The 111,426-nt window shown below is 39.6% G+C and overlaps 1 protein-coding gene across 2 annotated transcripts; it reads right to left on the bottom strand.

The window, feature by feature from the left end:
• Window positions 1-18,128: 18,128 nt before the first annotated feature.
• On the bottom strand, window positions 18,129-82,525 carry LOC118803045. Of its 2 annotated transcripts, none has more exons than XM_036563540.1 (25): window positions 82,422-82,525; window positions 80,410-80,552; window positions 79,942-80,094; window positions 79,646-79,786; window positions 70,788-70,939; window positions 70,516-70,619; window positions 70,167-70,362; window positions 55,766-55,897; window positions 55,509-55,652; window positions 43,506-43,644; window positions 43,276-43,429; window positions 43,041-43,177; window positions 39,921-40,032; window positions 37,154-37,217; window positions 35,376-35,582; window positions 33,893-34,038; window positions 33,382-33,500; window positions 33,159-33,283; window positions 29,892-29,989; window positions 25,705-25,841; window positions 23,440-23,564; window positions 23,157-23,302; window positions 21,583-21,685; window positions 21,346-21,485; window positions 18,129-19,385 (listed from the first exon to the last, which is right to left on the bottom strand). In XM_036563540.1, the coding sequence occupies exons 2-25, from the start codon at window positions 80,543-80,545 to the stop codon at window positions 19,265-19,267; spliced, it is 3,231 nt and encodes a 1,076-aa protein (XP_036419433.1). In that variant the 5' UTR covers window positions 80,546-80,552; window positions 82,422-82,525; the 3' UTR covers window positions 18,129-19,264. The 2 variants fall into 2 exon arrangements, with proteins under 2 accessions (XP_036419433.1, XP_036419434.1); XM_036563541.1 differs by having other exon boundaries at window positions 80,410-80,547; window positions 82,422-82,498.
• Between the last annotated feature and the right edge of the window lie 28,901 nt (window positions 82,526-111,426).

Below are 111,426 nucleotides of genomic sequence, written 5' to 3'. Positions count from 1 at the left end.
TAGTCAGTGCAATGTTAACTGCTTATGTCCCACTAAATTAAAGACTGATGTTTAAAAGGAAATACTCACTAGTCATTTAACATCTAAAAAACATGGAAACGTTTTCAAAACATCTGTGGCTGTCTTGACCAGCTGTTGAAATTTGTTTCTGGACATGGTCTTGAGGTACAATGCTAAATTTCTTGTGCCTTTTTCTCCCATCATAGAAGTGCTCCTGTTGAGGCATTTTCAAAAATATTATTACAAAGGTCCATCATTCATTGATCTTACAGAAAGAGTGTTAAATTAACAAGCTACTAATTTTTCTTACATTCTGCTTACATCTCCAAGTAGTAAACCATTTCAAGGTGGAGTGAAATACACTTCACTGCCTGATCGCAATCAATAAATTAAGTGAAATGAAAAATAAAAATAAAAAATATCTCTGGAGGCCATGGGGCTGTAAAAACCCAGTCTAATCATTTCATTCAGACCCAGTGAAATAATTGGATGGTTTACCTGCTTGTCTACCTACCTCTTTGGTGAGTTTGGAAATAAAGCCGAGCATGGACCAGACGCATGACTCTTGAGTTTCTTGATGAAACAGCCCATGTTACAGTATTTTTTATGTTAGTCTATATTGGCTTTGGGCAGGATGTTTTACAAATTATAAGGTGTAGCTAGCAGTGGTGGACGAAGTACACAAACGATGTACTTCAGTTACAGTAGAGAAATGCAAGGTAAAATATTACTCCAGTAAAAGTAGAAGTTCCTCCCTTTAGACCTCCACTTGAGTAAAAGTACAGAAATATTTGACTTCAAATGTACTTAAGTATTGAAAGTAAAAGTAGTAAAAGATTAATTGTGACTCTAATGTTCTATTATCATTTTTGTAACAAGATCCTTGCTTCATTAACTAATTTTAGGTGAAAATACTCCAGTGTCACTCTTGATAAATCAATCTTTTAATAGAGTCATTAATTAGTCTGACGCTGATCTATAAAAAAATAATCATAAGCACAAAACACTGAAGGCAAACAATTTCCATTAGGTAGAACTGAGTGGCTCTGAAATAACTTTTTATAAGCAAAGTTTCAGTTTAAGATTTATTTGCAACTTAGTTACAAGTTTAAGTTTAATAAAAACTTTAAACTCAGATTCGCAAATGAGTTTTCCTTTACTATATTGCATCTGTAGGTCTCTGTTCATAAATATAAACTATGAAATAGTGTTTGTATAAATTCAGAAAAAAGACACGTCAGTCACAACTGCATATATGTGCATATTTCCATATTGTGGTCTATTTACACAAAGTTAGGTTAGTCCATCATTTATGTTGAACAGACTCTCCCAAAATTTTACGCTGCTACAGGTTGTTTTGACGTTATGTTTTTATACACATATAAACCAGAAGGAACGACAGATTTCACATAATGTAGTGGAGTAAAAAGTAAGATATTTGACTTTGAAATGTAGTGGAGTGAAAGTAAAAAGTCACCCAAAATGGAAAAACTTCAGTAAAGTACAGATACACGAAAAAACTACAGTGTGTGATAGTGTTTATCTTGATTTTGCTTGTGTATGCAGTCTGAGTGCTGGCTTTGATAAGTATGTGTTTGTGTCCAATCATTATGTTCTGTTTTCTCTTTTAAATCCTCAGAACATACACCTGACCTTCTATGACCTCTACACACACTGGGGGTTATGAAGAGATGATGACGTCTTACAGAAAAAACACATACTGTATGTGATTCTCCAGCTGCAGCACAGGGCTGTATGCTCTCCCTCTGACATCTCATCCTGTTTACCAGTGACTTTGCCTCCAGTGTCCTGTCCTTCACACTCCTCCTGTTTCAGGATGAGCCCATATTGGTGATTACAGTGTGTTCAGGAGAAGAAGAGACTGGTGTTTTTATATCATGAAGACAGAACTCAGACCAGTGGAAATGTTCATAGATTTTAATAAGCTCCCTCTAGAAATCAACACTGGAGCCACAAGAGTGGAGCAGTCCTTCAAGATTATGGAAAACACCTTCTCACACACACACACACACACTCACACACACACTCACACACACACACACACTCACACACACACACACACTCACACTCACACACACACTCACACACACACACACACTCACACACACACACTCACACTCACACACACACTCACACTCACACACACACTCACACACACACACACACTCACACACACACTCACACACACACACACACACACTCACACACACACACACACACACACACACACACACTCACACACACTCTCACACACACACACACTCACACACACTCTCTCACACACACACACACACTCACACACTCTCACACACTCACACACACACACACACACACACACACACACACTCACACACACACTCACACACACACACACACACACTCACACACACTCTCACACACACACACACACTCACACACACTCTCACACACACACACACACACACACACACACACACACACTCACACACACTCTCACACACACTCTCTCACACACACACACACACTCACACACTCTCACACACTCACACACACACACACACACACTCACACACACTCTCACACACACACACACACTCACACACACTCTCTCACACACACACACACACACACACTCACACACACACACACACACACACACACACTCACACACACTCTCACACACACACACACACACACACTCACACACTCACACACACTCTCACACACTCACACACACACACACACACACACTCACACACACTCACACACACACTCAGGCTGTTTAATCAGTACTATTGCTAGAATTAAGCATGAACTGGCACAAAAATTGTTGATTTAACCATAAAATACAATTTATCAAAAGAGAACAAGAGAGCTGTTAACAATATTAATTCCATATAAGAAACAAATTTGAGTTATAATGTTTTGTAATAGGTATTTGCTAAACCTTTAAATGTAGTACTTTTTTTTACAACCAAGACAATTTGTTGGTCAAATTTTATTAATTAATTTGGGCAACAAATTGTCTTGGTTGTAAAAAAAAAGTACTACATTTAAAGGTTTAGGCTGGTTGGTAGGATCCATGAGCAGGCTTTATTGTGACAGACAAAGGTACAAAAACACAGTCCAAAAACAGATTCGGGGCAGAGCAGAGCATCAGAGGTCAAAAACACAAAACAGATCCAAGACAGAAAAATCCAAGACAAGGTCAAAAAAGAGTCAAAAAAGGGCTAGCCAAGATCAAAAAACCACAAAGTCAAAACATCATAGAGAAAAGGCACAGGATTGCAGTGACACACTAACAATGCTTTGCAACGAGTGGAAAGAAGGTATGAGCATTTATAGGGGAGTTGATGAATGGAGATTGACAACAGGAGTGGGTGAGTGACAGTCAGAATTCAAGAGAGGATGACATCTTTTGGCCAGTTTGGGAGTTGCACATGACATCCTCTGGACCTCCAGAGGCAAAGAACAAGCTTAAATATGACACTTAATATTAGTTTTATATGACACTTAATAGTTTTTTTCAGTCTCATAATTACATAATTAACACATCAGCCTTTTAGGTAATGCTTTACTGAAGGGCAGCCTTCATAAGGCTGCATGACAACTTTCATTATCCTTTCATGACAACAGTCACAAATCTACATAAACATTTATAAAGGCCCCAACAAGTATCAGTTGTTATAAAGGCTGGTTTTTTTGTGTTCTGGAAGTACCTGGGTTGAAAAATGTGCCAGGATCCGCTAAACCCTAGAAAGCGATGCAAAAGTCAACATTAAAATTTTCTTGTATTGTAAGGCTTCCATGTGAAATGGACACTATTAGGAATAGAAGAACTGTGAAAAGCATATGACAGCGCTAAAACATCAGTTGTCATAACGTTTAGGTTATTTCACACAGAAAGTGATATGTCGTAACCTGATGCCGACATAAGTCTGTAAATTGGCATATGCATGTCAACTTTGACTTTATCACAACAATTGTTGTGACAAAACTTTTATAAATGTAAGCTAATGTCTTTCTTTTATGCCTGAAGTGACTCTCATCTATAACAATGAAATGCCAGCTATCATGTCAATTTGGTGTAAACACAGACCTTGAGAAAACCTGTAGGGACATAACTGTACAATTTTTTTTTATTGTTTTTATCACCTCATCAAGACTCTGACTGTATGAATTTAACTTCTAAAGTGCAGCATTTCATGCAGTGTATGGACACCTAAAAATGGAACTGGGCAAAGATGTTTTAAATGTTTTCGTTCACCTGAAATGTTTGTTTGTGCTCATTAGCACATGAAGTGCATTTTTAGGCTGCATTATAAACATATTTTCTCTATATTTTTATAAGAATAGCACATAGTCTTTGTACATTCTGAACGAGAATAATATTTAGTGTTTGGTAATATTAATAACTCCGACAAAACTCAAAAGAACTGGAAACTCTGCAGCAGCACTAATGCATTCTAGCACTGGAGAACATTTACTGGTTCCTCTTTACACAGTGGAACAACTAGAACTTTCCTAACTCATAATCTAACTAACATCAGATGAAGTGTCATAAAAACAGTTCAAACCTCTCATTAAAGCCTGTGAATGTCTTCATACAGGAGAATCTCACTGACCTCAGACCAGCTGATCATCATGATCTGTAACTGATAATGAGATGATTAAATGAATCTCCTGTTTAAACAGAATAAAAGTCTCTTTTCACAGTGAGTTTGGTTCCTCCACTGAAAGTGAACCACAGTGATACATTTCAGTGAAGTTACTCATCATACAGTTAGTGATAACACTGTAAATTTATACATTTATGTAGGAGGTGAAGAGAAAGGGGGTGCAATGATGATCCACTCTGTTTACCCTGAATGCTTGGACTTCTATAAAACTTTAAAATGAATATCTAATTAATACTTTAATAATAGACAATACTATTTGCTCTAGTCTAAAAATCATATGTGTCGCCCTCTACCACCACTGCAGGCTGGTCAAAATGTGTGGCTGGCAAAAGAGAAGAAACCAGGGACTGTCGTTCATCAGGCAACAGCACCTAGATCTTACATTATTGACACTGAAGAAGGTCAGGTCAGGAGAACCCGCACATAAAATCAGCCACAACAGCAGACACTACCAGTTACACCGACAAACCATTGGAACCAGGTAACACTGAGGCACACACCCAAAACACGACACACACAGACAACCACAAACATACAGTTGCAACTGATGAGCCGTATGTGACTAGAGCTGGACGGGTGTCACGTTCTCCCAGGCATCTGGACATTTAGCAAGGACACAAAAAAAAACCCAAAAACAAGAGAGTAAGAAATGTTGAATGATGTTCCAATGTATTAGAGTTCAGTATGTGGGTCTTAAGGTAGAATGCCTGTGAGGGGGAGTTACTAAAAGTGGGGAGGTGTTCTGTAAAGTGGAATTATAGTGAGCTACAGCAAAGCGGGGTTACACTGACCTTGTTGTGTGTTGCACTCCCAATTGTTTTGGAATAATAAACCAAGTTACTGCACTGCTAACGTGAATGGTATACTTCTCCATTTACAACAGTTGCAGATCAAACAAAGTATTAAAGTAAATGCTGCCTCCAGATAAGCTGCAGCTCCTAAATTTGTTATTCAAATATACAGATTCTAGATTAGGACAGTCTCAGTGTGTGCAGTGTCTGATTGTGTTCTGTAGTTGTGCTTACATGTTTAACAGTCTAGGTGACAGAATTTCATGGTCATAGTGACATTTCACATCACAAAATGATACTTCTCCAATTATTTTTTAGTCTCTCACAATACTACCTTGTTTCCAAGAAACTCGGGATGCCGTACAAAAACAGAATGCAATGATGTGCGAATCATTTAATTAATTAATCATTGTTTAACTGAAAATAGTACAAATAAAACATCAAATGCTGAAACTGAGAACTTTTACTGCATGTTTACCACTGTGTTTCATCACCTCTTCTTTCAACAGCACTCTGTAAGCGTTTGGGAACTGAGGAGACGCTGCTGTAGTTTAGAAAGTGAAATGTTTTCCATTCTTGTTTCAGTTCAGGGACACATTTGTCGTATTTCATAATGTGCTGAATGTTTTCAATGGGTGACAGGTCTGGACTGCAGGCAGACTCCAAAACATGTATATATCATTCAGCATTAATGGTGCCTTCACAGATGTGTACGTCATCAATGCCATGTGCACTAATGCCCCCCTAAACCATCATGAATACTGGCTTTTGAACTGGGCACTGATAAAAAGCGCGAGTCAACTTCTAAGCATCAGTAGTGAGAGATATGACTGGACACTGGCAATATTTCTAAGATGAAATAATACTGTTTTACTTTAGTTTTCAATGTGAGGTTTCAAATCTGAGGTTAGAGTCAAGGATGACTTCATATTTAATGTACATTACATAACTTTATAGTTTGCTCACAATCTCTGTTTTGTGTGCAGCAGATCCTGTTAGAAGAATTAAGCAATATCTTCATTAATTTTCATTCAATTTATTATATTTCATAAACACACCTCACAGCAAGAAGGGCCTGGGTTCGATTCCTGGTCGGGCGACCGGGGTCGTTTCTGTGAGGAGTTTGCCTGTTCTCCCCGTGTCTGCGTGGGTTTCCTCCGGGTACTCCGGTTTCCTCCCACAGTCCAAAAACATGCAGTCAGGCTGATTGGACACACTAAATTGCCCCTAGGTGTGAGTGTGTATGTCTGTCTGTCTGCCCTGCAATGGACTGGCGACCTGTCCAGGGTGTATCCTGCCTTCCGCCCAGTGACAGCTGGGATAGGCTCCAGCACCCCACCGTGACCCAGAAGGATAAGCAGTTTAGATGATGGATGGATGGATGGATGAATATTTCATAAACAATTAACTAGCTGATCAACAGCACTTATTTCATTAGTTGCAACACAGATGTAAAGTTGGGTATCGGCAGCATAGCAATGGAAGTTGACTTCATGTTCACTAGTGGCCAAGTGGCAGCATATTTAATGAAAATAACAGTGGTCAGAGGATAGACCCCTGTGGTACACCACAGCAAATGTCATGCTTGCTGTTACAAATTCACTAAGTGTACCAAAAAATAAGTGTACTTAGTGTACACAGCCATCTTTGTGGAGATGTGTGAATAGTTTTGGAGGTTCCCACCCCTACCCTCATTGCTCACTTTCAGCTCAGCAACAAGAGAGACAACAGAATCCTAGTTCATCTGATAACAGATTTCATGATATCAATTAGAAAATCCTCACTGTGAACTTTACCTTCAAACGATGAAGGTAAAGTTCACAGTGAGGATTTGGTTTGTGGTGAAATACAAAAGCTAGGAAAATGGCTTATAGAATACAAGAAATGTAAGAAAAATTTTATTCTGTTAAAGAAAACATTCCCAATGATAAAATAAATGTATTTATTGGACAAATAGTCTCCACACACATTTGAAAAGTTTGAAAAGATAGGAATGGAAACCTGGAGCATCAGGTTACAGAACTGCTCCTGGAGACACCTGCAAGTGCAGGTATAACATCCTGTCTTGCCTTGCCCTCGTCTTTGTTGGTTTCTTACCTTTTGTTTACCTTCCTTCATGTCTGTAGCCATGTGCTTCTTTTTTTGTTTCCTGCTGCTCCCATGCTGATGTTGCCTTGTGCCTCACCTGTGTTTGATCTGTTTCCACACCCTATAATTGTCCCCAAGTGTTTCTTGTTCATTTCCTTCATTTCCATGTGTCTGTTCAGCTCTTTGTTCAAAGTTTCTTTTTCCATTGTTGGATTCTTGTTTAATATATTTATTCTTAGTTATTTGTATTTATTTTCCTGTTGTGTTGGTTAGATCTTTGTTTTTTGTTCCAGTTGCTTCTTAGGTGATTTTCTCATTTAGCTCTTCTTTTGTTCCTTTGCCACTTGCATCATTGCATCAGCACAAATAAACCCCTCCAGCTTGCATTTGCATCTGGTTTCCTTGTCTCCTTTAGCTCCACCTACATTACAGCTGCTTGTTATGGCTACAGAAGGGAGAGGGGTGGATACAGAACTGCTCCTGGAGAGAGCTGAGCTCTGACCTCCTTGTGTTCAGTACAGTGAAGTAGTGTAACAGATTATATTATCTCACTTTAAACAATAATGCCTAAACTTATAATTAATAATATTATTATTTATCTTTGAATTTTAACTTACTTTAGATGACTATACTGAAAATATCTAAAATTATTCAAAATATTCCATAGTCTGGTGTTAAGGTGTTAAGTTTTAGGACACAAAAATGATTCAAGTGAACAGAAAATAAATTTTAAAAACTACTACCAAATATTTTACATTTTCAGCTCACAGACACTCTAGTCTAATAATTTCTAAAAATGTATTTTAACTGATAACTGTTTTAATAGTCAAAATTGTATTAGAATTTACTGTATTAGAATGTCCAAAAATGGAGTATATGAGTAGACCTGGGTCTCCAGAAAATAATATATGGCATGTGTGGATGTGTAATACTGCCTATTTTCCTTTTATTTTTATTGTTTTTTATTTAATTTAGTACACTTTGTGTTTAATTTTCCTCTGAAGTTTTTACTCTTGTAATAAAGTAAAATACTTTGAACTGTCTTTAATTATAAAATGTGCTATATATAGATAAATTTTCCTTGCCTTGAGAAAAGCTGATCTATTTATTTGGCAACACACAGACTGGGAATTCATTTAAGTATAATGTTAATGAGTTTATGAGCTTTTCTTTTGCTTCCCTGCAGAAGAGGAACATGTTTCAGCACATTCCTTCACATGTCTGGAAACGGAAAGGACAGAACTACAGAACTTTCTGGGTGTGACCATACGGTTCTAGGAACAAAAAACTTTCATTGGTATAGAACCTTTCAAAATGTCATGAATCTGTTTATGAATGTCATTCTTTAAAGAACTATCCATTTAGGGGACCAAAAGTGGTTCTTCTGTGGCTTTTATTCTAAATAACACTTTTTACATTTCCCTTTTTAAGAGTGGAGGTAAAAAAATAACAGCATCCTAAATGAGCAAGACATGAGGACTTTTTGTGTGGAGGTGCTCCAAAGACAACAGCAGTAGTTCACATGTTCAAGGTACTTCCCCCCATGTTTTGAGTGGATTGGTTTTGGGGTTTGCTGTGTAAATACACTGCATATGCTGTTAAAATGACATTCATATTCATCATTTTCATTGACCTCTTACACAAGCCATGAAATGCACTTTCTGCCTATTTTCAAGGTCCCTCAGTTGGACTTTGAATTCTAATATTTTTAAATAAATTTTCTAATTTTCTAAAAATATTTTAAGAAGTTTTAATAATATTTTGAGTAAATCTATTGTATTTCATTTGAGTTACATTTTATTAGTAAAATAACTGAGTTGATCTATCAACTCATCAGCCATCAACAAGTATAAAGATTCATTTTGATTTCAGGTTGACTAACAGATTTCTCAATGCAGAGATCAATAAACCATGTGGCTATTGGAGTAAATTATGTAGATGATTAGGAGGTGGGATCCATGACAGAGGTCTTGAATGTGGCTGGGCCAGTACAGAGTCCAACAACAAGCACGACAAGCCCAGCATGGTGTGGCTGGAAGCTGGAGGTGCCCTGGTGAGGCCCAAAGACTGTGAAAGTGAGAGAGATGACAGTGAAAGTGAAACTGTCTAAAGCTTCAGCATGGAGGTGCTGCAGTGCGCAGTGGAGCAGTTGGTCAGTCAGCATTGCAAGAGAGTGGACATGTCGCCATACAGCGCTGTGGGTCATGTACCATGTACAAGTAGCATGGGGCTATTGGTAACCTGTCTCTGTAGTTAAGTGCTCTGTATGTGCCTTTTCTGCTGTGTGTTTAATAAAAAGCACATCTCGCACACATCTGTGGAATCATGGTACTCCTGTGCTTCTTCTTCTGCCACTTGGTGGTGAAAGTTTTTGGAACTTCAGAGAAGAAAAATTTGCATCATATCCCACTAAAGTTTTCACTAAATGTTTTTATAAACCAGCCCATGTGGATTTTATTTAACACCATCAACATTAGCTAGATCCATGGCTGGCCTGTGATCCCAAAAACAAAAGCCCAATGTTCTAAAAATATACAGTCTGGAGTTGAAGTTAGTGCTTTCCAGACCCTGATAACACACTGCTCAATTTAAAAGAGATCATGTATAAATCATTTCACATGTGTTGCATCTGCAATCTGTTTACCTAGGTACTCATTCAACAGATAAGCAAGGTGGATTCCAGGGAGATGACAACAGTCCTGGAGAGAACATGCTGTGGCCAGAGGCTCAACCATTGCATTTGCCTGCTGCCACACTTCACCCTTTACTCTCTTGAAGATGTTATTTGCATCTGCACTGACAATACAGAAACTATGTGTTGGAGATTGGCAAAGCAAGGGAGCCTTGGGATGACAACTAGTAGTTCTGATAAGCTGCCTATTGACAGTTCATCTTTGGGCAACATGGGGTATTGGGTCAGCCCAAACCTTCTAGGGCAATCAGGCAGAAGCAACATTAGTCTGGGCATGCCCCTGCCAGTCAGTCTTTTCCAGAGAATCTGAGCCTGCAGATCTGGGATATGGCCATACGTCCTCTCTGTCTTGAGAGTGTAGAGACTGTATCTTCTGGCATTCTTCTTGTACTTCTCCTGTATCTGAAATAAGTATGAAAGATTGTTCATAACAGATGCAGTTACGCATGTTGAAACTAGATTGCAAGGAGATGACTGGAGCGCAGAGAACACTCATCTCTGCTATCCAGTCATCCCCTTGGCTCTGCTCCCCTCTGCTTTTCAAAAGGAGAGACCTGAATAAGAGAGGAGAGCTGAGGAAAGCAGAAGAGAGGAAAAAAGATAAATAGAGAGCAGAGGATAGGATGGGAGACGTGAAAAGGGGAAAAGAGGACAAAATAAGAGCATTTCCTAAACCTTGGCTATAATATCTAGACTTGTCTTCATATAACAATGTATAGATATCTGTTTACACGACCATGGTTACAGGTTAATAAAAGAAGAAAAGGTAAAAAAGCAATGCAATACAATTCACTATTACAAAACTAGTTCATCCCAAGTGTTAGTAAATATTTTGTGGCAGAAAATTGAGAAAATTAATGGGGATTTCTTCCACTACATAGATAAGAGATAATATCAATTACATCACGCAACAAACACATTAACATCGCCTAAAATAAAGAAAAAAAACTGTTTACTGTCTGTAAAATGATGAGTATGCAGATGTAGCTGAGGTATTATTACTTTTTTTTATTATTTACTTTTCTGTTTTAGAAAAAGTAAATAATAAAAACCTGTTTTATTTGTGTTGCCATAATAATGTTAGGAATATTTGTAATGTGAGCTTCACTAAAACTTTATTTTGGTTTTCTAATTGATGTCTTTGTGTAATGAAAAGTTAATAGTTAATAGTTAAATAGCTAGACGTTTTCTCTTACAGTTTTGGTTCCTCCCATGTGTTGTAGGTGGGGCCTCAATTACTGTGACACCCAGGGTAAACACATGCAGCAGTTTTACCCGGGTTTGTTAGAAGCATAGTGGATGCTTGTACGGGTAAGACGTACTGAACAGCTCTCTTCCTAAAATGTCTTAATGAACCTATAAAAGCCATGAATTCTGTTTAAACGGCACATAGAATGTAGAGCTTAGAGACGCAGAATGTGTTTAAACAGTGTGTGGTAATTTTAGGCTGAATTTGAATGGAACTTTCACATTTTGGCTATCTGTAGGGAGTGGGAGAGAGCTGTTCTGGCTGCATGAGCTTACTACTGCCCCATGCTACTTTCATTCAGGAATAAACCTTCAAATCTCGACTTCCTGGGTGTGCGTGTCTGGTCTCAACTACTGTTTTGAGTCTGCTACACAGAGTACAAACAAGTACAGTAACTGTGCAAATATGAATGGTACAGTAACAGTGCAGTGAGTGCAGTGATGCAGTTAAAGTGGCAGTGTGGAGTTCAGCAGGGTCACACAGCCTCAGGGAAGAAGCTATCTATCTAATGCCTGCCAGATGGGAGGAGGGTAAAAAGTCCATGGTTAGGATGAGAAACGTCCTTGATGTTCCTCACCCTGCCCAGGCAGCGCTTATGGAAAATGTTCTAAAAGGAGGGTAACTGGGCACCTGGGATGCATTGGGCAGTTTTCACCACCCGCTGCAGTGCCTTGCAGTCAGATGTGGAGCAGTTACCGTACCACACTGAGATGCAGTTTGTGAGTATGATGTGGGGTATGACTGAGGTCTGTCAGTCAGGAAGTCCAGAATCCAATTGTAGAGATGTGTGGAGCACAGCACAAATGGCTAGGCTGGATAGCTCTGGATAACAGGGTAAGCTCTGGATAACAGCATCTGCCACATGCTGTAAATGAGAAAGAACTAGTCTTTCAAAGCACTCAGTGATGATGGAGGTCAATGTGACAGGGCGGAAGTCATTCAGAGCTGAAGCAGTTGAATGCTTTGGCAGTGGCACAATGGTGGCGGTCTTGAAGCTGTCAAAGTGAGCATAGCGGTTGAGCTCATCAGGAAGTGAGGCACAGTTAGTAGGGGGTGCAGTGCTGGGTGGTTTAAAGTGAGTTATTGACTGTATGCCTTGCCACATACACCGGGGGTCAAGGAGTTGAAGTGTTCTTCAATCCGCTGTTTGTAGCAGTGTTTAGCCTCTGACTGAGCTGTAAGCTTCCTGGTCTCCAGAGGCGAAACTCTCTGTTAACACTGAACACATTCTGGAGAAACATATGCTGCCGTTTTCAGTGACAGCCCTCCTAGCATTGATAGCATTGTGGGATTGGGGGAGTCCTAACTAGTGGGTGGAATTGGAAACAACTAAATTGGGGCGAAAATTGGGTAAAAATCCCCCAAAAACAAACAAACAAACAAAAAAAAACATCCTGCACATATTACAGCAGAATGGTATAACACAAAAATGAAAAACAAGTTTACTTTCAAAGTGTTGTTGAAAGGTGACATAACACATGGGTAAACATGTTCCTGTTGCAACCATCATAGTCACATGTTCATGTTTTTTCCTTTTTCTTTCCATGGGTTATATTATTGCTTACGTTTCCACCTACAGCCTCAGGGGGAGCTGTAATCTACACTGACTCCTTGAGGCAGGTTCATGAAATAAAAGGGCAGGCAAACAGGAAGCGGAGAAGAATTGTTTGCAACATGTGTACTCTCTGCTTAGGCTATTTGTCTACCAGGAAATTTGTGTTTCTATGCTAGTGTAAGTACAATGTTTTTTGTCCTTTCATGTTTGGTGAACCATTTTCATGAAATTATGATGATGTATGGTTTTCAACTGGGTTTAATGTAGCTGTTAGCATGCTATGCTAACTACAGGCTTTGTTTGGTTAAACCCTACATTATTGTTGCCGTTTTGCTCACTTTCAATTACTAACGTATCATTAGGAGGAGACTTTATGCCACCCATCAATTCCACTGGTGGTGTGAGGATTACCTATCAACATATTCTGCTGGACATTTCACCAAAACCCCAGGAACTCTATGATCAACAGTCTCAACTTTCCACTGGACTATCCACACACAAGAAACTCTCCACCTTCTAAGATATCCATTTTCCTCAAGGTTCTGCCCCATCAGTTACAAACCTGGTGAAACTGTTCTTTGTTAAAAAAATAAAAATAATTCGCTGTACAGTAAAACTGGACTCAAGGACTTCACTTCTTGAAGCCAAAGGACTGAGCAGGTGTATATAGTGTATGTTGATGTTGGTTTTTGTTGTTGTGTTGTGTTTTGGTTGTATATAGGATTTGGGGTTACAATCAATACACTTTGAGGGTTTCACCGAACATTTGTGGACATGTCTCTTCTTATTTATTATTTACTGATGCAGTACTGAGCACCTGTGATTTTGACATAGTTATTTCACTTGGATGTTCATATACTGTGTTTGACCTCACTTGTTATAGAAGAAGAGAGCTGATTTTAGAAGAAGGAGTGGGTAGCATTCATAAATTACACCAACCTTTATTTTCTATCCTTTTCAAATAATGCTACCATGGTGCTTTATCCTTTCTCATTTATGTATAAATGGAACATTAGTTGCTGTGAAAACTGGTTTGAAATGGTCTCTGTAGCAAATAATCGAGACATTTGGAGTACCCATACCAGTGTCCATGTTGCTGTCCATGTGCTCTCTAATTCCACTCATTATGGCTACCCCACTCCAGGTAACAAGTGTTACAAACTTACGTATCACAAATCCACATATCACCACAGCACTAACAATCCCCCCAATAAAACATTAACACCTCATCAAGAAAGTGACACATTGCATCATACGGTTATTTCTTTAAAATTCACATTTTTATTATTGGATGAAAAGAAAAATGAAGCTTGGATTTATGTCAGGCTATGTGGAGCTCCTAAATATAATTGTAACTCATTAAACTATAGTGATCACATGACATAGGTAGCACAATAGTTTTCATGCTGCTTAGACTATAATGATTTTTGAGTGCCTTGGGAAAACACCACATTTGGTTTCCCCCGTCCTCTAAACTGTTAGTGCACATAGTGCTCACTTCAGTCTTTTCTCTAACACTTCCTGCTGTCAAGTGTAATGTTAGCACAAAATACAATTGGTTAAGCAGTGAAGGAATGTACTGCTGTGTGTTTAGTTCTGGGTTGTATGTCATTGTATTCAGTATTGTGTGTCTGTACTGTGATTGTTTTTACAACATTCTGTTCTGCCTATTGGTCATGTCTGTCACACCTGTCATGTAAAGGCTGGGCCTAATCTTGGCATCAGTCCAGCTATAAAACTTTGTCAGTCCATTGTGTTACAGGCTGGCTAGGTGTCTAGTACCTCTGTGCAACAAATAAATACTCCAGCCATACAGGTTTGGATTTTCATGTGGTGCCATGACCCAGATTGGTCTTCTCATCTCTATGCTGTAGGTCAGATATCTGTTCATTTAAATAGAATATGGTCCCTATATGAGAGGCTACACATGTCATTTGGGCAAAAAACTAGTGAGCAAACCCAAAGAGATGTCTTAAAACATGCTGCCTCCAAGGCTAAGTATGTCTATGGAAGTATAAACGTAAGGAAAAGTTTGATGTAAACTTTAAAATAAGTCTAGACCTGCCTTTTCTGATATAGTGACTGGGACTATTTTCCTGGCAAGTTCAGGGTTGAGTTTCAGATACAACTGAAGTTGTGTTTAAAAGCCCAAAGTAGGGCTGACCTCTGCCCTGTACTGGGGTCTGTGTAAGTCTTTTATGGTTGGCCTGTGTTGTCATGGTGCCATTAAGTGTCATGAACCAGTTCATGAGGCAAGTTTTCATAGGTCTATTTTTGTGACAAAATTGGCCCAAATCTCTCACAGATTGTGGCTTACTAAAGGCTGAACATGTCAAACTGACTACTTTCCCTTGGCTGAATAGCAAGCAGTATTAGTAAATAATGTAAAATTAATAATGCAGCATTCTGAGGTATTCAACATGTTGTGGGGGATTTAATTAGGCAAGGTGTGTTGTTTCCTAACCAATGTCCCTCACCCATATGGCAGTTTCCAAAAGGGGATTCATTTCATTGGGTTGTAGATTACTGTAAAGCCAACAAATGCATCACAAAAACTGTACCTATGATAGCTGATCCATCCACCATTTTTGACGGATTGTGTCCAGAACATTGTGTTTTCTCCGTAATTGATATGGATTTTTTGCCTTTGCATGAAGATTATTAACCATAGCTAGCTTTACTGTAGGTTCTCAACATTCCAATGGACCAGATTACCACAAGGGCTTCATAATTCCATTACTATTTATCATCGAGCCCTATGCAAAAAGTCATCTGATGCTCCAACAATGACTTATATGGTTCTACAATATATGGACAACATTTTGATAGCTTTCGCAAATGCAGAGGAACATGAATGTAACTTGCTAGCTTTGTTAGATTACCTACATTAATTCAGACACGAAGCATTTTTTTTTAAAACGCTCAGATTAATGAATCCTCTGTTTAGTATGTAGGACAGCTGGTTTCCCAGGCTCAGAGGTCAATTTTGCCTGAGTGTTGTGCCACAGTATGTACTATTTCATCACCTGATACGTTAGCACAGCTGTAATCTTTTCTGGGATTGTGCAAATACTGATTCCTTTGAATTGAGAATTATACAAAAAAGAGAAAAACCACTATACAAACTAACTAAAAAAGAAAATCAGCAACTAAGTTTCAGCTAAATGATAATCAGTTATTAGCTTTTCATTCTCTTAAACCTGCGTTATCCAGTGCCTCAGCCCTAGGCCTAGAGAATATGGAACTACATTCCGTACGTTTACACTGTATGTTTCAGAATCTCTAGGGTTTGTGTCTAGCTGTTTAACTCACAATCACGGTGACAGAGAGAGGCCTGCATTTTATTACTCTGCCAAAATAAACACAGTTGCACTTGAAATGTCACCTTGCCTGAGAGTAATGTTTGTGTTTTAGCTGTTGCTCCTATTGTTATGGATCAGGTTCTCAAAGACCACACTGCACATGCGTAAGAACTAACTAAGGGGTGTCACCCTACTGTCTCATGACAAAAGGTTAAGGTGCATAACACTCAGCCATCAGGGCCAAAATTAGAAGGTCCATATCAAGTCTTCCTCACCATATTCTCTGTTCTAAAATGTCAAGTGCAACTAAAATGCATACATGTGAGCCATACCAAGGTGGTACCACCACCTGCTGGTGATGGCCAGCTCAGCGATAAAATGGGAGATGGTCTGATGAGGATCTGTGATGTCTAGGTCATGGGGGTTAACCTCAGAGTGAAGATTATCTAATTTCCCTTTATGCTTAGCGGTCTCTGACTTCCACCAGAGGCCAGGACCCATGTTAGGTAGGAAAAGAAGGTATCCATGAAAATGGGTAAACCAAAAGTTTACACAAGGGCATATGACACTATTCGTGTTTTAAGAATACGATGCTGCTGCTGTGTCTGTGTGTTTTGTTTTTAGGACATGCCAGAGCAGACCTGAGACTGTAACGAATGAACAGGATATCAGATGGGTTCCTGATTACTGGGTAAAGAACTAACATCAAAGCCTATCCACCTTGCTTCCTCTGTTTTGGAGATGAAGAGTGCCTCTATTAAAACACAAAATAAGAAGAGAAGATGGCTACTACTGCGAAAAGCTGCATATTAAAAAAAAATTCATAAGTAACAGAGAATGAAACACCAGTACTAATAGCTATGTCTATTCTCCTATCTGGTGATAACATGGTACAGTTTGCATATACACCAATCAGGCATAACATTATGACATTATCTCCTTGTTTCTGCGCTCATTGTCCATTTTATCAGCTCCACTTACTATATAGGTGCACTTTGTAGTTACAGACTGTAGTCCACACACTAACACACCACCACCACGTCAGTGTTACTGCAGTGCTGAGAATGATCCACCACCCAAATAGTACCTGCTCTGTGAGGGTCCATGGGGGTCCTGACCACTGAAGAACAGGGTAAAAGGGGGCTAACAAAGTATCAGAGAAACAGATGGACTACAGTCTGTAACTGTAGAACTACAAAGTGCACCTATATAGTAAGTGGAGCTGATAAAATGGACAGTGAGCGTAGAAACAAGGAGGTTATAATGTTATGCCTGATTGATGTAGTATTGTGTGTGTTCTCTTGTGGAGGAATTTAAACTGCAGCCATAAACACAGCTGAAAACTTTCAAGGCAGTAGAATAGTCAGCACTTGATCAAATAAATACTCGAGATCTGGAGTGCAGTTCTGTAAAATTACTTCCACATCCATGCACCATGTTGTTTCTAAGCAAACTTGTTGGCTAAAAAAGTCTACACGCTTCAGCACCATCTAGGAAATAAACAGTAACTTTGTATTAAAATGTACAGAAGTGTGTTCTCTGTAGAGGATGTTTTAACTTATTTGTGCTTAGAAAATCAACAGTTAATCAGTGAAATCAACAGCTACAGCACTTTATTTCCCTGCAGATCTTATTATATTTTCTAGATAAAATCATGTTGACATTATTGTGCACAGCAATGGACTCCTCACAAAAGTATTACAAATACAGACAACACTGATATAACCTCCACCTTTATTCAATGAATGCACTCAAAAAATTATATTTCTGTTTACACCAAACAGTGCTACCAAATTCATTATTAAAAAGAATATCTAACCTGAGTTCATAGGAAACCTGCATAAAGATAATCCTCAGTACATATCATGTAAATAAGTGGAATGATATATATTATAAAATGTAGAAACTACCATCAAATCCCTTCAGCCACTCTTTTCTAGTCTCAACAACAGCATAACAAATTCTGTAAAAAATTAGTTATTTCATTAGGTATGATAAAGAGATCTCTGGAAAAACATACAATGCATTAAATGACACTGAATTTAAGAATATGTCATAGTTTAACTAATCAACTTCAGTCCTTATTACAATGTAAGGAACAATGTAACAAGCACATAAATAAAGATCCAATACATGATTCAGATATGATCAGAGACCGATAACTACTGTTATAGTAGGAATTATTTCCATGTCCTAAACCATGTACCTACTCTTTGTTCAGCAGTTTATTTGCGTATCAAATTAGAAATTCTGATGTATTGACAAGTACAATTAACTGTAAATGAACAATTAGAACAACTGTATTTTATTGTTTGTGCTTGAGATTAATATGAGTACAACCTCAGAATATTTCACGAAAGTCCATGTACAATTAAATGGCTGGTTAAGTGTAATTTAACAGTTACACATTAGTAATTACCTTGATCTTCAGATCCGTACAGCTCTGAATGATAATTTGAGATATCTCCAAAAGCATTGTAAACCTGTTATAAGTGCAAAATTGTACTGATGTGAACACAGAAACAGAATAATTATTTGTCTATATAGACTTATGTTTTAATCTGTGCCCATTTACTAATGGAGTGTGTGTGTCTTCTCCTTTAAAAAGAATTCTTACCCATACATGGCTATATTAGCCCTGCAGTTATGTAATGATGTCATCACCTCAGTAATATCTGTAAGCTGTGAAGTTAAACTCACTATAATAGTCTGTTTTACAACATCATATCACTAAAATCAATGGCACCCTACTCTTCTACATCGCACCGGAACACAAAAGTCACTGTCTTTCTTTGAATATTAATTATGAAAGAAAATTCTTATTGCTTGATTAAGTTTTAATAAACATAGAAGCCTTGATTAAAAAAGATATTTCTCTGATTAAGGTGCCTCCTCTATCTGCAGTTCTTCAGACAGTAGTTTCCTGAATCTGGGATCGCCGGAACTGCTGTACAGCTTTCTTCATTTCTTTGTCTTCTTTTAAGTCTTTTTGGCTGAGACTTTTGTTTGTCAGGGGATCAAAGGAAGACCTGAAATTTGCATCAAATTAGTAATCAGCTTTACTATATCTAATTTTTCACAATGTGTTCACATCCAGTTTTACTAAAACATTAATAAAGTCATTAATAAATTAATAAATATTAATAAATGTTTTAATAAACCATTGACTTTTTATCAAAACAACAGCAATAATAATAATAATAATAATAATAATAATAATACATTTTAGTACAGGTCAAAGACTGGCAAAGTCTACTGAATGTTTTGAAGACTGCTGCGATCTAAGCCAAGTTTATTCATTCATTGAGAATATATTCACTTCATTGTCTCTCAGACTGCTGGTTTCAGGTACACTGTACACTGTCAGAAATAAGGGGTATTGTCCAGGTAAATTTTACTCCTACAAGGTAGAAGCAATGTATCTCTCTTGCCACTCATTGTGAAGCATTGTTAGTGTATCACTGCAACCCTGAGCCTTTTTTTTCCTCTGACTTTTGGACTTATTTTTTGACTTTCATTTTTGGATTTTGTTTTGGATTTCTCTGCTTTGGCTCTGTTGTATGTGTTCTATGGCATTTGGTCCTGTGCTCTGCCCTGACTGGACTGTGTTTTGTACTGTGGTTCCTGTCAAAATACAGTCTGCTAATGGATCGTACTAACCAGCTTAACCCTGCACTGTTACAAAAGATCGTGTTAGTTAGGGCACACGCACTCCAGACAGTTTTGTCTGCTTCTGAGCTCTCCAAATCTTTTGGCTTAACACCGCAGTACTGGAGCTTGATTTTCTGAAAACTTGTTTCAGTTTACAAGAGAAAGCTACCCATGGGATGCAGCATCCAGTCATTTGGAGGACATGACCTGTCCATTTATAGCTGTGTCTTGATGGCCTCTATGCTGGTGATATTTGCTCTCTGGTGGACCTCTGGACCTCCGCGTTTGTGACCTTATCTTAACACTTTATTCCCATTGTGATGCAAAGGGACGTCATGTGAAATGCTTACAGCTGTCTGTTGTGTCTTTTGTACACAGTCCAGGTGTCACAACTGTACAGCAAGGTTGACATGACCATGGCTGTATACACCTTTATTTTAGCAGTGTGGATGACTATGTGGTTTAAGCACCCTAGTAAGCAGTCTTTCCAGAGAATAGTTTGCCTTTTGAATTCTATTCTGGATTTCCTGGTCCAATACTCCGTCTTTAGAAATGGTTGTTTTTGAATGCTCTTTTTGTATAACCTTGTTTTTCTGTACAAGTGTGACCATGGTAGCATCCTTGAAGGCCTGTGGCATTTCCTCTGCTTCCTGAACACAGGTTAAGGTATGGATTTAGTGTAGGGTAAAGTTCAAGTGGAATGCTATCTTTGCCAGGAGCTTTACCTGGTTTCACCTGGCAGATTGTTTCTTGAATTTCATTCAGTGATGGCTGTTCATCAAGCTGCTCTTGGACAGGATTTTGTGTTTTTCATTGAGCCCCTCTGCATCTACCTCAGATCATCTATTCTCCAGCTGGCTAAAATGCTCCATCCATCTGTGAGCAATGCCTTGTTAGTCCTTAATGAGCTGTGTTCCATCAGCTGTTAGCCTCTTTTCTGTCTTTATGAAACCATTTGCTTTGATGTATTCACGGAACTGGTTCATGCAATTTATGTTAGCAAAATTTTGGGTTTGTGTCCTTAATTAAGTTTAAAGCTATACTTCGAAGCACCCACTTTCCCAAAGGAAAGATAATTTTTTTTTTTAATACAAACGTAATGGAACATGTTACATTTTTTCTTAACTGCAGGTACTGAAAATGTACCCTTGAGGGTTCCACCCCAGTGGCAGTTTAATATATTTTTAGTCCCTGGTCCACCATTCTGCTACAATTTGCTTATGTGCTGGTATCAGGTGTCCAGGTTACTTGTATTAGTGAAACTGAAAGTAAAACTAAAAAATAACACTGATTTAACATTGATATGGCTTTAAAACATTTTAACATAATTGGACATACCCCTTCAGATGCTTCTCAATAGCTTTGCGCTCATATGTATATCCTTCTTTTGTCCTCACTGGATCCACAAACAGTTTCTTTGTCAGTGAGCATTTCAGATTAGGAGGTATGTCTATCTCAGAGATTTCTGGAACGTATTTCTGAAATGACATAAAATGAGAATTCATTTGTTTTGTAAATGAAGTTTGTTTTTAAGTGTAAGTATGATGATCTGGTGGTCTGCAGGGCACACATTACCTTTTCTACTTCATCCATTGATGGAATTGCATTGTTTTCTGTGTTTTTTCGAGCTTCTTCTTCATATTTTGTCTTGCTGGTCATAAATTCTTCTGCCAGGATGCTTAGTAAACCAAAGATTCATTATTAGCTATCTGTTTTTTTTAATGTTTTTCAAATGATCAACACTGCTACTATAACATGCCACACGTAAGTATTTGGACAGTGTTAATTAGGAGTTCAGAATGTTTTTATTGATTTTAAAAAAGATGAACATGAGGTAATAATGCATGGTAAAATTGATTGCAGTAAAGAAAACAATACAGTAGTGCAAAAATTGATAAAAAAAAAAATCTTCAACCATTCAGTGTGGTGTGCTGTCAGCTGCTATAATGGTGATAAAGGTGGAAAAAAATTAGGTAGGCCTCATAAAAAGCTGCCAGATGTTTACTTTTATTAGTTAGCAATACAATAATGTTTATGTTAATAATGTCAAATCTGAACGGAAAGATTTAATTTACAGTAAGATGCATCTAAGATAATGATCCAAAACACATTAACAAGTCAGTGCAACCAAGGATGTCAAAAATGGGCAATGAGCAATTTGATATTTTATATGTCAAATTCTATTTCCTTTCACCAGGAGAAAATCTCTGACTTAAAAAGAATGATTTTAATGCACCCTGTGGGTCCAGAAGTAGCCTTTTCTATTGTAAATTTCTGGGTTAGAATCAATAGTCAAAATGGTCAGCACCACCAGTATTGTCATCACCAGTGTCATCACTTGTATAGAGCAGATAATCCTCCAGCCCAATCTGGATTCGGGAACGGTGTAGACTGCCATGTATGGCCTTCTACATACCACCAAGGAATCTTGAGTGCCTAAGAGTCTATATTCCTTATGAAGAACATGGGTATGGAAGCCTTGCGAACCTCAGGGGCCCAATAGCCTACATTCTGCATGAGGGTTTGGGTTTATTGAGTTATATATGTCCATACATTCCATTCATTGCCTTATAAAGTCATAGCATTTATGTCTCAGTGAAATATATAAACAGTGGGTGTGTTAGAGGCAAGCAGAAGAGCAGAGTTTGGCCTGATCCTCTCCATGCATGTCAAATTAAAATATTAAAATGGGTTTAACCTTTAACCAATGTCTGAGTTTGTTTTTCGACACCGCTATCACAGCATGCCAGATAGCATTATCTACTTGAAAGTAGGTTTGTTTTTTGGTGACATCAATTTAATTTGTTTATGCTTCTGAGATGTTTTGAATGGCCTGCTATAGATCACATCACAACATTTCAATGGGATTGAGGTCACACTCAACTTGACCCTAGCAGAACTTTGCCTTTAGGAAAATGTGGAATTTGGGAAACACTTCCTATAAATCTAATATTCACAATGCATAATAAATGTCTTTGCAATATGTTACATGACATATATAATTATAAATGTCTGACATGAGATTAACATATGATCTTCAACATTTCTATACAGTTTCCAAATGTAAAAATTCCTTTTTAACTATAGAGAATCATATTACTTCTACAGGCTTGATATTAGAAGATATAAGAAAATCATGAAGTGTTTACCTGTCTAAGGGATCCTCTGGCTCTGGAGCTATCAGGAGCCCAAATACAGCATCCAGAATCTCTCGCATGGTGATTTGGGCTGAGTAGTTACGATCAAATATGTTGTGGCAGATTCGTCCCACACTGTTTACATTGCAGTGGTAAATCTTTAATACACCAGAATTAAGGATTCTCACAAGAATAAAAAAAGGTTTGCAAATACTGTAACTTACATAAAAGATATTTTTCATCATAAGGAAATAATTTTATTTTTCTTAAAAATTAAGAAATAACATAAGGATACAGCTGTGATGAATTTCAGAAGTGGTGGCTTCACAGGGTAGTCAGGACCAAACTCACAATACAGTTCAAAAACACCATTCTCGTAAGGTGTTTCAGGGGGACCTTGCAACAGAATCTTCCAGAAGTCTAACAGAAATATAGTAATAGCTACCGTTATATCAATTCTTTTCAAGCTGTATAATTTTGTCAAGGTATAAGGTAACTGTTAGAAATCATATTGATCCATTTTAAATCATTACAATAAACAGAACATTAACAACTCATTGTTAGCTTCTAATCTCATCTTATTCCATACAACAGTTGCATGAAAAGAGCCCAATTTTTTGTATCCTGTGCATGGTGAGCGAAATTAGCAGATAGATGGATAGAGTCAAGTAAGCAAGATTTGCATGTAGCAAGTAATTAATAATAACCTAGTAAAAAGAAACAGCATTTGTAAGCATGTTTAGAAATGTGGTATAAATATTAATTAACAGCAATCTTTCAGTTGCAAGCATCACATCTTAATAAAGGAATATGATATATAATATCTTTTTAATGTAAATATGACATTGGAAGCTATTTCCAGAACAAAAACTAAAAAATTAAACATCTACTAACAGTATTGAGAATTAAGTCTGAATATGTTTCACTTTAGTTATGATCTTGCATATTCATTAATAAAGATATTTTAAATCTATTTTATCATTTGCATGTTATTGTTTAATGAACTGTAAACATGTTTAACCTTCTCCTTGAACCAAATCTACATATGATGTGGATGGCTTAGGTTTCTACTAAGCTATATGATTATAATATAGTATGCAGAGAAACAGATGGACTACAGTGAAACTATACGGTCAGTGGAGCTGATAAAGTGGACAATGAATGTAGAAACAAGGAAGTGGCAGGTCAGTGTTTTTAAATATAAGAACGTTTGAATTGTCTAAATGAGATCAAATATGAAGTATATATCTAATTCATATGTAATGTATATACTGGATAAGTAATACTTATTAAAAACTCTTGGAAACTCTTGCACTTATAAAGTGCTTCTTAAGAATGTGCAGTCAACTTACAATAAGGGACAAAAAACAATAAATAATTATTAATAATGTTCAAGTAAAATATGCAGACAGAATTAATTAAGGGTTTGTTATGTACAATATTGAAACTAATACATTAGAAGCTAACATCTTGAAGAAACCACATTAAGCAAGCCACTACATGAAGACCATGGAGCCTGTCCACAGATCTCAGCCTTTACCAAGAAGTCTAAACTTGATGCACAAGTAAGTGGATGACCATTGCCTTATACCAGTGGTTCCCAGTGGGGGTCTTGGAGTATCCTCTTTCCTGCACATTGTAAAGTTTTTCTATTCTAACACACCCACCTCAGGATGGGCTTGTCAATGAGCTGAGCTTTGCTTCCTGAAAGCTTCTTAGCACACAAATGATTGTTAAATGGTAGAGCAAACATCAAACTGAACACTCTCCATACCAGTTAAGATGATCTTAACTCTAAGATCATTTGGGAAACTGGGCACTGATTATTTGAGACAGTGAAACACCTGAACATGCAGAACAAGAATGCTCCAGGAGCAGTTTACACATCTATCTGACAGTCTGACATCTTTATCTAGTGTTTTAGTTCTTGCATGTATGGGTCAAATGTGGAGGTGAAATTTCCCCGTTGTGGGACTAATAAGGGTCACTTAACAGCAGAACTTATGAACACATTGTATAAACACATTTACACCACATTTCTATGCTTGCTTACACATTTTAAGGTTCTGTTTACTGGAACATTATTAACCCTCTGAGGTCTAAGAGCATCTTCTTGATTTTTGCATATATATTTTTTAAATTCACCTTTATAGGCTCTTACGTACAACGTGATACCCACATAACATATCAAAATGTACAGAACAATCTCAGCTATCTATATAATGAGTTGTTTTGAACTGGAGCTCTATATGCAGAGATAATTCAGCACTAAAGCTTTTTAGAAATTCTTAATACCTCTTGTGAAAACAGCTTTACTTCAGGAAATGTTTGAACTGTATTTCTGCACAGTCCTTCACCAAGATAATATTAGAAACACTGAAAAACATTTAATTTCACACACTGGTGAGTTTGTCGACCTCAGAGTGTTAATTCCTTGCTAATACTTTGATAATCATTAAGAGGTAGACTTTAAAATAGTGCTCCGTCATTTAGATAGAGAATCTTTTTTGGTTTTGACTAAACTCATCATCGAGTAGCCATAAAACTTATTAATACTCACTGATATCAGACTCAGAAGGGAGAACGTTACAGTATGGATGGGGGTCACAATGAAGACTCTTAAGCTCTTCCAAAATCCGTTTGTCTTTCTCCATAAAGCGACCAGATTTGGATTCCATGATCTTCTTTTTCAGTACACTGTATTTGAAGAGATTAAAATAACTAAACTTGAAATCATATAATAAATAACACCAATTATAATGCCCTAATAAGTACTGGCCACCTTGATAAAGATTAGTAAAAACATTATGGAGCTTGATCCCCACCACCTCCACACATTGAATTTCATATTATACTAGATAAGGAGCACACATTGAAAGGCTCTGAGATTATTCCACCATCCAAAGGTCTCTCCAAGTCTTTGGTGCTTACATATATAGTTTCATCGTCAGTTCAGCTGATATATAACTATCACCTTAATCTATGAACCTTGGAGAATGTTTTGCCTTTCAAATTACCTTCTCATTTTGTGTTTATGTGTGAGTGGGGATGGGGGCAAAATACACCTGTGTCCTCTTCTAGACATGTTAATTATAACTGTAGCTGTTTGAAACCTTTTTTATTTATAATGGGAACTGCTGCTTGTTCCTCATTGCAGAAGGGGACGTTAGAAGCATGGTATACAAAGCCACGCTGCATACTCAGGCCCCTATTTGTTGTTATTATTGTTGCTGTTGTTGTTTGTTGGGTTTTTATGTGTTATTAATTTTTTATTGTGTTTGTGTGTAGTCGCATTTGTGTGAGGGACTTCACCCAGAACAGAAAGTGTAAGGCTTGAGGTGGCCTTCCCACTGTTCACTGTTCCCACTGTTCGACAGAAGAGAGAACCCACATGTCTGCCTAACGCGCTACAATGGTGACCTGGGAGTCATATTTCAATGCATCTATAAATAGTCACCCAGCATTATGGCTGGATGTCACCATTATTTAGCTGTTCCTGTCACTGGAAGGAAAGCACTCTAGGTTCTCATAGATTTGATGGAGCTCCTACACCATTACCATGACACCTTTGCTGCTGTGGAGGAGGACTATATGTGGACCAACTTAGTGCAGCACAGCATTAACACTGGTAATGCTGCATCAATTCAGCTCTCTTCTCACTGGCTTCTGCTGGCAAAGAAAAAAGCTGCAGAACAGAACATACAGGAGATGGCAGCAACAGGGGTCACTGAGCCATGGAGTAGCCTCTGGGCTGGGCCGGTTGTTCAAGCCAAGTAGAAAGACGGTAGCTAGCGTTTCTGCATGGACTACATGCAGCTCAACACTGTCTCTAAGCCTGATTCATATCCACTCCTGTGCATTGAAAACACTTTGGATCCTCACAGGCTCTGTGTGGTTCAGCTTGCTGGACCTGTGGAGCAGGTTCTGGCAAGTGACACTCACTCCAAACAGTGTTCAAACCTGGTACTTGGCTACAGCAGGTAATGCACTGGATATGCAGTAGCAACAGTGTAGTAGTAACGCAACAGTGCACTCACAAACTTGGAGCAGGAGTTCAAGGCCATAAAGTCCTCAAACATCCACCTGCACCCTAAGAAATGCAGCCTCCTTCAGCAGTGTGAGCTTCCTGCATCACATGGCAAGCAGTGCAAGAGTGGAAACAGACCCGAGAAAGGTGGACATGGCGCAGCAGTGGCCCATGTTGTGAAGCTTTCTCAGTCTGGCTTCATATTACCAGCACTTTATGTGCACCAGCTTACTCCTACCTATACAGGGTTCCCTTCATTTTGCACACTGATCATGACTCATTGACTTTGCTCATGTTCAAAGAGCCTGGGGGTCAGGTCATAAGTCTATACCATCCTGGGTGCCTGCATGGTAACACCAATGGCCTGTTCCACTTCTCATGCGCAGCTGAGAAGTGCCAATACTGTGTGCGCCTGGAAGACAATGTGGAGACAGTAGAGAGGAGCACTGTTGCCATCGCTCACTGTGGCACCAGTGTTAACACAGTGAGCCCTGAGAAGTTTTGCCATGCTCAGAAGGAGGATAGTGAAGAGGGGCCACCACAGCCATCCCACAACCCACTACAGTACCTCCGCTTCGGTGGCCTAAGACGTATGCGGTCCCAGATAAGAGTGTGGACAAAATGGCAGAGAAGCTAATTGACACATTCTTCTGCCATTTTTGAGTGCCAGAGGAGCTCCATAGTGATCAGGGGCACAACTTCAAATTGGCAGCCATAGCTGAGGTGTGTAACCGGCTGGGCATTTGCAAGACTCGGACTACCACCCTTCCACCTCAGAGTGATGGCCTTGAGGTCTATTTCAATCAGACATTTACTACCCAGGTCACCATCATCACTAATCAGCACCAGCATGACTGGGACAGACATCTACCTCTGGTCTGGCATGCCACTCCACAGTACAGGATTTGGCTGGGCCTCCATGCCATGCACCTGCACCTACAGTGCAGTCGGAAGCAGTGCAATTCCCAAACCAGGCAGTAATGCAGCTGCTCAGGATGCTCTCTATAGTGCCTCTGTAGAAAGTGGTAAGGATGGTGGGAGATAAGCTTTCCTTAACTTCTGCAGGAATAGAGATGCTACTGGACTTTCTTGGTTATGAAGCTGGTGTTCAGGGTCCAGGTGAGGTCCTCCGCTAGGTGAACACCAAGGAACTTGGTGCTTGCAACAGTCTCCACAGGGGAGTTTTTGATGGTGAGCGGAGAGTGGTCACTCTATGCTCTCCTGAAGTCAACAACCATTAGTGGCCCTATCTCCACACACAAAAGGGCTGTGGGCCAGGTTTGACACCAGTGTCAGTGACTGGGGAGGAGATGGCAGACAGTTTTGCCTTGAGGGCTATAGGAAGAAGTTTTAAAAGCCATGCATGGATCAGCAGAGTCACAAAAACACTTTGCAGCCTCCAACAGAGTATCTACTTGGCACAGCTGAGATGGGATATAGAAGATTTTAGCAGAAGGTGCAACCTGTGTATTGTATGCAAAGGACCCCGCAGTCGAGTTGCAGCAGTTTCCAGTGTGCAAGCCCATGCAACAGGTTGGAGTCAACATAGTTGGGGCTAGTTTCATTCACTGCTGGGGCAAACAGAATTGTGATGACTGCCATGAATTATTTCATCAAATGGCCAGAGGCCTATGCACTGCTTGGTATCAAGAAGACCCGCACCACCTCGCACACCCGCCAGAGTGATGGGTTGGTGGAAAGTTTCAACTGCACTCTGGAAACTTCGGAAATGGAATTTCCCATCCATCTGGCACCCACTACCATGCCTTTTTTGACCTTCGATAATTTACGTCACCTTGCCATGAGCACGCTAGCCAGTGTTCAACCTCACTTACAAAATAACACCTTACAACTTAAACAAGAGTGGGCATAACCAAGCCATCCCCTGAGGTAACTCCACTTCATAATCAATTTACATACTGCTATCCCACGACTTCTCAGTGTATAGCTCTTGCATTTCTTATATTACCTTGTTGCTGTTCATTTATTTTACTCTAAGTGCTGTTGTCTGTATACATCATCTAAACCGCTTATCCTTCTGGGTCGCTGTGGGGTGCTGGAGCCTATCCCAGCTGATATATATATATATATATATATATATATATATATAAATATATATATATTCCCTTTTTTTACTAATTGCTTTATTATTACAGTTCGTAAATGTTTACCCATGTGTCACAGAGGTTTAATAGCTAAGATCAATTCTTCACAAAATTTGAGTAAGTATTGAGAAAATTAATACTATTTCTGTTGTTGTTTACTGTCTCCTCAGGGTTAACCATCAAATGTACCTCATTTGGAGACAATTTTATTCCGGACTGGTGCATCACATTTTATAAATAATAATAATTTCCACACAAATCCGACAGGAAATATATGAATGAATCCTTACAAACTGTCAACCAGTGTTGTTACAGCAAAGTAGCATTATAGATAAAATGTCTGTGGTCTATGCAGTGTCTCTGATTTCATCCTGTATATTTAAGCGGCAGTAGAGGTTAACTGTAAAATTATTATGTAAAACTAAAAAAAACATCTAAAACGTAAATCTAATGTTATCATTCCAGCCCACTGTGTGCATTTTTTCCAAGGCCAACAAAGATCTTTTAATTTAGAACCCTGTAATATAACAGAACAACTAAATTACCATATTTTGAAAACTCTTGAGACATGCATTTTGAGATTTCAATTTTCAGCTGCATGATATAATTACTTACTTCTGAGTGACTGTCACTTTATTGTTGATCTGTGGGGGGAGTTTTGTCTGTGGTTTCTCATCATATGGATGAGTCTGAAAGATCTTCTTCAGACCACCCTGTAAAAAAATTAAAACGCAATCAGTAAATTAACCCTGCCCACTAGGGGCATTAATGTGCTTTTACCTGCTGCAACATATATGGCATCAAAATAAGAACATATAGAATTATTAAAGTAACAGGGAGAGGAGCCTTGGTGTTCTAAGCTCAGTGTGAATTTTGACTTTGTGTTGTTCTGTTTAAGTTTTTGTTGTCATTAATGAAGTTGTAGGTTATTGTAAATGCTATTATATCAGATATTTGCCTGATTTGGCTGTTTGTTTGTGTTTGCAGAAAAATTTCTCACTTGATTCGACTTTTTTTAACATATTGAGTTTATCATGGCTTCGGTGGACTAAACACTTGGAGGAAGCCTTTGATAGCTGGGACTGCACATGTTTCATGGTGGATGACTGCTTTACTCAAGTGGATTACAAACACATCAACTTCATTTTACCAGCCAACTCCTGAGGCATGAACAGGGACAACGCATTCAGGAAAATGCAACAAAAAAAATTTTACAATCCACACAGGTTTTAGCTCCTGGCGAGCAAGAGCATGGCCACGCCTGGAGCCCCCTGGGAAAAAGCTGGACACACAGTAAGAAAGATTTTAAGCTTTTGATTAAGTGACCGTTATTAGTCCCACAACGGGGAAATTTCACCTCCGCATTTAAATGAAACACCATATATACACTAGGAGGCAGTGAGCACACTTGCCTGGGGCGGTGGGCAGCCCTATCCACAGAGCCAGGTGAGCAGTTGGGGGTTTTGCTCAAGGGCACTTCAATCACATACTGTCAGCCCAGAGGATCAAACTGATGACCTTCCGGTCACAAGGCTGGTTCCCTAACCTCCAACCCATGAGTACCCCAACTCGTGAATAGTAGTTGTTGTTGGCTTGATGATGTGTACATGTGTTGCATGTGTTATTCTGAGCTGGGCTCTGGGGTAGTTGGTGAAGAGCCTATGCCTACCATCAGGTTGAAGTGTGTGCCTGTTGATGACCTGCCCGCTATCCTGGCTGTTCAGTAGTGCTGGTGGTGATTCTCACTGCTGCCGTGTTCAATAAAAGAGGACTCATTGGAAGCACTATGTTTCTTGCATCTTCTTACTCCATGCTGACACCACAATATCTACAAACTAGGTGAGATCTATCAATCTGATTTCTCCTGATTTGCTGACTTCTACAGAACAGAGACTAATAATGAAACTCAAACATGAATTTGCCATGAATTGTTTCTTTTTTTGTCAGCTGGATGATCCTGCCCTTTTATCTGTTAAAATTAAAAATTATAACAATGCCCTTTTGCCAACACATTATTAAAAAATTACATTTTCTGCAAATGTAATTGTTACTTTATAAATGTACAGTTACTTTATACCTGATTATATATTGAAGAAAAATACAACTTCCTTTTCAAAAAAGTTGGGACGCTCTGCAAAACAAATTGAAACAAAATTCAATGATGTGCAAATCGTTGAAACCCAATATTTAATTGAAAATATTACAAAGACAACATATCAAATGTTGAAACTGAGAAATTTTATTGTTTTTTGAAAAATATGTGCCCATTTTGAATTTGATGCCAGCAACACGTTCCAAAAAAGTTTGGACGGGGGCCTGTTTACCACTGTGTTTCATCACCTCCTCTTTTAATAACACTCTGTAAGTGTTTGTGAACTGAGGAGACACTGCTGTAGTTTAGAAAGTGAAATGTTTTCCTGTTCTTGTTTGATACAGGATTTCAGCTGATCATCAGTTCAGGGTCTCCTTTGTTGTATTTTTCATTTCATAACACCCTAAATGTCTTTTAATCATTTAATCAGAGTCTTTTAATGATATTATGTACCGATGATGAAAGCAAAAGTTTTATGTTGAGAAACGTTATTCTTGAATTGTTGCACTATTTGATGGTGCAGTCTTTCACAGAGTGGTGAACCCCTCCTCATCTTTACTTCTGAAAGACTCCGCCTCTCTGAGATGATCTTTATACCCAATCATGTTACTGACCTGTTGCCAATTAACCTTCAGGTGTTTTTTTTTTTTAGCATTACACAACTTTACTAGCCTTTTGTTGCTCCCGTCCCAACTTTATTGGAATGTATTGCTGGTATAAAATTCAAAATGGGCAAATATTTTTCAAAAAACAATAAAATTTCTCAGTTTCAACATCTGATTTGTTGTCTTTGTACTATTTTCAATTAAGTATAGGGTTTAAATGATTTGAACATCATTGCATTTTGTTTTTATTTACATTATTCACAGTGTCCCAACTTTTGGAAATGGGGTTGTAATTGTGTTAAACGTTTTGGTAAATGTTCGGACATCCTACTAAGTCAGTACTTTGTAGCACCCCCTTTGTCAGATGTCATAGCTTACAAACAATTTTTGTAACCTGCCAGGAGCCTTTCTATTCTTTTTTTTAGAAATTTTCACCCACTCTTCCTCACAGAATGCTTCTAGTTCTGCAATATTCATTGGCCATCTTGCATGCACAGCATGTTTAAGATCTACTCACATATTTTAATGATGTTCAGTCAGTGGACTGTGAGATCCATTCCAACAGCTTCAGCTTGACTTTCATGAAAAAGTTTATGGTGGATTTTTGATACCTATTACTAGTAATTACAAAAATATTAGCATTATTGACTTTCTGTCCTCTCTGTGTCTCTTTATAAAATCCAGATATTCCAGTTTACCAGCAGCTAAACTGAGGACAGAATGAAAAAATATTTTAGGTACACTGAAAGTAAATAATAAAAAATAATAAAAGAAAAAATAAAATACAATGCTGATGTGTGTATAATATTAACATTAATATAGCATTGATATGTGTATAAATTTGGGAGAGGGGAGTGGAGTTTGGGTGTTTTTCGAACTGGATTACTTGTTGATGCTTTGCCACAGCTTGATGTAACCATGTTCTGTTGCGTGTGAGCACAAGTTTTGAAGAATCAGAGAATTTATTACGCTCTGGAATCAGCTGACAATTCATAATGACATTTCATAACCTGCCTAACCAGTTCTAACAAGTCAATTAAGGCCTAAGGAGTTATGTTCTGACACTCTACAACTGGAAAGGTGTCTAAACTTTGGCACATGCCAGAATTATTATTTATTTATTTATTTATTTACTTTTTTTTCATACATTTATCTGAACTGCATTAGTTTAACTGTATTTCATACCTGGTTAGTAATGGAAGATACATCAAACTTTTGTTTTTCCTTTCTCAGTTCCATGGACAAAACTGTTTCCATCTCAAAAAGTTTCATAGCTGCTTTACTTGTCTCAGGCTTGAAACAACATCCTCCTTAAAACATAAAGACAATTTTGCAGCAGGCTTCATATGCCATAAAAAAACAACTTTTATCGACTGTAAAATCTGAATTAGAAGACATGAAAACAAACCTGTGACATTGCTGATTCCATGCAACACTGTGTTGTCCACCTTACCAACAATCACAGCATCAACAACGATGTTTGAGGTCATCAGTTTTTTGGCAACATCAACTGGCGTGCAGCTTGACCTGTAATTTGTTGGTCTCACTTTAGTTTTACTGATTCTTACTTTTGTTAAGCAAAGGATAATTTAACATGTATACATTTAATTTACATTAATTCAGGTGTAGCTCTTTTATAAATAACATCACAGGTTTAGACAATCAATTGTATCAGACTATAACTCTGCTAATTGTTATATAAAAGACAACAAACATTTGATCCCCAAAAATAACAGGTTAAGATATTTGACCAAACTTGATAATATGTAGCTATCATGATCCCAATATCAGACAATGCTAGTCAATCCTACTGATTGGTCTAAACCTTGGTCTAAGGTTGAGATGTTAAACTTAATGTAAATGAATGCTTGAAGCAGCATTTGGGATTTGATTTGAATTGGTTACTAAAAACAACTTACCCAATATCATTGCCATCAGTCAAACACAGAATGCGGCATCTGCAGTCTGGAAATCTTGCTTTGACCTTAGCAAGTTCTTCACTTCCATGATTCAAGGCATCATACAGTAAAGTCCTGCCAGATGCCTGAAGACCATGAACATATTCCTAAAAAGGCAGATAATCATAACATTTTTCAGGAATTGAAACCTAACCAAGATCAAAGAAAAATCAAAATACATCACTTAACATCCATGGCATCCACAAGAGTTAGACCATACCCTTCTGTTCTTCTGAAACCAAAATACAAAATAAGGCAGGAGTGGAAAGTAATTTTTAATTGTTACTGTAGCTGAGTACATTTTTCCCTGTAATGGTACTTTTGAAGTAGAATTAATTATGGTTGCGCATTGCTTTAGTTTAACTATATTGTTATCTGCTTTATATTCTTCTTCTTCTTCTCTTTTATTCTTCTTCTCTCGCTGCGTAACTCATCCTTCAGTTTCGAGATAACAACACCGTGCCAATTCCAGATTGTCCGGTCTCATTGTGTGATGCATGCTTGTATACAGCTTTTTGATGGGATGCACGGATTCCGTGTAGCAATGGAATTCTGTGGAATTTGTTTGCATAGAGAATGAATGGGGCGAAAAATTGCGTGACAATCTACTGTACTTCTGCTTGACCGTAAGACACCATTTCGCATACACTATCTCAGAGCAGGCCCCCAAGCACGAATTCACTGTTGTTCTGACCCGCACTCATCCATTTGTCATTTTATTTCATCCCTCCCATAAAGTCCCATTCATTTTCTTTCGTAACAAAGCCCCAATCTGTCTTTTTCTCGACAGCCACCAAAGTACATGTCCTCATTCAGGGCAGTTCCCTAAACTCTAATCCACAACCATACTGACCCACACTCCTCTATTTGTTGTTTTTCATCCCTCGTTCATCCCTTAGAGGCCAATTCATTTTCGGCCCCAATAAAGCCCTCATCTTTCTTCTTCACAATAGCCACCAAACTACATGTACTCACTCATGGCAGGTCCCCAAGCTCTAATCCACAGACATACTGAACCGCACTGTTCTATGTGTCGTTTTTTTCATCCCTTGTTCCTCCCATAGACTCCCTTTTAGGCTCCATTTGGACCTGTCCATTTCTGCATTGTTGGTGCAAGACCCCACCCTGGTCCTCCCACTCTAGACATTCAGCATATTGCCTTTCCCATTTTGTATTAGTTCACTCCAGCTCCAGCTCCACCCACTTACAACCAATCACACCTAGATCTAAGCCTGGTCATTGTGTTGTTTCCCTTTGTTTTTTTCTTGTATTGCTGTTATGCATTTGCCTTCAATATTGCTGTCTGCCTGTGTACTGACCCCTACTATAAACCCCAATCATTATATTTAAGAAGGGATTTTCTGTATTCTTTCCACTCCTGGTCAAAAGACAACTTTTTTGGAATAGTGTTTGTATATTATATTACATTACAGCCCTAAATTACCTTAAAGGTTTCCATATTTTCTGTGAAGATATGAAGAGTTTTTACTTTAGAGTCAAATTTGACCAGACAGATCACGTGGTCAAAATTATAACTCATGCATCGGTTTGAGAAGCTGTCAAACATTTGTTTAATAGCATCAATTCGTTTCATCTGGCACTGTGCGTCGAAACATTCCTCACTCATCGAGGAACTTGAATCAAAGAGCACCTACAAGAAAGCACAATGAGATCAGCTGTAAGAAAAGTTTGTCAACATGACATCAAAGACTTTATTGACATTGCTTGGCCAGCTTGAAACACAGTATGGCACATTCTAGGTCCACCCGTTGTTTCAAAATGTCTAGGTGTAGAATGCACATATGTTGGACTTCACCTGTCCAGACTAAATGGTGCATTTTCTTGCCCCTGACTGTCTGCATCAAATACCCCCACCCCCCACCCCTTCACACACCCTTGTGGTGCTAGCCCACCACTCACAATGCGGAGATGAACTGTCATGTCTTCCAGCTTAAACCAAACAGATACCACTTCTGGCTGGGCCACTGTGACTGTCGACTCCTTGTCCACCAGAACAATGTATGGGACTCCTTCAATGTCAATGGTAATGTGTCAGAAGTTTTATATGGACATTCTCCCCACCACAGTCACTGTTTGTTCGCAGCCTATGCAGTTCTTTTCGGCTAGGTCACCATTCTTTCCTGCTGACTTCACCCCCAATAGACAAGCCCTAGCCAGATGTCCTGGCCACGTTGTGCTTCTACAGACATTAGTGAAAGAATGGGTCACTCTCAGGAGCTCAGTGAACTCCAGCGTGGTACCGTGATAGGATGCCACCTGTGCAACAAGTCCAGTCGTGAAATTTCCTCACTACTAAATATTCCACAGTCAACTGTCAGTGGTATTATAACAAAGTGGAAGCGACTGGGAACGACAGCAACTCAGCCATGAAGTGGTCGGCCACGTAAAATGACAGAGCGGGGTCAGCGGATGCTGAGGGGCATAGTGCGCAGAGGTCACCAACTTTCTGCAGTGTCATTCGCCACAGACCTCCAAACTTCATGTGGCCTTCAGATCAGCTCAAGAACAGCGTAGAGAGCTTCATGGAATGGGTTTCCATGGCTGAGCAGCTGCATCCATGCCTTACATCACCAAGCGCAATGGCCTTCTCGTCCAACATCAGTGTCTGACCTCACAAATGCGCTTCTGGAAGAATGGTCAAAAATTCCCATAAACACTCCTAAACCTTGTGGAAAGCTTTCCCAGAAGAGTTGAAGCTGTTATAGCTGCAAAGGGTGGGCCGACATCATATTAAACCCTATGGATATATATATATATATAAAATGTGTGTGTGTGTATATATGTATGTATGTATCTATGTATGTATATATTATTGTCTATGTAGTAATAAGTAAGAAACTGTAAGGTTTATCAAGGTTAATTACTTGCTTGTTCATTCTCTTTTTGTTACCTCTTTTCTTGAGTGCCTTGGTCTTCTTTGCTGCTGTAACACTGAGAATTTCCCTGCTGTGGGACTAATAAAGGATTATCTTATCTTATCTGCCCATGCCGGCAATGGTAACATGGTAAATGCAGAACTAACTGCGTGTGCCAACATCTTTGTTTACTTCTGCACCCAGATTTTCCGCTGATTTTGAAGTTGCGAGAATGGCATGCAATAGCAACTATTCTTGCAGTAAAGACACAAAAAAACACAGAGTAGTCATTGTTGAAAAATGCATACTGTAAAGATTAATCATTCCAGAGGTTTAGGTAACATACCACTATTGCTTCTTTTGGTGTTTTGGTCACTCTGAAAGTGAGGTCAGCTGTTATATCTCTCAGCCTAGGAAATACAAAGAGAGCAATCAGAATTATGAATGATAATTATTATTTTGTGAAATGGGTTACATATATTCATTTAAAGTCAATGAATTAAGAGTGCTGCTACAGACAACCATGGTGATTAGGCATCAGCTTCTGCCATCAAAAGCAGAGGCTAGACTGTTCCAACTTAACTATTTACTTATCATTTGTATCTATCAATTACTGCTTGCTTGACTTTCACTATGTGCTTTTTAATTCATATTCAAACTTCCCATGGAATGTTAAGACAAATTTCCTTTCACAGAAACAAAAATAAAACAGTAATATCAATCCCCCACTGTTGTCACAATCTCAGATTATGATGGTAGGTGCTGTATGGAATTGCCAGTCTGCTGTCCAGACAGTGAAATTCTTCTCAGCCTTTACACTCTGTTCACAAACCAACTTACTGGCTCCGACTTAGATTGCTCTTAAGAACTTGACCAGTTGCTCTCTCCACTGCCTTTTGTTTCAACAACAGACCAGCAGGTTTGCTTCTATCTTTCTTACTACTTTTGTGTCCAAGAAAAAATAAACGTTCCTCGTCCTCACGCTTTAAGGACAAGGTGTTTAAAAATCATGTTTAAGTTGATTTTTAAACATCTGATATGACTTTCAAGAGACCATGAGTGTTAACCATGTTTTACACCACAGCCCTCCAGCCATCAGACAACTTATTATTTTGATTTCGTCCAATCTGTTAAAATTCTAATGCAAATCTAGTGCTAACTATTTGCTTAAATCATCACAGACAGTTTTTCTTCTCTGAGAAGATGGGGAAATTTGCTGGGACACCACAAGCTAACAAGGCCTAAACACAGCTCAACTTGTCAAATAGTTCTATACTGCCCACTGAACTGCTTACTGGATGCTTTATTTTTATTTATTTATTTATTTTTTTTTTTTGCTTTTTGCAAAACACTTGAGACTGTTAAGGATAAAAATTCCTAGAGATCAGCAATTCTGGAAATACTTGAGCCCCCATCTCTGGCAATAACAGCTGTAATAAAGCTATGTTAGACATGAAATGATTATTTGTATGTGGTTATACAGTATAACTATGGTAACAGATTATTTTGTGGTGTGTTCTGTCATTGCTGTGTGAACAAAATGAAAGTAAGATTACATGTGCTTACAAAATGGAACAGTGTGCTTCCTTTTTGTGTATGTATTCATATCTTTTTAGAATGTATTATCAACTAATTCTAAATATTGTATTTGATTTTGTCTACATTCATCCTGCTCAACTGTACAGTGATAAGATGGAAAAATTGGTAACTCTTAAGAGATAATTGATAATTATGCTAATAAGCAGTTAAAGCAGTTAAATACTCATTGTTTGTATATGAATTAAATGCTTATTAAACATTAGTTAATTACTAAGTACTGATTAAGTTGTTACCTGAGTTTAGTTCATAGCTCATTTATTCATTCATTGTTCACCAACTGCTGCTTATTACACTGATGATGAACTAAAGTGGGTCTACACATATAAAGAAGTAGCATGAGAACTAATACTTATGTGGTAGTCCCATTCATTTTCTGTTAATTCATCTATTTTGTGTCCCACCCAATAAAGTGAGCATTTTGACCACCAATTATAATACAAACTCATGATTAAGTCTGGACTATTTATTGATATCTTAGTTTCTCTCTACTTGTTTTTTGTGTCCTTGCAATGAAAAAGAAAAATACACAAACATTATCCATTAACATTTATTCTAAATGATTCTACACAATAAACTGAAACAGTGCTTTCTGATTAAACTAAAATAAGTCATTCATACTTGGGCTTCTCATCCAATGATGGGTTCTTTTGGGACCCAGGATTGGCACTCCATGTTAACGCTTCAAAAATAAATCTCTTTTGCATCTTAAATTTTTAGACGTTATGATAGTAGTGTGTCAGATGTTGTCAATATGTGCAGATTTCATTCCTATACTTTTAAAGGCACCTATCTACATACATCTTTGAATAAGCAGCCTGTGTTTTGGGCCTTCACAGTGAAGTGTTTATAGGCTGCTCCTAGTCATGAGTTTGTAGAACTGTCTCAGGAAGAACATTCTCTGCTGAGCTCTCTTGATCATAAATTAAAGAAAGTAGGTGGAGAGTAGAATGTTCTGCAGTTGATGAAAAGTGACTCTAAGCATTGCATGATTTTTTTTTGAAGTACTGTGGCATCTTTATACCAGCGACTGTTGATACAGAAGCAGATTTCTTTCCCCTGGGTTTGCCAGTGAAGTCTGTGCCTCTATCTGTCGGGTAGGTTCAGTGCGCTGTCTGGGGTCTAAAGCCCATGTCAAAAGTTAGGTCTCCATAAAGCAGAGGGTAGATGACATTTAAAAAATCTTGTTGGTTTTGTTTAGCAGAAGTAGTTTTTCCATTTTCTAATGTAGAGATTACAAACTGAAGAGGAATAAAAATGGTAAAGGTCTACAACATCTGTGCTGTCTCAGCTGTATGAGTGTTCCCACCCATCTGCTTTTCCTTTACTTCTTTGTCACCCTGCTACAAATTCCCAAAAGGTTTTAGGTTAATTCCACTCAGACTCTATATAATTAACTTCTATATAATATAGAAGAAAAAGTTACCATCTGCAATTATTAGAAATTTTCACTTTAGGCAAGTCAATATAACTAAAGCAGATTATAATAATGAGAATAGAGGTCAGGGAATACTTACTTATTAGCCAACTCATCAACATTGACAACGACCTCTTTCCCAGCAAGACAATCAAACACCTTAATGTTTTGAGGGGTAGCTTTGTCTTTACCGATGTACATGCCGAGATTGTCTGTAAGAGTGAAAAGCAATATATATTTGTTAATATAAAATAAAAAGAAATAATTTTAAGCAGATTAATGACTAACCAATATAGGAGGAAATGATTAACAAATATGTTTCATAAAAATTAATCACTTCATCACTTGCCTTTTACTGGAGATCATATTTCAGTTCTCAATTTGAGGATTCTAGGTAGTTTATATTTTTTTTAGGTAATTGTTTTACATATATGGGACAATTTTTGTGTAAAAAAAAAAACAGTTTTTCAGTTAAACCTAAAAAATTACTTTATTAACAAGTAATTAGTGGTAACCTAAACAAATAGTGGTAACAAGTCAAGTAATTATGTTGTAACCTAAATAATTACTTTAAATTAATATTTTTTAAATTAAAGTAGTTTATTGAGTAAAACTAATTCTATTGCCTGTTACCAAAATGACTTAGGTAAACACATTTTACAGTGTAGTAGGGCACTATTACATAATATCTTACAATGTAATGTATTTATAATGAATTGAACACTGCTATGTAAAACCATACACTGCAAACAGTCTAAAGAAAAAAAATATCCCTGAATTTATTAAATTAGATTAAATACCATATTTCAGGTACCGTTTATGTGGTATAAGCAAATACTGACTTCTTGTATTAATGACTTTCTAAGTTCTTATATTGTCTAATGTATTTTGACCAAGGAGACAATCAAGAGTCATTATATTCTTACAATGTGTAATGTTATCTTATAAGTGTTTACTACAATTAAGATGGGCCAAAAAAGAGTTCTAATTGATGCTGGAAAGACCAAAATTACAAAATTGGAAATAAATTGGAAAAAAAGATTGATTTTTCCTGTACATATCATTCAGTATTAATGGTGGCTTCACAGATGTACAAGTCAACCATATCATGTGCACTTTTGCACCCCTATATCATCATGGATGCTGGCTTCTGAACTGTGTGCTAATAATAAATCAAGGAAATCTTTGTATGTTTTCAAGCAGCAAAATTCATGAAACAGCCCCCAGATATATGTTAGAAAATGAGCCACAATATATGCTGTGATGCTGCTATCAATATTCTGCTCCTCTTAGATTTAACTGCTACATTTGACATTGTTAATCATTACATACTCATCTCTCACCTTTCAGCTATTGGCATTACTGACTCTGCCTTCACCTGGTTCAGATCCTATCTCACTAATAAACTCCACTTTGTTGCCCTTGGTAAGCATAACTCTGCTATCAGTGCTGTTACACAAGGTGTCCCCCAGGGTTCAGTCCTCACCCCTATCTATATTTTACCCCTTGGTCAGATCATCTCCTGTCATGGTCTTCGTTTCCATTGTTATGCTGATGATATACAGATCTACATCTACACCAACACCATTAGCCTGCCTCACCCCACCCTAATATCTTGCATTCGAGACCTCAAACAATGCATGCAGAGTAACTCTATAAAACTAAACACTGATAAAACTGAAATTCTGCTCATTGGCCCTGAGTCTGTTATTGCAACTTCACACTTAATTTGGATGGGGTGACCATTAGACCTTCAGCTATAGTCTGTAACCTAGGTGTACATTTTTATCCTGACCTTTCGTTTGAACCTTATATTAAGACTTTAGCCGAAACAGCTTTTTTCCATCTCCGCAAAATTGCTCGCCTTCGCCCCCTGCTCTCCTGTGAAAGACACAATCTCTGGTCCATGCCTTCATATCACCCTGCTTAGAATACTGCAGCTCCCTTCTCATTGGTGTTCCTTACAAAACTATCTGCCATCTTCAGTATTTACAAAAATCAGCTGCTAGAATTCTCTCTCACCTTAAAAATCAGCTCATATCAATCCCATTCTATGGCAGTTACACTGGTTACCTGTCTGACTTCATAACCAGTTTAAACTCCTGCTAACTTACAAAACTCTAAATGGTCTAGCCCCAGCTTGTTTAGCTGAGTTCCTGCACCCTTAAGTGCTGTCAAAAGGAAAAGTGATGTAAAACAGTGGTAAACATACTCCTGTCCCGGCATTTTTGGAACATGCTGCATGCATGATATTTGGAATGAGTGTATATTTGCAAAAAAAAAAAAAAATATTAAGTTCATAACAGAAAACATCAAATACTGTGTTATTGCACCATATTCAAAATAAAGAAGGTCAAAACCAAATTTACTAATCACCACTTTCATTTTGTATCGCATTTTGCATACTTTATATAACATTCCATTGGGGTTTTATTTAAAAGTATTTTAAAAGTGTTATGTATAGGTCAAGGAGTATACATTTTTGTTTAGTATGTTTTTGTTTTAGTTGGCTTTACACAATATGACACATTTTATAGGCAAAGCAGCATGATTTGTTTTACTGCAGAAAAGATATTTAAAAGATTGATGTGGCATTGGTGTACTGTTAAGTTTTTGATGAACTTTTAATGTGGTTTCAGTATTAAATACAAACGTGATTTAAGGATCAACATCAACTTGGAACGCTGATTCAATGCATTACTGTTGATTTAATATTGGTCCATTACTGGCAGGGGTGTGCAAACTTAACATCAAAAGGCCAACATGGCTGCAGGTTTCATTCCAAACAAGCAGGAACACACCCGATTGCACTTGTTCTATCAGCTGGTCTCAGACTACAAACAACTGATCATGTGTGCTTCTTGTTTCTTGGAATGAAAACCTGCAGCCACAATGGCCCTTTCTGATAAGACTGGACACCCTGAATTATTGATTGCTATCTGAGTAAGCAACCATGAAATATTCCCTAACAAAGGTCCAGAATCAAAATGTGTCTGTCACAACAAAGGTGTGTTATATTTTATTTTACTCATTATCCTTTTTGATTTCTCTGAAACTAATACAATCCTTCTTTAGCATTTTTTACAGCTGTTTGATTTCATACTTAATTGTGATCAAATTTATTACATCCATTTAGCTATGCATAAAATATACATATATTATCCACTATACTTATTTATTTGACAAAAATAAAAATGAGGTTCAGTAAAGGACCCCTTACCTTCACTGAGGTACACCAGCAGTGGCCCCTCAACACCCAGACCTCGTAGTTGTAATGGTGGAGTTACACTTATGTGGGGGTACACTGCAAGTTCTTCATTCATCTGGGCATATGTTTTCTGTGGATATATTCTAAAACTAAAGAACATATGTATTAATTCTACCATTTCTGCATATGTTCATAAGGTCATTTAATATTTAGAACATTTTTAATAAAAATTAATAAACATTCATACGTGGAACTAGGTTGGGTAGCATCATATGAAACCCAAAGTGGAAAAGTATTAGTTGATGGTGGCAGACTCAGCAAAATCTTCTCAATATCAGTTGCTCTTTGAAGTGATGCCTCTCTAAGGTTCTCCTCAGTGCAGTTGGGGATTTTCTCACCATCTGAAGGAATTATAATGATAGTTTAACCATAAAAAAACCATATACAGGACATGCTTAAAAAAGTGCAGACTCTTACCTTTTATCTTCTCCAGAACATACTCCCTGTCAAAAACCTCAGGCACTCCTGGTACTCGTACTGGCTCAGAGAAACGTCGGCCTGTTGACTGAGCCTTCAGAGATATTGGAGCATAGATTTCATGCTCTGAGCTCTCATGCTAAAGAGAGAAACATTGCAGAGATTCAGAAAGGCTAACTATCACACAGGTTTGCACACTGCCCATAATACAGTTGCATGCAAAAGTTTAGCCAGCCCTGGACAGATTATATATGCTGATGATTTCTGAAGTGAAAGGATCCTTGGTGGATCCATTCCAGTTTGCATATCGCCCTAATTGGTGTACAGGGGCTGCCATTCACTTCTCACTGACCTGCCTGGACAGAAAAGACAATAATGTAAGAATGCTATTTATAGACTTTGGTTCAGCATTCAGCACAATCATACCACAGCAAATTATCTGAAAGCTGAGCTTGCTGGGCCTGAACACCTTCCTCTACAACGGGATCCTGGACTTCCTGACTAGGAGACTTCAGTCTTTCAGGTTTGGCAATATTACCTCCAGCCTTCCCTAGGGCTGTTCACGCTGCTGTATCAAGGCCGTGCTACAAAGCATTGATAAAATCACATCCTTAAGTTTGCTGCTGATTATATTCCTACCACTGTAACAATGATGAGTCAGCATACAGGGAATAGGCAGAGTGGCTTGGAGACTGGCGCAGAAACAACAATCTACCTCTTAATATTGAGATAAGATAAAGAAGATGAATGTTGACTTCAGGAGGACTCACAAGAGAGCAAACCTCCTCCCTTCAATCCTCATTACATTCTACAGGATAGTAGAGGTTGTCCTGTCTCACTGTCTGGTAAGAGAACTGCATCTCGGACTGTAGGACCCTATAGTGCATTGTGAGGACAGGTGAGAAGATCATCTGGGCGTCTTTAAACACCATCGACACGTCCTACCACAAGAGCTGTCAGACCACCAGCATTGTGGATGACCCCTCTCATGGACTATCCTGCTCTTCACCTTCCTGTAACCTGGCAGAATGTGCTGAAGTGTCTGTTCCACCACCACCAGACTGTGCAACATCATCTTTCCCAAGGCATCCAGATTCCTGAACGGGCATATGTAGACTGAACACACATCCCTTAATCACCACTCACCTTTAAATTCTTTAAATCCTAACCTATGAAAGGTTAGGATGGCCTTCAGGATTCTTAGTTCAGGGGTGAACCAAGGACATGAGCGGGTGGCAGGTAGAAGTCTATTCTTTAAAGAGGTTAGATCATTAAGCAGTCCAGTGTCATTATAAAGGGAATATATATAAATGTGTGTGTGTGTGTGTATATATATATAAGTCGTGCCTGTTTTCTACAACAGGCAATCTATATCTATATATATATATATATATATAGGTGTTGCCAAAGAAATGCATTTAGGAATCAGTTGCTCCAAAATGTATTTGGACATTTGTGCTGCTTAAAAATATATAGTTAAGACTGGTTTAACCTGTTTCTTCACAGTGTTAAACATGTTTACATGCAACACGTCTTTACACTTCGGAATTCATCAATGAACACAAGATCAGGTACGACACTGTAAGAAAAAGAGCCATATTCTATGAGATATAACTCTGTCTTTAACAGAACCCTTATTGCAGCTTTCTGCTCAGCACAAACTATTCAGTCATAGACATTGTTTAACCTGAACACAAACTATTCAGTCATAGACGTTGTTTAACCTGAACACAAACTATTCAGTCATAGACGTTGTTTCACCTGAACACAAACTATTCAGTCATAGACGTTGTTTCACCTGAACACAAACTATTCAGTCATAGACGTTGTTTCACCTGAACACAAATTATTCAGTCATAGACGTTATTCACCTGAACACGAACTATTCAGTCAAAGACGTTATTTATCTGAACACGAACTATTCAGTCATAGAACTTATTTATCTGAACACGAACTATTCAGTCAGACGTTATTCACCTGAACACGAACTATTCAGTCAAAGACGTTATTTATCTGAACACGAACTATTCAGTCATGGATGTTATTTATCTGAACACGAACCATTCAGTCATAGAACTTGTTTCACCTGAACACAAACTATTCAGTCATAGACGTTATTTACCTGAACACGAACTATTCAGTCAGACGTTATTCACCTGAACACGAACTATTCAGTCAGACGTTATTCACCTGAACACGAACTATTCAGTCAGATGTTATTCACCTGAACACAAACTATTCAGTCATCGACGTTATTTATCTGAACACGAACCATTCAGTCATAGAACTTGTTTCACCTGAACACAAACTATTCAGTCATAGACGTTGTTTACCTGAACAAGAACTATTCAGTCATAGACGTTGTTTACCTGAACAAGAACTATTCAGTCATAGACGTTGTTTCACAAGAACACAAACTATTCAGTCATAGACGTTGTTTACCTGAACAAGAACTATTCAGTCATAGACGTTGTTTATCTGAACACGAACTATTCAGTCATAGACGTTATTTATCTGAACACGAACTATTCAGTCATAGACGTTATTTATCTGAACACGAACTATTCAGTCATAGCCGTTTTCACCTGAACAAAAAATATTCAGTCATAGACCTTGTTTATCTCAACAAACCATTCAGTCATAGACGTTGTTTCACCTGAACACGAACTATTCAGTCATGGAAGTTATTTAGCTGAACACAAACTACTCAGTCAGATGTTATTCACCTGAACACAAACTATTCAGTCATGGACGTTATTTATCTGAACACAAACTATTCAGTCATAGAACTTGTTTCACCTGAACTAAAACTATTCAGTCATAGCCGTCGTTTCACCTGAACACGAACTATTCAGTCATAGAACTTGTTTACTTGAACACGAACTATTCAGTCATAGACATTGTTTCACCTGAACACGAACTATTCAGTCATAGACGTTTTCACCTGAACAAAAAATATTCAGTCATAGACATTGTTTACGTGAACACGAACTATTCGGTCATAGACGTTGTTTACCTGAACGCGAACTATTCGGTCATAGACGTTGTTTAACCTGAACACGAACTATTCAGTCATCGACGTTGTTTACATGAAAACAAACCATTCAGTCATAGACGTTGTTTCACCTGAACACAAACTATTCAGTCAAAGACGTTATTTATCTGAACACGAACTATTCAGTCATCGACGTTGTTTCACAAGAACACAATCTATTCAGTCATAGAACTTGTTTCACCTGAACACGAACTATTCAGTCATAGCCGTTGTTTACTTGAACAGAAACTATTCAGTCATAGACGTTGTTTCACCTGAACAAGAACTATTCAGTCATAGCCGTTATTTATCTGAACACGAACTATTCAGTCATAGAACTTGTTTCACCTGAACACGAACTATTCAGTCATAGACGTTATTTATCTGAACACGAACTATTCAGTCATAGAACTTGTTTCACCTGAACACGAACTATTCAGTCATAGATGTTGTTTATCTGAACACGAACTATTCAGTCATAGACGTTGTTTACCAGAACATGAACTATTCGGTCATAGACGTTGTTTACCTGAACACGAACTATTCGGTCATAGACGTTCTTTACCTGAACACAAACTATTCAGTCATAGACGTTGTTTCACCTGAACAAGAACTATTCAGTCATAGACATTATTTATCCGAACACAAACTATTCAGTCATAGACATTGTTTACGTGAACACGAACTATTCGGTCATAGACGTTGTTTAAACTGAACACGAACTATTCGGTCATGGACATTGTTTACGTGAACGCGAACTATTCAGTAATAGACGTTGTTTAACCTGAAGACGAACTATTCGGTCATAGCCGTCGTTTCACCTGAACATGAACTATTCAGTCATAGACGTTGTTTAACCTAAACACGAACTATTCGGTCATAGACGTTGTTTACCTGAACACGAACTATTCAGTAATAGACGTTGTTTAACCTGAAGACGAACTATTCTGTCATAGACGTTGTTTACCTGAACACGAACTATTCGGTCATAGCCGTCGTTTCACCTGAACATGAACTATTCGGTCATAGACGTTGTTTACCGGAACACGAACTATTCAGTCATAGACGTTGTTTACCTGAACACGAACTATTCAGTCATAGACGTTGTTTACCTGAACACAAACTATTCAGTCATAGCCGTTGTTTACCTGAACACAAACTATTCAGTCATAGCCGTTGTTTACCTGAACACAAACTATTCAGTCATAGACGTTGTTTACCTGAACACAAACTATTCCGTCAGACGTTATTCACCTGAACACGAACTATTCAGTCAAAGACGTTATTTATCTGAACAGGAACTATTCAGTCAAAGAACTTGTTTCACCTGAACACAAACTATTCAGTCATCGACGTTATTTATCTGATCACGAACTATTCAGTCATAGAACTTGTTTCACAAGAACACAAACTATTCAGTCATAGCCGTCATTTCACCTGAACACAAACTATTCAGTCAGACGTTATTCACCTGAACACAAACTATTCAGTCATAGACGTTGTTCATCTGAACATGAACTATTCAGTCATAGACATTGTTTATCTGAACACAAACTATTCAGTCATAGCCGTCGTTTCACCTGAACACAAACTATTCAGTCATAGAACTTGTTTCACCTGAACACAAACTATTCAGTCATCGACGTTATTTATCTGATCACGAACTATTCAGTCATAGAACTTGTTTCACAAGAACACAAACTATTCAGTCATAGCCGTCATTTCACCTGAACACAAACTATTCAGTCAGACGTTATTCACCTGAACACAAACTATTCAGTCATAGACGTTGTTCATCTGAACATGAACTATTCAGTCATAGACATTGTTTATCTGAACACAAACTATTCAGTCATAGCCGTCGTTTCACCTGAACACAAACTATTCAGTCATAGACGCTGTTTACCTGAACACGAACAATTCAGTCATAGACCTTGTTTCACCTGAACACAATCTATTCAGTCATAGACGTTGTTTACCTGAACACGAACAATTCAGTCATAGACCTTGTTTCACCTGAACACAATCTATTCAGTCATAGACCTTGTTTACCTGAACACAAACTATTCAGTCATAGATGTTGTTTCACCTGAGCACAAACTATTCAGTCATAGACGTTGTTTACCTGAACACGAACAATTCAGTCATAGACCTTGTTTCACCTGAACACAAACTATTGTCATCGACGTTGTTTCACCTGAACACAAACTATTCAGTCATAGACCTTTAGGCGTGAGGCAGAAAGTAGGCTATACATTCTCTTCTTTTGAAGTTCTTTTTCTTAATATAAGTGATCAAGGAACAAATAAAAATTCCTTTACACTAATTACAGTCTACAGGCCACCAGGGCCGTATTCTCAGTTCTTACAGGAAGTCTAATAACGCTTTCAAATAAAATAATATTTGTCAGAGATTTTAATATCCACTTTGACAATCCCCAAGATGCACTAAGCAAGGCATTTATATCTATCATAGACTCCATAGGTTTCACCCAAATCATAAAGGGGCCCACACACTACCACAACCACACTCTAGACTTAATACTGACTTTTGGTGTAAACATAGATAACTTAGCCATTCTCCCCCAGAGCACAGCAGTCTCTGACCATTACTTAATCTCTTACGAAATTCACTTTAATGGTAATGTGCGTTCATCACCATGTTATTGTGTTAAGCGGACAATAACTCCCTCCACAGCTGGTAGCTTTATTAGAAACCTTCCTCAATCATCAGCTTCTGTCAGCTGTCCATCTGATCCTACTGAGTTAGATATTATGACCAAGCTCTTAGAGGATCATTTTCGATCTACCCCTCATTAAAAAGTAAAATAGTAAGGCAGAAAAAACTCGCCCCTTGGTATAATGACCACACTCAGGCTTTAAAACAGACCGCCAGACAACTTGAGCGAAAATGGCGCCTGACTAAGCTAGAAGTGTTCCAGTCCGCCTGGAAGGAGAGCCTTATAGACTATAGATGAGCACTTGCTACAGCACGCTCAGCCTCTCTCTCCTCTCTCATAGAAAACAATAAGAATAATCCTAGATTACTATTCAGCACAATCTCTAAACTGACAGAGAACAAAACAGTTAGTGAACCCCAGATGCCATCAGCCTATAGCAGCAACGATTTTATGAATTTCTTTAGTGATAAAATTGAAAAAATTAGGCAGAAAATTCAGAAACACAGTTAAAGTCTACAAACCTGCTTTCCCTTAATGCCAGCCTCAATCTTGAAAATATTATAATTCCTGCAGAGAGGCTGGAATCGTTTACCTTACTCCAAGAAAATGAACTATTTAAAATAGTCTCTTCCGCGAAATCATCTACCTGTATGTTAGATCCGATTCCTACAGGTTTACTCAAGGAAATTCTGCCAGAAATAACCAAGCCTATTCTGTCAATAATAAACTCTTCTCTTATCCTTGGATACATCCCAAAATCTCTTAAACTAGCAGTAATTAGACCGCTGATTAAGAAAACGAACCTCGATCCATACGAACTTTCAAATTATAGACCCATCTCGAATCTCCCCTTTATATCGAAGATCTTGGAAAAAGTTGTAGCAAAACAATTAAGCTCCTATTTGCATAGGAATCAAATACATGAAAAATTCCAATCTGGTTTTAGGCCACATCATAGTACAGAAACAGCACTAGTAAAAATTGTAAATGATCTATTATTATTTTCTGACCAAGATCATGTGTCCTTGTTAGTCCTCCTCGATCTTAGTGCAGCATTTGACACAATAGACCACACTATCTTACTAGATAGACTAGAGAACCTTGTATGGGTAACAGGAACAGCTCTTTCCTGGTTCAGGTCCTACCTCACTGATCGCTATCAGTTTGTTAATATAAATGGTGAATCATCTGTTCTCACAAAAGTAAAGTATGGTGTTCCACAAGGCTCTGTTTTAGGACCTGTATTATTCACATTATATATGCTACCACTGGGCACCATTATCAGTAAACACGGCATAAACTTCCACTGCTATGCCGATGACACTCAGTTATATTTAGCAAGCGACCCAGATGATAGAATTAAACTTAGCAAGATTGAAGACTGTATACAAGACATAAAGGACTGGATGTGGAGTAACTTTCTCCTTCTAAACTCAGATAAAACAGAGGTTCTGCTTCTTGGTCCAAAAGCTGCAGGAAACAAACTGTCTGATTTTACACTTAAACTTAACAATTTCTCAGTTGCATCAAGCTCATCTGTAAAAAGCCTTGGTGTCATTATAGACCCTGATCTGTCCTTCGACGCACATATAACTAATATTACTAGAACAGCCTTCCTGCATCTCCGCAATATTGCTAAATTGAGAAATGCATTCTCTCTACAGGATGCAGAAAAGTTAGTTCATGCATTTATTACTTCAAGGCTGGATTACTGTAATGCCCTGCTGGCTGGATGTCCCAGCAAAAGCCTTAACAAGCTTCAGTTGGTCCAGAACACTGCAGCCAGAGTTCTTACAAGAACCAGAAAGTTTGACCATATCAGCCCAGTTTTATCAACTTTACACTGGTTGCCAGTTAAATTTCGCATTGATTATAAAATTCTCTTACTGACCTATAAAGCTCTAAACGGACTCGCCTCTCAGTACCTGAGTGAACTTCTCTCCCACTATGAACCATCACGCCTACTTAGATCACAAGGTGCTGCTCACTATTAGTACCCAGAATTAATAAAGTTACGTCGGGGGGGAGAGCTTCTCATACAAAGCCCCCCAGCTTTGGAATAATCTTCCTGTTAATGTTCGGGACTCAGACACAGCCTCAGTCTTTAAGTCTAAGCTAAAAACCTACTTGTATAGTCCAGACTTTGGTAATTAGTTTTCCCGGTTAGTTCTATACCTGCCAGAGTCTCTGCTAACACTGTAATTTGTGATCGGTCACCCATTACAGAACTGACTCTGTGTGTTTTCCTCTCTGTGTGTTTTCCTTTCTTTTCTTCACCGAGTTGAACAGCTGCCCATCCTGTGCGTCTGATGCTGCTGCCTTTTCTGCCTCGATCGGGTGCCACTGCTCGCCAGCCCTCTGGACCGGCTTACCAACATTGAGCCTCCTGCTGTTCAACGCCGTGCAAACCTCACCCTCACAACCTGACCCCACTGATACTACTGCTGTTGCTGCATGAACTAATCAAAATTATTCACCTGAACCAATCAATCATTTAAACTAATTCAAATTAATCAATCACCCATTGTAGAACTGACTGTTTTTTTCCTCTCTTTCCTTTGCCGAGTTGAACAGCTGCCCATCCTACTGCTGATGCTGCTGCCTCTGCTGCCTTGATCGGGTGCCACTGCTCACCGTGCAAACCTCACCCCCACAACCTGACCCCACTGATGCTGCTGCTGCATGAACTGAACTATTCAAATTAATTGTTTGCTCCACCTTTTACCCTGTTTCTGTACTATAATACTTTATACTAACAATGTTTACTATCCGGTGTCGACCAGAGGAGGATGGGTTCCCCTTCTGAGTCCTGGTTCCTCTAAAGGTTTCTTCCTGTTTCTTAGGAAGTTTTTCCTTACCATTGTCGCCACTGGCTTGCTCAGGGGGCTTGGACCCGGACTTCTTTTTGTAATGCTCATTTCCTTGTAAAGCTGCTTTGTGACAACACCTGTTGTAAAAAGCGCTATAAAAATAAACTTTACTTACTTACTTACTTATCTTGTTTACCTGAACATGAACTATTCAGTCATAGTCGTTGTTTCACCTGAACACAAACTATTCAATTGTAGACGTTATTTACATGAACATGAACTATTCAGTCATAGACATTGTTTCACCTGAACACGAACTATTCAGTCATAGACGTTGTTTACCTGAACACGAACTATTCAGTCATAGATGTTGTTTACCTGAACACGAACTATTCAGTCATAGATGTTGTTTACCTGAACACAAAGTGTAATTTTTTTTCAAATAATGTAGAAGATGAAACATAAAAGATCAGCACACGACAACAATTTATCTCCAATAGATACCCTAAATTTTCTACTGGATAAATATGAAACAAACCAGTCTAAGGCAGTCCCTGATATGCCAGCCCACTGATGCAGCCTAATAATCAAATATTATGATCAACAGTGTCAATGGCTGCACTGATATCCAATAATCTCAAAACACACACCTCTCCAGCATCAGCATTCATTAAGATATTATTTAAAATTCTGTCTCTGGCCTGTTTCTGTGCTATGTTTTTGGCTAAAACCTGATTGAAACTTCTCCAAAATGCAAGGTAAAAGAGAAAACAAACAAGCTGCAAGAAAGGACCCAGCAGCTGTCAGCATTACTCGAGGCCATCAAACCCAGTGCTAGCATACCTGTTGTGGCAGCCTCCACAGATGCTCCTCCCCCTGCTCTGCCTGCCCCAGTACAAGGATTCTCATGTGGACAATCCTGAGCGGCTGGGGATGCGGAGGGATGCAGAGGGTTCTTGTTACAGTGCTCATTGGTATTTGAGCAGCAGCCCTCCTGGTTTCCCACAGAGAGATCCAAGATGGACTACATTACCTCATTGCTAACTGAGCATTAGCCTGGGCTACAGCCCTATGGGAGCAAAATTCCCTGGACTGTACAACAGGTACAACGTTTGTGAAGGCCATGTGCCAAACATCTTGGCTGCTCAGTCTTTCCCAGGGTTCCCGCTTGGTGGCAGATTATACCATTCAGTTTCGTACCTTAGCTGTGAAAAGCGGCTGGAATGATGATTTCAGCAGGGGCTAAATGGCAGGATAAAGGATAAGCTCGCCACTCGAGAGCTGCCCACCACATTGGAAGATCTCTAATGATGTATGCATTCGACACAATACCGGCATATATCATAGAGACTTGGACTGAAGGGGCAACTCTTGTGCTTCAGACCACCGTCCACCCTGGTGCCAACCCCAAGAGCTGCCTGCGCCCTTGCAGTTAGATAGTGCCTGCCTTCCCAACCAAGAGCCCACACTGCACTCTCTGGAAGCCAGGCATCCCCGCAGTGGGGGTCACCCACTTAGGTCTTCACCCCATGTTCCACGTCTCCCGCCTCTGGCCCTTCCTTTGTGGCCCTTTCCTTTATATGCATTATTTTTGCTTCTCAGTTTTAAAACCCGTCCTCATGGGTTTTCCTCTCTGCGCTTGGGTCCACTCCCTGACTGTCCCTGACTAAAGAATAGCTTGTTAAAACAGCTAGCAAGGTCATAAACATCAGTACAGAGAAATGAGTGTTCACTAAACCCTGTAAAAACATCAGAAAATTGTGATATTGATTTATTATTAAAAAACTGTGGCTGTACACAGTGTTTGGAACCAGCCTTAGTCATAAATAGGGACATATTAAAATTAATACAATAATGATCTGATTTAAATAAATCCTCGCTAGAGACAGAGTGGGGAGACCTAAATATTCAGATATCATCAGCTAGTTGCTCGTCCACCTAAGCTTCCAACCAAGCAAAATGATCAAACCCAGTCTGATTCATCACTGTTCATATTTCATAAACAGACTTAGTCCTTTACTTTTTCAGGGCTACAGCCCTGTCCAGTTCTCCTTCTTTTTATGACCACAATACAGCTTCATATACACATTTCTCTATTCCACCCGATGTTTGTCTTAATTTATTTTCTAACGCAGACCCTGATACTAATTTCTCAGACCAATCTATTAACAATGCTACTAGAAACTGCACATATCACACAGATCAATCTTTCATAAACCTGTGTGAAAAAAAGAAGCATGTACAGCTCTTCTTTCCTGTTGCACTTAAACATGCATTGTATTGCAAAGCATTCAATAACAATGAAATAACCATAGGAGTCTGAAAGCATTCAACACAGAGACAGTATCCTGCTACACAAATTACAGTACTATGGTATTCAAAATGTGGAGTTAGGTGGTTCAGGAGTGATTTATCACATAGAAAACTGTGTCTTATAGATTGTGGAATTTCTTCAGGGTCAATATTGGGACTTCTGTTGTTTTTTAATAGATGTTAAAGATCTTTACTTGGCAGCAAAGAATATGTTATTTATTTTTGTTTGTTGATGACACCAATATTTTCCTATCTGATAAAGATGGTCATTAATAAATATTAATCACTGGCTTAAAGCTAATAATTCATCCCTCAACATCAAAGGAAGTTCATACATGCTGTTCAGCTCCAAAAATGAAAAAGTCGTTGATAGTCTTCCTCCAGTCTGTGTTTCTAGTCACATATTAACTCAGGCCCACTGTACTGTAAATTGTAAGTTTCTTGGTATACTCATTGAAACATCAGGTGTTTACATTCTTCAGAAGCGCTTTGTTAGAATGGCCACTTTAGCTAATTTAATATATATATATATATATATATATATATATATATATATATATATATATATATATATATATATATGCTCATGTAAACTCTCCTCCATTTTTCCAAAATCTTCAAATACTTAATGTGTATGAAATTAACCATTTTCAAATATGCCAGTTTGTTTTTGTCTTCTATACACAGTCTTCTTCCTGGCTGCTTTGAAAACGTTCAACTTTCATCATTACTCCACAAGATCATCTAATGATCTCCACACAGCTTTCTTTAGGATGTCACTTTAACAGTTAACACTTCTCATCAAGGGCCTTCAATCTGGAATGGTCTACCACCCCATCTAAAAGCTATACCTGTCTTACCAGCTTAAAAAGCAGGTTAAAACTCATCTATTCTCACACTAACAAACATAAATATGAAACACCTAACTGTGTGTTTTCTGTGATTTTGTCTGTTTGTTTTTTTATTTAATTCTATTTAATAATTTTAATTCTTTGAGGGAAAGTACATTGTACAAATTTACTCTGCAATTTTTTTTTGTCCTTTTTTGTTTGTATTTACTGTACCTTCTTGTGCTAATGATAAAATAAAATTAATAAAAAATAAAAAGCAGAGGAAATTATGAAAGCATCATTTTTAGAGAAACACAGATAAAAAAATATGCTTACCCCCCCCTCTGATAAAAGGTAGGCCCAGCAAACAGCTGCATGTTCAAAAACATCCTCATCTTCAATGATCTTCTCCCCATAACGTTTTGTAGGGCTCGGCAACATTTCCCTGAAGAGGAAGTACAGCCCTTCCACAGCTGCAATCTAAAAAGCAAAAATGTAAACTTATACATGTATCAGTGATGTTTTATTTTGTACATATATTGTTTTACAACAATTCTTATTTAATTGCAGTTGTTTTGTTAATTACTTTTTACCTTTTGGACGTGGGTGATAGTTGTAGCTTTACAGATGAGCTGGTACAGACTTTGAGCCAGAGCATTACATCCACTCAGTTTTCGAATATATGCAACCACTTTCTTGAACTCATCTCCACTGTGTCTTATTGCCTAGACGGTAAGAACACAAGTATGATTAAAGAAAATGGTCCAAACAAAGTCAGATCCAAACAAAATAAACATTTGTAAGCATTTGTAATTAGATAACTTAATTACATGTGTAAATATTTCAGGTCCCAATTTATGTTAACCCCTAAATGGTCAGGGCCCACCAGCAGGTCCAAAGTTTTATTACAAACTTCTATAGAATTTCTAAGAATAACTTAACTAGTTTGCACTGAAGTCCCTGTAGTTACTGAATAATAAGCCTTACACTCTCAGAAATAAAGGTGCTAAACTGTCTCTGGTCAGTTCCCCTCTTGTCACTGGGGTGGAACCCTCAAGGGGTAACTGAACCATAATCCACTGAAATGATATGTTCTAAGCTGTACTGACTCCACACACCCCGTCTCGTCTCCAGGACTTTTATTTTACTGTTCTGTTTTAAAACATTCAGTTATGAAAAGGTACAAATACAAACTTTTCACCTGGAAAAACTTATTTAAGGTTCACAATCAGACCTTAGAACCACTGTTGTACCTTTGAGGGAACATTTACACTGTTTGTACCTTAATGAGCAAAAAATGTACCTGAACAGAACCTTTATTACAATACAGTATGTAATAAGCCTGGGAATTTAATGGATTAAGTGTCTCATAACTGTGTAGGTGTACATTAACAATACAAGCAACAACAGTGCAATGTAATTACACACCGTCTGTTACAATCAGAAAAGTCTTGTTGGAAAAACAACTGTTCACCTATTACACATGTGTAACTGCACAAGAGAGAATATGTTATATTTGCTGTGCAAAGATTCACCTGTGCAATTACTTGAGTAAATGCTGAAGTGAAGTTGATAAGCTGTACTACTACGATCATCTGTAATAGTGAATACATTGGAAGTAATTACATTGCTGTAGCATGTACAGAGTATATTTAAAAAAGAAAATAAAAGAAAATATTGGTAAAATAACAGAATGCAATATTTTAATAGTTTTATCATAATGATTCTGTTATAATAAGGACACCATTGTGTTAAACATAATGCAGTGTGGTGAAAACTTAGAGTTCCCTCATGTCATTAATTGGACATCATTTGCAAAACCACTAGCCCTGATACTGCAACATTATTCACAGAAGCAAGAAGTCCTTCATACCATAGTGTGCTCATAATGTTAGCTTTATTGAAATGAGTGTCTCACTGGTGATCTGAGAATTTGATGATGGCCTCTATAAGTCATTTAAATCTGCTGCCAGAGGAGTTACAGCATGCTGCATGTTCACGCTGGTTATCATGAAATGTATCAGTGTGTAGCTTTCTGTGAGCTACTGTGTTTTCTATTACTTCAAATCAAATCAAATCAAATCAGATTTATTGTCACATCACAAGAGTACAGGGACACAGGTGAGTGAAAAACTTGAGTGCGAGTTCCACAAATTATGCAGAGAACAGTATTTACAACATAGATAAACAAAACTATAGATAGGATAGAAGAATAGATAAAACCAATTTAACTAAAATATATACATATAATCTTACACAATAACTTAAAAATAATAATATTGCACCGAGACATATAATATTGCACTGGGAATGTAGAGTGAGTGTAATCAACTATATACTATATATAGTAATGGATATTACAATGCTATGTAGATGTGCAAGTAATCACACTAGGTGTGGAGGTAGAAGATGGTACAGTAGGTGGCAGAGTATTTAGTAAAGTGCAAGGTACAGGAAGTTAAGTGGAAGCGCAGGGGGAGAGTATTGTCTTTGGATAGGTATTCAAAGTCCAGCTATGCAAGTAAAGTGCGGGAGTACAGTGGGTGCACGTACGTGTAATGGGAAGGGTTGGGCTGGGCAGAGCAGTGATTACTGGCTGTTCAATAGCCTGGTTGCATGGGGGAAGAAGCTGTCTTTGAGCCGACTGGTTCTGGCTTTTAAGCTTCTGAGCCTCCTACCACTCGGCAGCTGAGAGAACAGACAGTGACTAGGATGGGAGGGGTCCTTCATAATCCTTCTGGATTTCCTCAGGCAGCGACTGGTGTATAAATCCAATAGGTTAGGGAGCTGAACCCCGGTGATGGACTGTGCTGTCCGCACCACCCTCTGCAGAGATTTCCTCTCACGAACAGTACAGTTCCCGTACCAGGTGGTGATGCTGCCCGTCAGGATGCTTTCCACAGTGCAGGTGTAGAAGGTCTTAAGGATGCTGGGGTTCAGGCCAAACCTCCTCAGCCTTCTGAGGAAGTAGAGGCGCTGGTGGGCCTTCTTCACCACCTGTGAGGTGTGCACTGCCCATGTCAGGTCCTCGCTGATGTGAACACCGAGAAACTTAAAGCTGCTGACCCTCTCTACCGCAGTCCCATTGATGGAAATCGATGGGTGTACTCTCTCCTGCTTCCTGAAGTCCACGATCAGCTCCTTGGTCTTACTGACGTTTAGAGAGAGGTTATTCTCCTGGCACCAGTTTTCCAGGATTTTAACCTCCTCTCTGTAGGCCGATTCATCGCTGTTGGAGATCAGGCCCACAACTGTTGTGTCGTCAGCAAACTTTATGATGACGTTGGAGCTGTGTCTAGCAATGCAGTCATGGGTGTACAGGGAGTACAGGAGCGGGCTGAGCACACAGCCCTGGGGGGCTCCGATGTTGAGGGTCAAAGAGGAGGATGTGATACTTCCCATCCTTACCACCTGCCGTCGGTCCGTCAGGAAGTTCAGGATCCAGCTGCACAGTGTGCTGTTCAGACCCAGATCCCGGAGCTTGCAGTTGAGCCTCGAAGGAACGATTGTGTTGAATGCTGAACTGTAGTCTACAAACAGCATTCTCACATACGTGTCCTTCTTTTCTAGGTGGGAGAGGGCAGTGTGCAGGGTCAGGGCGATTGCATCGTCGGTGGATCTATTCCGCCTATATGCAAATTGCAGTGGGTCCAGGGTGGCAGGCAGTGAGGAACAGATGATATCTCTGACCAGCCTCTCAAAGCATTTGCTTACGATGGAGGTCAGGGCAACAGGTCGCCAGTCGTTCAGACAGGTAATACTAGCTGTCTTTGGAACTGGCACAATGGTGGCTAGTTTGAAACTAGCTGGCACGACCGAGAGAGACAGTGAGGTGTTATAGATGTCTGCAAAAACTCCTGCTAGTTCCCTGTAGCAGGCTTTAAGCACTCTCCCGGGAATGCCATCTGGTCCTGCTGACTTGCGTGGGTTCACCCTCTTGAAGGCTTTGCACACATCAGCTACGGAGACGGAGGGGGCGTTGGGATCAGCGGTGGGCGGGGCGCTCTCCAGTGGTGCTGCGGGAATTCCGTCGAAGCGAGCGTAGAAGTTATTAAGCTCGTCCGGCAGATCAGCGCTGGTACTGGGCAGAGTGCGAGAGGCAGTTTTATAGTCAGAGATTGTATTTAACCCCTGCCATAAGCTTCGTGTGTTGGCTGTGTTGAACTGTGCTTCCACTTTCATTCTGTACGCACGTTTAGCTGCTCTGATGGATTTACGGAGAGCGTAGTTGGATTGCTTGTACTCCTCCGTATTTCCCGCTCTGAATGCAGCGCTGCGTGCGCTGAGGGCGGAGCGAACCTCACAGTTCAGCCAGGGCTTCTGATTGGGGTAAACGCGGACTTGTCTGCAGGGCACTACGTCATCAACACACTTGCGTATGAAGGCGGTGACTGTGTCTGCGTACTCGTCCACGCTGCCCGACGAATCACGGAACATTTCCCAGTCCACATGATCAAAACAATCCTGCAGCATAGCGTCTGATTGGTCAGACCAGCGGCGCACCTCCCTGGTAGTGACCGGCCCCCGTTTCAGCTTCTGCCTATAGGTGGGCAGGAGCAGGATGGAGGAGTGATCTGATTTGCCGAACGGGGGTCGGGGGAGGGATTTGTAACAGTTCCGGATGCTGGAGTAAACATGGTCTAAAATCCTGTCTTTCCGAGTGAAACATGTTACGTGCTGGAATAATGTCGGACAGTAGGTTCGCAGGTTATTCCGATTAAAGTCCCCCGCAACAATAAGTGCAGCCTCCGGGCGCGCGGTCATCTGCTTGCTGATAGCCTCGTGTAGCTTCCCGAGCGCGAGGTCCGAGTCCGCCTGCGGGGGGATGTACACCGCGGCCAGACAGAGTCCCATTATCTCACGGGGCAGCCACGCCGGCCGGCAAAACACGATGAGATATTCCAAATCCGGCGAGCAGAAAGACTCGATGAAATGTACATTCCTCCGATCACACCAAGCGTTATTGATCAGAAAACATACACCTCCTCCTTTGCTTTTCCCGGAGAGCTGCTTGGTTCTATCGGCGCGGTGCAGAGAGAACCCGGCGGGTTCGATGGCATTATCAGGGACCTCATCGGATAACCACGTTTCTGTGAGGCAGAGAACGCTGCAGTCCCGGATCTCTCGCTGGAAGGCGACCCGTGCATGAAGCTCACACAACTTGTTTTCCAAGGACTGCACGTTAGCCAGTAATATGGTGGGAAGAGGCGGCCGATGGGCACGTCGTCTGAGTCTGACGAGCACGCCGGCTCTCTTGCCTCTTTTCCGGCGTCTTCGACGGGTGCGTGGCCGGGCGGCCCAGATGAGTGGCGCCTCTCCAGTGTTAGTAAACAAAGGATCGGCGTTATGGAACTCAAAGTCCGGTTTCCGGTGAGTGATCGACGATCTGATTTCCAGAAGTGTTTGTCGGTCGTAGGTGATAAAACCAGTAACATTTAGTGCAAAAAGAGTTAAAAACAAACACAAAAACAACAAAAAACTGCAAAAGTAAGCGGGAGCTCGCAACACGGCAGCCATACTCGGCGCCATCTTGAATCATGCAAGACACATGACACATGAAAGACACATGACACTCCTTCATTGTTGAATGTACTTATCATGATTTTTGGGTATGTATGTGAGTCAGTTTACTAACTGTGTTTAAAGGTCAGCCATTTCTCAAGCAAACCCTTGTGCACCTGAAGTTCATGGCAATGCTTGTGATTCCAAATCCCAGAGCTCAACTCCCATAGCTTGCCCTACACTGAAGATAAACCAAATATTGCTTGCTGCACAGGCAGCTGCTCAGGGGGTTACCTATTGTTTCAGCTGTTCTCAGTGATACATCACAAGTTCTAATTTCACTGTTTCAGAAATCCAAACTTAAACTTCCAATGCTCAGTAGTTCATGTAGCATTCTCTAGTGGAGTGGCTCTACACTATAGACTGTTACAAACATAATATAGTGTCAAATGCACAAGTCATTTCAGAGCTGCCCTGATTCCTAAGCAGTCATTTGTTTTGTTAAGCCCAGTTCTCAGAACTTTTTTCAGAAAGCTTTCCTGCCATGTGATAAAAAAGAAAGATACTGGCGAGGCATCCTGCACCATGGTTAGGCTTCTGAAGAGCCCCTGCCGACCTCTGTTGCACACATACTATGTAAATTTGCCAAACTTATATATCTGAAACCCGAGCCAGAGCATGTTGATTATTTGTAAGATAATCCTTTATTTGTCTCTCCGGAAGTCAACAACCATCTCCTTAGTTTTGTCTACATTCAGAGACAGGTTGTTGGTTCTGCACGAGTCTGTTAGCTGCTGCCCCTCCTCTCTGTACGCTGACTCATCATTCTTGCTGATCAGACCTACCACAGTCGTGTTGTCAGTGAACTTGATGATGTGGTTTAAGCTGTACTTTGCTGTACAGTTGTGAGTCAGTAGAGTGAACAGCAGTGGACTAAGCACACAGCCCTGAGGGGCGCCGGTGCTCAGTATGGTGGTGCTGGAGATGTTGTTACCTATCCTCTAGTCAAGAAATCCAGGACCCAGGTACAGAGGGAGGTGTTCAGGCCCAGCAGGCTCAGTTTTCCAATCAGCTGCTGTGATGTGATGATGGTGTTGAATGCTGAACTGGTCTATGAACAGCATTCTGACATACACTGTATTGCCAAAAGTATTCGCTTGTCTGCCTTCACACGCACATGAACTTGAGTGACATCCTATTCTGAATCCATAGGGTTTAATATGATGTCAGCCCACCCAGCTATAACAGCTTCAACTCTTCTGGGAAGGCTTTCCACAAGGTTTAGGAGTGTTTATGGGAATTTTTGACCATTCTACCAGAAGCAGAGAGCACGTCACTGCGAGCGACAGAGAGCACGTCACTGCGAGCGACAGAGAGCAGCACACCTTAGAACTTCAGACCGAGCAGCGTCCAAACTTTACTTGAAAATCAGTTAAAAATTCTGCAGTTAGCAGGCCGCAAACCCCCTCACGCCTCTCCTTCTTATTTTGTCTTCTCCCCCTCTCCTTCTATCTTTCTCACAGTTACTCCCTCAGCCCATCCACCATGGCGTCCGCCCAGAAACGCGCCCTCCAGACCCTGAGCGCAGAGTTGGCCCGGCTGGACTGGCAGATCACAGTACACCGCATACGCCCTCCTCGCCGCCGCCCGCCCCAGCGCCCCGGACCTCGCCGCCCGTCCCAGCACTTCAGCGCTCTACACAGGACTCCGTTTACGTTATCGGTTGTTCCATTGTCCGCCACGTTAAAGTAAAGGTTAGAAACACCCATGCCACTGTTTCGTGTTTTCCAGGTGCTCGTGTCTTAGACATAGCCAGGTGCCTCCCCTCGGCTCTCAGCAGACGAAACGCCTTCGGGACCGTGGTGATCCATGTCAGGACCAACGACATCCTCGACCGACGTAGTGAGGTCCTGAAGGAGCACTACCAGACGCTGCTGGACACCGCCAGGAAGAAGATGGACGCCAGGATCGTCATCTCTGGACCGCTTCCCACGTACAGGAGGGGATCCGAACGCTTCAGCAGGCTGTTCGCGCTGCAGTCCTGGCTCCGAGGCTGGTGCGCCTTCAACGGCTTGGGATACGTGGACAACTGGGCCTCGTTTTGGGAACAGCCAGCGCTCTTCCAGAGGGACGGCCTCCACCCCAGTCATGTAGGATCTGTTGTCCTCTCTAGGAACATCAAAAGGGCCATCCACTGACTACACAGTGATGGCCACGTAAGTAGCGCCAAAAATAGAAACGCTACAGCTTATAATGCTAGTGTTAGTACTGAAAATAAGACGACCACTAGCACTTATACTGTAAATAAGGCAAATGCTGATATAAAAGCTTATTCTATAAATATAAATGCTCATAGGTTTCTCCCAATAGAGACTGTGTCTGTTCCCCGAATAAAACAAAGCATCAAAAAGCCTCGAAGTGCTTGCTCTAGTAACTTGATTAATATCAGACCAGTTGTACCACTCTGCCATGACTGCACCTTTGGTCTAAAACTAGAACTGCTTAACATAAGATCTCTCACACCTAAAGCCGTCATTGTTAATGAAATTATTACTGATCACAACTTTGATGCTCTGTGTCTAACAGAGACGTGGATTAGACCTGAAGAGTACTTGGCTTTAAATGAAGCCACGCCAACAGGCTATAGCTATGTACATAGTCCTCGCTTAAACGGTCGGGGTGGAGGCATAGCAACCATTTACACCAACACTTTAGGACTAAACCAGAAAGCAGACCGTAGTTTCTCTTCCTTTGAAATTCAGTTTCTCAATGTTAGCAGTCGAGGAACAAATGAGAGCTCATTTTCACTTATCATAATCTACAGGCCTCTGGGGCCTTACTCTGAGTTTATACAGGGATTTACTGACCTGTTATCTAGTTTAATAACAATCTCAAATAAAGTAATAATTGTTGGAGATTTTAATATCCACATAGACAAACCACAGGATCCGCTAAGTAAGGCATTCATATCTATTTTAGACTGTTTTGGCTTCACTCAAAATATTATGGGGCCTACTCATTACTGTGACCACACTCTAGACTTAATATTGACCTTAGGCATAGACATTAAGCATTTGGCCATCCTTCCTCAGACCACAGCAGTGTCAGATCACTACTTAATCTCATATGAAATCAATTTTAGTCGTAATATATGTCCATCAACACGCTATAGTGTTAAACGTACTATAACATCGTCTACACCCAATAGCTTTATTGAAAACCTTCCAGATCTTTCGTCCTTAATTAGCTGTCCGTCTGAACCTAATGAATTAGATATACTGACTAAATGTTTGGAGGACACTTTTCGCTCTACTATAATGTGGCTCCATTAAAAAGTAAAAGAATAAGGCAGAAAAGGCTCCATGGTACAATGACCATCCTCGAGCTATGAAACAGACTGTTAGGCGATTAGAGCATAAATGGCGTCAGACTAAACTTGAGGTTTTCCATTTTGCCTGGAAGGAGAGTCTTATAGACTATAGAAAAGCACTAAAGTCAGCACGTTCAGCCTCTCAGTCTCTCGTCATTGATTGGAAATAACAAAAATAATCCTAGGCTACTATTCAGTACTATCTCTAAATTAACTGATAATCAAGCAGCTACTGAAGCCCAGATACCATCAGCATACAGCAGCATTGACTTCATGAACTTCTTCAATAATAAAATTGAATTGATTAGGCACAAAATTCAAAATGTGCAGCATTGCAGTGCAGCGTCCTATAAACCTAATCTAGATCCGGAGTGCAGTATAACCACTACAGAGACGCTGGAGTCTTTTACTTTACTCCAACAAACAGAGCTCGTCCAAATTATTTCATCTTCAAAAACAACAACTTGTATACTAGATCCAATTCCTACAGGTTTACTTAAAGACGTTTTGCCAGAAATAACCAAGCCTTTTCTATCTATAATAAACTCTTCTCTCAGCCTCGGCTATGTTTCAAAATCTCTTAAATTAGGTGTAACTAAACCCTTAATAAAGAAACCTAGTCTTGACCCCTCTGAGCTATCAAACTATAGACTTATTTCAAATCTTCCTTTTTTATCAAAGGTTTTAGAGAAAGCCGTGGCAAAACAATTATGTTCCCATCTGCATAGGAGTGATATATATGAAAAATTTCAGTCTGGCTTCAGGCCTCACCATAGTACCGAAACAGCGTTAGTGAAAATTGTAAATGATCTTTTATTATCCGCTGACAAAGGAAACATATCCTTACTGGTTTTACTCGATCGTAGTGCAGCTTTTGACACAATAGACCATTCCATTCTATTAGACAGGCTTGAAAAGCTAGTAGGAGTGACAGGTAAAGCTCTTTCACAGTTCAAGTCTTACCTTAGTGATCGCTTTGAGTTTGTTAATGTAAATGATGAACCATCAGCTCTCACAAGAGTAAAGTATGGTGTTCCACAGGGCTCTGTCTTAGGACCCATATTATTTACCTTATATATGCTACCACTAGGTACCATCATTAGAAAACATGGCATCAGTTTCCACTGCTATGCCGATGATACACAATTATATATTTCAGCTAAACCAGAGGACAAAACTGAACTTAATAAGATAGAGGACTGTGTGAAAGACATTAAAGACTGGATGTCAAGCAAGGTCCTTTTACTAAATTCAGACAAAACCGAAGTCCTTCTTCTTGGTCCAAAAGCTGCTAGGGATAATCTGCCTATGTTTACTCTTAATCTCGATAGTTTCTCAATTGCACCAGGCACATCTGTAAAAAGTCTTGGCTTGGTTGGTCAGGGGGAAGAGCCTTTTCATACAAAGCCCCCCAGCTTTGGAATAACCTACCAGTCTGTGTTCGGGACTCAGACACAGCCTCCATAGCCGTCTAGGCTAAAAACTTACCTGTTTAGTCGAGCCTTTGGTTAATTTGTTTTCCTAACTATGTCCCTCTTCTCAGACGAAGAAGCGTGATTGGTCACTCCAGAGAACACGTCTCCACTGCTCTAGAGTCCAGTGGCGGCGCTTTACACCACTGCATTCGACGCTTTGTGTTGCACTTGGTGATGTAAGGCTTGGATACAGCTGCTCGGCCATGGAGACCCATTCCATGAAGCTTTCTACACTGTTCTTGAGCTAATCTGAAGGCCACATGAAGTTTGGAGGTCTGTAATGATTGACTCTGCAGAAAGTTGGTGACCTCTGCGCACTCTGCGCCTCAGCATCCGCTGACCCCGCTCTGTCATTTTATGTGGCCGACCACTTCGTGGCTGAGTTACTGTCATTCCCAATCGCTCCCACTTTGTTATAATACCACTGACAGTTGACTGTGGAATATTTAGTAGTGAGAAAATTTCATGACTGGACTTGTTGCACAGGTGGCATCCTATCGCCACGCTGGAATTCACTGAGCTCCTGAGAGCGACCCATTCTTTCACAAATGTTTGTAGAAGTAGTCTGCATGCCTAGGTGCTTGGTTTTATAAACCTGTGGCCATGGAAGTGATTGGAACACCTGAATTCAATGATTTGGATGAGTGAGTGAATACTTTTGGAAATATAGTGTAGTTGTCTCTATTGTCCAGGTTGAAGCACATTGGAACAACTGCAGTGCTCAGAGAGATGTTGTATATGTCTGTGAGAACATCAGCCAGCTGTTCAGCGTGTGTAGAGTCCTCCGCACATCAGCTGTGGACAGACACAGTACCTGTTCATTTGGAGGAGGTGTGGTTTTCCTTGCCGCTGTGCCGTTCTTTGCTTCAAACCGAGCATAGAGGTTATTCAGTGCATCTGGAAGGGAGGCATCACTGTGACAAACAGGTGGAGATGTCTTGTAGTTGGTGATGGCCTGGATGCCCTGCCTCATGCACCATGTGTCAGCAGTGTTTTGAAAATGTTCATGGATTTTCTTTGCATAGGCATGCTTTCCTCTCTGATGGCCTGGGAAAGCTTGGCTTTTGCAGTTCTGAGGCCTGGCTCCTGGCAGCCAGGTTCTTACATGCTTCTTGTCTGGTTTGGCATGTCTGATGAGCATCACAGAGATGTGATCAGAGTAACCGTAGTAGGGGTCCAGCACATTAGCCCCCCGGGTTGCAAAGTCCACAGAATGGTGGAATTTAGGGAGCGCTGAATTCAAATTAGCATTGTTGAAATCTGCAACAATAAACAGTCCATCTGGGTGCGCGTTTTGGTGATCACTGATGGCGCTGTACAGCTTGTTCAGTGCGACATTAGCATTAGCACTGGGAGCTATGTACACTGCTGCTATGTACACTGTAGTCAGCTCTCTTGGCAAAAAGTAAAAAGAAATCCAGTAAAAATGGATCTTAAAGAATGAGCTAGGCCAAATGCAGTTCATATAGCATAAAGAGTGCCACTGGCCCTAATTCCCACAGTGAAGGATGAACTGCATTGAATGAAAGAATATTGAATAAATGAAAAAATCACTCTACCCACAGACTGGTGCATGCCAAGGATCCCAGTAATGAAACAAAACGTTCAGGTGTGCATTTATGTAGACCTTAAGAGATTGAATGAATGTATGAAATGAGAGATTCATGCTACCTACCACAGAAGCAGTCCTGACTAAACTCTCTGGAGCAAAAGTTATCTCTTCTTTAGACGTGGCCAGTGGCATTTGGTAAATCCCACTTCACACATCATACCTTTTATTTGCCAGATATTTTTTAAATGGCCACTATTTGACATTAGCATTGCTTTAGAAATATTGCAGCAAAAGATGCAGGAGATCCAGGCAGGGAGGGAAGGAATTGAAGTGTATAAGGATGATGTGGTGATGTATTGCTCAAACATGGAGCAACATGATGTTCAATTAAAATGCATCCTGGAGACCATGGAAAGAGTGACACTCAAACTAAACACAGAAAATTATGTCTTTAGGCACAGCCAGCTCTATTTTCTGGGCCAAGTCATTGATGAGCACTTTATGATCTCCTTCAAACACAGTTTTAGCATGGGAACATTCACAAGCGAAAGCATTCCAGAGACTCAAAGGAGCAATCATAACTTCTCCAGTTTCATCCATTATGATGCAGAAAAGCCCAGTGCTGTCTCAGTGGATGCAAGCAAGCTATGAATGAGGGGGGTGTTACTGCAGCTGTATTGGGATGGATGGAAACCTGTGGCCTTTTGTTCTAATGGCTCACAGTATCAGTCTTGGTATGCATAAAACGAAAAAGACTGCGTGGCTGGCTGCTCTTATCGATAACAAGGATCTGGACCCTGTGCCTATTCATTGTCAGAGGCTATTTTTAAGGCTGATGAGATTCAGAGCTCTGGATGAATATGCACCAGGAAAACACTGGTGGTAGGTACAGCAGCGGTGGACAGCAGCACAGAGGAAGATGTAATCTCCCAAGGGATTATGGGAAATGGAGTCCCCTTGTGAGTCAGGCCAGAAGGGTGCGTGACACCACCTTTGCTCATTGACCCTGATATGGCCCCCAGTACACCAGTGAAGCTTTCAAGACCTTCTGCCAAGGATATGACTTTGAACATGTCATATTCAGTCTGCATCACCCTGCAGGAAATTGGCATGAAGAATGGGTTGTTTAGAGAGCAAAGTGAATACTTCTGCAAAAAGATCCGCTGCTGGCTGTTCTGTGTTGCAGGGCAACCCCATCCACTACCCCAGGAGCGAGTCCAGTTGAACTGTTAATGAGGAGAAAGCTGTGAACCACACTACCAACACTGGGTGAGAATCTCCACCCTGAATGGCCAGATGAAAGCATCATCAAACAAAATGATGCAGCAGCTAAAAGGCAGCAAGCTCTCTACTATAATAGATGACGAAGATATAGAGTAGATAATGAAGTTTGTGAATTACCTGCTTTGGAGCCAGGCCATCTGGTGCTGATGAAACTTGATGAACAGAAGCAATGGACAGGCCCAGAAACGGCAGAGAGAGAGGGATACTCAACATTTTACATTTTGCCCTCTGAGGATGGAACAGTGAAAAGAAGAAACCACTGCCACCTACAAACACTTCCCCAGTGTTGGGCCAGTGCCAAGTGAGCATAGCCCATCAGAGGTGAAAATTACACAAACTGGAGACTCACCTATCCTCTTGAGCCCTCTAAGGCTCCAGAGGGAGTTAAGTTACCAGGTCAGGAAGGATTAGTAAACCTACAGAAAGACTGAATTTGTATAATGAAACTTCAGTTTCATTATAGAGTGGGGTAGCAGAACACGCAGTGATTTAGGGTGAACAAGGACAAGATGTTAAGTTCAGAGAAAAAAATGTGCTTCATTATTTCAGCCTCCTTTTTAGAAATATTATTCTATATGACATTGGAAAATACATTTTTCTATGTTACTGTGGAATTTATGGAAGTTAAATTTATTGTTATTGAAGTTTGTACATTCATAAAGTGATAGCAGTAATGTCTGAAGGGAGAGATGTCAGGATGTCTCAATAATGAGAATGTCCAATGACAGACTTGGGCATGAGCAAAAAGAGAGAAAAGGGTTACTCTGCCTAGAAAAGAAACTACACAATGTTATGGTTGTGTTTCAGCTGATTTAATAAAGTTCATGTGAACACAGAATATAATTCATCTGATTTGACAGACCCATTCTTGAGTCACCCACTGGCCCTTCAAAAGCCCATAAAGTGAGCCACAATCATGCTTGGGCAGCAATAAAGGCTAGTCATAAGCATCAGAAGCACGTTTATGATTTGACTGTAAAATTCCAATAGCTTTAAGCTATGACTGGAGACGTAGAGCAGATGCTGCAGCCACAAACATGACTGACAGGGAGCATGGCAGTAGTGTTGCTGATAGTTCCTGTGTTTGTCTGGCCCTGCTAACTTTGACATTCAGGTGACCCACATGATCTTAGGCCTGGAGTAATATTAGAGTTATGATGAGTCGGAATGCAAGCAGATGGACAACAGTTGCCATACAACCAGGTAAAACCAAGTTTAATCTGTTTGCAATATGGCTAAAACTAGACTGTACTGACTAATGTAGAAATGTTAGTGTTCAATGTAGAAAATCTAGTTAATGCAACAAATGTAATGGATATAAGAAGAGACAAATTTGTTCCATTAAAAAAAGGAAAACATTTTATGTTCATATCGAAAATCTGAAGAGGGTGATATCAGTGAGATTTGTGTTCTGTGTTGAAAGTGTTAAAAGAAAAAGTAAAACTGGGTAGAAGAGAAAAGTTTTATGAAGTCATTCATAGTCTAAAAAGACATCCTGTTAACTAAGTAACCAAATAAAGAACTATTATTATTATAGGACAAGGAACTGCTAAAAACTGAGATTCAATTCTCAATTGTTCTCAACATTACACCATCGTTATCCTTCACGTCTAATGTTTTTTATTTTTAATTTTGTAATTTGTTTTAACTTTCAGGTATTCACACATGAACCTGATATTGTACGGGAATCTTATGTCTGTGGAAGTCATTACCAGTTGACAAAGAGATCAGAATACAGAACGGAAACTTGTAACAACAATTCTTAATTTTATTTTTTAAAGAAACTGGGTAGATTAGTAATTGGAACTTACAATGGCTTGCAGTGTTGAGAAGAAGATGCTTAGGCCCTTCTGTGATTGTGGAACTGAAGGTTTAACATTACTGTGGAAGATCTCGTTCAAAGATGACGATAAATCATGAAATGTGGACAAGATGAAATGCACTGTTTCATCTTCAGAGATTCCAAGATCTTTTAGTGTCTCACCATAATTGCTGTAATTATCATCTCTGTTGAAAAGAAAAAAGTTACAGATTACTCATACATTTACTTCATACCACCAAATTTCCTTTCATAAAATCTGCAATGTATTATTTAAAGATTTGCATTTTTAAATTCAATAAAGACAGGTCTGACCATAAACATAAACAACAAAGAATTACTTGGGGTACAACACATGTGCAGGTATTCCACTTTCCAGTGAAAGTCTCGTTCTCAGGTCAGCCAAAGTATTTTCCTCCAGGTCCACTCTGATTTCATAATTCCTCTATTGCAATGAAGAAGAAAGCATATATAAATATGCACACTGTGTAAATATGCATATTGAAATAATTAGTACACTTTGAAATGATCGTTATCAAATAAAAATCAATACACACAATGGACCCTTTCTGAACTAGATGATTTCAGTACTTATTGTTTTAGTGTACTCTACCTTTAGCATAATGTGGCAGCGAATAATATCTGGTCCATCATTTCTAATGTCATTTTGCCTTGGGCATTGAGGAGAATCTCTCAGGTTCTCTTTTGGTGTAAATATGGCATACAGTTTGCTTCCACTATCAATATGCCTGTCCTTCAGTGACCCTGTAAGGATAAAAAAAGGATATGTACAGGACTTTACAGAATATCAGAGTGAGACTATAACAGTGGTAGAGGAAAATGTCTTCAATTCAAAAAACAAATCTGTCTGTAAAAACTATTAAAATATACTCAACATAATTACACACACACACATGGATTAGTTCTGCAATAAAACAAAACACAGTGACAAGGCAACAAAGCATTTAACGAGAGGTGAAACACTGTTGGGACGTGGCACTCACCAAGGGTGCCCTTTGTCCGGCCTCTTGTTCGTTATATCACTAAAACCCCTAGGCCAAGCAATGTGTAAACTGACTTGTAAGTCCTGACATCATATTTCCTTATATGCAGATGGTATTCTGCTATTTAAACAATCTAATAGATTCCATACCACCCCTGCTTAGATTAATTAATGATTTTGGCTTATAAGATAAATTGGGATAAACCTGCTCCTGTCCCATTCAGCACCTATATTGATGGTTTGACATTTTTGCTAGTAGATATATACCCTTTCATGAATAACATAGATAAAACTTAAATAGAGGGCTCACAAAAATTTAAACAGATACCTCTAATTGAACACAATTGCCTACCTCTCTGCAGGCCTGCATCATGGTAGTAAAAATGAATCTTTTACATCAAAGTAACTTTAGTTATATGATCCTTTTACCCCCTCCCATGGAGCAATGGGCTACACTCTGTCAAGTACTATCCTCATATTGTCACGCTTCCCTCCATTCCCGCTGTCACTACTCCCCAGCCTCTGGACTCCATCTCCCAGAACACCTCACCTGATCACATGACCTCTGATCTCCCTCGCATGACTCTCCATCGGACTACTGATTCACATCACCTGTGTATACACGTTTAATATTTTATAATATATATATATATATATATATATATATATATAGACTACATTGCCAAAAATATTTGCTCGTCTGCCTTCACACACATATGAAGTTGAGCGACATCCCATTCTTGATTCATTGGGTTTAATATGATGTCGGCCCACCCTTTGCAGCTATAACAGCTTCAGCTCTTCTGGGAAGGCTTTCCACAAGGTTTAGGAGTGTTTATGGGAATTTTTGACCTTCTTCTAGAAGCGCATTTGTGAGGTCAGACACTGATGTTGGTCGAGAAGGCCTGGCTCACAGTCTCTCCTCTAATTCATCCCAAAGGTGTTCTATCGGGTTGAGGTCAGGACTCTGTGCAGGCCAGTCGAGTTCTTCCACACCAAACTCGCTCATCCATGTCTTTATGGAGTTGCTTTGTGCACTGGTGTGCAGTCATGTTGGAACAGGAAGGGGCCGTCCCCAAACTGTTCCCACAAAGTTGGGAGTATGAAATTGTCCAAAATCTCTTGGTGCTGAAGCATTAAGAGCTCCTTTCACTGGAACTAAGGGGCCGAGCCCAACTCCTGAAAAACAGCCCCACACCATAATCCCCCCTCCACCAAACTTTACACTTGGCACAATGCAGTCAGACAAGTACCGTCTCCTGGCAACCGCCAAACCCAGACTCATCCATCGGATTGCCAGACGGAGAAGAGTGATTCGTCACTCCAGAGAACAGTCTCCACTGCTCTAGAGTCCAGTAGAGTCCACGTCTCCACTGCTCTAGAGTCCATATATATAATATACAGTATCTCACAAAAGTGAGTCCACCCCTCACATTTCTGCAATTATTTTATTATATCTTTGGAACAACACTATTGAACTGAAACTTGGATATTACTTAAAGTAGTCAGTGTACAGCTTGTATAGCAGTATAGATTTACAGTCTTCTGAAAATAACACACAGCCATTAATGTCTAAATAGCTGGTAACACAAGTGAGTATACCTCACAGTGAACATGTCCAAATTGTGCTGAATGTGTCAATATTTTGTGTGACCACCATTATTATCTAGCACTGCCTTAATCCTCTTGGGCATGGAATTCACCAGAGCTGCACAGGTTGCTACTGGAATCCTCTTCCACTCCTCCATGATGACATCACAGAGCTGGTGGATGTTAGACACCTTGCGCTCCTCCTCCTTCCACTTGAGGATGCCCCACAGGTGCTCCATTGGGTTTAGGTCTGGAGACAGTCCATCACCTTTACCTTCAGCAAGATAGTTGTCATCTTGGAGGAGTGTTTGGGGTCATTATCGAGTTGGAAAACTGCCATGTGGCGCAGTTTCCGAAGGGAGGGGATCATGCTCTGCTTCAGAATGTCACAGTACATGTTGGAATTCATGCTTCCCTCAATGAACCGCAGCTCCCCAGTGCTGGCAGCACTCATGCAGCCCCAGACCATGATGCTACCACCACCATGCTTGACTGTAGGCAAGAGACAGTTGTCTTGGTACTCCTCACCAGGGCACCACCACACATGCTGGACACCATCTGAGCCAAACAAGTTTATCTTGGTCTCGTCAGACCGCAGGACATGGTTCCAGTAATCCACGTTCTTGGACTGCTTGTTTTCAGCAAACTGTTTGCAGGCTTTCTTGTGCGTCAGCTTCAGAAGAGGCTTCCTTCTGGGACGACGGCCATGCAGACCGAGTTGATGCATTGTGCGGCGTATGGTCTGAGCACTGACAGGCTGACCTTCCACTTCTTCAACCTCTGCAGCAATGCTGGCAGCACTCATGCGTCTATTTTTTGAAGCCAACCTCTGGATATGACGCTGAACACACATGGACTCAACTTCTTTGGTCAACCCTGGTGAGGCCTGTTCCGAGTGGAACCTGTCCTAGAAAACCACTGTATGACCTTGGCCACTGTGCTATAGGTCAGTTTCAGGGTGTTAACAATCTTCTTATAGCCTAGGCCATCTTTGTGGAGAGCAACAATTCTATTTTTCACATCCTCAGAGAATTCTTTGCTAGGAGGTGCCATGTTGAATATCCAGTGGCCAGTATGAGCGAATTGTACCCAAAACACCAAATTTAACAGCCCTGCTCCCAATTCACACCTGGAACCTTGTAACTCTAATGAGTCACATGACACCAGGAAGTGGCAACGACACAATTGGGCACAATTTGGACACGTTCACTGTGAGGTGTACTCATTTGTGTTGTCAGCTATTTAGACATTGATGGCTGTGTGTTGAGTTATTTTCAGAGGACAGTAAATCTATACTGCTATACAAGCTGAACACTGACTACTTTAAGTTATATCCAAGTTTCATTTCTATAGTGATGTCCCATGAAAAGATATAATAAAATAATTGCAGAAATGTGAGGGGTGTGCTCACTTTTGTGAAATACTGTATATACTATATTTTAATACTATATTTTGTACTTCACTTTAACATTGTAGCTGCTAGAATTACTGTATCAACCAAATATTGTATACTGTATATTGCTGCTCTGGTTGCTACCTCAGAGACTGCTATGCTCATATATACTAGGCTCTCTCATCCTCCTTTGCACAGCTCCACATACTCTCAGTACCGTGTACTGCCTGTGTCAAAGAAAAAAGTCTTCTGTGTGTTCATTGTTTCATGTGACCTATTAGTGTAGTATATAAGCATAGGACCTTGGTGAAGTATTGCCTTTGCTCTCAGAGCCTTACCAAGCCTTCCAGTTAGTTTGTTTGCTTTTCTGTGTATGACCATTTCCTTTTTTATGAGATTTTTTTTTTATGCCACTCTGATGGTGGTCACACATTTTCAAATTGTTAAATATATGCTCAAGCCTTTACCCTTCAACCCATATCAGTTTGACTGATTCCACTCCAACTTCTTGTCATTCATTAAGAGAGTTTCTTGTATGGGTGTAAGTTATATTTTGTGTTGTTCCTACTAGATATTGTAAACTGCACTTTGGGCCTATAATATCACACCTTATAACAACCTGTTCTTTCACAATCATAACCTTTTGACAGGGAATTCCCTGTTCCAATGCATCCAATGGAAGAGGAGAGAAATTCTCATTTCACACAGTTTAATTTGCCTGGCATATCTTTTTTTAGATGGGGCATCGCTAATCTTTAAATTAAATATACACTCAATCCCAACAAACAGCCTTGCTTAGCTTCCAGTATGTATATATTTATTCAATATTTAAGATTATTAAATATTTAATTTCAATATTTTTATATATTTATATATACTTATGTCTTCTTACTCACTGCTTGGAACATGTCAGTCTGGTCTAAAGGTCTTAATTTTGAGGATCAAGAGTTCTTCATGAGCTGTGTTTGGAAAACCATGAATTTATCTTCAAGAAACCCAAATCACCAATAATACACTGAATTTTTTTATACATATTTTAGTAAACACTATTTAGGCCATTTCATGTAAATCTTACCAGTCTCCAATATGTAACTTGTGTGTCAGGAAAGCTTGAAATTTTTCCATTATTTTTGTTCCTGTCTTAACGTCCTTAATTTCTGGCTGTGAAGTTTTTTACGAAAATTTTGCTAAACCCCTTTTTCATTAATCTTTTATTATGTACTACTAACTCACACTAAATCGCATAAATTTTTTATTTTGTTCTTATGTAGCTATCTATTTGCATTTTAGTAATCCACCACCACACTTTGGGAAGGGGGGTCTCCTGTGATTTATGATTACATATGCCAACTTATACACTGACATGCCAAAAGTCATGGGACAGGAACTAGTATGGTGTAGGACACAAACTCTACCATCAGCTCGAAACAATTGGTACTGTGACTGATCGGACAACAACATGTTGCCAGTCCTCTAGGGTCCAGTTTGCAACCCCATGTCTGATGTTGTGGTGTTAACAGAGACACTCTGTTGGGTAGGTCTGGTGGGTCTTCTCCTCCTGTATCCCATGGAAGCTTAAGACCTGCAGGATATGCATGTGGGGCCTCCTGAATTGAATGTGGATGTGACTTCTGCCAGAGTCCCTTGTCTGTTTGCATGGACAGTTCCAGTTAGGTGTCAGTCATAAACATTAAGCAACCATGGGCGGCCACTGCGCTGTCCACTGTGGGTGGTAATGCCTTCTATGAAATATTCCCGGTACACACACGACACTGTGAGTTGAGGAATGTTAAATGCCCGCACATATATCAGAGATATTAGCAGTATTATCATAGTTTTATAGACTTTAAACATCCCCCAGTAAGATAAACGTTTTTTCCTTCAACTTTAGAATTAGGGGGCTTGTTTATGAACAACCAGCCTGAACTCAAAAAGTGCTCAGGCATCGTCAGCTTGCCCCCGTTGTTCCAGTAACCATGAGAAATTCAGCATTTTGTTGTTATTCATGCTCAGCTGTCACTGTGTCTTAAGATGTCTTAAGATGTCTTGACAGTATTTATAAGATGTCTTGAGACATTTTTTTATGCCAAGACGTCTCAAGACTGTCTTAAGACGTATGAGTGAAGACACTGTCTTTGTCTTGAGACATGAAAGTTAACGTCTTAAGACAAAGAAGTAATTATTTTGTGTGTCTTGAAGACGAGGCATGACTTAAGACATCACTTTGTCTTCAGACACAGAGATGTTGTGTCTTAAGACAGTTCAGTTGAGACCAAAGAGTGGTCCATTACAAAGAGTCCTGTGGTATGAGTGTGGTATTCCTGTGGTACTGCCAGACTGAAAATTACTACTGAGGATTACCAGGATTACCACAGCACTGCCTAATGTACAATATAATGAGAATATAACAATATATGAGAGAATATAAGTTAAAAGCTCATTTGCAGAAAACATGCTATGATTAAAACAACATTGATCTATTTTCAAATGTCCAATTGTAACCAGAGACAACAAGCTAGGAACCAAGAGAAAACAACTTTGAGCTAATAGGAAGTGAATGTACTTAACAGCTAACCTGAGTACTTTAGAGATCACATACCACCAAAACTTAATGCAGAAAAAGCACCTGGTTCACTCTCTTCAACATCTACACTTCTGTTTATTTTCTTAAGCAGATCAGGGCTGCCCAAAGTTAGACTTTTAATTTGTATAACTTTCTAAATTATTATCTCCAGTATTTGGAAAACACGAACAATAATAAACAAATGTATTTGAGTAGTAATATATAAAGACCTGTATTGTTTCACCACGTAAAATTACATAATAAACAGATTTTTGTTATGTATTTCAAGGGTTTGCAGTTTTCTACTCTGTGTCTGGATTAAACAAACAAACAAACAGAAACAAAACCGCACAGTTCATTCAGTACAGAGAGGCGCGAACCGGGAGAAAAGCTCTATGGGAGGACAAACAAAAGACTGGCGGGAGTTTAGACCAATCAGAGCGCGGGACTCCGCCGCTTGGACGTTCGGTTTTGAAGCGCGAGCGCTCTCCGCCGTTCCTCCGTTTAAAGCCGAGCGCGACCGTTACAGCCGTTACAGTGAGCGGGTCTCTCAGGTCGCTACCGCGGGCAGTTTATCGAGTTTAGCGAGTGTTAAACCTGATAAGACTCTCTTACACTCCTTACTGAGACAGCGCCGCCTGCCGGGTGACGCTTTCAGCTCCCAGAAACGAGGATTTTCAGCTGCGTAGCTGACTAAAGTTAGCTTAACTGACTGGACCGAGCGGAGCGGAGATTGGAGTCCCGACTGGAGTCCCGACTGCAGCGGTCAGACTCTGCTTTTAAAAGGTGAGTAGTGACCGAATGAGATGAGCAGCCTCACTGACAGTCAGCTGGAGTAAACTTTTGTTTCTGTATTTCTGGGTTGATCTGCCGAGTGAAGACACCAGCGGTAGGCTAGCGTATGTAGTTAGCTAGCTAGCGGCTAAGCGGCGTGTCTGTTTACGCCTCGCGGCTGCGTCAGATCTCGCTTAGCACGCGCTCCAAATGAAAGACTGCCTCAGAAATAAACCTAAGACTGAACACAGCGCAGCAGGGTCAGCGCACTGATCACAGTGCAGCAGGGTCAGCGCACTGATCACAGCGCAGCAGGGTCAGCGCAGCAGGGTCAGCGCACTGATCACAGTGCAACAGGGTCAGCGCACTGATCACAGCGCAGCAGGGTCAGCGCAGCAGGGTCAGCGCACTGAGCACAGTGCAGCAGGGTCAGCGCACTGATCACAGCGCAGCAGGGTCAGCGCACTGATCAACAGCGCGGCAGGGTCAGCGCACTGAACACAGCGCGGCAGGGTCAGCGCGCTGATCACAGCGCGGCAGGGTCAGCGCGCTGATCAACAGTGCGGCAGGGTCAGCGCGCTGATCAACAGTGCGGCAGGGTCAGCGCGCTGATCACAGTGCGGCAGGGTCAGCGCGCTGATCACAGTGCGGCAGGGTCAGCGCACTGAACAATACAGCAATGAGACTAAACACAGTCCGTCAGTCTGTGTAGCTCAGAGAGGGTAGAAATAATTTTAATTTGCTCAGTTACATTTACTCCAGTAACGTCTCGGTGGATTTGTACTTTCTAGAGTATTTTTAAAATGTATTATCTGTGCTTTAGATGTTTTACTGGGCTACATTTATTAGTAATATATAATGACCAGTTTGTTTTGTGTGTTTCATTGTTATGCCTTACTGTTGTTGTTTTGCTGCATTTACCTCATGTGTCTGTTTTGTTTTAGATGTTTCTCATCAGAAATCATCTGAAGCTGAGCAACTGGTGAGACTCAAGTTTTAATTTTTTAAATGAAACTATATGAATGTCAGACAGATGTTTAGATTTGGTGGATATTTCAAACAAATATAATTCATGAAGTATTTATGGTAATACAGAAGAGCAGAATGTTTAGGTAAAGCTGGGTTACAGTATTCAAATATCTGCGCTTTGTTCATTCAATTTTTAAAACATTAAGGGTTAATTACTATAAAAAGGTATTTAAAAGCACTGAATTAAATTTTTAAATTTTGCTGCAACACTGTATTACAAAATAGTTGCATAAGAGTCTTCCCTCATACTACCACCATGTTGAAGGCATGGTATGAACGCACAAATAAACTTATCATATCACTGATTCCATAAACTTTTCTAATGCAACAGAAACATTTAAAGGAGAATTCCACATTTTTCTAAACTTGGCATAATTCTGTCATTGCGATGTAAACAAAATCATTTAGTGGTTTCATATAAAATGGCTTATTGTAGAGAAAGCTACAGACTGGGAACCATGTGCCTATTATTATTATTATTATTACTTTTGTTGTTAAATTTGTTCTGAAATGTATAAATGTAGTATGTACTAATGTATGTAATGTTTGTATGTTTATAAAATGATATGCAATATATTAAAATAAATGATACCATTATGCATCCTACATAGAACAAAAAAATGAAAAAAAAAATAATTACTATAATTTTAGCTATAAATAATGTTACATTTTAAAATTCCCTTAAAATATTTAAAAGTAAAAGATTTATTTAAAAAAATGTAGGTAAAATTTAAAAATATGTATTATGCATCCTACATCTTGAGACGTCTTGAGATGTTATTATTGCCAAGACATCTTAAGATCCGTGTCTATAGACACGTCTTAAAGACATGTCTTCATGTCTTAAGACATGCCTCAAGATGTCCTAAGACGTCTTCATAATGTGTCTTTAGACATGTCTTAAGACATCTCAAGACATGGTGATGGCTGGGTATGTTGTTTTCTTCTTCCACCTCTGAGAAACTGCATTTAAAGCCCACACTCCCCATGTGAAATCTTCTATATTTTGAAAAAATCACTGTCATTTGTAGGAGTTCATACTATAGTACTATCACTTTACATTAGTATGTAGTATAGCTAGAACCAGTTCCTTTTACACAGGCAATAACAATCACTCACATGTGTTAAAAAAAGGATCATCAGTCAGCGGAACTCCTTCAGCAGTGAATAAACACACAGACATCGGAGTACCCATCACGTTCTCCTGATGGCAAATCCTCAGCATGAGATCCTCCACAGTGTTCTGGTTAGGGTCCATTCCTGTTCATATCAAAATCACAGAGACATATAGATCTGTTTCTAACTTTTGCAGGTATACAATATAATACCACTAGTTAACATTTTATAGTTGCTCAATAACAATAATTACTTCATTGGAAGTCTTTTCTTTATGTCTGTGAGGAATCTATATTTACCTGTGATTTCCCTGTACTCTTGACATCCTGGGAATGTGTAATACACCTGATACACTTGAAGTGATTTCATCACCTGAAATCCTGTTGCTGTGCCAAGTCTTTTAATGAACTCTGTCAATTGACTGAACCTGTTTTTCTCAACTTGACTGAACCCTTTTGGAGACAAAAGCAGAATTGCAGTGTAGCAAAAAGGAAGACAGAAATTTAAGGTTATACTCTGTATTTTTTTCATTTAGATATTTATTTTGTTATTGGGTCTAAGAAGGAACTGCAAAACTGATAATTTAATTATACAGTGAAATTCACTGCTTGTGTGTATAACAGTAAAGATCTTGACTTGGTTTGTCTTGTTGAAACATGCTGTACTCTATATAAGAACAGAAATGTTTACAAATACAGGTAACATGTTTGACACACAATGTTTTATACATACATCAATATAATTTCTGTCATAGATTCCATTCATACCCATATCTTCCAGGTTTTTTTCAGTGATGCTGTCCAAGAAGTCCTCTTCAGTTTCAACTCCCAGCTCAACAAATTTGCAGTAGAACTTTTCCAGTCTGTATTTTTGAAGTAAGTGGAATATTTTCTGCTTCTCCATCTCTGATCTCACAAACATACACAATACACAAGCACAGACACTGAAAATCTACCAAAACATGACCATATTCAGCATAAGAGATGGATCAGATATAAAATGATGGCAGGATGGATAATGGTTATAAGATTATTGCTAAAACTTAGTATGATAAAGTTTATTTTAAACACTGTTCCACCATGAAAACACAAAGCTAACCATATTTGATGTTCAGAATACTAGTGTTCTTGTTGAAAACAGTATGGTTTACACAGGTCACAAAAATGTCTCAATAACTTTTCAGATATCACCACACACAAACAACATACACCAAACATATTATGCAGTTGGTTTTCAGTAAAACTTTAAACAATGTCATGACTTGCAAAATATAAACAGGTTAAGAAATATATTTAAAAATGACTAACATTGATTTACAATGTTTATTCAGTATTTCTCTGTATTTTGCCTGTGAAGATTTCTACAGTACAGTATTGTCAGGTCCATGATTGGCCACATGGGGGTGCTTTTCACTATGTAAGTGGAAGATAAGGTACAGCCAGGAGGTGTTCAGGTCTCTTGACCTGAAATTACAACTTGTCCAGACCAACTTGACCCTTCACTGTGACAACTTCTTTTTTAGACTTTAATAAGCACCTTTTCTTTTGGATTACCCTTTTCTCCTATGTTGAACAGAAAGTTAGGGAAGTCTGTGTATTTCTGTTTCTTTTTTTCAGGTTCAGTTAGCTGTTAAAACCCTAAGTTGTTTTGATTGTTATTTCAGTCACAAGCTTGTCTCTGAAGTCGCATTTCCAAATGGCCCAAGGACATTTTGCCACTGAGTCTTTTAAACATAAATCTATGGTGTTTCATACAGTCACATTGTGTTCAGTGTTTGATCTGGTGCCAGGTCTAGGGACAGACCAGGTCTTAACACATGTTCATCATAAGAGATAAGTCACCTTTATCTGCTGGCATACTGATAATTGAAAAGTTTGGTTTCATGTTAGTGTACAGGAAAATTTTGTCTTTTTTCAGAAAATGTAGACCCATGTGGGGGTGTTATTATTTAAAGACGTTCACCATAGCAAAAAAACTTAGGCTTTGGTACAGGGCTAAATTATTTATATTAAATTTTTCTTGTGGTCCCCAGCTGCAGACCTGGAGGGCTTTAATCCAGCTCAGCCATTTCCATTCTCTAAAACACAATTTATCTTATCTGCCCTTTATAATTGCTGCTAAGTTTCTGTTTCTCAGAAAAGGTGGAGCCCCTCCCTGTAGTGGCTCTGAAAGTCAGTTTCACATTCAGATCATTCTGAGCAACAACAGGGGCATTGTAGCAAATAATCCTCAGGACAGGAAAGACTCCCGTCTTTAGTGCCCAGAGTCTAGGACAGTTTCCCATAATTGTGTCTAAGTGTGTGTGTGTGTGTGTGTGTGTGTGTGTGTCAACAAATTGCAATACGTTTCTTCTGTGGGTGCCTAGTTCAGTGTCTTTACCACAGAGAGCCAGTGTCACTGCAGCTTATGTAGTTTAGTGGGTTCAGTGTTCAACAGTTGATCATGTGAACTCCTGTTTTGTTAGAATTCAAACCAGTCACACCAGCCCTTGTGGCACATCAAATATAAAACTTAAAGTGACTATAAGTGTGTTATAGCATGAAAATTACCATTCTGTGCCAGACTAAAACTAAAAACGCATAAAACATTAGGGTGCCACATTTAGGATCAACACTTTTTCAGCAAATTCTGCTGTGCTCTGTACTTTCACTCAAACTCTTCAACTTTACTCAGCAGATAGCAAGTTATTCATTATCTACATGTTAAGAAATTCACTCAATATCATTACTAGACTGATTTGATCTCTATTTATAAACAAAATTAAATGAATTAGACTTACTCCAGTCAGAAAATTCAACTCCACAGACGGGGCATCAAAATCAGCTTCAGTGATCTGTTTGAAAGTGAAAGCTTCAGGCTCTTTATTACACTGCTAGGTTTCTCTTTCTCTGAAAAAGTAGAGCTCCGCCTTATCCCGGCTCCACCTTGTAACAGCACTGTCAAACAGTTTGATCGGAGAGATAAGAAGTCACAAGCAAAGCACAAAGCACATATGTGATCCTGTTATATTTTAAGTTTCCAATACGCTCTCTTCCTCAGTCTCATTCCAGCAGTACTTACTTGGCACATCCACTCTGCCTCCATTTGTATGTTCACATAGAGGGTTCATACTGAGGACAATCTCAGACTAGTTATTTACAAGGAGTGGACAAGAGATAAAGATTACAAATGTGATTGTACTTTATTTTTGTGCTTAATTATTAATTTGCAAGAATTACTTATCTATAGCTGATACTTCAGTTGGTGGGTGGCATTATTAGATTATAAAAGTGTACAACATTACTGGAATGGAAAAACACATAATTGGCATTTTGAACAAAAACCTTCGCTTCCAAGATCACGTTAGCCAGTAATTAGCTCTGCTGAGTGTTTCAGGATTTGTATTTCTTTTCAGGATGTAACTGCCATGAAAAAAATGCCATTTTATTTATCTCAATTACTTAGTATTCATTTTTATACCACTGCTCCTTCTCTTTATTCATTCTTTAACGCTCTCAATCTCTTATGCACTGCTTGTTTTTGGATGTGAAAAATGTCTTTTTTTTGTTATAAAGTGTGTGTGACAGTCATGTATATTTCATCTCTTAATTCTTAATGGAGCTGCAAGCAATGATTACCTTTATTTTTATTTATTCTGAAGGTTATTTAATTATTTTAGCAAAAGTCAGAAAATAGCTACATTTCAATTGCAGTTTTGTAAAACCTAGACTCAATTTTTTTTTTTCTCACCAAGACCCAAAAAAAAATCAGTTCACTGTTTTTACAAAACAATGTAGTAAATTCTTTCAGTTTGGAAGCTCAAACATAGGAATGTATTTTTTTATTCTTGGAAGTGAATTCACTATTAAGGCATTTTCTTACCTGTTTTGCCCACTATTTTTTCTGATCTAATTCCTGATTTTTAAAATGTTGTAATTGGTTTTCATTGTTCTTTGTAGAGATGGTTAACAGCTTAAATGCAGTTTTGAGTGTAAAAACACTTAAAATATGTTCCACTCTCTCCGTCTCATTCTATATATAATAAGATTGTGCAGACAGCTTTGAGAAAATTTGATTCACCTACATTTTAAGAACATGCAATTATTATTTTTTTTTTCTTGACAGATTTCTTTAACGTTTCTTGAAGTGGAAATGTAAGTTTCATTATTACAGCACTACATAGAGCGTCATGGGCATTATCGAAGGTGTTCAGGCCTCATCTGTATTCACAAAGACTGCTTGAACACTTTTCAAACCCAAGCAGAACTTAAAATTCATTTGAAAGAACATATAAAAGAAGCTTATAGGATTGTAACAAAATTATCCTGTGATTTGTGTGTATTCTCAGAGCCTAGTGACATTAACAAATACTTCACTCATCTGAAGACTCGTTTGAGAAACAGAGAGGTTCTTAAATGTCCATTTGCAGGTTGCTCTTTCAGGTCTAGTGTGCTGTTGACTTTTACTGCTCATAGAAGTCGCAATCATAAGTTTTCCACCTTAGAAAATTTCACACCAGAACTTTTGGCACAGCATACTCTTTCAGTACCTGTAATAGAAGAGGATTTTGTTTCAGACACTAAAGATATTCTTGCTGATTCTGTATCAGAGGCTGAATCTGGTCTTGAAAATGGAAAATCCATTCAGCATCAATTGGGAACTCTGTTTCTCCGCATGCAAACACATTTGCACATATTAAATTCAGCAGTACAGGAAATAATTGATGCGTTATTTGAAGAATTTGCTGATCAAAATATAAAGACAGTCATTGATAAAGTTCTATGATTGCATAACTGATGCCTCTGTTATAGCTTCATTGACTGAACAACTACAAACTTTGAACCCCCTCAAACTGCTCTCAAAGGTATATGGTATACATTGGGTGATTGCTAATTTACCCATACAATTTCAACATTATCATCAATTTATCTAGCTGTGTTGTGCAAAACTGTAGATAAAAGAACATAAAAGAATATGGTTACAGCAAGGTTCTAGAGCCCCTAATTAGGGATCTTGAGCTCCTCGAGAGTGTTTTACATTGAATGACCTTAATGGTAGAATAACAACTTTCCCCTTTCAATTCTGTGACAAAACTAACAGACCTCAGATAATACAAACAAACTTTCAAAAAAATAGAACTATAGGTGGCAAAGGGCATGAGAACTGGGCGCTTCTGAGATGTCTTTCGCTGTTGGTTGGCCACCTCATTCCAGAGGGTGAAAAGACTTGGCATATAATTCTTGAATTAAAAGACATTGTTGAGTTGTTATCCAGCCCCTCATTCACAACAGAAACCCTGTGCTACCTACAAGCCAAAATCTCAGACCACAGACAGTTGCTTTTAGATGGTTTTCATTGTATTAAATTGCGCCCTAAACATCAACATCTGGAACATTACCCTATGCTAAGCTGGTCCCCAAATTGAATTTTGGACAATAAGATTTGAGGCTAAACATTCTTTCTTTAAAAAGTGGTTCATGATGCTGGTAACTTAAATATTCTGCACACATTGGCCCCAAGACTTCAACTAATGTTGGCATACTATTTGGAGATGCCAAGTGTTTTCAAACCAAGCATCACAACTGGGCGGATATCTGTTGTATCTGTGGACATCTTGGATGCTGATATCTGTGTGGCTATATTGAACAAGTTTAAAGCTCTGGACTCTGTTTCACTCACCTCCACTGCTTACTTAAATGGGACAAAATATTCCAAAGGAATGGTGCTCTCTGTTGGGCACACAAGTGGACTACCAGATTTTGGAAGAGTGCTTGAGATTTGTTTAGTGGATGGCAGCATATTTTTCATTATTGAAATGTTCACAGCTGGCTTCGTGGAGCATCTAAGGTGTTACCAGCTTGCTAAAAAGACCCTGCAGTAACTGTGGTTATTGATCCTGACCAGCTGAATGACTACATCCCTTTGGCTGCATACCATGTTGACGGAAAGCTGCTCATTACTCCGAGGACATTCATGATACAGTAAAACACATATCTGCTTGCTTTTAAAATTCCTCTTATTTTTACTGTTTTACTTTTGTTAACTCACTACTACCCTAGTCACACAACACATTTATAAATGAATCTTTTAGCCAACTGTGTCTGAACACATTGGAATTAGACCTCCGCACTAGTGAGCACACACACCCTAGGGGGCAGTGCCCACACTTGCCCGGAGCAGTGGGCAGCCCTATCCACAGCGCCCGGGGAGCAGTTGGGGTTGGGCGTCTTGCTCAAAGGCACTACAGTCACGCACTGTCAGCCGAGGGGATCGAACCGGCAACCTTCCGGTCACAAGGCTGGTTCCCTAACCTCCAGCCCACGACTGCCCCCTAACTGAAGACCATGCACCTCACTCATGGTACAATTTCATTCTATGCTGCTTCTAATGTTTCAGCTTTGTGTGTGTGTCACCCTGTTCAGCTGTTGGTGCCTCAAAGATGCTCCTCAGAGTTATTGTGTCACCTCAAGAGATAAGGCGTGTCACCCTGGAGTGTGTTCCTAAGTCAGTGAAGGAGCTATGCGAAGCACTGCACACCAGTCTGTGCTTGCAAGGAAACTTCATTCTACAGTTTGAAGATCCAGACTTTGGAAATGAGCTCTGCAATTTGAGAGATATCAAAGATCTACCAACCGATTGAGTGACATTTAAAGGTTTGTTCACATTTTCTGATTCAGTTTCTGACTCAACATCAGATACTTCAAGCTCAAGTAGTTCTTCCTCAGTTGAATGGCCTAATTCTTTTGTTATTCCTGATTTCTCCCATGATGTTGAACTTCAGCTGAGTGTAGCATATGATGCCTATGCCAAGGACGGAACAGTGATGTTCATCTCCAAGGGCGTTAAGAGTGAAATACTGGACAAACTAGCTGATATTATATTCAAAATCACTCCCTATCCAAATAAAGACCATTATGAAATTGTAACCACAGCTCTTGTAGAAAAGCACTCTTGTCTCAGAGAGCCGGGTTCCACCAAAGGATGGTATTGCTGGGTATTCAGCTTGAAATTCAAGATGGGCAATTACCATCAGAGACTGATGGCAGCTGGATGCCCTGAGGTTGTTGTAAATGAGAGAAAAAAGGGACAGGCAAACAGCAAAGCAATCAAGAAGTCAAAGAAGGGAGAGATCCACTTCTTGCCAGATCCACCCAATGGTCAAAGTAAATCAATCAATCAATCAGTCTTTATTTAATCTCGGAGAACATTGAGGGTGCCCCTCATTTACAATGTTGCTGAGTTAATACAGAGTAAGGGATTGATAATGTGTAAGAACATATCAAATAATAAAAGTCAATTTAATAAATGAAGACTCAGATCGGCTAAGTATAAAAAGGGAAACATTAATAATAAAAATACATAAAAATCTAATAAAAAATAATAAAACAGTAATTAAAACATACATAAATTGTAAAGGTGAATGAAATCAAATCAAATCAAAATAAAACAAGAGGAAGATAAGATAAAAAAATACTAATAAACAAATTTATTAAAATGTGAAATAGTAATAAAATAAGAATATGAATAATAATGGATAAGATAACAAATAAATAATAAAATCATGAAAATATAAAAAATCAGGTAAAACAGTGTGAGGCAGAGTGGAGGTGGTCAGAGAGTAGAAGTTTAAAATAACTGAGTGACCCAGAGAGCTGAGCGGTAGTGTTTCCTGTAGTGAGGGTCCAGTTCGCTGGTGCTCTGGAACTAAAGGCAGATTTTCCCAGTTCAGTAAAAACCCTCAGTACCTGCCATGTGATCCAGCCACTGGAGCGAGTCTGATAAACACCAGTATTTACAGACATCACTGAAGTAATATATTCTGGCATATAGCCGTAGAGTGTTTTATCAATAAATATAAACCAGTGTGTTTCCCGCTGCGCTGCTAGTGAGGGCCATTCAGTTTGTGTTTACGCAAAGCAGCCTGTAGGGCATTAAATGAGCATTGCGGTTTTCTTATTGCAGCATGAACAGAGTCAGCTGAACAGTACAAAACCGTGTCATCTGCATACAGGTGTACTTTGCAATCTTAGGCAGAGGCAGCAAGTTCATTAACATATATATTGAAGAAATCTGGACCCAAAATTGAACCTTGTGGTACTCCTTTGGATATACTCAAGAAATCTGATCTGTATTTACTCAGTGCTGCGCACTGTTGTCTGTCTGAAAGGTAATTTTGGGTCCATTTTAGTGTGTTTGTATCAAAGCCAATGTTTTGTAAGTTCCTTAAAAGAAGAGTGAGATCAACTGTATCAAAAGCCTTTGATAAATCAATAAAAATGGCAGCTCAATGCTTCTTCCTGTCTGTGGCCATATAGAGATCATTTAAACCCAGTGTGGTAGCAGAGATGGTGCTGTGTCTTTCTCTAAAGCCAGACTGATAATTAAACAGGACAGAATTTTCATATAGAAATGATTTAAGTTGACTATTTACTAAAAGTTCTAAAATTTTAGCTAAACAGGACAATTTTGAGATGGTCTGTAGTTATTTACATCTGCTGCCTCACCTCCTTTATGCAGTGGAGTTACATGAGCTATTTTCCAGATCCTGGGAATTCTGCATGATAAAACAGAGATTAAAATAAATGTTATGTATTCTAAAATAATTGGGGCTGATAGACGCAGGAAGTAAGGGGTCCAGCCAATCCTCACCAGTAGTTTTTCATGGATTAATAGTAGTAAGAGATTTAGCTACTGTGATTGGAGAGAAGGCCCAGAGTGTGAAGAGACCATGGCTCTGGGTAGCAGTAGAGGTGTTGTCAGTTTTATCTAACAGCAGATTTGAGTCTGTATTTTCAAAAATGTGCCCAGCTGCAGCAAAATGTGTGTTAAAAGCTCTACAGACTTCCTTCTCATTAGATATCAGCTGATCAACTATAACGCTGGTTGGAAGGGTAGAGGAATTGTTTTTAAGGGATTTTAGTTTTCCAAAAGTTCTGAGTGTTTGTAGAGCTGGTAATCAGGCTGAGATAATAATCTGATTTGGCCTTTCTAACTGCAGATATAAGTCTGTTTCTCAGTTGTCTGAACGTGAGCCAGTGGCCTCTCTCTCCAGTGCATCTAGCAGTGGACCAAGCTTTATTTCTGGCTTTAAACAATGAGGAAACTTCACTAGAGAACCAGGAACTTGATCTGCCTCTCATTCTTAGCTTTTTGTGGGGGGCATGTTTGCTAAAGTGGTTTAGTGCCAAGTCAACATCTGGAATTTCTAGTGTGAGGTGGATTTCACTAAGTCAGATAGAAAAGCTTGTTCACTAAAATGTTTAAAATTTCCTCTAACCACCACCCGAGAGCCTGTTTTGTTCTTGTAACTGTTTCTAATGCATCCAATGGGGCAGTGGTCACTAATACCAAGGTCAAAGACTGCAGCCTCCAAAGAAAAATACTCATTAGTTCATTAGAAACAGTAACAAGAACAAAACAGGCTCTTGGATGGTGGTTAGAGGAAATTTGAAACATTTTAGTGAACAAGCTTTTCTATCTGACTTAGTGAAATCCACCTCACACTAGAAATTCCAGATGTTGACTTGGCACTAAACCACTTTAGCAAATCATTTCTAACGGTGGTAAACAAACATGCCCCCCACAAAAAGCAAAGAATGAGAGGCAGATCAAGTTCCTGGTTCTCTAGTGAAGTTTCCTCATTGTTTAAAGCCAGAAATAAAGCTTGGTCCACTGCTAGATGCACGGGAGAGAGAGACCACTGGCTCACATTCAGACAACTGAGAAATAGATGTACCTCTGCCGTGAGAAAGGCCAAATCAGATTATCATCTCAGCCTGATTACCAGCTCTACACTGTAAAAAATTTCAAACCTCACCAACTTGAAATTTTCTAGTGACCTGTTGCATCTAAATATTTAAGTTGGCCCAATTTAAGTTTTGTGAAATGCTTATTTTAGGTTAGGGTGACAACCCTAGAATGTTACAATAACAAAAAAAAAAATTAAGTTGTGTCAATTAAATTCAACAAAACATATCTAGTTGGCCCAACAATATATCCCATGTTGTGTTAGTTACTTTTGTTTAGTTCATGTAATTATGAAACAAGCATGAGAAAGTTGGCTGAAATAGGAATTGTACACTATGGTTAATAAATTGAAGATACAGTATATAATAAAGCAAATGCATAGGAAATGCAAATTATAAACATATGCATTTTATTAACACATTTTAATATTTGTAGAGTATTACAGCACTTTTAGAGCACACTAAAGCATACTGTATGCAACAGATATTAAAGATATTGCCACACACGCCATGTTAAAGCAGCTTTGCTTATAAAAAAAAATGACTTGAACACCTTGCTTTAAAAGCTCTTTTTGCATTGCAGAAAAAAAAAGTCTGTGCTTACTTCTTAAGTTCAGCATTCAACATTTGTCTCTAACTTCCTATATCCACTTTACCATATCAATTTAAGGAATTTACAAATGTAACAATGTTACAAATGTATCACACTCACCACAATCAACATCTGCAAACACAATAATTGCTTGCTGTCAAAACAGCAGTGCCAAACAAGAAAACAAACAAACAAACAAACAAACAAAAAACCCACTGATGTACATGTACTACTTACATGTGCAATAACTTGTTTTTTAGAGATTTCACTCTTGCAGTGCACTTATTTCCAAGGTGGAGGAAGACTTTCTGGACCTCTTCAAATGTGTACTTTAGGTCCTTACAGTACTCTATGTTAAGTGCATCCAACAGACCGAACAGAAAAGTGAAGGCATTTGTGAAGTCTTGCAAGTTATCCATGACTACCTGCTCTTCCAGTACAACTGCAAAATTGACCACACTGGGCAGTGATCTTGATGGGGCAGCACTGTCCTTCACCACTTCAAGGATCCCCATTTTCATGTCCTTTGTGTGATCTTCTAACGCCTCAGTATCCTACAGAACACAAATAATATTACAACTAATATTGTGTATAAGTATTAAAACACATGCTATTACAAACATTCACAAAGAACTAGCTTTCTCTTCTTTATGGTTAAAGCTAAAGCAGCGGCCTGTTTCATAAGCTGCATGTTTCAGTACAGCAAAGTCAGTAATTCTGTATTTTATAACAGTGAGGAAAGTAATTTACCAAAATAGTCTTGGAAAGTGAAGGACGCTTTCTCAAGTGCAAGGGAAGCCCATGAAGAACAGTAGATCTTCTGTGTGCTGTTAAGTCTGTAGTCTGCCAAAATAAATAATTTAAAAGCAAGGGACTAGTGGGTAATGAGTGATGAGTGTAAGTAAATGTGAAGAGACTTTATTCCATGAAATTCTGTAGCATTTCTACAATCAGCATGAAATTTTCACCCAATGTTTATGGGAGCTGCTGTGCTCAATTAATGTAGAAAAATATAACTCGACAAAAATGGAGATACATTTTTTCGGACAGTGACAACAAGTTATCAAGAAAAAATTCAAGAAAACAACAGATCAAGAAAAAAATACTCTATAGTCCATAAATTAGTCATCTACCTGTACATCCAGTTTCTCCAGGAGCTCTTCCATTTTACCACCTCCTTGATTTGCTTTGGCTCTGTACATCTTCAGTAAACCTCTGGTATGACTATCCAGTGATGTCAGGAGTGTTGACTTCAGGTCAATGTGGTTAATACGTTGAAATTCTGCATATACCTATGAATGCATGAGAGTATGAGAGAAAGAGAGAGAGAGAAAAAAGAGAGAGACACAGAGAGAGAAAGAGTTGTATGGGTTAAGTGACTTACTGTATTCAAGACATGAAACTACAGTGTCACCTGAAACTTAAATGTTTACCTGTTCCTCAATGAAGAGTCCTGGCCATCTTTGTTTAACTGTTGACACCAGTGGTTGGTCTTGTACAATCTCCTTTCTTCTCAAAGAGAAAGTAACATCCATCTTCAAGTTCAAGATACTCAAGCTCATGTCTCTCTTCTTCACCTCTCCCTCCATTGATGCCCTTTCTTTTTCCAGAGCTTCTTCATCTAATCCAGCAGGATGGTCAGGAAGAAAGTTCAGTTCAGATCTTCGGGGTCTCTTTAGGGACCTTCTGGATGAATCTTGTCTCAAATGATTTACTGTAATCTCAGTGCAACCAGCACAGCAGAGTTTCTGATGGTAATTTGCCATTTTAAACTTGAGACTGAATTTCCACCCTTCCCATCCAGTGTCACATCCTGGAGCTTTAAGACGAGGATGTTTCTCCACTAACGCACATGCTACCTTCTCCAATTCAGAGTCCTTAGGGTACGCTTTGTACAAGTTTACTGCTTCTGCCAGCTTATCCAAGACATGCATTTTGATATCTTTTGTGATATTCAGGGTCGTGCCATTGTTTTTGAAGGCCTCATTCGCTTTCTGAAGCCTTAGCTCCACATCATAGGAAAATGAAGGTACCGGAAACTGGCTTGGCCATTGATCTGACCTAGAGACATATGGAGAAGCCTGCGCTGAATCTGATGAGGCTGTGGAGGAAGATGACTGGGTGGATGAAGACATGCTTGCAGTGTCCAGGGTGAAGTCTGACAAGTCACAATCTGCTGGAACTGTGGTTAAAACTAATTCCCAATGAAGTTTTAAAGTAGCTTTGTCTGGTGGCAGCTCTGAGATGTCATGCAAGTTATAAAGTTCATTGTCAAAGTCCGGATCTTGATACTGAATTGTAAAACCCTTCTCGATTTGCAGTTTTTCACAGAGAATGGAAGTGAGTTCTTCCACTGAGGATGGGGTTGGAATAGATAGCTTCCTGATGTTATCAGGTGAGAGAATGACTCGAAGTAACACTGTAACCTAGAAAAGGAAAGACTTTCAGCAAAGCAGAAATCTCTTAGCTGACACCATAAGCTTTTCACCAACTCTATAATCAGCCAGAGGAAAAAAATCATTGAGATCTTGTGGGTTCACAATAGCTACATCACTATAGGTAATTTCCACAATCTCATATGCCCGCAAATGTTCAACATACCACGAGGAAAGCTTTTCCACCATGAATGTGATCTCTGTGCCAACAATCAGAATGCTATGAATTCGACAAGTGACACAGCACTCTGGTTTGCATACTTGTTTTCAACTACTGTCCTCCACCCTGACTCAAGAGATGATATTTTAACCACTTCAAGGTGTAATGGTGTTTTAAAGAAGCTTTGTGAGTCCAGAGCATGAGCTATCATTAGCTGATGTTTACTTGCCAATGTTTTGAGGACATTTTTGAAATTATGAACACCATGCACAACCTTCTTGAAGAAGCTGTGCTTCGCCTCGAATCGCATTGTCCAACAATGATCAACCACTGGACCAAAACAATCAGGTGCGGATAATGCTCAAGGAAATGATGTTTTGGTCCCAGTCTCTCACTGGGAAAGACCTCATTGAACAACTGACAATGATCTGAAATCTTGCTCTCTAGATAACAGACAGACTCGTGTGACAATTTTGAGCTAACCACTAACTCCACAATGTCTTTCAGGTCCATAATCAATTCCCAAGCCTTTTCACCCTCTGGCACCATATCACCTACCATCAGAGAGATTAGTCTTAGGAGGGTCCAGTTTTCGTGACCATTTCTTCCTATTGTTTTTTTGGAGGAAAAGGTCTTAGGGATTTTTGAGGATGGTTAATCCTATCAGAAAATCGGTATGGAAAACACTGAATGATGCTGTTTAGCTTTTCAAAGGTTAAGCACTTGTCAGCAATCAACTTCCGCAGACTAATTCAAATGGCACTATCCCTTCCAACAGATCGTGCAGTACGTCTGGAGGAAAGCCAGTAATGGTGTGAAAGAAGGAAAGCTGTTTCTGTAAAACACATTCAGATGTAAAAAGGTTAAAATCATTTAAAGCCACATCTTCATCACTTACAGACTGTCTAAGCCAGGTCTCTGTTAGGATTAAATTATCTGGATCAGATTGTGCAGTCAGGACTTTAAGTTGATCCATCTTATCTTTCTGATGCTTCTAATGTTAAGATGAATTATGCCTAAACCTTTTCTGTTTTTAAAACTCTCAAGATCTGTTACAGCATTTACTGCAGGGTTTTCTCGTGAGTGTAAAGTAATTGGAGTTGGATCAATAAAAATCAGATTGTCTGGATTAATAAAACCATTAAAATCTTTCACTTCTTTGATATTTCTTTTTGATGAAGAGCTGGTCCTGGGTCTTCTACCAAAAACTACAGAGATATTTGAGTTATGTAATAGTCATCTGGAGTTAAAAACAGAGTGAAATATATTGTGGCCCAATATCTGTGAACCCAGCCTGTTGGGATGAATCCCATCAACTCTGTAAAAAGAAGGGCGGTTCCAGAAAAGTTAAAATTGTCAATAAAAGTCAAGTCTTTGCAGAGGCAGGTTTTTGGAGACAGGTGTGAAGGTTTAAAATGCGGCTAAAACGTCCTGAACCTCTTCCCAGTGACGGAATTGGTCCAGAGATAAAATCAGATCTACCACAGTCTTGTACAGAAGACAGCAGGCGTGTGAAGTCCTTTTTCAGCAGTTTTGTGTTCTGATTTCTGATATCGTTACATCCCACATGTGTTACTATCTTCTTCACCGAGTCGTATTTCTTCAGAAGACTGGGGAGCTGCTGTCAGAGACTTTCGCACCAGAGACAGAGTGATCTACGGCTGTGTGGTGCTTAACGTTTCTGATGATTGAGTCTCCTACTATGAGCGTGGATGGAGGACTGTAGCGAGTCGGTCGAGGCTGAGGCGGGGATGAACGATGGGTTTGTTCCTCAGTAACCAGCGGTGTCAGGAAACGAGGGGTCAGCGTGGCAGAATTCCGGTGCGGGGAGCGGCGGTTCGGCTGTCCGTGTGTGGAAGCTGTGAGGGAGCTCAGCAGAGTGGCCGTGTGGAGGTGGAGATGGTCTGGGGAGGTAGGCAGCGGTTTGGCTGTCCGGCCGTGTCCAGCTGAGAGGTGGAGTGGCAGGCCCGCTGCACAGTGGGTTTCCAGACGGAGCAGGCGTCTTCCAGCTCCTCCAACACAGAGAATCTGTTGCTCAGGTGAACCTTACGTGGAATCAGGGGGCGGGTGGAGCGCCGACCACCACGCAAACCCCCACCTGCAAAGGACCACGGCTCAGTCTGGCGCAGTGTAGAGCAGCACACCTCCCTGGCCTTGGGTTTAGCTCCTAGCCGAGGCCAGTGATCCTCGCCCTGGACAGCCGTAGCAGCCGTTCGAGGGAGACTGCCGTCTAGCCCGGTGCTGATTGCCTGCGTTGTAGCCAGCAAGGAGTCGAGGAGATCCTCAACGTCTTTGATCAGAGATTCTTCCTTCCAGTTCACTAATCTTCGGGCTCAGCCGCGCACAGCCATCACATCCAGCTGGAGAGCTGAGGGGAGGCGTAGCGCGAAAACAGCTCGTAGATTTAAATTAAATAAAACAAGCAGTTGTAGTTTAGGATAGTCAGTGCAGAGGCTCGGACGGCTAAAAAAAATTTGACCGCTAAAACAAGGCTTAAAAAAAAAGGTAAAAAAACAAAAGCTGTGTTGCCCAGTTGGGCAAAAAGCTTGGCTAAAAACAAACCAGCTTAGCAGCGGTGCCTGACGCTCTGCTCTGACGCTCTGCTCTGACGATCTGCTCTGACGCTCTGCTCTGATCTGAAGAAAGTGCAGTTACTTCAGAGGAGAAACGCAAGATCATGCTTCTGGAGGTGCAGAAGCGTGATCCAGACATGCAGCTCCTGGATGAACTGATGACTGAAACATTCTCTCAGCGAAGAAAGGAAATCATTGGTGACGAGCCACTCATCTCTGTAGTCATGGACAGATGGTATGCATCGTTTAATGAGAGACAGATAACCAGTGCCAACTCAGACATCCACAGGATGATGGAGAACAAGGAAATGTTGTATATAATAATGTTATTAGATAGCATGTAGTCTACATATGTCATAATTATATTTTCATCTGTGCTTGCTACCCCACTGCTCTTTTTATCTCCTCTCATTACCCCTTGTCTCTGCTGTCTTATGTCTGTTTCAGATAAATGCAGAGTTCAGTAGAATAGTCACCACAGATCTGCTGTAGTCATTCCCAGATGGACTAGATGACTTGGTGCCAAGTCTCTTAGAGCTGTACAAAGCATCAAGCAGGAGGTTGACCCTTAGCAGTGTTATGCAGTACCTTCATACGGAGGTATGTATAAAATGAATTTGTCAATGTGTGCTAAAGTAAGGAATGTAGTTTAAGTATTGCATTCACTCACTCTTGTCTATAATGTATGTAGGACAAAAATCAGAACAGAAGAACAGCTGCCCTGCTTGGTCTTCCGCACTATGTTTCAGGGAATACATCTGAGATAATCAGTGTGTGTGATGTAAGAAAACATATTTCCACATTAAGATAACTGTACTCAATTTTGCATTAAGCCTTTTTATTAAAAGCGTAATACATCATTCAAACTGTATGATGTTTTTTTCCAGGCTTCTTTAGTAGAGACATTGGTTCAGTATAGAACCATGAACGCTCCTATAACTATTTGTGTGCTTAAAGGATTATTTGCATGGTAATACAACTTGATTGATGGAGAATGTTATACCTTTCGAAAATGGTTCTGTGTGGCACCGAAAAGGGTTCTTCTACTGTTACAAGCTTGACATTGTAACAGTAGCAGAATCCTGCTCGGCACAATATAGAATCCTTTTCGAAAGGGTTCTATACACTACCATGTACAACACATTCTTTGTCAATCTGAAGAATGATTTTATGATGTAAAGTGCCCTTTAAGCATGCAAATGGTTCTTTGAAAGTTCATGGTTCTATATAGAACTGTCTTTACGGAAGAACCTTTGAAGAACCATCTTTTTTTAAAAGCATCATCTGTTCAAATATCTTATAGTAGTAGTTAATTAGTATTCTAAAAATAATTTACGATGATACAGATTGGACCTGTATGTCAACAGTAACATAATTATTTTACAATAAATACATGACTGATTATCTGGTGTAATTGGTTATGCCACCACAATTTTCAACCCCTTTGTCACTTTTTTATGTAATTTTTTATGCTTAACGTTACTCTCCATGCTTGAAGTCTGCCCCAAAAGCATCTGTGGTCTTTAATAGAAAAGCAGTCAGTGGCTCTGCTTAGCGTGTTGGTTGACCCAGCTTAAGGAGAGACAGAGGAATTGTCATTTCAGTGTCCATATGTTGACCAACTGTATAGCATGTTATTTGTTAAAATTACATGCATTGTAAATTAGGACTAAATCTGTCAATTTCGACGTCCTCATGAAGGGAATCCACGTTGGACATCTGATTGGACATGAAGGTGTCCTGCGTGATGCTTGTCCTCATGAAGTCTTCAACGTGGCTGTGGTGGTGGAGGAGACAGACATTCTTCATGAACTTGGAGATGTGCCCACTGCTTTACGCTAATGGGCACCATCTACTGCCTTAATCTGGAGTACCCTTGCAAAATGAAGTACTCCTTTGAATTCCTGCAGAGGGTCATCATGAAGATAAAACCCGACCACTGTTCAGCTAGGATACATGGCCTTAGAAACAAACTGCTGAGCTATTCTGTATAGACTGATGAATGCATATCTTAAGCCTTAACTGGGAGGAAACTGTTACTCTGCTGTGTTGAACATTGCTTCCCCAGAGAAAGTAATGTATGGACTCAATGTTGAAAAACAATCTACACTTCTTTGTTACATATCAAGCCTTCGAAGGACACTTCAGTTATGCATCACTGTACAAAATTCATCTTGCAGACCATGTCAAACTAAACCCAAGCACTGATCAAAAATGTCAGAAGCATAACTGTTGTAACTTGTTTTGATAACAAGGTGGTTAATGCATAAGAGTAAAACAACTTAGTGAAGTCTTTACTGAAAGAAAACGTTAATGTTAATCTGCACTGTTCAAAATTGCTTTTGCAGAGCAACTTTGTGTTGACAAAATATTGTTGAAGAAAAAAATTGCTAGATTTTGAAACATGACATGGAATTGCTCTTATAACAATTGATTAGTGATTGTTTTGTTATTGTACATGCCCTATGCCTCCTTCTCTGTATCCCCTCTGTCCATTTCTCTTCTTATTCTTTCCATCACACTCGCACTCATTTCATCTCTCCATTTGCCTCTTTCTCATCCCGTTTGTAACTTTTTCCATACCTTTGTCACTCTGTTATCTCCCTTTCTCCCAGTTCAGTAAACCTTTGGAGAAACCTGGATATTATTTTGATAAAATAGATGTTTAGACAGTTTTGTTCTTAAAAGGCTTTTTTAGAACCTATTTTTCTACCAGGAATGCATTCCCAAGTGGCAGTGAGCTTTGTTGATGTTTTGGTGCATTTTCAAAATTTTAACTGCTTTCTTTCTTCCCTTCAATTTCTATATATCCACTGCCGGTATAAGGTGAGGAAACTTTTTAAAAATGTACCAAGAGCCGGTGTGAAACTTGTGTAATATTGTTCTTGATAAAATAAATTTTATGTTTTTGAACAGAGAAGTTGTAAGTTAATTCATTGTGAAGTTTTTAAAAAAGTGGCAATTGATATGAATATAGCTGAAGTTATCTTAACTTGAAAGTGTGAGTTGAAATAGTGAAATATAGGAATTGTAAGTTTATTTGACAAGATAAAGTGAGTTTCTGAAATGATAATGTAACCTAGTAAGTTACTCTAACTCAGGATATTAAGTTGAAACAACAAATGATCCTTAGTTAAACAACTTAACTTTTTGAGTTGAAGCAAAGGTAATCTTCAAGTTGAGTTTATATACACTATATTTCCAAAAGTATTCACTCACCCATCCGAATCACTGAATCCAGGTGTTCCAATCACTTCCATGGCCACAGGTGTATAAAACCAAGCACCTAGGCCTGCAGACTGCTTCTACAGACATTAGTGAAAGAATGGGTCGCTCTCAGGAGCTCAGTGAATTCCAGCTGGTACCGTGATAGGATGCCACCTGTGCAACAAGTCCAGTCGTGAAATTTCCTCACTACTAAATATTCCTACTAAATATTCCACAGTCAACTGTCAGTGGTATTATAACAAAGTGGAAGCGATTGGGAATGACAGCAACTCAGCCACGAAGTGGTCAGCCACGTAAAATGACAGAGTGGGGTCAGCGGATGCTGAGGCGCATAGTGCGCAGAGGTCACCAACTTTCTGCAGAGTCAATCACCACAGACCTCCAAACTTCATGTGGCCTTCAGATCAAGAACAGCGTAGAGAGCTTCATGGAAAGGGTCTCCATGGCCGAGCAGCTGCATCCAAGCCTTACATCATCAAGCGCAATGCAAAGCGTCGAATGCAGTGGTGTAAAGCGCCACCACTGGACTCTAGAGCAGTGGAGACTGTTCTCTGGAGTGACCAATCACACTTCTCCGTCTGGCAATCCGATGGAGTCTGGGTTTGGCGGTTGCCAGGAGAACGGTACTTGTCTGACTGCATTGTGCCAAGTGTAAAGTTTGGTGGAGGGGGATTATGGTGTGGGGTTGTTTTTCAGGAGTTGGGCTCGACCCCTTAGTTCCAGTGAAAGGAGCTCTTAATGCTTCAGCACCAAGAGATTTTGGACAATTTCATGCTCCCAACTTTGTGGGAACAGTTTGGGGACGGCCCCTTCCTGTTCCAACATGACTGCGCACCAGTGGACAAAGCAGCTCCATAAAGACATGGATGAGTGAGTTTGGTGTGGAAGAACTTGACTGGCCTGCGCAGAGTCCTGACCTCAACCCGACAGAACACCTTTGGGATGAATTAGAGGAGAGACTGTGAGCCAGGCCTTCTCGACCAACATCAGTGTCTGACCTCACAAATGCGCTTCTGGAAGAAGGTCAAAAATTCCCATAAACACTCCTAAACCTTGTGGTAAGCCTTCCCAGAAGAGTTGAAGCTGTTATAGCTGCAAAGGGTGGGCCGACATCATATTAAACCCTATGGATTAAGAATGGGATGTCATTCATATGCGTGTGAAGGCAGATGAGCGAATACTTTTGGCAGTATAGTGTATATACATGTTTTGGCAACATATGCTGCCATCCAGACGACGTCTTTTTCAGGGAAGGCCTTGATTATTTCAGCAAGACGATGCCAAACCACATTCTGCGTGATTTACAGCAGCATTGCTCCGTATTAAAAGAGTCCGGGTGCTAAACTGACCTGCCTCCAGTCCAGACCTGTCACCACTGAAAACATTTGGTGCATTATAAAATGAAAAATACAACAAAACAGACTCTGAACTGATGAGCAGCTGAAATCATATATCAAACAAGAATAGGAAAACATTTCACTTTCTAAACTACAGCAGTGTCTCCTCAGTTCCCAAACACTTACAGAGTGTTGTTAAAAGAAGAGGTGATGAAACACAGTGGTAAACAGGCCCCCGTCCCAACTTTTTTGGAACGTGTTGTTGGCATCAAATTCAAAATGGGCAAATATTTTTCAAAAAACAATAAAATTTCTCAGTTTCAACATTTAATATGTTGTCTTTGTAGTATTTTCCTTTAAATATATGGCTTCCTTGACTTTCACATCATTGTAGTCTGTTTTTATTTACATTCTGTACAGCGTCCCAACTTTTCTGGAAATGGGGTTGTATATAATGAAAACACATTAAAATGAAATAAAATAACTAAGTTAGACAGTAAGCAATAAGAAAAGCAAAATTTATGAGAATTACCAAAAATTAAACAAAAAACTGCACAAACCTTTAAACTGCAGTCTGATTGCTCTGGCGAAGCGCATCTGTGACCACTCAGCTGTAGTCCCACAGAAGTAGAGCCCCAGGTCATCCTTATCCACCTTGACGATCGTAAGGTTGGCCACGGTGATCTCGCTGTCTGCGGTCAGGACGAAACGACTCTCATTTTTATTGTAGGAGAACGGGAGACTTTTTCGAGTGCGAGTTTTCTCAGCGAAGATCAGCAGTGTTAGCTCCTCTAATGTGGAGCTCAGATGATACCAGGCCACCTCGTACTTGTCAGTGATGTCGCAGGTCAGAGCGATGCTTTCTTTTGGCTGGACAGTGAGCGTGAAGATGGAGGATGGTTTTACATCTGAAAGAGATCAGGAATGAAATCCATAAAACAAACTTATTTAGAACAGCCTTGTTCACAGGTCACCCTTACAACCAGCTACATTTTTAAAGTATTACTTGCTTTAAATTATGATGTACATTTTTCATTGCAAATATTTGATCTCTATGAATCTCTACTTTCCTATAAGTTCCAATGTGTAAAATTAACATACCACCATAAGTTGCTTGTATGTGTCCGTAAGAGAGCAGAAGCAGAAACAAGGGCAGGTTCATCTTGTGTGATGAGTGCGAATGGAACTGTTTCTGCAGTGGGTTCCTGAGACAGAAAGCCACGCGAACAGAAGTGAAACACAATTATCTGCCTACCACAGACAAACCACTTCATACCTCATCAACTGAGCAGGTTATGAGGACTTTTTGATGAGTGCAGCTCTGAGTTGTAATACAGGTTTTTAAAGTAATACATTGAAAATTGTGAATTTAAAAGCAATTTTTTTTTACCTCAAAGTACCAAAAAGCATAAAAAGGACAATATTTAACCCCCAGTCCTGGTGAGTTATGCATGTTTAATATACACTATATGGCCAAAAGTATTGGGACACCCCTCCTAGTAATTGAGTTCAGGTGTTTTAGCCACACCCATAACTAACAGGTGGATGAAATTAAGCACATAGTCTTACAGTCTCAATAGACAAACACTGGCAGTAGAGGGTCTCACTGAAGAGCTCAGTGACTTTAAAATGGTACAGTCAGAGGATGCCACCTCTGCCTTAAGTCAGTTTGTGAGTGTGTTGAAATGCACAGTGTCTATCCTCTCTATCCTCCAAACTGCCTCTGGAAGCAACATCAGCAAAAAAATGCACATTAGGAGCTTCACAAAATGGGTTTCCATGGCTGAGCAGCTGCACACAAGCCTAAGATCAAAATACGCAATGCCAAGCGTCGGATGGAGTAGAGTAAAGCGCCGCCACTGGACTCTGGAGCAGTGGAAACGTGTTTTCTGTAGTGATGAATCAGCTTCTCTGTCTGTCAGTCTGATGGACGAGTCTGGGTTTGGCGAATGCCAGGGGAACAGTGGCAAAAAAGAGAAACCCTGAGAGGAACCAAGAAACCTGGAGAGGAACCAGGAATTCCAAGAATCAGAGTTAGACCTTCCAGCATTTGATTGATGCACTTCACCGCAGAGGTGCACACTGTCAGAAATAAAGGTGAAAAGCAGGTACAGTTTATTTCATGAAGGTACAAACAATGTACATGTACCTTCAGAGGTAAACAATGGTCCTAAGATCCATCTGTGTACCTTAAAGAAGTTCTCCCAGAGGAGAGATACGTATTTGTACCTTTTCATAGCCTAATGTTTTAAAGCAGAACAGAGACGGAGTGTCTGGAGTCAAAACAACTTCAAAAAATATGATTTAAATGGATTGTGGTACAATTATGTCCCTGACTAAAGGTACTAAAGAGGTACCGTTAAGGGTTCCACTCCAGTGACAGTCTGGTCCCTTTTTTCTGAGAGTGCAGTTGATATTTTAGATGAAGCACATTGTGGCCTCTATAAGCAGCACTTACACACGGATCCATCTTGTTTCAGTATCAACACAGAAACATTTGAGTGCATCTTTGCACATAAATACGGGAAAGATATAAACATCATCCAACCCAAAGCCCAACTGAAAACCTGTAGACTGAGCTGAGGAGAACATTTCACAAGTTGGGACCAAAGCCTGGAGAAGTCTCGCGTTATACTCCCACCATCATATTTCGTGGTTGGGATGTCAGGCTGGGACAATAAGAAGCTTTGAAAATTGATAAATGAGGAAAAAATATCGAGAAATATAAATATTTCCATAAGTATTTTACAGTAACACCCAATATATATAGGGCCGTGTCCATTTGTGCCAGAGGAGGCGACAAAGCCTGTAAAAATACAAGACAAAATGTCGAAAGGAGAGCTTTGAAAACGTAACCACTGATGCTAGATTTCACTTTCACAGTGTGTTTGTTCATTTTAATACTCAAAGTCTTAAACTCCATCATGCACACAGAGAGCTGCTGCAGATCTTCAGCAAATGAATAACAAACTTTACATCTTAATTAGGAAGTTTTTATTGTTTATTTAACAAATGCATGTTTAAATGTGGAATGTTGGTGTCTCAGCAAACTTTTTGCAAAATGAAGTTCTTCAAAGTGGTCCATCTTTGTTTACTGGCACGGCTGTTTTTTAATGACCAATCACAGGCTTTGCTGCGTAGTGTCTTCATCAGCGGAGCTCGCCCAGCTGCCATGAGCGACGTCTGCGGTTGTTTGTTTTCTCTGCAATTACGTCATTTTGTTTGCTGAAGCCAGGCGAACGTCGGAGTATCCTCAGGTCTCAACTCACACTTCGTTTCTGAGATTATAGATATGAGTTAATATGAGTTTAAAATGAGTTTAAATGTGGAATCAGTCAGTGAGCCCAGCTTCATTGGGATGAGGTTTTGGTGGAGCTCTAAAGAGTTCACCCTCCGTCCCCCTCGTCCACTGTGGACATTCAGACACGGGACGGAGATCATCAGTGTTTCCACTGGACTGAAGACATGGAGAGCTCCAATCTACTGTCTGCAGGACTGGAGAAGGTCAGTAGTCCATCTCAATGCTCTCTTCTCAGACCATTTTATATAAACTGGCTTCCATTTTGTACAGTCAGGTCTATAAGTATTTGGACAGTACCGAAAATTGTTCTATATAGAACCAAGAACACTCAAGGAACCCTAAATTAAAGGGCTCTTTGCATCATGAAAGGGTTGTTCTGAATGTGCTGTAGATGGTTCTATATAAAACCTTTTGGAAAAGCGTTTAAATCACAGGCAAAAATGTTCTACTATTATTACAAGCTTGACATCGTAACAATGGAACCCTTTTGGTGCTATTTAAACCGGCTTTCAAAAAGGTTCTACATAGAACCATCTATAGCACATTCGGAACAACCCTTTCATGATGCAAAGGACTCTTTAATCATGCATGGGGTTCCTTGGGTTTTTACTGTTGTACACAGAACCATTTTTTTTTTTTACTAAAGAACCCTTAAAAAACCATCTTTTTTTTAAGAGTGTAACCTGAGAATTTGCACTGAAGTCCCTGAGATTTTAAGGGGATAATAAAAATATTACTTTAATCATTTAGGAATTAGACATTTTTACATAGTTCACTCATTTTTACAAGCTCAAAAGTAACTGGACAAACTAACATAATTGTACACAAAAGGATTATTTTTATTTCTTGGATGTAAATCATTTGCAATTGACATCTGGAACCCATTAGCGTCACTAAATGCTGAGTTTCCTCCTTTGAGATGCTGTGTCAGGTCTTTACTGCAGCCGCCCTCAGCTGCTGCCTGTTTGTGGCTTTGTCTGCCCTCAGTTCTGCCACAGTAAGTGAAGACTGTGCTCAGCTGGGCTGAGCTCAGGTGACTGACTCAGCCAATTAAGAGCATCTCTTTGCCTTAAGAATCTCTTGGGTTGACTGTGAAGCTTCGTCCTCTCAGTTTGCAGCGTTTGACTGAATCTCAGCAGAAGTTATAGCTCTGTACACTTTAGAATCCTGTCAGCAGTCAACTGTCCAATTACTTTTGAGCCAGTGAAAATGGAGGGACTGTGTAAAAATGGCTAAAGGTTGATACAGTATTCTTGCTGAAGGTCTGTAATCACATCTTGACTTCATTTCAGATCCATCATGGTGGGGTACAGAGGCAAAATTGTAAAAATTGTATCATTGTCCAAATACTTATGAACCTGACTTAATATACAAAAGCTTTAGCTTAAACAAATTCCAGAAACAAATTGAATAACATGCTTAAAGCTTTTAAAGATGAACAGTCTGGAAAGCACAGCTACAAAACTAAAGTCCTCCACAGAAATGACAGGAATCTGAGGGCGGCCAGTCTCTTAGAGCCAGACTGAGGCTAAACTTAGACTAACTGAGCTGTTTAACGATGAAACCCCTTCTGTAACAGCAGTTTAGTCCAAGACTAGGTCCGTGAAACTGATCCACACGGTTGGTTGTTTTGTCTTTGGGTTATTTTACTTCACCAAAAGATTTGATTCCATCACATGTTCAATTCAAGATGAGGCTCATAAGCACCCCGAGGGGCCAGGTGGCTGTGGAGGTCATTTTAGGTCGTGCTCAGCTGGAGAAATCTGACCTGCTTCAGCAGGATGTGGTTAGAGACGATCTGCAGACACACAGCAGAAACAGACAGTAGACACAAATACACACAGCTGTGAAAGACCTTTACCTTCCTGCTCACAGCGAACGAAACATTACACTGGTTGGAAGAATCGCTCACTCACAGTGTTTATTTAGGTTGAATAAAATGAAGTAGTTTACTTGTTAAGTAATTTTGGTTGAAATTACGCACTGATGTTTTTGTAGTACCTTTACTTTACAGATGAGTAATAAGTGGGTAATTACATGGTAATATTATAGTAACAAGCTGAACTAAGCTTTAAATGACATGCTGATATTGTAATTGTTCTTAAAAAAATAAGATAGTAATAATAGCAGTAATTACATGATAATTAAATAGCAAAACAATGGTATCAAGTTCTTTAAAAACTCCAAATATCAGTGACCACATTTAGAAGATAATGATCTATTAATACAAATTGTTTTTAATGCAACTGTTTTACTTCATTTTCACTATTATTATTTTATTTTCATTATTTTAGTTATTTTATTATATTTCTCCATTTATTTATTTGTTTATTTATTCTTGTTCATATTCTTATTCTTATTTTAATTCTGATTATTTTATTATTTTTTCAGTCATTTTAATTAATTTCAGTTCCCTTTTTGGATCTTATCCTCCTTTTGTTTTATTTTTCTTCCTTTGATTTTATTAACTTTAACATTTTAATTATGCTTTAATTATTGTTTTGTTTCTGTTTCTTATATAATTTAATAATTAATGTTTAATTTTTTATGCTTACTTGATTTGAGTCATTTTATTATTAAATTTACTTTTATTATTTGATGTGTTCTTACACATTATAATTCCTGTATCAACTCGGCAACAGTGACAGAGATTATCCACCTCATAAAGTGACAAAAGCTGCCATTAGTTAGAGAAAACGCTGAGCGACCGTTGACTTAACTATCGTTAACCGCTGTCCCGTAGACTGTTGTTGGGATAGGAGAGTAGGGGTACATTACGTTGCAGTGCATGCTGGGTACTGTAATGCAGCACACTGTGAAACAGGCTAATACACACACACACACACAGAATGCAGTTTAACAGACTCAACTTTATTCACAAAGACACAGAGTTTATCTATCGTCCACTCCTGGCCTTGGGGGGGATCAAGGCCCACTCCCTAGTGAACCACATGAACAGAACAATGATAGAAGGTTCCGGAGCCTGGAGAGGCTGAAGGCCTCATCCTGGCCTCCCCTTACCAGCCCCATGATCAAAGCCTTCAGTTTCTCCGCAGACAATAACAACTCAGCGTATCTTACAGTGAAACACACTCAGTTTCCGTGGTTACTGCATATTCATAAAACAGTCACAGCTATGCATTTTAACTCACGAAGACCGTCATTAAGACTGTATACATCATAAAATACAGAGGAACGTCACTGACCGTACAGTACATTCTAGATAATGATTTCATTACAGCTCATCATTCCTTCACATTTCTATAATAGTTTTATTGATAAAAGATACACTTTCAGAATCATTTGATGTTTTATAAACAACATTCTGAGATTTTTTTTTATGTAAATAACACCACAAGCCCAGAACAGCCAGCAGAGAGATGATCACAGCAGCAGCAGCAGCAAGTCCTATAATCCAGTCCTCTGTGGAGTAAAACACAAAGATCAAACTTACACTGTTGACCTTAAACAGAACACGGTTCTATAACATTACTAAAGCCTTAATTCTCTGAGCAGCTCCTCCTACAGTCGCTGATTTACTGTTACGTTCTTTATGAAGTGAGGGACGACCACAGTCTCCGTCCAGAATCCTCTTTATTTATTTTTGGGCTGTCAAACAGTTACAATAATTGATTGTGGTTATTTGGATTAGTTTAGTTCATCATAATTGCATTGATGCTATTTGACACCAAGGAAGGTTTGATCCTGTTTATAAAGCAGTGTACTGTGTTCTAGCTATATGAGTGGACAACACAAACATCAGCAGAACGTTTTTAAAGCCTTCAGTAGTTCAATAACATTATTGTGATCTCTGTACCTGAACATGAGGATCTGAGCTGGGCTGCACCAGGTTTGCATAAGTTTGTACTTAAGTCTATGTGTACAGTCTTTACTGAGTCCTCAGTTACTCTAGTTAGTTTAAAATGTCTGTGGCATGCGCCTGCCCCCCGGGGCCCCATGGCAGCCGCGAGCTGGCAGAAAGGCGGGGCCCGAGCTCCAAGGCAGTTGGGATGTGGCTGCACCACAAAACTGTAAGTCATGTCTTAACTAGTATCAACTATTTGCTTTACGCCGCTTTAAAATGACAATAACTTGATCAGAACCGATCAGTAAACCTGCTGCCATGGAAACTAAACAGCAGTTGCTGATTTCTCCATCACCAGATATCCAGCCTGGACGAGAACGACATGTACAGGTTAAACTGAATAAACTGATGATCTACAGAAACTGTATTTTCTGTTTATTCTTTAATCTTTAACTGAGAAACCACATACGCAGCATTTTAAACGCCGGTTTGTGGATAACAGACACAACAGCAGCCTCAGTTTAGCTGTTTGGGCTGCTGAGCCTCCCTGAGCTGGAGCTGTGGGTGTTTAGCTTCGTGATCAGAGTTTAAACCAGGGTGACAATTGGAGTCGCCCTGGTTTAAACTCAGGGTTTTAGCCTGGTTTTAGGCTAAAAACTGTAAACGTCATGATTTTGGTCTTGTTTGTGTTTCTGTGTGGTTCTGATGGTTTCCCCAAAACATACCCCTGCTGAGGGGGTGTGAATATTTACTAGCTACTAAGCTCAGCGTTAAAACTAGTATGTGGTGCAGAGCTGGTTCTGATTTAGTGATGATAAACCTGAACTTAGTGAACACTTACGGCACAACCAGCCTACGTTTGAACTTATGTACCACTGGGGCAGCCGATTGCAGGTGATCCCCACAGAGTGAACACAGTTTCTAACTTTCATCACCGACTGTCCCAACATTTTTGGAGCTGGTAATGTATTAGCTGCTCGAACTGTGACACGTACTGTGTTTCCCAGGCGCTGAGCTGGTGGAGCTGGAGGACGTGATGGGCAGCTGGTGGTCTTCTATTTGAGGTACTGCAGTGTGTCTTTGAGTTGAGTCTTTATCTGGAAAATAGAAGACTTACGTGGTTATATCGCTGTATTCATTTCTCATACACGAAAACAGTCGGTTCTTGGCTTGGACATAAACTTCTACAGGACAGCTTGAACTGGTGTAGAAGCTTTATATCATGTGGAGGTTCTTCAAACTGTTTTTTGACCCATTACAGGGCCAAAGTTTGATTACATACATAGTTTGTGTTGGAGTCCTTGTAGTTACTGAATAATAAGCCATAGTGTGTAATAAAATGGGATTTTAAGGTGTTAAACTGGGGTTCCCAATCTTTTGCTGTGATGCTGATGCTTTGATGCATATATTTAGCCCAGATCAGGCCTATCAAACAGTCACACCCCAATAAAGCCACTGTGCTGTGTGTGCTTAAATGGTAGTGAGCAAAAACCCAAAGTGTAACTAAAATGTCACGTTGTATAGGCTGTGTTTCAGGGAGGACAGATGAGCAGATATTTCCTAAACTGGTAGATTTTTGGTGATTTGCCGTAAATGTGGCTCTCCTGGAGATTCTCTCCTAAATGTGTGGGCCGATCTGCTGTACATTCTTCACCCCATATTTTGATACGCCACCATCAAAAATTACACTTTAAATAAAAATACACTTCTATAATATGAATTATATTAATGATAATAAATGAATAGTGAATTTCAGCTGTGACACTATTAATCTCACCTGCCCACTGCTGAATTGTTGGGAACCTCTGCTTTAAAGAACCATCTACTGATGGGTTCTTCAGGGAATCAAAAGTGGTTCTTATAAGTCATCGCTCCAAATAACCCTCTAAAAAGGTTTATTTTAATACTCTCACATTCTTTTAATGCATGAAACGATGATTCCACTGATGCTCTGCCTAACTACGTGGTTAAGTCATTCAGAGTGGTTTGGTGTGAAATGCTCCATTGTAGAGAAACTTAGTGACCACACTTCCACCACATTGTTTTATGACAGTGTTGAGAAGGTTTTGGTCTAAAATATATCTTAAACTCCATTCATGGTGGAGGGATACATGCAGGGCGCTGTGAGGCAAAATAGTCCCCAAAGAAAACTTATTTCAGATTTTCCACTATTTTCCATCATCAACATTCCATATAAACTCAGAAGACTCGTGTAGGTTCACTGGTGGTTCTGGATAGTAAATAAAATGTCTATATTTGTGTTGTAGTCATGGCGACCCCTGGTTCCTATCACCACCACTGTAAAGACATCTGAACTATTTCACACCAAACCACTCTGAATCTCTCTGTTTACACCTCACACACTGGATTACGGGGTAGTTTGGTGGAATTCCCCTTTAAGAACTACCCACTTGCTGGTGTTGTCTGAAACTTACCCTGAACCGAGAGTTTAACAGTCCTTAACTCTTTCTGACCATCGACCCTTAAGAAAACTTTGTACATCCCGCTGTCGGCCTTCGTGACGTTCTTCAGGATGATGGAGAAGTTCCCCTCCGAAAGACCCTCCTCATAGACCACCACACGTCCCTTGTAGGCCGAACCAACAGAGAAATGATCTCTGCTTTGTTCACAAATGCAGTCATATCCACTGCACCACTGGACGCTTAAATCATTATTTCCTCTCATTATGAAGGGGAGGAGTACAGAGTCACCGGCTGCTGCTGTGAGACTTCTGTGGTCAGCAGTGTCGTTATTACTGCCTGCAAAGGAGTTCAACACAGTCAGAGATCAATCAGACACCAGCGTTCACTTTAGAGTATATAAAGTAGATTAAACAGTGTGTTATGAATACTGACCAGCACAGTTAACAGCCAGTACCAGGAGAAAGTGGACGCTCCAGCTAAAACACCTTCAGAAGGAGAACAGATGTTAGTGCTAAACCCCAGTACATGGAAAAAGAAAGAAAAGGCACATGTAATTAAAAAATATCTTTAAATGACTGCATTACAGAACAGAACCTTCACATAATGTAGAGATTCTTTACCAATGTAAGGGCTCCTTTAAGAACCTCTGAATTATGTGGAGGTTCTTTAAGCCTTAGAAAGGTTCTCCACACTCACATTTACAGAAAGTCCTCCTTCAAGAACTGATTTCAACAAAATGTTCTTAGGAAACCAAAAATGGTTCTTGTAAGGCACCGCATATAGAACCCTTTGTTGTTAAAGAGTGTGCTAGTCAACACAGGAATGATTTAGTCACCTGATAAACTGATGATCTAAAGAGGGAGTTATGAAAAGTAGTCACAGGGTTCCTGTAGTTTGTAAATTACGGTTATAACTTCAGTGCCAGCCAGTAGCAGAACGCTCTCCTTTAAAATGTCAGCTGGTCCCCAGTGACCTACCAACATGAGCCAAGTCCTTGAGCAAACGCAAAGCCCATGCAATGACAAACTTCCACATTGTCCCGAATGCCACTTGTGCCTGCTGAGGCTATATATGCCAATAGCAGAGAAAGCTACAATAGTTTAATGCTTATTTTCTGTAGATTCTGAATCACGACTCATTGATTGTTGAAAGCTTGAGCTGGGCTGAACTCCTTCTCTCCTCATTCACTCGTGAGGCACCGTCTTTGTTTACCTTTTATAGAATCTGTGATTCACTCTGTGAACACTGAACCGGTAAAAACAGCTGTTCCGCTGCATTAGCGAGGTGTCAGAAACTGGGAAATACAGATTTTTCCTACGAGTAAAACACCTACGGTTTACATCGCTTCATTCTGGACATTGTGAGTTCTTTACTGTAATGAATGGTGATGGTCAGTGTTGTTAGAGAGGGAGTTCAGCTGTAGATTCAGTGCAGTGCTGTGTGTTGATCTTGAGGGAGTTTGGCTGAATTAAGCTGAACATCTGCTGAAAGTGCTGCTCTATTCTGGGAGAAAGAGGACGACTCAGGCCTGTTCATGCAAATCTGAGTTTCACCCCACTGCTCTCTCTCTCTCTGTCTGACTGTTTACTGCTTAAAACTGCTTGTTTGTGTTCAGCTGGGTGGGCTGTGGGGGGCTGTGGGGGGGCTGGTTTCACTTCTTACTTTAGTGCTGCTGCCTCCAGGATGTGAGTCTGATATCCTGATCTAAGTGTCAGTGTATCAGAGTCACAGTGCTGTGTGGTTTAGTATCCTAAGCTGATGTAAAAGAGACTCAGTTCAGAGTCTAATGTTGATTAATAGACCTATGGAGTCTGAAATGGATCATGATGTGATGGTGCTGTAGAAGACCATGTAGTGTGTTTGTTCTGAGGGAAATAATGGGAGTATAAACAGTGTAATCAGTGCAGTGGTGAATGAAGCTCCAGCTGATTCTCCTGTGCTCTTTATCACAGTGTACAGAGAGTAATGGTGCAGCAGGAACATGGCCAGTGAGAAAACCCACAGCAGCGTTCCTGCACGCCTCCCAGTTCCACACTCCAGGATCAGTAGTGGGAGTTTTATTGATCAGTGTGGGAGGGTGGAGCTCCAGGAGGCTGCTGGGATGGGCTGAGGTGGGCTGTGTCTCCCCCTGCTGGTCAGTCTGTCTGTCAGACTCCATGGTGGATCACTCTGTCTAACAGTACATCAACTGCTACTGACCACTGT

The sequence above is a fragment of the Colossoma macropomum genome, unplaced genomic scaffold, assembly GCF_904425465.1.
Source record: "Colossoma macropomum unplaced genomic scaffold, Colossoma_macropomum, whole genome shotgun sequence".
Taxonomy (NCBI): Eukaryota; Metazoa; Chordata; class Actinopteri; order Characiformes; family Serrasalmidae; genus Colossoma; species Colossoma macropomum.
Note: the sequence above shows the minus strand (reverse complement) of the source record. Positions and strands in the feature narration are given on the sequence as shown.

Excerpts from the sequence above, each read along its gene's own strand:
- LOC118803045 (XM_036563540.1), bottom strand. The coding sequence starts at position 80,545 with ATGGAGAAGCAGAAAATATTCCACTTACTTCAAAAATACAGACTGGAA. Across the intron at positions 55,653-55,765 it reads CTATCACCCACGTCCAAAAG|ATTGCAGCTGTGGAAGGGCT; the intron begins GTAAAAAGTAAT and ends TTTGCTTTTTAG. Across the intron at positions 43,645-55,508 it reads ACCTTTTATCAGAGGGGGGG|CATGAGAGCTCAGAGCATGA; the intron begins GTAAGCATATTT and ends TTCTCTCTTTAG.